Source organism: Tachypleus tridentatus, chromosome 10 (assembly GCF_004210375.1).
Source record: "Tachypleus tridentatus isolate NWPU-2018 chromosome 10, ASM421037v1, whole genome shotgun sequence".
In the NCBI taxonomy this organism is placed as follows: Eukaryota; Metazoa; Arthropoda; class Merostomata; order Xiphosura; family Limulidae; genus Tachypleus; species Tachypleus tridentatus.
In genome coordinates, this window is record NC_134834.1 from 185,771,448 (window position 1) to 185,900,675 (window position 129,228).

The following is a 129,228-nucleotide window of genomic DNA, read 5'->3' on the forward strand; positions in this document are numbered from 1 at the left end:
GCATTATCTGAGTCAGTTTAATATTTTACAGCAACTTAAAAATCCTGCAAATCGTCTTGACATCATTTCATTACAAATAAAATATATGTGGATAGCTTTGGTTCCACTTTGTTAAAAATAAAATATCTGTGGAAAGTCTTGGTACCATTTCATTACAAATAAAAACATTTGGATAGTCTTGGTACCGTTTTGTTACAAATAAGATATCTGGATAGTCTTGTCCCATTTTGTTACAAATATCTGTGGATAATCTTAGTACCATTTCGTTACAAATAAAATATTTGTAGATAGTCTTAGTACGAATTCAGTTACAAATAAAAACCTTTGAATAGTCGTGGTACCATTCAGTTAAAAAATATATCTGTGGACTGTCTTGTGACAATATAGTTCATAATAAAACATGTGGATCATTTGTTACAGTTTGGTTCATAGTATGAAAACCTGTAGATCATCTTGTCAATAACTGAAGTTTAAGTAACTCTGGCACTTTATGAACATCAGAGACAACCAGGATGAGATTGGATTTGACCACATACTTTATTTCTCAATGTTTAATCAACGAGACTACAATAAAATAAGCTTACACTTCATTTTAGAAAAAAATCAAAAAATCAGAGGTCAAAGTGCACTGATACGACTTGCATGTAAGAATCACAAACACCTTATCTCTCACGTTCTGGAATGAGAGACCCACTGGTGTCAATGTTCATGTAAAAATAAAAAGCACATACACTTATCTAAAGTTACACAACAGATAACAATGTAGACTGTCTTAGGTGATCAGTTCTAAATTATGAATTACAAAAGAAAAACAGCCATAATTATTAAATCATTTATTCCAACTTTATTAATGTCAAACAAATTAGAAAATTATCTAAACACAATATATATTGCACAAGAAATCCAAAAACAATTTGCATTGGATCTAATATGGTACCGTGTGTGTTGTCAGGCCATGGTGGAATACGAGTCATAAGGTATCTATATGGTACCGTGTGTGTTATCAGGCCATGGTGGAATACGAGTCATAACGTATCTATATGGTACCATGTGTGTTATCAACACATGGTGGAGTACAAGTCATAACGTATCTATATGGTACCATGTGTGTTATCAACACATGGTGGAGTACGAGTCATAACGTATCAAAATGGTACCGTGTGTGTTATTAACACATGGTGGAGTACGAGTCATAACGTATCTATATGGTACCATGTGTGTTATCAACACATGGTGGAGTACGAGTCATAACGTATCTATATGGTACCGTGTGTGTTATCAACACATGGTGGAGTACGAGTCATAACGTATCTATATGGTACCGTGTGTGTTATCAGGCCATGGTGGAGTACGAGTCATAACGTATCTATATGGTACCGTGTGTGTTATCAGGCCATGGTGGAGTACGAGTCATAACGTATCTATATGGTACCGTGTGTGTTATCAACCCATGGTGGAGTACGAGTCATAACGTATCTATATGGTACCGTGTGTGTTATCAACCCATGGTGGAGTACGAGTCATAACGTATCTATATGGTACCGTGTGTGTTATCAACCCATGGTGGAGTACGAGTCATAACGTATCAAAATGGTACCGTGTGTGTTATCAACCCATGGTGGAGTACGAGTCATAACGTATCAAAATGGTACCGTGTGTGTTATCAACCCATGGTGGAGTACGAGTCATAACGTATCTATATGGTACCGTGTGTGTTATCAGGCCATGGTGGAGTACGAGTCATAACGTATCTATATGGTACTGTGTGTGTTATCAACCCATGGTGGAGTATGAGTCATAACGTGTCTATATGGTACCGTGTGTGTTAGCAACACATGGTGGAGTACGAGTCATAACGTATCTATATGGTACCATGTGTGTTATCAACACATGGTGGAGTACGAGTCATAACGTATCTATATGGTACCGTGTGTGTTATCAAGCCATAGTGGAGTACGAGTCATAACGTATCTATATGGTACCGTGTGTGTTATCAGGCCATGGTGGAGTACGAGTCATAACGTATCTATATGGTACCGTGTGTGTTATCAGGCCATGGTGGAGTACGAGTCATAACGTATCTATATGGTACCGTGTGTGTTATCAAGCCATAGTGGAGTACGAGTCATAACGTATCTATATGGTACCGTGTGTGTTATCAAGCCATGGTGGAGTACGAGTCATAACGTATCTATATGGTACCGTGTGTGTTATCAAGCCATAGTGGAGTACGAGTCATAACGTATCTATATGGTACCATGTGTGTTATCATGCCATGGTGGAGTACGAGTCATAACGTATCTATATGGTACCGTGTGTGTTATCAGGCCATGGTGGAGTACGAGTCATAACGTATCTATATGGTACCATGTGTGTTATTAACCCATGGTGGAGTACGAGTCATAACGTATCTATATGGTACCGTGTGTGTTATCAGGCCATGGTGGAGTACGAGTCATAACGTATCTATATGGTACCGTGTGTGTTATCAGGCCATGGTGGAGTACGAGTCATAACGTATCTATATGGTACCATGTGTGTTATTAACCCATGGTGGAGTACGAGTCATAATGTATCTATATGGTACCATGTGTGTTATCAGGCCATGGTGGAGTACGAGTCATAACGTATCTATATGGTACCGTGTGTGTTATCAACCCATGGTGGAGTATGAGTCATAATGTATCTATATGGTACCGTGTGTGTTATCAACCCATGGTGGAGTACGAGTCATAACATATCTATATGGTACCGTGTGTGTTATCAACCCATGGTGGAGTACGAGTCATAACATATCTATATGGTACTGTGTGTGTTATCAACCCATGGTGGAGTACGAGTCATAATGTATCTATATGGTACCATGTGTTACCAGGACACGCTGTAGTACGAGTTACACTGCTGAAACATCTGACCTTTTTATTTGTGTTTGTCATAAAGCTAATTTTTATGGGTTTTTTTTTTTTACAAGTAAGAAACAAGTGGTAATATTATTAACAATTTTAACACTTCACTTCTATGACTGATAAATAGAGAATATTCTTACAATGAAAATGTATTTACTAGAGAAATCAACATAATGATAAAATTATACTTTTGGTGGTTAAAAAAATGTAGGAATAGGTTACTGCCAATGTTACATTTTCATCAAGATTGGAAAGACGTTTGTTGTATTCCAGTTTTGTAAGTCTAATGTTTCTGATCCAAAAACTGTGCTTGCTTGACGTGGAGCAAGAAAAGAAGAGCTGTAGATCGTTACTTCATTTATTTCAATCTTTCTGCAAGAACTATTTACAGTGATGTTGAATTTAACACCATGACAGTATCGATTATGAACACAAACCAGACTTGTGGATTAACGATTGTGAAACAAAAACAGATTTAAATAAAATCCAGTTATATTTTACATACAGTTTAATGACACAAAATAGATTCAAAAGAACTATATGGATGACGAAGTTTTCTTGTCACCCTAGCTTTCAACCAGTTAGGGCCGAAAACAGGCCTGCTTTACCAGAAACAGGTAACCACGTGTGTTGGAGAAAAATATAATACAAAAAATGGGGCAAAGTAGACAGATTTGAAAGAATTCAGAATTTAATTTATCCTTTTATACAGAATCTGATGACACAACACTAGTTTCGAAAGAGATGTACATGTTAGGTAGAAGTGACAGGTGACTACAAAGATGTTTCCCTCTTCATCAATCAAGCCCTCTACTGGTCAGGACTGAAAACAAAAAGTCCTGATTTACCACAAACATGCAAGAAACGGAACATAATAATTTCCTACACTTGGATAAATTATGTTAAAAATTATAGGTTTTATATACTTGCTACAAATATTAGAATGCTAAGAGATATACACAACTATAAAGCTTTAAATATCATTAATAATTTTTTTTTTCTCTTTTCATTGCAAGTATGAAATAGACAACTTGTTCGTTGCAATCAGCACAACTTAAAACCATGAGTACAAAGGTAGAAGGCACAGGGCTCACTTTGCTTGAATCACTTTTCCTGAATCTTCTTTGCCGTGGTAAATAGTTTTCCCTCGTGTCCAAGGCAAATAGCTATACCTGACCATGTGCTGAAAAAAAAGAAAACAAGTTTTAAAAAATGCTTAATTAACAGTGATATTACACAAGATCACAAACGTGTTACTCTGTTTTAGTCAGACAACCATTGAACACGTCCATCCACTTTTTCAAAGGCGACTTTTCATTTATGTTCAAAGTTGGAAATGGATCTAGTAAGTTTATTTACATGTTCCCTGACATTTGGTTCTCTAAAATATTTGGTGGTAGGGCAAAGAACCATCAATACTGCAATTAATATTACTGATAACTGTAAAGGTTCCCCACATTTACCCAAAACGAGTAATTTCACCTCATACTTGAGTCGGTTCTTTTATGTGAGTGTCAAAACAGGAAGAACTAAAATTACTCAATATGATATATTGACTCAAGCTGCAGTGAATGAGACGAAAATAAGTAATTTGTGAGTTAAATACATAGTCTGAAAAATTTGTTTCATATATAAAGAGCAATGTAGATCTTATTAGGATGTGTCATCTTATCATTGAATGACAAACTACCTATCAGAGTGCAGATACATATTATTTAGTATATTGTGTGAAGGAATTTTACACAATTGATGAGAAAATATTACAATTAAAGTTCACACTTACTCTTATGACTTCAGTATTGATAGTTTTGTTACTGAATTTCACTGAAATGTTAGTCAGAAAATTACTTTCTGGTACAAAGTTTTATTAACAGTATTTATTTACATTTTTATTCTTGTCTTGCTGCTATTCAATGTAAGGTTTATAGATTCAGCCTTGACAGGAAGTGCAATTAATACTGTTGCCTCCTATGGAAGGAGAATCAAAGAAGAAACTATGTCCTAAGATATTAAGATGATAAATAGTCATTCATCAGAAGCAGTTTTTCTCTGAAATTCAGTTAGTCTTGATGAAGATACAACTATAAGTCTGAAACCAATATTCTGTACCACTGTACAGTCTAAAAACCTGGGTTCATAATAAATGTTTTTGTTACTTAGTATGCACTAAAACAATTGTGTTTTCTGTATAAACAACTTGTTATACATGCTCACCAATACCACGTTTCTTGTGGTTCCTGTCACTTTTCTAAGTGAATGCCATCTGTTTAGTGCATTATTCAAGTCTCTCTATTAGAAGTACAGCAGTTTCCACAATGAATTCTTATGAAAGAAATGTTTCACATGGATGAGTTATGAAAAAATTATAATTTGTTTCACAAATCTTAAAAATGCTCTTACCTTTATTTGTCTCTTCATAGTAATACAAAACAGAGTGATGAAATATAAAAGCAAAATTGGCCAAAAAACTGGGATATTGAATACTTCAAAAAATGTGCAGGTCATGGCAACAACTATGGCTTTTGTTGCAGAATACCTGGAAATAAAAAAAATCACAATCACTAAGTTATCATTTTGTTATCATGGGCTGCACTCAATGAATCATCGAATAAAATTCCCAACTGTATGATATCTCATAGTGTTTGTTAAGTACATAGAAAATGATATAGAAACAGAAACTAAGTGTACTGATATACTAAAGAAATCATAAATTTGAGCAAAGAATACCAAGAGACGACAAAAAACTTGCATGTCAAACGTGGCTTGCTTGACCAGACAAGACTTTTGTCATTATTGTATTATTACATTTCTAGGTGGCTGCCACTTATTTATTAATTAGTTTACAAAATATTTCATCCATTTGATGGTGATAAAAAGGATCATAAATCTTTTAGAAACAAGTTTGATTGCCTTATGTTAGTATACAGGTTTACACTTTGGAAGGTTAAAGAAAAAAAACAACAATTCTTAAATAAATTGAAATTTATTAAAAACATCAAATTTAAACTATGAAACTTCATAAAAGATTTTTTCACAGTGTTTCTTTTTTCATGTAAATAGTGGCATAAAAATTAGTATTTCTAGAAACAATACAAATACACTAATTTCTGAGCAAATTAACAAACTGTACAAAATTTAAGTATTTCTTCAATGTATGTTGCATACGCCACAACTAAAGCATCTTCACAGAAGATATATTGATATTATATATCTACACACATATATTTAAACAAAACTTGAAGAAGAACCATATTAGTCATTATATTTCTGAGTAAACGAGAGATTAAAATGTCATAAGTCTTTAAATTTTAAAGGTGTGAATCACACAAAGTACACTAGCAATATGAATTCATATGTTCAGTTTGGTTTATTCACATATCATGTGGTACTTAATACAAGTAATGCACTATTTAAACCTCAATTATTTAACTGTCTATCCTTTTACAATATACAACATTTTTTAATAGCATGTATTATGTTTATTCACCCTCTACACATGCCATCTTTTACTGTGCATGTAACAAGAATTTTGTGACTTACATTCAAAAGTTGATTAAACTAGTTTTTCTTCATATTATATTAATTACTAATTGTAGCTAATAATCCATATTTTAATAGTATATAGTTTTTAACTGTTAATAGTATAAGGAAATATAAAAAAAAACACACCTGAATTTCCACTAGTGTGAGAAATGACATTTTGTTCTCTAGATATCTCTCAGATTTATTCACCACTATCCCATAAGTATGAAATGTAACAAATGACTCACTACAAAACTGTCATCCATCAAATAAGACATAATTTTATAGTCTTCAATTATGTTTGGTTACAGAGCCATCTATTAAAAAATCAGACCCTTCTTGTTACACCCACCTGTTATATCCTCATTTTCAAAATTCACTCTTACATTTATAACTGATAGAAAGTAAAAGTTTTCATCTATCAAATGACACATCATGTTACATTGCTTTCTTAATAGAGAATTGTCAAATTTCTCTTTTAGTACATGCTTTTGTTCCCACAGGAAACCTACCGACTAGCTAAGATGAATTTCTAATGGCTCATGTTGCTTTGTTGAAAAGCCAAACAAATTGTGATATTTATGGGACATTGTCTGCTTTTTGTATGTTATTATTCTGTGTTCTTTAATGCATTATTTAACTGAATAAAAGTTTAGACCACTGCAACCACTAGTATAAAAAGTAGGAATAAGTGTCACGAACAACTGACAGAAAAAAAAAGAGAACCTGATAAGTACTTTACTGTTTGACATATGTATTCTTTAGTTATTATTATAAAATGTAAAAATAAGAACGTTTTAGGTCAGTTAAGGTTAGATTAGATAAAATAAATAACAAATACTAAAAAATGTAAAAATAGAAATGTTTTTAGGTTAGTTAAGGTTAGATTAGATAAAATAAATAATAACAAATAATAAAAAAAATGTAAAAATAGGAATGTTTTTAGGTTCAATTAGATAAAATAAATAACAAATAATAAAAAATGTAAAAATAGGAATGTTTTTAGGTTCAATTAGATAAAATAAATACCAAATAATAAAAAATGTAAAAATAGGAATGTTTTAGGTTAATTAAGGTTAGATTAGATAAAATAAATAATAATAAAATAAAAAAATGTTAAGGTTAGATTAGATAAAATAAATAACAAATACTAATAAATGTAAAAATAGAAATGTTTTTAGGTCAGTTAAGGTTGGATTAGATAAAATAAATAATAACAAATAACAAATGTAAAAATAGAAATATTTTTAGGTTAGTTAAAGTTAGAGTAGATAAATAAAAAATGTAAACAGAAATGTTTTTAGGTTAGTTAAAGTTAGATTAGAAAAAATAAATAACAAATAATATAAAATGTAAAAATAGGAATGTTTTTAGGTTAGATTAGATAAAATAAATAACAAATAATAAAAAATGTAAAAACAGGAATGTTTTTAGGTTAGTTAAGGTTAGATTAGATATAACAAATAATAAAAAATGTAAAAATAGGAGTGTTTTAGGTTAGTTAAGGTTAGATTAGATAAAATAAATAATAAATTTTCACAAAGCATGCACATGAGCAGTGCAAAGTAGCTTGTGTTTAATGTAATTTGATAACATGAGCTGTATGTTTATCAAGTGATTTACAACCTGTACAAAGAGTAGTTAGACAATGTTCATAGGGCAGTATAAAGTAATGTAATAAAATTTAAGCACAAATAAATGTATACTGTTATACATTTAAAGCTACTTCAGATAAATAAATGTAATTTCATCATACAATATGAAGTCATTCTAGAAGGGCAGAGTAACTTAGATCCGTTTCAACTTCTTATTGGTTGTCATGAGGTCAGTCACATTGACCAACCTTACATAGACTTAGGATAAAAAAATAACTAAATATAAGGTTTTACTGAAAACGAACATTTGAAATATGTTTAGAAGGCTTTAGAGATGACACAAATGAAATTTAATATTTTTGAGATGAAAAGTATTTTTAGTCTTAACAGGTAAATCACTCTGCACTTAAACAAATACATAAAATAATCGTGGACAAATCATTTTTGTCTATTTTATTGAAAATACTTCACTAAAACATCCAATTTTTTGTATGTGAGAGACTAATATTAACTCAAAGACTAACATTTTGTGAAGATATATATTGTGTACTAAAAGTTATTAGTATAAAAACTAACTATTTTAAGAAAACACAAAGAGTTCACATGAGCAGTCAATTTGACCTAATTCGTATTGAAAGAATTTTAATAGATATCTCAAACTTACCAAAATTTAAATTCTGGAAGTCTTCTAATAAAAGGACGAAATTCCTCATTTGATTTTGTTGGTAAACTAGGCCCATCATCTAAATAAGAAATGTAAAAACCCACTAACTATGTATATGAGATGTAAGATGTAACGGAAACTAATGTTTTAATGGATTGATATTAGTGCAAGCCTTTATGCTGACACCACAAAACAACACATATTGCAAATAACATTAAGTAACACAAAATATATTTTATACTTTAAAAATAAAACTTTGTAGTTATTATTTAGCAAAAAATGTAAAAAAACTATTCTTAATACATTGGTTATCATGCCTATTTTGCTGATACATCTAGAGTCCCACTAGTAATTTTACAATTACTTTTTTAGCTTTGGTTTATTTTTGAATTTCACACAAAGCTAACAAGGGCTATCTGCACTGGCCATCCCTAATTTAGCAGTGTAAGACTAGAGGGAAGGCAGCTAGTCATCACCACCCACCACAAACCTTTGGGTTACTCTTTTACCAACGAATAGTGGGACTGACCGTAACATTATAACACCCTCACGGCTGAAAGGGCGAGCATGTTTGATGTGACATGGACCCAAACCAGCAAAACTCGGATTACGAGTCAAGTGCTTTAACCACCTGGCCTACTTTTTTAGGAAGAGTGTGTATGTAGCTGTTGTGTCTTAGCCAATAAGTGGCCATTTAAAAAGAAATAGAGCACGACTCACCAGTGGGCCATGTGGTTCTTACTGGAAGACTATCACAACCTGCTGGTGGGTCACATGGGAGCCAATGTGTTAAAGTAAATAACTTTAAATATATTATATAAAACATTCACATTCCAGGAGTGTTGCAATACAAATTTCTAAAGTCTGGCCCCCAAAAAACAACCAAAATATACCAAACAAAAATTCAATTTCATTACTAAATAATGTCAAAGTAAATGAGGTATATTTTAATATTAGAACCAGATTTTTGTGAATATTTTCTTGTGGTGTTTTCAGATAAACAGTCAAAATTAAGCATTGAAAAACGACCAACATTAAAAGTTTATTGATTCAATAGAAGAAGAGTTATACAAAGTGAAACCTTTATTAAGACAAAATTTACACAAGTTGAACAATTTATGGCACAACCCTTAAATATACATAAGAAAAACTGATGGTTGATGTGTAGTATGAATTATAATGTTTGTTGAAAACTAAATGATTGTTTCAATTTAAGTACTGATGGTTGACATGTAACATGAATTACAATAATTGTTGAATAACTTAGTGATAGTTTCATTTTAAATATTAATGGTTGATGTGTAGTATGAATTATAACACTATGTAACGCAAATTTTGTTCCTGGATAATATGTTTTATTTCTTAATTGCTTATATTGTAAAAGTACAGAAAATGGCCATTATTCCCTTCAAACTTTGCTTTTGTGACCTGGATAATGAAATTTAGAAATTAACTTATTTTCTATGTAAAAATGGGCAAATTTGCACATTTTCATTTACATAAGGTTTGAATAAAACATAGGAATTGAGATTAGTATGTATTTATACTAAAGTTATATAAAAATGAACACAAATGTTTAGAAGTGAGTAGTTTTTCAAGATTTGTGACTGTAATGTAAATCACTTTCACGTATCAGCCCCCAAATATAGTCTCTCATCACGTTCTCATTATATGCTCCTTGGTAGCAGCATTCAAAGTCCAGTGTATCTTGATGGAAGCACTCGCCTTGCACCTCTGAGTATACTCCCATGTTCTCCTTGAATTTATCAAGATGAACGTCAAGGATATGGACTTTCAGGGACATCCTGCAGCCCATTTTGCTGTAGTCCTTTACCAAAACCTCAACCAGTTCCACATAATTTTCAGCCTTGTGATCACCCAAGAAGCTCCAAACTACTGCAACAAAGCTGCTCCAAGTTTTTTCCTTCCTACTGAGCTTCTTGGGGAATTCTGTGCACTCTGGGATTTTCTTTATCTGTGGTCCAACAAAGGCATCAGCTTTGACCTTTGCCTAAGACAGCATAGGAAAAAAGTCTTGAAGGTACTTGAAGGCTGCAGACTCCTTATCAAGAGCTGTGAAAAATTGTTTCATAAAACCCAATCTTATGTGCACTGGTGGGAACAACACCTTCTGGAGGTCAACTAGTGGCTAACACTTGACATTGTGCCTCCCTACAGAGAACTTAGTCCGTTGTGACCAGTGCTTCCTGTTGTAGTGCGCTGCAGTGTCCCTGCTGTCCCAAAGGCAGAAATAACAGGAGAACTTGGTAAAGCCTCCTTGGAGACCCATCAGGAATGCCACCATTTTGAAGTAACCTCCCAGCCATATTCATCATACTTCAAGGCTTCTAGCAAGGCCTTGACATTCTTATATTCCTCTCTGAGGTGCAGCACAGCTTTGAGGCTTCTGGATGAGCTATCAATGAAGAGGCACCACTTGTTTGGGTTACAGGCAATTCCAATTGCCTTGCACAGACCAGATACATTGTGGCAGAAGCACAGTACATCTTGACAAGTGAAGAAGCTTGAAAAATATTGGTGACGCTTCCCCTGACTTGTGACTTGCACACTTTCATCTAACAAATCCCACTCCTTAAGCCTTGACATTAAAAGCTTGGCATTTAACTTTGTTAGACCAAGATCTCTTATCAAATCATTGAGGTCTCTTTGGTTGGGGTAGTATGAGTTTCTTTCACCAGCTGCACCTCTGTAATCTGGATCTTCACATCTACCTCCTCTTCTACAACATTCTAGAAAGTTCTTGGAAATTCTTGTAAGTTAAAAAAATTATCTATCAGATACTCAGGACTGAATCTTCCTGGAATCTTCTGGAAAATGGGTAAATTTTAAAATTTCATTACCAGGTCACAAAAGCAAAGTTTGAAGAGAAAAACAGGTCTTTTCCATTTACTTTAGGCATAAGCAATTGGGAAATAACACTTTCTATCAGGAACAAGTAAACATTTTGTTACATAGTGTAATATTTGTTGAATAACTTTAAATATTATACTGTTAATTAGCAGTATTAACTCTAACATAAGGTTACACACACACACACACACACACACACAACATTTCATTTCTTACCAAAGTTGTCATCATGTAATGCAGGGTCAATTTTTGGTGTGAGGAAGGCTATGAACAGGTTAAGATGGTAAATACCTAAAGCATAAGTAATTATATACCATCCCTAGAAGAACAAAAGAATAATCAACATATCATCAACACTAGTCTACATATAAAAACTACTGAATGGTGAAAAATATTTATTCTAAAGATTTGTTTGTAAAAATAGTCTGTTTCATTATTAGTATGAGTGCAGTGATTTCATGAAATGATTAAAAAAAAACTATTCTTTATCCCAAAAAATCTCAAAAGTCTCATAATGCTATATATTTATTATTTTTTATTATATTATCCTTCCAGTCATGCCTAGCTGTCGTTACATAACTTGCATTAATGCAGTGCATGTGCACTCATGTTACATATCCATTATTATAAAACTGACCTTTAGTCTTTCCTGTTTTAGTGGACTAGTATTTTGTAATATATAATAACTGAAGTGTGATGGCATATGTATATAGATTATTACTGTTTAGAAATAAATTATTAAATTTATTTTCATTAAAATATAGAACTATAAATCAAGAAGCAAACCAAACAATTATTTTTTCTAGTTACAACTTTTGAACTCAGTTGCCACTGGACATAGGTTGCTGAGCCTTTTAAAATTTCACACATGGAGGATGTCAAACAATATTTTTTTTAGGTTTTATATATACAGTTGAATAACCAAAAAATCACAAATAACTGCACTGATACCATAGAATTACACTAGAATTTATTAAAGCTTGGTAACTAAGACTATTTAGATTTTAAAAATATGAAACTATGAACACACTAAAGACAAAACTTACCTTCTTGGAAGTTTTGTTCCAAAAACACTGAAACTTTTCATAGATTAAAATGCCTTAGATAACCACTAGGGAGATGTAACATTCTAAGTTATCGATTGGTTATTCACGTGATACATTAAAATAAGAGTAATATAAGGGACTGTTTTCAAGAATGGAAATAGGTGAATGGGGCCATTGTATTCGATTCAGTAAATAAGCCGTATCTCAGCAAAATAAAAAGATATTAGGTTCTTATTTTATATTCTAACTTTAATATCAGTAATTTGAGTTCCTAATTTGTAAGAAATTATGGACTTAGTTTTTGACATCACAAACATCTAATTTTAAACAGTGTTACATTAAACATACAACATGGCTCACTAAAACCTATATTTAGGTTTTCTTTTAATATTTACTTTACATTAAGAAAATAACTCATATAATATTAAAGTTGAATTATGATCTACAATTTGATTCCAAACTTATTGACATAAATTCATAAAATAATAGTTCAATAAAAATTCTGAATGCAAGTCAATAAATGGGACGACATGGCTTTTGACCTGTGACCTGTTACAAAAGGGTTAACAGAGTTTGTATTTTGCACCTGGAATAAAACTTGTTCCTTAACTGTAATAACAGAATTTGTGTTCACCTTTGATGAGAGAAGTTAACATTTTCTTAAATCAAAAATGTACAACCAATAAAGTTTATCTCCATTCACACCACAGGAATTTCTTCCTCTGTCCACCCACTGATCTTATTTTTACTCTGCTATATCTGTCTCATGACTCACTCAGTGCATCATCTATCTTGGAAGTGCATATAAACACCGACTTAGAATAACATTATTACTTTCTCGAGACTAACCCAGTCTACAGTCACTAACACAAGTTCTTAGTGGGGAGGTAAGTATTATTGGAAATATATTTTAGTTTTAAGAAAATGTTAACTTCCAAAAACATAATACGTCTTCTCACACTACAACTAGAATTGCACACTGATAACATGGAGAAGCCAGTGAGGCCATTCTCAATACTGAATGTTTCTGCATAGATTACGGGCATGCCAATACGAGATTATCACCCTAAGGGGAGGTACTGAACTACATCCAGAACAGATCTTCACCCAGATCCTAAACTTTGGTGGAATGCAACATGATCCAACATCACTATAAACCAGGCCCCAACCAGATAGTCAAGACTCTACTACTCAGGGTTTGAATTATAGGGCAATGGTTCTTAAACCTCACATTAGTAGCTGGGGAATTTGGACCACCATATATAAATATATACATAAAACTTCTCCTCTATGCTCCAAACTCAGAATGACTGGATCCTGTATGCCATATTCAACTTGAGAAAACAGAACGCAGCCAGTCTGGAATTAGGAACACTTATCCTCACTCCCAAACCATGTAGACAAGATAAATTACACTTGCTCAAAGAATTATGGGAAGGACTTGGAAGAAACTGTGCACAACCAAGGACCCAGGATAGGACCACTTTGCATTCAGAATTACAAGGAGACAAAGATCCTCTTCTATGAACAATGTACTAAACTGATATTGATTAAAAAGAAGGGCCACGCTCAACCCATCTAGACAGCTAAGATGAACTGGTATTATGAGATGGCTCCTAAATATGCTGGTGCCTTTTCTAATGCCATGTGGGAGAAGACATCCAGGGACCCAGGTAGAAGAGCCCTCAACTTTGTCATCCTCTTGAAGAATGGTAAAAAGTCACTCAAACACTAGAGGAATAACCTCTGTCCACTGTTCAGTGACTGTAAACATTGTGTGGTAAGAACTCCCTGATTTCACAAGTAGAATATGCAAGGGGAAAGTTCCAATAAACAATGCTCTGGAAACAGTGCAATTGGTGAAACAAGTTCCATAATTTACAAAAGCATACTGACCATGATTTATTCAATCCAAAAATCAGCAGCGATAGAGAGGATTTTACATTTTACTAGTGAGTGGCAGTCAAGCTCAGTACAATAATACTATCTAGCCTGCCTCTAGATGGTCTTACAGAATACTCCATTTCTACAGAGCCTGTTGCAAGTCATCTAGGGTATTTTGTGTCAGTGGTTGCTAGTGCAGAACTGGTACTTCTGACTGAATAACACATGCCACAGAGTGGGATCCCATAAAAAGAGGTAAGGGTCAATGGAAAGGAAAAAAAAGATGAAAGTTGTGATAAAAAGAGTCACACATATGGTTGATATAGCTGTGGGGATAGCAGGGGCGTAGATTTTTTACACCCGATAGGGGGATGATTTTTGCAACCACTTATGTGAACTGTTCAATTTGCAAATTGGTAATCTTTGATTACATTAACCTGAAACCTGTAAACATGCAGTCACAGAATAATTTTGTTGCCACGATACTTCAAGGTTTCCATGTAGATTTGTATAAGTGAGGTGTTGTGTAACAGTTTTCAAAATGTTAATAGAATAAAGACAAATGTGTCACAAATTAACTGCCACATGAATTTATTCCTGCACACTGCACAGTATAAAAGATGGCCATTATACTTGACAAGGTTACTAATAACTTTCATTGCATAAATTACGTTTTCAAATATTAATAAAATTAGTAATTACCCTTGATAAGTTTATATCTACTGAAAAACTGTTCATGTTGTTTGATAAAAATAATTAAAATGTCTTTGTGAACTCTTAAAAATTACACATTAATATAATGCAGCACATAATTATTCATACTTTTCATTGAAGTAAGATTCATTTAGTCCTCTAGTCTACATGTTCCCAAATGTAGACCTCCTTTGTGATGATTTGTTTATGAATTCTTTCATAAGCTCTTCTATATTTATCTTATTGACCTCATCTTTGTGAGTGTGACAAACTGCCACGTGGTTGAGACGGCACTGAGACACAGTTGACCTTAACCACATCTTCAACCGTCTTAATGCAGAAAAGCTGCTTTTATATTTGCTGCTGGATAGTGGATATACAAGCAAAATTTTCATGAGGAGAAACCCTTCACTAAACATCTGCTGACTTGTTTCATGCATTTTACAATAAACATCCTTCGCACCTTTCAGAGATGCTGCTTTTGTTGTTCCTTCAAACATAGCCAAATGAAACTCGAGCCACTGTGCAGAGATTTCTGAATAGAAGTTTATAACCAAGTTGTCAATCTTGCCAGATGTGATCATGTTCAAGTGCCAGATATTGCCTTAAGTCATTGCTGTCTGCATTGAATCTAGTGGTCAGATGTTCTATGACTGTGTCCTCAAATTTAAAATATTGGCTTCTGTAGTAATCTCTAGCTGTTGCAGAATGGTGTACTGAGCCATCACCTGTGATACTTCAGGGGGGTCTGCGAAAGCGTGGTAGTTCAATAGGCACCAGATCTAGGGAAGTAACCTCTTTCTCAGCTTCATCAAATATCTTGAAATTTTACTGTCACTGATTTTGCTTGGAATGCATAGTTTAGTTCCTCTAATGCAGCTAATGGATGCTGAACCATCAACAATCCTAAAACTGTTTTCCTTTGTCAAATATGTCCAGCAGACCTCATGCTTAAATAGTCTTTATTGAAAAAATCTAATGCACAACGTATGAAGGTAAAACAGAATGGAAGTAGATCTGAACTGTAGAATGTACTTAAGTTGAACGAGCAAGCCTCACAGTGACTACCAAGCCGACTGACTGCCTGGGCATCGCTGGGACAATAATGTGTGCTAGTTACAACACAAGTAATTGCAAGTTTCTCGAAAAATACTTAAACAATCACAAATATATTATATTCCTGTTAAAGCTCATCAAACACGTTGTGATATAATGTCTATAAGCACGTCTATTAAATAAAAACCTAAACAAAAACTAGCAATACAATTCTAGTAGAGGCTTCAGGCCATTGAAATCACTCCTTTTGTGTTCTGATTATACAAGAAAATACAATATTTTTACCATCTATGATAAGAGAATATATTGTTCTTTTACCATAAAGCACCAGCACTTTATTAGAGGGCAGTAATAATCTGAAATTTCATGGATTAATGAAGGCCACAAACATAGGTCTAATGAGCCCTGTTGTAAAATTGAGGCTCAGACTATAGGGAGTGGAGGGGGATAATGTAGGGTGCGCCTGGATCCAAGCAGCCTGAACCTGTCGTTAACTGTACACTAAACGTACACTATGGTCAGCGGCTTCAGCAGCTAAGGAGAGTAAGGCATTCGACAATAAAACCGTCTAGACATGCATAAGAACAAATGGCGTAGGAAAACGCAATATACATATAAGATTGATGCAGTTACAAATTACAAATGGCCTGCCAGATCTAGATCACAGGAGTTTACGCTTGGGAGTAACATTTTCGAATATGTTGCAATGAAAATTTTACTTAATCTTTCACTACATACAAGACATAGGTAGATTCTGTGATAGTGCTTGCAAGCCTTGCATGTATACTTAAGCCTACTGACTGGTACTTACAAACTATCGCTTAAAAGCACGCCTATATTAAAGATGTACATTTTGGCTACTGAAAAAGCCTACATCTAAGCCTAATTATGTAATTCGATTGGTAAGAACATGAGAATCATAAGAACAAACACAATTTGTAGGCCAGTGATGCAATAAAACAATTCAAGAGACCAAACTGTAGGGGGGATGAGTGTATCCACCATACCCCCCACCTAAAATGAAGGGGGGATGTATCCTCCCAGGATCTATGCCTCTGGGGGGTAGCTAAAAATCCTTAGAAGAAGAGACTGCGAGGTCTTGCAAAAATTGTGAGAAAAAAGTATTGGATGAGGGGTCGACATACTAGCCCATGTTTCTCACTAGTAACAACACTGATGTTCCTCACCTGTTACAACAACACTTGTGTTCCTCACTTGTAACAACAAAACTCGTGTTCCTCACTTGTAACAACAAAACTCGTGTTCCCCACCTGTAATAACAAAACTCGTGTTCTCAACCTGTAATAACAAAACTCGTGTTCCCCACCTGTAATAACAAAACTCGTGTTCTCAACCTGTAATAACAAAACTCGTGTTCTCAACCTGTAATAACAAAACTCGTGTTCTCAACCTGTAATAACAAAACTCGTGTTCTCAACCTGTAATAACAAAACTCGTGTTCCCCACCTGTAATAACAAAACTCGTGTTCCCTACCTGTAATAACAAAACTTGTTCCTCACCTGTAATAACAGAACTCGTACCAAATATACTGCAAGCAATGCAACTGTTACAATCCATCGAACAATAGAATAGGGTGTCCAAGTATCCAAGAGCTGCTGGTACACCTTCAATAAGAGAAAGTAAGATGATGATATGAAACTGGGTGTAAAGCAAACAAAAATGACAAACTTTTGTTGTAACACATATATAAACATGAATTTTGAAAGTTACCAAGTAGTATTAGTACCTAACGAGAAAATATTTAATATTTCCAAAACACAAAAATCTTAAAACTTCAAGGAGAAAGTTCACCTAATGAACTGAAGCTCAACTATTGTACTAGTTTCTCTTGATCAGTTAACTTAAAATGTTTTCCTGATTAAAAGGAAGAGGTTATATATATAAACCAAGAGATAACTTTATTCTATTAAACAACAAATCTAATACATCAGAGTTTAGGACCGTTCATGGCTAATTTATATAAGAAACCTTCTGTAAATCACTTTATAATAGTTTTAAATGAAAAATTCATACAGCTTAATTTACTTTAATTAGCACTACTAAGTTGTGAGAATTATGTAATTTTCATAAATGATGCATTTATTTTCAGATCTACATTTGAAATCACAAATCTATAACCAATAACTATGAGTAGTGTGGGAACTGTATATGAAACGATGCTAAATGACTGTCTAGTATAACCCTAGATATTGTTAAAAAATTCATTAAGAGATAGTAAAGAATAAAAGATATCTTCATGTAGTTGATTTACAATCCTTTTACACTACTTCCTCTGTAATGTTTACATGATGAAGAGTAGTTTCTCAAGAAGATGTTTGCCAACTGCCAGTACTTCGTCCTTTATCATCTCTTTTGGATTAATCTCCAATAACTTATCTACAGCCAATGATTACATTAAAAAAAATATATATATATATATTTTAGGAGGGAAGAAAAATATGCCTTAATTTAACACTGAGCACTCAATATATATTACTAAAACCTCCTGGATTGGTGGCATGTCTGGTGAACTTACAGCTTTGATGCTACATTTAGCAATGGCTCAGATAGTAATTAGGGCCATAATTTGTGTAGAAGTTACAGGTATTATTTAATACATCTGACAAAAAGGTCTACAAATTCTACAATTTACAACATGACTTAACATAGTTTAGACATCATTTTAATGTAAAAACTGATAGGAGGAAAGTAGAACCAATCTTCATTTAGAATTGTCATGTAACTTATGTTTATACACAAGATGTATGTCAATCCACAAGTAAAACTATTTATTGGTCTGTTGATTGAAATTACAAATTCAGTAAAACGTCCAAGAAAATGTGGCTTTAAAGATTTAGATTAAAATGTGGTTGTTACTAACTCATAAAATAAACATAATGCACAAAGAAAACAGTTGCAAAACCTGGACAATTTGACTCAGAAAACTTTCACATATTTTTAACGTTAGAATTACAACATGGATTCCATTGATTTAAATACATTTTCTAAACTCATTTATGCATCAATTTGCTAATAGATCTATAACTTCATTAGTGTCTTTAATAAATATGATTCAACATAAAAAGTTTAAACAAAATGCCATCAAAATAGCAGCTAATTCCAATATTTACAAATTCATCATCCTGTACACTTCACGTAGAAGATGGATAACATCATACACTTATTTTTTTTTTATCAGTTATTTACACTGGATGTTGTTAAAGGTTAAAAACAACTACTTAATAAAATGCAATAGGTAGAACAACAAGTTGTGAACAATACTGATAGTTATCAGATATAAATATATTTAAAGCTTCACTTAAAAGTGAAAAAACAAAAAAAGGAGGGGGAAAAATTATTCCAATGTAATAATTGATTACTTGAGAAATTCGCCTAAAGAACCTTGTTATACGAGAAACTTGATTAGTGCTTTCACTTTCCATAGTTTTCTACGCACCTGCAAAAATAAATATAGGCAGTTAAATGCTAGTGTTGACATTAAAACAAGTTCCTTGCAATATCACCTAAAGATACATAAACTCATTAACTGAAACTAAGAGAAATATATAAAAAGTAATGTTTACATTATGAAAAATTTAAAATTTACTATTTTTAAGTGTTTTAGGGGGGGGAAAAATGCATTTCCCAAAAATGTTTGTATGCTTTAAGAGATTTGTAATGCAAATGTTAAAGATGACAGCAAAATAATACATTTATGTATATCTGTAGTTTCTAACTTAACACAAAGAATTTACAGTTGAATATTAATACTATATTCATTATCAGTAATTTGAAGAATACCTTTAATAATTATTTTAAAGGTTTTTGTAAATTTTAAAATGTGTGATGGACTCTTAAATTATGTTAAAGTATGAAATAAGCATGATCATAATTTTTCATGAGATGTAAAACCAGTTTTTAAAGTGAACAAAACATACTTAGTAGATTAAAGAAACAAACATCTATCAAAACAAGGAAAAAAATTGATATAAAAGACAAAATATGAATGCAATTTCAGTTTTGCTGTATTAAGGGTGATTCATTCAGTGTACCAAACCACTCTTGAAATTATCATCTCTGATGTACATGTATACAAAAACAAGTCACAGAAGATTTTAAATGCTAAAGCAACCATATGATATACTGTTAGAGCATTTGGATATTATTTTTTATTCAATTTATTTTCACAACACTTTTCATACAACCTTGAAAAAACAAATATGAATAATTAAATGTTAATGCTGACACTAAAACAACATTAAGTTTATCTTTTATTTATATAAATTATCATAAAGATTTCCTCTACAAAACATAAAACCTGTTTGATGGTAGAATATCATGTATGGCTAGATGATTTATTTCTTTAATAGCTATCTCTAATTCTCAAGTGACTGACTAGAGGGAAGGCAGTTCATCAATACTACTCACTGTCATTCTTTGGTTAGTTTTTACCAATGAATAATTGGATTGACTGCCACATTACAATTCCCTATAGCTGAAAGAGCAAGAATATTTCAATCTCATGACCCCAAAATTGCAAGTTCAGCTTCCTAACCACTAAGCCTAGTACCTTAAATAATTGTATTTTAGATTACAGAGCCACAGTATAGTTTAATATAAAATTTAATTCACTTCTGAGGAATTATTTTCCATGTCTCAAAATTCCCCCAGTTGGAAGAAAATCTCCAATATTCCATATAAGCATAACATTATAATTTTAGTAACTTTCTAGAAAGAATAATTAATAGGGTAGAAACTCTCTACTTCTGTGTAAGCATTAATCTTAATTTTGGTTACTTTCTAGACATAATAGAATAATTAACAGGGCTATATACAGCAATTTTCAAATTAAATTTCTTTATCTTAATTGACATAATTACTATTCAGATTAGTACAGGTACTCTTACTTAACATATTTTAACTGAATTGAAATCTGATGTATATCAAAATTGTATCAGCTTTTCAAATTTCATACATCACTAAATACTTTGCCATTTCTGATTTTATTACATAAGTTTACATCATAACTTAGGCCAGTACGTTATTACATTTAGCAGGCCTAACTCAGTATTTTAATTAAAACTTTGTAGTATTGGCATCAATAAGTAATAATAATACTTATATTTACTAATTCCTACACTGAGCTGAGTAACAGTAACAACAAAGATTAAATCAACTGATTTTCAAGTACTCAATATTTCAAAATACATAAAGTAGACATATATAATTTAAACAAATCATTAAATCAGTTCTGCAGGAGATAAAAAAATTAACACACATATTTCCGGACTAAAATTACTCTCGTACCTTACAGATTACAGTCACTCCACGTTCGTTACGATTCGTCACTGATACCAATATAACGTCACTTATCATCAGTGCCTGTCTCCCTCTGGTAGCAAATGAGCTTTATTTATATTATAAATATATATAAAATAATAGTAATTAATTGAGTAAAGTATTTACAGTTCATTGAGTATCTCAAATGCTAACTAAAATATCTAGATACCATTACGTATGCTTACATACCTTTAAACGCTCAAATGGAAACAAATAAAGCACTGTGTGTAAGACAGACAAATAAGACTAGGTTGGTTAGTTGGTTTGGTGTTTTACGGCGCAAAACAACAAGGCTATCTGCTAATTAGTTCCCCATTAGTACAGCTGTAAGTCTTTGGATTTACAATGCTAAAATCAGGGGTTCTATTCCCCTCGGTGGACTCAAAAGATAGCCCAATGTGGCTTTGCTATAAGAAACACACACCTAGAGAACTGGCAGTAAGTTTACAAACTTTCGTACAAGGTCTCTATTCTCCGAGATGGACAGAGCGCAGATAACACTTTGAATAGCTTTATATCAAAATAAACAAACTAAAAAATTAAAGCATAAGGATTTATTGTAGCTACGATTTATTTAAAACGATTAAATGTAAATCATTTCGTTCAATTGCATTAAACGTGGACCATAATATTTATCAGCAGATAATCCGATGTGGCTTTGCGAAAAGAAAACACCCACCCACCCATAATATTTATACTTGTATTATCTGTTTTTAAGGAAAAAAGGTACATAACTTTTGAAACACAAACATTTTAATAGCCTAAAGAAAGAGACAGACAAAAATTTTCCTAACACTAACACTATAAACTCCTATGTTTGATAGTTCAAAAATTTCATCCTGAAATAATCAATTATACTCTACTGCACTTAACAGGTCCCTACGTGGGACAGCGGTAAGTCTACAGACTTACAACGATAAAACCAGAAGTTCAATTTCCCTCAGTACACACAACACATAGATGTGACTTCGCTATAAGAAAACATTCAGTGGAACCAACAGTATAGACAGAAAAAAAGAAAAAGCACTAGCTAGTGCACCTTATATATCTTGTATTTTACAGACAAAAACGAATAACAGTGACAGTGCTAATAAATGTAAGGTTATTTCAAACGTAGATATTATGCTAAACTTATCACACATAAAATCGATCCGGCATGGATAGGTGGTTAAGGCATTCCAGGAGTCGCGGGTTCGAATCTCCGTCACACCAAATATGCTTGCGCTTTCAGCCGTGGGAGCTTTATAATGTGACGGTCAATCCCACTATTTGTTGGTAAAAGAGTAGCCTAAGAGTTGGCGGTGGGGGTAATGACTCTGCCTTTCCTCTTGCCTTACATTGCCAAATTAGGAACGGCTAGTGCAGATAGCCCTCGTGTATTGTTTGTTTATTTGTTTAGAATTAAGCACAAAGCCACTCAATGGGCTATCTGTGCTCTGCCCACCACGGGTAACGAAATCCAGTTTTAAGTGTGTAAGTCCGCAGACATACCACTGTGTTCACTGGGGGGCCGCCCTCGTGTAGCTTTACGCGAAATTCAAAAACAAACACACACGAAATATTATTTGATATTAGATAAAAATTTGAAAACTATAACCGTGTATTTTTTTAGATAAAAGAGTACAAAATATTTAGGCCCGGCATGGCCAAGTGTGTTAAGGCGTTCGACTCGTAATCCGAGGGTCGCTGGTTCGAATCCCAGTCGCACCAAACATGCTCGCCCTTTCAGCCGTGGGGGCGTTACAATGTGTCAGTCAATCCCACTATTTGTTGGTAAAAGAGTAGCCCAGTAATTGGAATGTTGTATTATTTAAACAATTTGGCAAATGATACAAAGCACGAGACGAGTGTCTTGACAGGCATTAACCCTTAGTCTGATGATATTATAGGATGCAACACACAACTTTAACCAACTGCTGTATACTTCATTCGTCCGTATGGTCCAAAATATTATGTACAACATATGACTGGTTTCTTCAGAACAGACATAGGGTACTTTATTGAAAACATTTCTCAGTTAATATTATGTACGCTAATTTAAGTTTTATAACAATAGTGATTAATAATATTTTTTTTTTTCAGTTTTAGCTTTAATTATCAAACTCTTAGGCACACAATAGACAAATAACGAAAACGTTTTTTTCGATTATTTATATGCTGGTTATTTTGGATATAAATATCATGGTAATATCTATTCGATTAAAACACGAGGAGTAAGCAATATAAAGCCGAGCTGTTTTACAAACAGAAATCATGTTATATAATCCGCCCCCTGGTGGCTCCGTGGTAGGTCTGATGGTTTTATAATGCTAACATCGAGTATCGATAACTGTGGTGGGCAGAGTTCAGACAGCACTTGTGTATTTTTATGTTTAATAACTAACAAACAAATAGAAATTTAACTTTTGTGAATAGTAGAAAACTATACTAATTTATATACACGTTTATCAAATATTACACGATAAACAGTGAAGAAAAAACATCTACAAATAATTTAAGCATTTTCTTAATCTTTACTAAAAAACAAACAAACAACCTCATTTTTTACGTATCATTTTCCTGTTTCAGGGAAAATATTCCACTAGCAATAAGTTTGCGAACTTACAACGCTAAAATCCAGGGTTCGATTCTTCTCGGTAAACACAACAGATAGCCCAGTACGGTTTTGCTCTAAAACAAACAAACTAGTATAATTGGTATGGTTCCTGTTATAATACATTAATGAAAAAACATTACTGTCTATCCAAAAATCCAATTTCTTTGTGCCACAGCACATCATATTGAGGAATCCTCTTTTCTCATTGGCTGACGAAATCGACACCAAATGGTCAATCGTAAAATCATTAATTCTCTACCACTCGATAACTCCGTCAGTAAAACGTATATATATAAGCAGCAGCTGGTCTGCATCAGCAATTCAATATTTGATGTGTTTGGATTGGTTAGAGAATAACGTGAAGCATGAATAATGGAATAACCAATAACCGATTGAGTTGGTGTTAGAAGACCAGTTCACAATTATATGATATTTAAATCCAACTTAACTAAGCTTGTTTTTTTATTCGAACATATCTAAGAGTGTCTTTAAAGCTTTATTAATTATGCATAATTTATGAGGTTACAGTGTATGGATCATTAAATATTTGTTGGGCCTGGCATGGCCAGGTGGTTAAGGCGCTCAACTCGTAATCTGAGGGTCGTGGGTTCGCATCCCCGTCGCGCCAAACGTATTCGCCATTTCAGTCCTAAGGGTGTTATAATGTAACGGTCAATCCCACTATTCGTTGGTAAAAGAGTAACCCAAGAGTTAGAGGTGATGACTAGCTGCCTACCCTCTAGTCTTAGACTGGTAAATTAAAGACGGCTAGCGCAGATAGACACCTCATGTAGCTGTGTGGAAAATTTAAAAAAACGAACAAACAAATATTCGTTGACGCCAAATCAAAAGTGTTTTCATTCAAGGAAGTCTAGTGGTTAAGGTGCTCGACTCGCAATCTGAGAGTCACAGCTTTAGATGCCCGTCACTGTTCATGCTCACCCTTTATCCGTGGGGATGTTACAAAGTACTGGTCAGCCTTACTATTCATTGATAAAAGAGTAGCCCAAGAGTTGGGGCTGCATTCAAAAACAGTGAAATTCGCTGTCACATGTGTGAACATTATGTCCACATGAGAACCCAACTTATGAAGATTTGGCCGTACTGTACTTCTTTCCATTTGAACCCATAATGACAATGGGTTGTAATGACAATGGGTTGTTACTACTGCTCTGTTCCGTTTTCAGATTTATTACAAAGTTGAACAAGCATTCAACAACATACTTTGATAACGGAAGAGACAACAACATTTTTTACTAACTCCAACAGTACAAAATACTTGTAAGAAAGCTTAATGAATGGATCCATTATTTACTAAAAGTGACCACATCAATGTTGATATTATAGAGAAGATATACTATACTTTGAACTTTTCATTATTCACCAGTATCACCAACTGACCAGTCCGGACGAGTGAGCTCTTTGAAAATGCTTAATTAAAACTACGTGATGGTTCTGAACTTTAAGCATTCATCGGATCAACAATCAGTGTGAACGTTGTTAAGATACCAAGGTATACTTTGCTCAGAGACAAATACTTTCTCTCTTTCCTTTCATCGAAAACCATAGTATTTTTAACCAGTTTAACATAACCTTAGTTCACCAGATTTCTAGCAAAAGTTTTGATTGGTTGCTCCATTTCTTCATGCAGCGTATAGAAAGTGGAACATGATTTTAAATAGCAATAAATTGTTTCGCTTGTATTTAAGAAAAAACGCCTTATAAGAGGCTCTACCCACAACGGGTATCAAAACCAGATTTTTAGTGTTATAAATCTTTAGACTCAATGGACATCAACAGACAATCATATGAGCAGATGTCCGAGTCTTATACATTTTACAGTGTTAAAATTTGTGAAATTTCTTTAAAAAGACTTTCACAGACTCATCTCAACACTAATTACATCTACTACTTGAACATCATATTACAGAACCTAAACACACAGCACACAGGCACTTCCACAAGTAATTTAGTTAATGATTATTGAAAACGTCGTACCTTTGCAATCAACATATCATTTAAATATGGTACAAAACTTTATCCAGCAAGATTGGTTATTTTCTGCTTATCAGTCGTCAAAGGCATTTATTATTGTTTTATACTATGAATGCCAAGATCAATGCCTCCACTTAATACATTTTTTTTCTTCATAACCGTCATTTGCACTTGATACAATATTCAACACGATTCTTCTTGTTTCCTCTTTCAAATATATTAATATATTTTTGAGATTTTAGGCCTATATATATATATATATATTTTTTTTATTAAGACATTCTCTTTTGCATTCAAATCCAACAGCAATATTACAGAAAGAGCACTTTTTAAATCACTTTAACAACTAATTTTCCTTCCATTACTTTTATAAGACGGGTACTACATTGTTCTTTCACTCTGTTTCTTTGGCTGTTAAGCAGCTGTGCTAAATAATGAAACTTCAGAATCGTCTGAATTCACGTGAAAAAAAAAAAAGAGAGTAAATATTATACATTTCAGTTTCACAGAAAAAAAAATTACAATTTTCATTCAATACTAATTTACTGTCAGTAAACTTTATTTTATTTTTTTCAAACTGATTTGTATAAGCTTTTCTCCAGTTTATTTTACAATGTGACAAGTAAACAGAAAAAAACAACTTTCCTTAAGCCTGCAAATATACATTAAAATGAGGAAAGCCATTATAGAAGTGTCTGACTTGATTTAATCATATTGTAATGACCATGGATATTTCTCTTCGTGAATACTTTGTTCTTAAACGTTTCGTGCAGTATTATGTATCTTCTTATAGCTAAGCCACATTGGGATTTCTACTGAGTCCGCCGCGGGGAATTAAATCTCTGATTTTAGGTTTGTAAATCAAGAGACTTACCGCTGTACCAGTGGGAGACGAACGTTTCGTAAACTCTTTAATTGAATGTATACTATTATGGGCATCATTACTTGGATATAAGTTTGGGACTAGGTATAATTCATTCGAGAATTTCTCAAAATCAATCTCTAACTGTTTCACACAAATATCGCGCAGTTACACTAGCATTTGTAAGAAATAAACCTGTACTATATTTATACTTATAGAATTGCAATACACCTACATAGAGCTGTCATAAAAGTAACTTGTAATTAGAAGAAACGTCACGTTTTATGATAAACTCTGATCTCTATAATGCACCCTTACCTCTGAACTACTGCTTTAGTTTAACTAACAATGTCTCAGCAAATACTTTTCACAACTATTATACTCAAAAGCTCCATTGTATTTTTGGCTCTTATAATGTCAACTTTAGGCTTAAATTTATGTTGCTCTTATTTTAATGAGTATTGTCAAAATCCCGAGAGTCCTGAAACCTAGTAAATTTCATCGAAAATCCGGAATCCCAGAATTTGCACGAAAAATCCTATTCAAGAAACATAAATGATGAAATTTCAGAACAGATTTTGGAATAATAGAACACTATTCATTTTTCGTTTTACTAACTATTCGAAAAACAGTACTCTCTTTCTTTGTTTATAGAAATACTGTAACGTATAAATGTTACTATTAATATTTCCCCCTGAAGAATAAAATGTAATTTAATAAAATAAAAAAAATGCATGTTAAAGTTATATTTGTTTAACGGTGGTTTTTAAATAAAAGTTAAAAATTCTCTCAAAAATTACCTGAAAATACTATTCTTTGGTTCTTCCACCTGCATGCTTTTTATTTCTTTCAAAGCGATTAAGTTTGATCAAGGGTGAAAATGTTGAAGCGAGTCAGAAAGTCAAAAGACAGAAAAAATATTAAACGTGATGTTTGTATAAAATTCATTTTTCTGTTAAATTGTTCGTAAAATAATGGCGGATTTCAAATTTTAACTTTAATAAAAAATATTCAAAAGCACTTTATTTATCAAAATAGACCCTAATGAATCTACACACTTCTGCTAAAGAAAAACAATATTATTAATGCCATGACGACGATAAAACTCTGAAGTCCTAGAAATAAATAAATCTTTAAAGACATTCTATACTGTTGATCTGTTGTTGAATCTTTTGTCCTGTAAAAAGTTGTCCAAATGCTTAACAACATGTGGGGAGTAAGGAGGGTGAAGCAATGTTTCATAGCACAAGTCGATGAGCTTCTGGAACATCATTTGAGCAATGTATCATGAAGCGTGATTGGTGCTCTTCGGCTGACTAGTGCTGCCATTTTTTCTACTTTCTAAGCATTTCTTTCAATTCTTGACAGTAAACCTCCGTAGGGATATTCTGAACATGGTTGAGCAAGCTGTAATGGAGAATACCGGCTTTAGACCAACATACAGTGACCATAATATTTTGTTGGTGCAACTTTGGCTTGGGGAAGTGTTTTTGAGCCTCGTCACGGTTGAGCCACTGCTCAGACCGCTTTCTGTTGTCGTAAAGGTTCTACTTTTCAACAGTGGTGAAAATTCGATCAAGAAAGGTAATTTCTGTTACACAAAATTAACATAGAGTACAATTTAACATGGCGACTTTTCTGATTTTCACTGAGTTCGTGTGGAACCTAGTTGTCGAGCTTTTTCACTTTTCTAATTTGCTCGAGATGGTTGGAAATTTTGGAAATACCGACACCCAATTTTTGTACCATTTCTCGAACACTTTGGCGGGGGTTTCTTTTTACTAATGTTCTCAGATGGTCGACTCCAACAGCAGAAGGACGTCCTCTGCTCTCCTTATCTTCAAGACTCACATCTCTATGACAAAATTTCAGAACCAGCGCTACACTGCACGTTTGAAGGTGGTTTCTTTGCCTCATTCTTGGTTGATATTGCATACTGTTTGCGATAAATTATAACCACGTTTGAATTCATGGAAAAAAAAAAAAGATGCGCAAGTTTTTTCTATCATTAACTGTAAGGGTTTGTTTGTTTTTGAATTTACGCAAAGCTACTCGAGGGCTATCTGCGCTAGCCGTTCCTAATTTATCAGTGTAAGACTAGAGGGAAGGCAACTAGTCATCACTACCCACCGCCAACGCTTGAGCGATTCTTTTACCAACGAATAGTGGGATTGACCGTAACATTATAACGCCCCCACGGCTGGGAGAGCTAGCATGTTTGGTGCGACCGGGATTCGCACCCGCGGCCCTCGGATTACGAGTCGAACGCCTTAACACGCTTGGCTATGCCTAAGTGTAAGGGTTTGAAATATTGGAAATAAAGTTTTAGAAAATAATATAAGCATTAATGAGTAGAAGAAAGCTTTAGTTTATCAATGGTATATATGAAGTCGTAATAATGACGGGTTTCTTATTCCTATAAATGACTAAAATTTTAATATAAAAATCCACAATTATTTTTCTAACAATCTAATATCTTCAGATTTTAATGTTGAGCAGATATGTTGAATGCTTATTGGCCTACATGTTATGCGGTATAACTTTTCAAGTTTTGGAGGCTATTCAGCGATGGGATTATTTTAGCGTTGTAAAGAGACATCTGTACTAGCGGGGGGCGGTTTAAAGTTTTGGAATTCTGCATTATTACAGCTCTGATTACAAGAAAAAAATTTAAAAATCTTAAATATAACTAAATAAAGGATACTTAGAAGAGCACTTTAAAAATCAAAATTTATTTCAGATGAGAAATATAATTAAAATTTTATTTTGTAGTCCACTGGAAAATTTAAAAAGACTACACAGTATATAATTAATACTTGAAGCCGTCTATACATTTGAATATATTTTTATAAAGATTACAGAACATTTAACAAAAAATCAAAGTTAAGTTCAGGACACCACAATCCTTTAGGTATTCTCAAGCGCAAAAAGAAAAAATATGACATATGTGTTTTCTTATATCCAAGTCACATCGGGCTATCTACTAAGCCTACTGAGGGAAACCGAACCCCTGATTTTAGCATTGTATATCTGTGGATATACCGCTGTACTAGCGGGGGCGTATAACATATAAACTAGGTAAGTAAATTGCTTCTCTAATAAAGTATTAATTTCAACAACAAGCTAGAGTATTTGGTATTAGCGATTGCGACTTTATCATATTTTTTTATAACTGGGATTACAATATTTTTTACTTAAACACACAGTTGAGGTTCGTCCAGTTAATTAGCAATTTTTATACAACAAACTAGAATTATAAAAAGATATATCTGAGAAAGTATAATACATAGAATGATTTTATGAGCAAACATACCTGATTATATATTGAGTTATTATCAAACAGCTCTACTTTAATCTTTTCGTTACAAAGATTTAACGGTAGAAACCTTTCGTTTCTTTGAGCAAATAACGAATGTAACAAAAAATCATAGGTTAACATTAGCGTCTGGAAAATGACGTATGTAACAAAAAACCCTGAGGTTAATATTAAAGTCTGGGAAATGTACGAAACGTAATCTTCATGATGCAACTACACGCGCCTATGAAAAAGAATGTGAGTTATAATAATAATATAAATGATGGGAAAAAGAAATTAATAGTAGAATTAACCGAAGTTCTGTGTCCAAGGGCCAATCACGGCATTCAGCTATATTATTTTAAATCATTGGGATTTAGGTTTAATTTTTTTTCAAGCCTCAAAAAGATTCTTGTCTCACCCTGTACTTATGTTTTTTTTTAAAAAAACGTTAGATATTCGTAAGAAAACTAACTTCAATGGATAATGATAACATCGTTTACATCAGAATTACGATGTTTTCAGCTTATGTTAAATACAGAAGAAACAAATCGCCTTTTAAATTAACCTTCCACTAGCACTATATCGTATTTATTATTCTACAAAAAGTTTGGGTGCATTATACCAAGCCGATTTTGTTGTAGCCTGCGAAGAGAACTTACGAGAATTGCAAACGGGGTTTTGAGCGGAATTTCTTTTCCCTGCAAGTTTAACATGAGTACTATTTTTGTGGAAAGTATTAAAAAGTAAAGGTTTGAAAGTGTTGTTTGAATTGAATTTTTACTTTCTAATGTACTGTTTGTATGAATGTTCTATTAGGGTTTTTGCAATTACTTGCAATCCGTGGTTCATGATGGAGAAAACGTGTGATTAAATTTTTTCAAAATGACTTTCAAGCGACAAAATAGGTAAATATTAAGCCTAACTCTTTCTTAGGCCACAACGTTCAAACTACTACGTTTTCATCACTAAGAGCCAAGGCACGTGATCCAGCGAGTTTTTCTCTTATAAAACATAATAAAAGTTAAAATTGTAGACCTCTACAGTCATACATTTCTATTCTCGAGTCTTATAGTTCAATTTTTTAAAATTATTTGTGTCGCCACTGCTGAAAATTACTGCTCGCTGTTATGATTTAATGGAGACTTTTAAGTACAGTTTCTTTATTCACTGTGCTTACAAAATGGGATAAGCATTTACAATCTTGAATCAACCGTCTTCAATTTTTCTATTTAGTGAATAATTTCATTTTTATTATGAAGAAAAATGTGTACATTTTCCTTACAGAATTCAGCCTGAAAAGACCTGGGGTTTAGAGTACAGTTTAAAATTAGGGAAAGCAGCAGATAAGCTTAATAACTTTTCTAATAACAAACTTACGCACCTTCAAATGGACACCTTTAAATCATTATTGCAATATACAATAACCTAAGTTTAATTATTAATTGCTTTCTAGTGTACAATTATTAGTACTAAAAGGCTAAAGAAATTTCTCGAAAGAGCTGTTTCTGTAGCGATAATATCAAGAAGTAGATGACGGATTTTCTTGACAGAAGACCGACTATGTTTTATCAGCTCGGCCCTAATTAGGTTGTACATCAACAGACGTAGGATATGTACTTACTTATCTGACAAAATGTTTCAAGCCACTGCTCTCTTTGGTTCAGGTGATTTTTGTTTACAAACACATTAGGTGAATGAGATGAAATAATTACATGAAACTTAAAGAAAATGAAATTGCAAAAAAGTGACGGTTAGGCTACTTTGTTATTTCTAAAAACACCTAAACGTTTCTATGTGTTCTTATAATGCTTAGAGTTTTACTTTTCTACGTTCCATTTGTATCTGTCTGATAATGTTTAGCGAAAACTTTATATGGAATAAAGCATATTAGATAGATCCAATTTATAAAGCTCGTTACAGTTATAATTCGTAATTACAGAGGGTATCGAAAAAAATTATCTTCGTCTGTTTGATACAATGGCGTGTAATCATTATTTATACAAATTTATTCTGTTGGGCCCGGCATGGCCAGGTGTTTAAGGCGCTCGAGTCGTAATTTGAGGGTCGCGGGTTCGAATCCCCGTCGCACCAAACATGCTCGCCCTTTCAGCCGTGGGGGCGTTATAATGTAACGCTCAATCCCACTATTCGCTTGTAAAAGAGTTGCCCAAAAGTTGGCGGTGAGTGGTGATGACTAGCTGCCTTCCCTCTAGTCTTGCACTGATAAATTAGGGACAGCTAACGCAGATAGCTCTCGTGTAGCTTCGCGCGAAATTCAAAACAAACAAACTTTAAATAAAATAAATTCCCATGTACGCCCCCCTATTGTTCATTTGGTTTGTCTATGTGAAGTTAAGCACAAAGCTACATAATGGACTATTTGTAGTCTGCCAACTACGGGTATTGAAGCCTGGTTTCTATCATTTAAGTCCGCAAACACACCGTTGTGCCACTTGGGGACGTTCATTTGTAAAAATAAATTCAGAAGTACGCACACACACAATGTGTGTGTATACTTTAAACATAAAGTATAGGAAAAGCCTATGTTGTTGGTCCAAAACTTAAAATCTAGAGATAATTTGGAAACCTGAAACACTAAAGTATGTGTGCCTTCTCACTAAAAATACGATATTTTTGTGTTTTTTCCATTTGCAGGCACTCTTTCAAAATAGCTGTTACAAAATAATAAAAATATAAGAAAAACGATATTATAGTTAGTGTAATATAAGTTAATTTTAATAGTTTAGTTTTACATAATTTCAAATCGTTTTATTTCTAGATTTTTAAAAACCCATCTGAATTCTTGGTTCTCTTAGTGTCAGTTAACTTTTGTCACACTGTTTTCGTCTATACGTTTTTGAGAAACTTACCTAAGACCACCGAGTAATAAATTCTTGTACCTTTATAAAACGGTCCGAAATATTTCGATAAAGAAACCCGAAATTCTGATATTTACATCATCAAGTTACCTTTGCGAACCCTCTTGGAACTTACTTAAGTATCCAGTTTTTTACCTTAAAACATTTTGTCTATATACTTTAGGGAATCTATCTAATGCCATCACGCTGTTATTTTCTGTTTACTGTCTTAATCAAATCTCCAAGAACATTTTTTACTTCTCTCAAGCATTTCAGCGTTTTGTTTTCTAGTCACTCTTGAGGCACATTAAAAAAAAAGAAAAAATATATTTTTTTAATTTCCCGCAAAGCTACACGAGGTCTATCTACGCCAGCCGTCCCTAATTTTGCAGTGTAAGACTAGAGGGAAGGCAGCTAGTCATCATCACTCACCGCCAACTCTTGGGCTACTCTTTTACCAACGAATAGTGGGATTGACTGTAACATTATAACGCCCTCACAGCTTAAAGGGTGAGCATGTTTGGAGCGACGAGGATTCGAAGAACCCGCGACCCTCAGATTACGAATGGAACGCCTGAACCCATCTGTCCATACCGGGCCAAGAAAAATATATCTCGTGATATATGGGACACTTTCGCATACTGTTTGTCCTTGCAAGGTCACTTAGAATTATAATTTATAATTTAATTATACACATTTTATTATTGCAGTTTCCTCAACTATGGCTCTCACTATACTTTTCTCTTTGTTGTTTATTTAAATGGACAGATTCACACACACTTGGATTTTAACGTCATTTAGCGACTTAATTGAGTACTTTATAGGCGTAAACTTCTAGCAGTGTACTGCTTTTAAGTTAAATAAAATAATCTTTAAGTTACAAATATACATATATACATAACAACATTATATTGTTGTACGTGAAAATTTAGCAAACATAAAATAAATATCACGAAGAATGGTACGTGACGTTCCTAAGTGATGTGCTAATAGGTAGATACAGTTTTCCTTCTGGTGGCACACCGATAAGTCTGCGGACTTATAACACCAAAAACCAGGTTTCATTATCGTTGCGTGTACTATACAAGTAGCCCATTGTATAGCTTTATACTCAATTAAAAAAAAACACAACAAAGTTGTAGTTCTGAAATCGGTTTTGTTAAAGTAACGTCGCCATGGTCAGTAGCCTACAGGGATACCTAAGGCTAATATTTAATTATTAATTGTATAATATAGTTAATTACTAATTACTTTTACCTGACATTTCAGCTACTAATTTGTTGTCATCTTCAGGGAAGTCCAGAGCAGGAATATTTTCCTTGGTAATGGGTTTGTACCTAAATCTCCTTAAGTTAGAACTTTCATATGTTTGTTTCACTCTAATGTAGGAAGTACTTTGATTATGCCCAATGGTAATTTAATATATTTTGACGTACAAAGATAATCTGAAAAATATACAACTAACTGCATGGAACTTTATGAACTACCTTAACAAAGGTAATAAAAATACCACAATGGCTTCAGTTTCATTTTTTGGTGTCGCTAATTGGTAATTCAAAACAATGAACTTTATTTTAAGTATCATCTTCTGCAGTGTACTCGAGGTTTAACTCAATCGCTCAGTGACTTTGTTTGATTTTTTAATGATTATCTTGAAGGTGATAATTTAGCGTCGCTTTATGACTTTTTGTAAAAATCTCGTTCGTCCAAATTTTCTCTATTTGCTGTCCTTCCTTCTATTAACGTATCTCAGTTTAAGTTTGTTCGTTTGTTTTAAATTTTGCACAAAGCTACACGAGGGCTATCTGCACTAGCCATCCCTAATTTAGCAGTGTAAGACTAGAGGGAGGCAGCTAGTCATCACTACCCACCGCCAACTCTTGGGCAACTCTCTTACTAACGAATAGTGGGATTGACCGTCACAATATAATGCCCTCACGACTGAAAGGACGATCATATTTTGTGTAACGGGAATACGAACCTGCGACCTTCAGATTACGAGTCGAGCGTCTTAACCACCTCGCCGGGTCTTTGCATTTTAGACTTCAAAATACTTGTTTAAGCGAGTATGTCTCATGTGGACTAAGTGCACTGCTAAGATAATTAATGTACCTTATCAGGACATAGTACTGTAATTTCCAGTTTTTATTAGTGTATTTCATCTAATTTAGTATTTTAATTCCCGTGTGTCGTCTCTTAATAACAGTGATTTCACACTTTTGCTTATTCATTTATCATCATTTCATGTTTCATTATAAATTATTTAGATAACTTTGCGTTATTTGATTAGTATATGTTTACGATTAACCTAAATAACCTAAACTCATGTGGCCTGGCTACGTGGTTAAGACACTCGACTCGTAATCCGAGAGGCGCGGGTTCGAATCCCGTCAGACCAAACATGGTCGCCCTTTCAGCGTTGGGGCGTTATAATGTGACGATCAATCTCACTATTTGTTGGTGAAAGAGTAGCCCAAGAATTGACCGTGTGTGGTGATGCCTTTCCTCTAGTCTTATACTGCTAAATTAGGGACGGCTAGCGCAGATCGCCCTCGTGTAGTTTTGCGCGAAATTCAAAACAAACAAATGAACCTGAACTCATAGGAAACGACTGGACATTTGGCCCAATTATCATTAATAGTTAGGATATCCAACTGATGAATCAGTACATTTTAGTTGTTTGAATGATGTGTTAAATTATCCATGTTCACTGGTTAACCTTTGTTTTTAATCGGCACTATTATTAGAAGTTAATGCTAAATAATAGGTTATTAAAACTTTCTTTGTTATTTGTATCCATCTAAATAGAAAATAAACTGGCGAATAAATAGTAATATTTAAAAAAATATTCTTAAATCATTATAAAGATGGGTTTTATGAAGAAAATTCATAAGAAGCGAAGTTGACATCAAAATATACGTAGAACTTCGAGGGTTGTTATTTCACTGTTGATTTAATTGGTCACAGAAGAGCTGCTATTAGGAGTCGTATTTCTGTCATGCGTTTGAAGAATAATAGTGTGGTACAGAAGAGAATACGTGTATGTAATCTATATTACCATGAGTTAAATATATCTCTTAAAAATAAAAACAAAATCTAGCAATATTAAAACACGTTTGCCGGTATGCTAGTAGATGGCGCTGATTAGCGAATATACTTCTGTTTTAGTAATGACAGCGACAACAAATTTGTATTGCTTCATCTGTTTATTTCCACTATACAGTAAACTTTATACGAGTTGGGTGTTTGATTAGTATTTATATCTTCTACGTATTACACATTTTAGAAAGATTTAAATAATCAAGTTTTTTTGGTTTTTTTTTTTTTTTGCTTTTATTCGGACTAGAAAATTCTACGTAGACTGATGTCCACGAGACACAACTCAAAGTTGTATTCGAGGTTCCAAGATAAAAGGTTTATTGGAGCAGTATTGTCATACCTGGTTCTACGAGAAGCTTTTGCGGGGAAGGAACACACACGTTGTCGTACACAACCTGGAAACATACGTAAATAAACACCTTATATTGTGCATTTGTTTTCTCACTTAACCGAAAAACACACACAAATATCTTACATGCACGTAATTTGTAATACCTTTATTTCGCAGGAATCAGTGTTATTCACAACGATATAGAAACTAGCACAGATTTTACACAATTAATCTACTAAAAATGATGTTACCAGCTCTTCACCATTCACTTAGAATGAACCATTGAGTTAGGGAGTAACAACACGTGTTATAACATTTTCGCACATTCACTGGCTACTGTTCAGAAATAACTGTTGGATAAAAATTAAAAAAAAAAACTTTATTAAAATGTGTATTAAGTTTAGTTTAATAAAAACTAATTAATTTACAATAATTATACAAACTGCGCCCACGAAGTTCGAGCACGTGCTTCACCTAACGCTCGTCACTGTTTTGTTTGTTTGCGCGAAATTAAAAAACAAAGCTACTCAAGGGCTATCTGCGCTAGCCGTCCCTAATTTAGCAGTGTAAGACAAGAGAGAAGGCAGCTAGTCACCACCACCCACCGTCAATTCTTGGGCTACTCTTTTTATCAATGAATAGTGAGATGACCGTCCATTATAACGCCCCCACGGCTGAAAGGTCGAGCATGTTTGGTGTGATCCTCATTTTCGAAGCATTAAGATTTTCTTGAAACGATAGTAGAGCATGACTTAGTGAATGTGAACAGTTACTTTTTACGTATTTAATATGAATACAATATACATATTATATAGTTTTTAATAAAATAAGTGAAATATATAAATTATTGACCGGTGATAATGTTCACCGAGCCTTTCCCTATCCGAGAGAACCCAGTGGGTCAGCGGTAAGCTTGAAGACTTATAACGTTAACATTTGGGGTTGGATACCCACCTCGAAGGTCAAGCCCTGCTAGTGTCAGACATGAGCAGCCCGAGAACAGCATTAACTTTATCTAGTCTATCAATTAAAGTCAGGAATGTGGACACTCAGCCAGTGGCAAGACTGAAGGCTTAGTACTAAAAACCGGATTTCGATATCCGTAGAGGGCAGAATACAAATATACTATTATGCAGCTTTGCGCTTAGTAACAAGCAAGAAATCATTTTAAGGATTCTGCATTATATAAATACAAATTACATAAAGAACCTTCGAACAAATTAATAAAACAGTTTCTATAAATAAATGTTGATAATTCGAATCTCAAAACAAAAAATATCTATCTATTTAATAGCTTACAAATGATGTAGTTTATTAATACATTCTTATGAACAAGATGGAATATCCACAGTAATAAAGTCAAATACGACCGACTGTTAGAATGTAATATTGAACTGATCATATTTTAAACTAAAATCACTAGGGTTGCAAGTTTTGGTTTGCGTCACAAGCGATGAATTTGACTTATTAGATTGAGCAACGGTACATTGTTATAGACAGAAGAGATTACCGACCCGATTCGAGATAGTACGATAAGCTAAAAAAACACGAGGCTCACTGAGAGCGCCTCACCCACTTCCACACTTAGATACGCGATTTATTACAGGATAAGGTCTGAGGTTCTGTTAAGACGTTCATAGCTTTTATTAAGCAGTTATCGAGGGTTTATTTTGTGCATTCCTCTTTATAAGAAATAAAAATGTATTAACAATTGCAGGTGAGATTCATTTAAAAAAAATAGAATAAATTTGATAACATTACTTACGTGGTTGTGTAAAGTCGGTTGGAATAATGAAACCGTAGAAACTTTTATAAATAATTAAAGTTGAAAAAGTAAAGTGAAATATGATGAAATGACGTTGATTTATATAAAACTAAAAATTATAACCACGATGAAGCTTTAATTTAAAAATTGGATAAACTTTAATTTTATTTTTGAATATTAATATATTTAATTCATACAAGAAGTACATATTTGTACATTTGATTATATAGCATTCAAATTATCTTCAATTGAGAAACCTTTTGTGTGCTTTTGTTGTAGATTCTCAGTAAAATATGTAGTTGAGAATGATCTTAAGTCACGAAAATGGTTGAAAAAATTAATTAAAGGAAAGAAAAAATAGAAAAGCCTGATATTCCAGCGTTTTGTTATTTGTACCGACAGGTGGACTTTATGGATAAGGTATGAACAAGATAGGACCTTTTAGAACGAAGATACGACGTTCAGGAACGTAGCAATCAATACAACAAGAAATACATAGCAACTTTCGTTCAAATCGACAGTATCTTTCCTCAAGCTATCTAACCTATAAATAGATCAAAATTACTAATTGATCTGTTAACTTGCTTTATCAATAATTTTAAGTAATTTTTTTTAATTGCTAAGACGTGTTTTAAAAACGACATAGATTGTTTTAAAGTTTTATTCACTTTCTTCAATGAGGACGGTACAACAAATTACAAGTTGGTTTGTGTAACAACTACTCGCACGGCAGACAACTGGACCCGGTCTAATGCGGTTATTGACCACTGGCATTGTTCAGTTTGAGTCTTTCCGTGTCCGAAAAATTCCGGTGGGTCAACAGTAACCTTGAGAGCTTACAAGGTTAACATTTGGGGTTCGATACCCACTGATAACATAGACTTGTGGGCATATACTATCATGTTGTTCATATAGTATCTTTGTTCCCGAAAATACAATTACAGTTGTTAACACACAACTGTAGTTGTATTTGTTCATCTTACTTTTCTCAGTTGAAAACGAAACAAAAACTTTTCAGGCTTATGTTATCACAACATAATGTGGAAAATTAATATAATTTTAATAAGAAATCGGTTATTTGGCCAGCGTATAGGTGGCGTTTAAATTCTGTTTCCGAGGCCTAAAATAATGATTCCAGTTACGAGATATGGGGAAGTTTGCCTCAACCCCCTAAATACCAATAAACAAAAAACATAGAAACTATGATTTCCAGTCTATCTGCTACAAATGAAAGAATATTTTAACAAGATATTTATGCCATTTGGATGAAATATACAAAATAAAAAAACACTATTTAAAATAAGAAAGCAAACAAGGTTAATTCTATTAACCGCAAACTGTAAATGATTTTTTTAAAAAAATGGTATTATTTTGCTATTTACATTCAAGCTTGGCACATCATCTGGGATATCAATACTTTTATTATTAAATCTTTTGAGAACCGATGCTCCGGACGACGAATGTTTCAGTAGATTTGTATCTATTTCCTTGCTGACGTTACCTAGTGATGTACGTATCTGCTAATGCTAATATTTGAAATTACAGGGGCAAGCAACGGAATGACAAATGGGATAGAAACTGATTCTTTGTAAAGTAGATTTTAGAGCGAGATTGGTTAACTAACACCACCTGCTGTAATCCTAAATGATGTGTCAGTTAGGAATGGATAACTATACGTACTAATTAGTAACATATTCTAAGGAGACGACAGTGAAGGTTTTTGTAAAGTTGGATGATTGGTTTGTTTTGAATTTCGCGCAAAGCTACACGAGAACTATCTGCGCTAGTCATACCTAATTTAGCAGTGTAAGACTAGAGGAAAGGTAGCTAGTCAACATCAGCCACCGCTAATTCTTGGGCTACTCTTACTAACGAATAGTTGGATTAACCGTCACATTATAACGCCCCCGTGGCTGAAAGAGCGAGTATGTTTGGTGTGATGGGGACTTGAACCCGCGACCTTCGGATTATGAGGGCCTAGGAAAGTTGCACAAAGAGCTTTCTGCTCTATCTACCACGGGTATCGAAACCCGGTTTCTAGTGGTAGAAGTCCACGGACTTATCAATGTGCCGCTAGGGGTAAATGGTTTGGTTTTTGGAATTTCGCACAAAGCTAAGGGCTATCCTAGCCGTCCCTAATTTAGCAGTGTAAGACTAGAGGGAAGGCAGGTCACCACCCACCGCCAACTCTTGGGCTACTCTTTTACCAACGAATAGTGGGATTGACCGACATTATAACGCCCCCACGGCTGGGAGGGCAGCATGTTTAGCGCGACTGCTTAACGCAAGGCCATGCCGGGCCTTAGGGGTAAATGCATTAGCTAAAGGACGTTTAATAGGGTGTGGGACACGTTAGCTGAAAAGTAAAAGGGTGTATCAGAGGTATTTGGATGTATTAGATCGAAAACGAAAACTATGTAATAGGAATTTGGGTGTGTTAAATAAAATTTGAAAGGTGTTTAAAATGGATTGGAATGCGTTAGAGATCACAAAAAATCTCCAGAGTATTAATAATGTTTGTTATCTCGTTTAATTCGAGAAAAAGACTTTACATCTGCAGTTTATATATGCCACAAGTTAAATATCAAATACAGAACTTAATTATATCCTTTGTTAGCATTAAAACTCTCGAGTTTGTTTGTTTTGACAATGTTTGCTTAAATACGGCACCAGATATGAATTGCCTTTCTGGAGAAAGTTATTGTTAGCGATAAATGTATATTCTCTTGGGCCTTACGGAGATTACTCTATGAAAGCTTGAGAACAGAAAGGAAATTTGGAAAAAAAGAAGAAAAAAAAAACTTGTTCCACTAAATTAAAATAAAATTGGAAACTTTCATCTATTATTTAAAATTATTGTTATTTACTACGAAGTGATTATAAAATTAGAAGGCTTTTAACGATGCACATTGTAAAGATGTGAACTTTAGAAATAGCTTTAACATGTTTTCAGGAAAGGCCTCTTGTTAGTAACTTTACTAGCTAAATAAGTTATTGATTTGTGTTCAGCAGTTGCGAGACATTACATTTTACATCGATATAAGCAGTTAATTTTTTTTTACTTTATAATATGCATAATACATTCAAATTAATTTAGTTTGACAGAAAAAAACAACCAAAAACGAAACACTGAATTCAGAAAGGATTTATGGAAAACTCACGAATTTAATTATGTTGTTCAAGCCTTGTTTTCACAAAAAGGTGCACGCTACGAACTGGTTTGTTTGTTTGTTTAGCGCGTAAGGCGTGCGACTCGTTAAACATGCTCGCCCTCCAGCCGTGGGGGTGTATAATGTGACGGTCAATCCCACTATTCGTTGGTAAAGAGTAGCCCAAGAGTTGGCGGTGGGTGGTGATGACTTTTAGTCTTACACTGCAAATTTAACTGAGTAGCTTTCGAAATTCAAAACAAACAAACAAATGAATTTAACTGATAATGGACATGAATCAAATGGAGTAATTATTCTAGACTTTGAAAACTGTATTCCATAACTTATCATGAAATTGCATGTTTATCAAAAAATATTTCAGAATTAAGTACACAGTTAGGCTTAAGGTGGAAGACCTACATTTGAAGAATCAAAAAATGGCCTTATTACTTATGAGTAATGGATCATATCAGGTAACTAGAAGAGTTGATGTGCCTTTATTTCTGCAAAGTTTTATTACGACAACAATTTACATAGTTAAAAGATATTCTAAGTTGTATTCACGACTTTCGAGAAATGACAAGTTGATTTCGCAATGATAACAAGTATTGAACTACTAATTAAATCATTCCAGTTCAAAATACCAGTTCGTCTGACATTGGAGAGCGACAACTCGTTTGAAGATTTGATTATCGTATTCGATTCATATTTTGTAGCTACTTAAGACTACATTTTTCAAACTGCTATTTCAGAATCGGTAAATAGATTCTAACCGTGACAGATTTTAAATATTTTTGTAATAATGTGACGTACTGAAAATGTTTACTGACCAATATATGTTATTTCTTATACATAAAATACGAATATGGGTTCCGAGTAATATTGAAACGGTTATTTCCAAAGTAAGTTGGATTGGTAATGTCGAAAATAAAGTAGCATTTGAAATTTTAGTTTCAAACATGCCAAAGCACGAATGTCCGACATAAAATACAACATGCCAAGGAAAAGTTACATCTAAAAATTATGTGTTTATTTGGTGTAGTTGTAGAAAAGGCAATGGACGTTCTTATCTTTACTAAAACAGTTGACCACGTGAATTGTGATGTACATGTTTGAAGTTTCAAAACCATATACTAAAATAACCAGGTAGATATTTGGAGTGACCAGTCCTCTTATTTTTTTATTTAGAAGGTGAATCAGGCGGTGAAGAAATCTTTTAACTTTATAAGTCCGCTGCTTTACATCTAAGTCACAAGGGGGTTCCATAAGAGAAGCATCTTAAATCTGTTCCATTATTTCTTTGTTTAATTTAAATTGCAATAAACAAAAAATAAAAAGCCCAGACGTTGAAAGATTAGGGTAGATAAACCAAGATATGAGTTTGAGATTACGATTGTATCCTTGTTGAAAGAGGTATCCAAAGAAGTTTAATGTATACAGCGATGGGGATAAATATTTTATTAAGTTCATTTTCTGTTCTAAGTAGATGTGGGTACTAATGTTTATAGCTTTAGACTAGCAATAAACAGAGTCACTGAGAGCCATCAGGGGTTCTGGAGAAGAATTATCGTGTATGTGCTCCCCTTCCACACACGAACACTTTTATATGAACTAACACAAGTGATTAATGTTTGATTAAACATTCCGTACTGATTTAATAAATTCAATACACATTTTCTTTTATCGCACTCTGGTAGGAAGTGAGCCCAGGGATATATTCCAGGCCTCTCGATGGTCTTACCAACGACTGTTTGCCACTGATTCTGAAAATCCAATTAAATCTAAAGAGACCGAAATGAGATACTAATTGGTAAACGACATAGGTTTTATTAATGAGGCTATTGAAGGTATATTCCTGGGTGATTATTTTTACTATTTTTCTGAGGTTTTTTCATCTTCTATGAATTTCAATTGTCACGCATTATAAGATATAAATTCATTACAATGATACGAGCCTCCCATTGAATCTTAGAGCTTATAACAAAAATTAAGCGATACCCGCAGCAAGCATATCGCAGACAACTAACAAACAAATAATTTGCAAAACAGTAAAAAACCAAAAACACACTTTCAGTAGTGCTTATTAAATATTTAATTAAATAAGGTTCGATATTACCCTTTCTTCTCTATCTAGAATTCGTATTTTCCAAAGTCCAGAAACGTCTGGTATTCCTTCCACAATGGAACATTGGAGAAGTTGCGAGTAACGTAGTTTAATCATACTTGAAACCGCTGGTAGCGACATCATACGGCTATACTTGATACTGGCTTGCTGAAGAACATCTTCTACACTCATTAGTGGTGATAAGGAAACAGTGACGTCAAAGAGAGAAGACCCATGGTCCGTTAGCATTTGAACACGTACTCCAGCCTGTAGTTAAAAAACCACGATGTTAATATTAACATTTAACTCAGATATGTTACGTCGTCAAGTTACCAAAGATTAAGTTAGTTCTGTTACGTTGTCAACTTACTGGATCGGAAATGCCTTTCTTCATGGCATAGTAATAAATTAGTGTAAAATTCTGAAGTGAAACGAAGTATTTAAAATTAATTACTCAGATAAAATCAACTAAAAACTGGACAATTAAAACAACAATTATAACAAGATGAATAAAAAACAATATTTATTACACTAAGAAGCTAACAAGCTTAGTTTACAAATAAAAATATAGTCTCCACTTTAAATATATAAAACAACGATAAAAAAATACCAAGTGAAACAAACCAAAAGAAATATCATTTCACAGAAAATTAATATTTATTATACTACAACAACAATAAAAAAAGTTTGACATATTTGCAAGGCCTAAGTCAGAAACTGACATGTTTATAATGCCCAACTCAAAAGTACGACAAAAGCCTTAGAAATAAATGTAAACGGATTTAAGTTGTTTGTTTGTTTGTTTTTTGGAATTTCGCACAAAGCTACTCAAGGGCTATCTGTGCTAGCCGTCCCTAATTTAGCAGTGTAAGACTAGAGGGAAGGCAGCTAGTCATCACCACCCACCACCAACTCTTGGGCTACTCTTTTACCAACGAATAGTGGGATTGATCGTAACTCCATACGCCCCCACGGCTGGGAGGGCGAGCATGTTTAGCGCGACTCGGGCGCGAACCCGCGACCCTCGGATTACGAGTCGCACGCCTTACGCGCTTGGCCATGACAGGCCGGATTTAAGTCAAAAGCACGTTTACAACAATATATTTACAAGGCCTAAGTGAAAAGCACGTTTAACCGTTTCCACGATGACTTATTGTTTTCGCCAGTTTTTACCTTTCTAAATGACGAGATTCTGACGTTTGAACTGTGTACGGTTTTAGTCAAAAAGAACATATTGTAAAAAGAGCAATAGACAATGAAGGTTCTATACACGACCTGTTCAGTGGTAGTTACTTGTATAGTTTTCCAGAATATCCTTATGAACCACATAGCACAATCAACGCCTTAATGAACTGAAGTTCTTACGTCGTATTAACTCCAAACTGTAGGTTTTCAACTATGTATTTATTTCGAAATATTGGCTGTTAATATGACTAGACCAAATGATTTGTTTGTTTGTTTTGGAATTTCGCACAAAGCTACTCGAGGGCTATCTGTGCTAGCCATCCCTAATTTAGCAGTGTAAGACTAGAGGGAAGGCAGCTAGTCATCACCACCCACCGCCAACTCTTGGGCTACTCTTTAACCAACGAAAAGTGGGATTGACCGTCACATTATAACGCCCCACGGCTGGGAGGGCGAGCATGTTTAGCGCGACGCGGGCGCGAACCCGCGACCCTCGGATTACGAGTCGCGCGCCTTACGCGCTTGGCCATGCCGGGCCCCACCTGTCCATGATCCTGGAAATATTTTTAAGCCTAAAAGAAATTGAAAACATTCTAATATTATAATTTTTATGAGTAGAAATTTTCGATAGATCTCAATTTAAAGAGTTTCCTATGCATATGTGTATCAAACGACTTCTCATTACCGCAATGCTTTCATGTTTGTTTGTTTTTCACTAGTTGATATTGGAATAAAGAAACTGAAGTTCTTTATTAGTTTTTGTGTATCTTTGTGTGCGATTGCCGAAAAACGGTTACATTGATAATGAATTTAAATTGATGTTGTATTATTTTTATGTGTTTCAAAATACAAGAAGCACAACAATGAAAGTTTAGCTTTTCATGTTGAGCAACTGTTGTTGTGAAAATATATTTAACTACTAGCGTTTAACAAATACGTAACAGTAATCCATGATATATAATTCATTGTTTTACAGTTCTCATTTAACCAACGATTAAGAATTAATGTAGTCAATAGTTTTGACGCTAATTAATTACGTTATATATCTTAGTGTGCTCGGCATGGCCGAGCGCGTTAGGCGTGCGACTCATAATCCGAGGGTCGCGGGTTCGCATCCCAGTCGCGCTAAACATGCCCGCCCTTTCAGCCGTGGGGGCATTATAATGTTACGGTCAATCCCACTATTCGTTGGTACAAGAGTAGCCCAAGAGTTGGCGGTGGGTGGTGATGACTAGCTACTTTCCCTCTAGTCTTACACTGCAAAATTAGGGACGGCTCAGGTTTCTCCTCCTGGTTGGGGGTTGTGCAGTAGGCTAACAATTTACTCACTTAAAAAACCAGCTTGTTAATGAATCCGCAAGCGATCATGGAATCGGCCCTATGTTCCTTCATGGAATCTTAGTGCAGTTAATGTAATTAACTCTAAACTTACACATGGTCCATATGAACCTTACGAACTGTTTTTTAAACACTCCTAAATTATGTACGCAATAAAGCGTTATTTCAAAGTTCTTTACTTTATTGGTTAAAAGGTCCCTAATAATTAATATTGTAAAATCTTCACAAATTATTACGGATCCTCTATGTATTTTACATAGGCGAGATATCTCGTTTTATTTGTCCATTCTTTACGTCATGTGTTGTAATAGACAACACATTACTCACAGTGCTACAGTGTGGATTCCTTCTGTAGTAAACAATATAAAACCAGGTCAGTAATTTGAGGATGCCCCAATCCTTGGTAGAGTAAAATGGATACTGCTTCTTGGAAAGTTTAAACAACAATATTAGCATATTATACGCATCTGTGCTTTCACAGAATTCAGAACTGAAGATTTTCTATTGATAAGTGCTCGTTTTGCTTTTCTATTCAATTAAAGGATAGCTCTCTTTCAGGTGCGGTTTATTTATCCAAAGGTTTGCTAAAATCTCAACCGTTTACTGGCTGTTACACTGAATACTAAGAAATGACCAATTTCAAGCCAAATTTGAGTATCGACAACATTGGATATGAGGAGAAAGTTTTGTATCAGAAACTAGGAGATCACATCAGTTTCTGGTATTGTTATTATTAAGTTTCCCCATAAATTATAATGAAATTCTCCAAGAAAATAATTTCTTAGAACGTTAGAATCTACTGTTAGGAAAAAGGTAAGTTTCATTATCTTATGAAAAGGTTATACACTTGTTTAGACATACTCTTTCAAACTTTGTAATATCAGATTAGGTGAAACTGTTTCATTAAGACTTGTATAGTAAGGCCCAGCATGGACAGGTGATTAAAGCAGTCGACTCGTAATCCGAGAGTCACGGGTTCGAATCCTTGTCACATTAAACATGCTCGTCCTTTCAGCCGTGGGGGCGTTATAACGTGACGGTTAACCCCACTATTCGTTGGTAAAGGAGTAGCCCAAGAGTTGACGGTGGGTGGTGATGACTAGCAGCCTTCCCTCTAGTCTTACACTGCTAAATTAGAGACGGCTAGCGCATATATCCCTTATGTAGCTTTGCGCATGCGCACATTTTTATAAATGCATAAGTTATGGATACTAGAAGAATAAATGGGCAGAAGCCATACATTACAGGGTAAGTAAAGCACCTCAGAATCTACTAATGTACAGTTGTTAAATGTACACTGATAAATTAGGGACAGCTAACGCAGAGAGCCCTCGTGTCGCTATGCCTCTGTCGGACCTAAATTTAGATGCATCACAGTTCGCTGACGTGTAGCAGTCTGGAAAAGTGCGCGAAATTCAAATCAAACCAACAAATTTATTCAAGCTCGTGGATATGAAACAAAGAGAATAGGAACATGTAAAAACGAACTGTGCTACGTCAACGTTACGTCATCAGTTCTCTCGTTTTTGAGCATTCCGTTGAATAAAAAAATTCTCTATTTGATATCGAATGATATTTTGTTAATAAGTACTATTGAAGAACATTATATATGAACAACTGAGTTTTCTAAGTTACCGGCGGTGGCGCTGTCCTTAACTGAGAAAAAAACGTGTTGTCCGGTCGTCTCAGTAGCTGTCGAAAAGGCCTCAGACGAAATGATGGAGGAGGAACTGGAAGAAGATGACCATGTTTGGAGGTAAATAAGTTTTCCGAAGTTGAAATATCTTCTTGACGTGACCCCTGCAAGGGAAATAACATTTACAACCAGTATCTGCTTTATAACAACACTGTTTTTCTTTCTTTCAAATACTGCTTGAATTGACAGTTAACTTTCACTTTTTATACAGTCATAGTCATAAGTTAACAATTTGGTCACACCTAAAATCATTCACTTGTTACACAGCATCAGTAATAGTTTTTATTTATTTACTTGTTAAGTTTTAGTTATATTCCAATTCATTCATTTAGTTATATTTTAGTTCATCCACTTACTGACCAACATACCAGTTTCATAAGCAGCATATAACTATTGGAATTAAAAAAGTTTTGAAAATATTTAAGAAGAGAAACGTTTTCTTCAAATTAAACGCGCTTTGAATTTGAATTCATGTATTTTGGATTTTAGGTGGTGGATAAAAGCTGTCGGTAAAAATAATGGAAACTAATTAGAAAATGGCGTAAAAACGTTCGGGTATCGTCTCACGATTCTTTGTTTTGTGGGCTGGGCGTGACATAGTAAGTAGGTTATTTGGACTTTAAATCTATGTGTTCACGGCTCGAGTCTCATTGGTCTGTTCTATAAGAGTTTAGGTCAAATCTGTTCGATCATACAGTGATAACGGGAGAGTTGGCGGTGAGTTTTGTTGTTTTTTTTTAATTTTGCGCAAAGCTACTCGAGGGCTATCTGCAATAGTCGTTCCTAATTTAGCAGTGTAAGACTAGAGGGAAAGCAGTTAGTCATCACCATCCACCGCCAACTCTTGGGCTATTCTTTTACCAATAGTGGGATTGACCGTAACATTATAACGCCCCCACGGCTGAATGGGCTAGCATGTTTGGTGCGACCAGGATTCGAACCCGCGACCCTCAGATTACGAGTCGAACACCTTAACCTACCTGCGGTCCCGCGGTGGTGAGTAATGTTGACTAGTTGCCTTCCCATTAATCTTTCAGCTCAATATTAGGGTCAGCTCTGCGCATAGAGCTTTGTGCAGTTTTGGGCAAACTTGCAAACCTTGTTTTAAAACTAGAACATTTCGGTGAAAGACAGCTGTGATAAGGGGGAGTAGCATCGGGTCTATCACAATACAATTACGGGGCTCGTATGTGATTAAATCGTTCAAATCACAACTGTTGTCGCATCGATTTGAGGATATTGTATAACATTACAGCTGTTGTCACAATGATCGAAAGAAGGGACCTGCTGAAGAAAGGCGTGTTAAGAAGGATGGTAATGCTGATTAAGGGTGAAGGTCCATTTTTGAAAGTAATGTTAAGGTATTGTATTTTAGCATCACGTAAATATTCATTCCGAAAGTAGGGTTGAAACTCGGAGAAAGCTAAACTTGTTAATGAATTATATAAACTTACGAGTGCATGGATGACGGTTTTCCCCATAAGTGATAAATTGTTACCTAATTAAAACAAGTAAAGCGGTGCTGACCTTTTACCTAATTAAAATTACTAATGGAAACCATAATTGATACATGTATTCTCCTGAAGACAGGAAGATAGAATCTCCTTAAATGAACTACAGCCTAACGTTGGAAGTAAATACAGTTTCAAACTTCCCAGGAGTCTACAATATTCAGTTTGGTTTCTTCGTCACAGTTTGATAATTTATCAATAAACAATCCGATCTTCGATATCTTAATTGTTTGTTTCGAACATTTGTTTAAAGCTAACCTAAATAGTTGCTTTTGACGTTGCACTGATAGACTAGTCGCTAGTGAGATTTACCCGTCACTTATTTCAAGGAATCCGTATCCCCGCATTGTGGAGGAAGATTTTGTTACAACGGGACGAGAGCCACGCACCCTCACGTTCGCAACCCGGGTACGTCAAGCACGAGTCACGTTCGACTAACATACTGTGATTCTCTGAATTTTAGTTTGTGTGTGTGCGTGCGGTCCCTATATTCTCTAGCAAGTTCTAAAAATCCTAATGAGAGATGACATATTTTGTAAGCAAAAAGTCTTAGAGTCCATTTCTTTCAATCCTCAGGTGCGACAACGGTAAATTTGCGGATTTGCAACGCAAACATCAAGGGTTCTATTCCCCTTGGTGGACACAGCAGATAGCCCGATGTGGTTTTGCTACATGAAGACACACAGACACACACACCGTTTCTTCCAAATAAAGAATTAATTTCTTGGCCATTAAACTTGGTAGCAAGAATAACTATGAAAGTAAAATAAAATTCCGCACGAGCATATATTCAGAAAAAAAGTTCCTTTAATGTATGTGATGTTTACCTTTATCTTTTATAGTGCTTGATCCAAGCTTGTTTCTCGACAGGATCATAACGTGAGAATTTAATGACAAAAGTATACAGTCAAACTGAATCGTAGAAATAAAAACACTGGGTCTCGCTCTCACCGTTGAAATGATTAAATAGGTTTTATTGTGCAGAAAGTTTCACAATAATTCGTGTGCTCTGAATCCGGAAACGTTATCCATTTTTCTCCATCACATACAGACTTTTCACAAAACGTCATATGTACTTTAACATAAGCGAGCCATTTTCGTTGAAATTGGATCACATTTTGTTATGCATAAAATGTTGATAACTACTGACTCTAGATTTCTCTAGACCTATCGCGACGCTAATCTTATCGATCGTTCCAGGACCCAAACACAACACAATAAAAAATGTTCATTGTGGTAAAGAAACAATAATGGATGTAAGTAAAGTCTTTTTTTTTTCATTTTTGTATGATTGTTTTTTACGAGCATTAACGGATCTAAGGGCAAAATATTCCATAGGAACCACAAAATATTATACAGGTGAAGTGGATCTTCCCCTATGTGATACAGCGGTAAGACTTAAAACTTACAACACAGATAGCCAGCCCATTGTGCTGCTTTGTACTTGATAATAAACTTCCATTTAAACGCCCCCTAGGGGCCGGCATGGCCAAGCGCATTAAGGCGTGCGACTCGTAATCTGAGGGTCGCGGGTTCGCATCCGCGTCGTGCCAAACATGCTCGCCCTCCCAGCCTTGGGGGCGTTATAATGTGACGGTCAATTCCACTATTCGTTGGTAAAAGAGTAGCCCAAGAGTTGGCGGTGGGTGGTGATGACTAGCTGCCTTCCCTCTAGTCTTACACTGCTAAATTAGGGACGGCTAGCACAGATAGCCCTCGAGTAGCTTTGTGCAAAATTCCAAAAACCAAACCAAACTAAACGCCCCCTTAAGCCTGTTTCGTTTTAGCGTAACGTATTAGGCATTTTAAACAACAACAGTGCCATGTGAAGCTATGAAAGCTGATAGTTAATATTAGACCTTTTCCAAACATTGTTACCCTGCAGTAATAGAGACTGTCATGTGCTCATAAAAAAAATAAATTCACGTGTACGCCTCCTAATGCTCATTTGGTTTATTTGAAGTTAAGCACAAAACTACGCAATAGACCATTTGCACTCTGCCTACCTCGGGTATCGAAACCCGGTTTTTAAGTTCACAAACATCGTACATTTGCTAAAAATAAACTCATAAGTACATTCCGCATACAATCTTAAACATAAAGTATGAGAAAAACCCATATCGTTGGTCCAAACTTTAAAATACAGATATAACTTGGAAACTTGAAACACCCAAACAATTGTGTACCTTCTCAATAAAAAAAAAAACACACGATATTTTTGTGGGTTTTTTTTCCAAATGCAGGCATTCTTTCAAAATATCCATTATAAAATAGAAAAACAATTTTATAATTACCATAATAGAGCCTATTTTTCGTTTAGTTTTTACATCATTTTAAATCGTTTTATTTCTAGATTAGAAAAAAAAAAAGGATTCTTAATACTCTCGGTACCAGTTATCTTTTACCACACCGTTTTGTCTATACGTTTCTGAGAGCTTACACTCAAGGACATCGAGTAATACATTTTTGTTTTCCTTAAATCAGTTTAGGCTATACCCTTAAATAGCTCGTGATGTTCGTGTGTTGTACTTATAATTCGTTTATTTGAACTTTTATCGAAGAGAGATTAGTTAAGATTTTCTTCGTCAGTAGTGTTTTGTTAATAATATTCAAAGGTCATTTTAAAAAGAATCTTTCGAAACTAGCTTATAAACAGTGCGTCACGTACGGTAATCTTTTTTTTTTTTTCACTCAATTATTTTAGGTTTCGAATAGCAGCTTCTATTTGTGTCGTACGAAAAGAAATACCGCACACATTTCGACTTTTCTTAGTAAGCATATTAACGAACACAGAACAGGGATTTAACAAGGAACGTCAATATGTGTCCACTAATCCCCGACAATATTTTTGTAAGATGACAAATCGTTATTAATTTGAGAAATAGTTAATCCGCGCCTCGTAAAACAGGGGTTATAGAATTCCATTTTAAGAACGCGACTCGAAAAATTTCACGCACGAGCTCTCAAGAACAAATGTTTTTTTTTTTTTAAACTAGCATAAGCACATAAAGAGGACAAATTACATTCAACAACACTACTGATACTGGTGAGCAAATAACTCTTCAAAAACTATAATCTAAATTCGGATGTGGGGTGTTTTCAAACTGAAGTCCCCCTAAGGGGGGAAATCAAAGGTTTTTAAGACCCTTCAGAACTGGATCTAAGTGGGATTGAACGTAACATTATATCGTCCTCACGGCTGAAAGGGCGAGCATGTTTGGTGTGACGGGGATTCGAACCCGCGACCCTCAGACTACAAGTCCAGCACCCTAACCACCTGGCCATGCCGGGGACACGGGATATAGCGAGGAGAGTAAACAATAGACTATGGTAATATGAAAAAAACAACACTAAAGGACAAAAGACAGTAGCTCCAAATTTACTAATGACACCAAGTTGTACATTTAATCATTTTATTTTGTTTTTGCAAGAGGTATCTAGGTTTGAACTACCAATCAGAGAGAAGACAAATAGCCAGTGTCAGCCACCTAAAGTGCTCTTTCAGCCTATACAGGATTGTGTTATTTTCATAATGCGCCTACAGCAGTATTAACAGTTTCACATGGTTAGAGATAAGTAACTAATCATAACGCGTCACTAAGATACATATCATGAAAAAAACCCACAAAGAAACCTTTTACCAAGAAATGCCTCTTCTCGTCAAGATGTCCCTGCAGTTGTCTCAGTAGCGACATCTCTGATACTCCTAGGCTTGAAGCAATGAGCTGGAGTAACTCTTCCAAGTCATCCATGGTGGCGATATCATTGAGGGAACAAGGTTCGCGTATCTTCCATGGTGGTCTCTGGCCCCAGGTCACCACCACACTCGACCACACCAACATCAGAGCTAAAAAGCTTCCATTTCCAGACATGTTATAATCATACGTTTTAGCTGTCCGATCGGAGACTTGTCTAAAGAAATAGAATATTTAAAATTAGTTTTTATAATTTTTCACGATTTCGAATGTTCTGTCGTCAACAGTTATTTAAAGTCTGGACACGATAGTAGGAAATACTACAAGGAGTTGCCACCCCTTGGCACAGCAGCATCTTTGCAGACCCACACCGCTAAAAAACAGGTTTTGATACCTATGGTGGGCAGAGCTCAGATAACTCGTGTTGCTTTGTGCTTAATTCTAAAGAAACAAACAAACTACAAGAGTTGTAACATAGGTTATGTAGACATGTTTTTAATGCACGTAATCTTGTTTAAAGACGAAATTACCCATTCTTGCTAAAGTGAGAACCGGAGAAGTTTATAATGATTTTAAATGCTATTCTAATTGTTTGGTTTGCTTTGAATTTCGCGCAAAGCTACATGAGGGCTATCTGCGCTACCCGTCCCTAATTTAGTAGTGTAAGACCAGAAGGAAGACAGCTAGTCATCACCACCCACCGCCAGCTCTGAGGCTACTCTTACCAACGAATAGTGGGATTGACCATAACATTATAACGCCCCCACGGCTGAAAGGGTGAGCTTGCTTTGTGTGATAGGGATTCGAACCCGCGCTCCTCAGATTACGAGCCTTAACCACCTAGCCATGCCGGGCCTTGTTTGCATGAACTCAAAATACAGTTTGATTGATAAAATTTGAGGTAAAGTTTAAAAACCTAACTGTTTTTATCCCAAACAATTTCTCCTACATCAACGTTTTCTGAATTTAAATTATTTTATGTATAAATAAATGCACACAGTGTAGCGCAACAATGCAAAGATATGTGAAGCACTTTTTTTTTTGTTACAATTCTATAACAGTTTTATTCATAGGTTTCTCGCTATTAACGCCCTCTATTCTAAAATAGAGGATACTAAATGTAATAGTACATATTATACAAATACCAATTTCGTTTGAATATCCTCGCAAAACTATACGAGAGCTATCTGTGCTCAACATCCCTAATTTAGCTGTGAAAGACAAAATTAAAGGCAGCTAGTAATCATCACCCACCACCAAATCTTGGGCTACTCTTTACCGACGAATAGTGGGATGGTCGTAAGTTATAATGCTCCCACGGCTGAAAGGGCGAAAATTTCTGTTTGGAGGGTAAAGACTTCTCATGAATAACCTTCTACGGTTTGTACTGTTTTAGACTAATTAACAAAATTGTTTAAAAACATTAACTGAAAACTACCCCCTAGTGGCACAGCGGCATCTATGCGGACATGCAACGCGAGCAACATGATTTCGATACCCGTGGTGGGAAGACCACAGATAACCTGTTGTGTAGCTTTGTGCTAAAGTAGAAGCAAATTGAGAAAAACAAAATTATTGAATACAGTAGTGTGTTTGTGTTACTTTAGACTAGCAATTCAGTTGTTTGTAGTTAAGCACAAAGCTACACAATGGGTTATCTGTACTCTGCCCACCACGGGTATCGAAATTGGGTTTCCAGCGATGCGAGTTCGTAAACATACTGCTGTGCAACTTGGGGGCAAGGATTTAGAAACTTATGAAATTCATGTAAAATACTAAAAAAGTGTTCAATGAAACATAAAGGTTAAAACATTTTAGGAAACATTTTAGGTTAAAGCTAAACAATTGGTGTTCCGTCTACTGCGAAACCTTCCACCCTCACAACCAATGAATCATAAATCAAATAAAATATAATATTTAGTTGGGCCCGGCATGGCCAAGCGTGTTTAGGCGTGCGACTCGTAATACTGAGGATCGCGGGTTCGCATCCCGGTCACGCCAAACATGCTCGCCCTTTCAGCCGTGGGAGCGTTATAATATGACATTCAATCCCACTATTCGTTGGTAAAAGAGTAGCCCAAGAATTGGCGGTGGGTGGTGATGACTAGCTGCCTTCCCTCTAGTCTTACACTGCTAAATTAGGGACGGCTATCACAGATAGCCCTCGAGTAGCTTTGTGCGAAATTCAAAACAAAAAAAAAAACAAACAATATTTAGTTGAAATGTAGAATAAAACTTTACTACAATATTAAAAATTGTTTTGAAGACGGAGCATCATCTGAAGTAATTTCCGAGTGTTAAATGTTACATGCATTTTTTAATCCAGAAATTCGATTTGCGGGCTCTGTGTTAAAAGGAGAGATCAAATATTTAAATGCACTTCGTAGTTGCGTATTTAGTATTAAAAAAATGGAACTAAAATTATAGACAACCGAGTTTCAGATAGTGTTTCTAGAAACAGATATGAGCTGCCCACGATAAGAGATGTATTACACGCTTCGCTGGGGATCTTCTGCTTCTGGGTTTAGGATTAAAGTGTTGGAAAATCCTTTTAAGGAAAGAAACGTGATTAAGCCTTCCGAAAAACTTTGTTTAAATTACTTCCAGTGAAATGTTTATTTGGAGCATATGAAGATAAGAATGGAACGTGAGGACTTCTTGCTTGGTAAGATAAAAAAACATTTAAATTATTTCGAGAATTACTACGGAAACTCTGGTTTCTTGGAAGCATGTTCGAGAAGCACGATTTGCACACCAAAATACAAAAGGTGTGATTGGGTTGTGGTTTCAATGATTACATCTTCTTAATGGTGTAAATTTAGAATAAATAACATTTCACTCACTTTACGCGTGTATGTGGAAATATACTACTGTTAATTAATGAAGATAATTTTATGGTTACGGAATCTTATGAACGTGTTTTAAGACATAGTAATTCGTTACAATTTTGCCACTTATTATTATATAAACCTCTTGTGTGCATGTGGGTGTTTAAAATCACATTTTTTGGCAAAACGTTTTGGGTGCATCTCCTGTAAAAGTAATTTACATACAAGAAGGTATGAAATTACAGGTTTTGTTTGAATTTGGTGCAAAGCTACAGGAGGGCTATCTGCGCTAGACGTCCCCAGTTTAGCAGTGTAAGACTAGAGGGAAGGCAGCTAGTCATCACCACCCGCCGACAATTCTTGGGCTACTCTTTTACCAACGAATAGTGTGATTGACGCCCTCACGGCTGAAAGAGCGAGCATGGTTGGTATGACGGGGATTATAACCCGCGACCCTCAGATTACGAGTCGAGTGCCTTAATCACTTGGCCATGCCAGGCCAATGAAATTACAACCTTTATTAGAGGTTGTAGAAACTTGTATTGCGATTAAGAAAAACGCTTTGTTGAAAAAATATTCTAGGTCGTTAGATATGCTGACGGGGCAGCATGGCTGATAGAGTTATGTCTACCATTTCGTCTAGGTAATTAACTTGCGCTGCTGGGAAGTTGGTGATAATTGTTACTTATGCGTAGCAACTGTAAAACTTTATTAACTTTGAAACGTAAGAAATAAAGTAACTTTCTGGTGATCTAAACAAAACAAAAAATCGTTTATAATAACCAGTGAAATCAGTATTAAAACACTACCACACTGAGCTTAGTTCATAAACAAAATGTTTCTTTGAGGCACAGCGGTACATCCGCGGATTCACACCGATAAAAACCGGGTTTCGATATCCGTGGTGGGCAGAGCACAGAGAGTACATTGTGTAGCTTTGTGCTTAATTCAAAACAAATGAACGTTCTTCGATGATACGTTTTTCTAATTGTACTACAAATGGTATGTTTCGACATTACAACGTGCTGTCCCGTGTGAACTTCCAAAGGGCACAGAACCGACACATTTTGAGGTAGACTTGTTGTGCATTTTTTTAATAGTGTTCTTTTTTACTCCAGTGTCTGTAACAATAGAAAAGGTGATAATCGTGGAATTGGAAAGTGTATAAACGTAATTGTTGACCCACGAAAGCAAGAGAATCAACAGTAAAAACGCACATGTCGAAGTTTTTACACGAGCCAAAAAAATCCCCAAAAAACAATCAAAATCAAACCAAGAGCCAAACATCGATTTTTCAGAATTTTTAAGCACTGTGATTCTTTTGAAAATGTGTTAATTAGTGTTAGGCTTAAACTTCGACTGAACCGCCCAGTTTAATAGAGGGTTTATTTACTTCTCTTCCCTTCGAACAACTTGGATTCAACAATCGAGAAATGTCTTGAAGGAATGTCGCATTTAACTAACAAATCGATTTTATTTAAGACTTCTGAACTGAGACCAATTAACTGCGCTTCGAGCAACTGAATTTCAACGAATGTTCGAAAAGGAAATCTCTACTAATCTATCGAATTTCAAACTAACCCTTAACCCCCTCCTCCACGGAAAACATAATTAGCGATTTCTAAAAACTAAATTAAAAGACATTCGGGATAAACCGCCAAGAGTTAGAAGTTAATAGCACGTGTAAATTAGCCCTTGCGAACAAACTGCTAAGAAAAAAGACATCGTTTTGATTTCTGTTGCTAATACACTACGCTTTTAATCTCCTGCCCAGCATGGCCAGATGGGTTAAGGCGTTCGACTCGTAATCCGAGGGTTGGCGGTTCGAATCCCCGTGGCATCAAACATGCTCGCCCTTTTAGCCGTGGGGGCGTTATTTATAATGTGACGGTCAATTCCACTGTTCGTTGGTAAAAGAGTAGCCCAAGAGTTGGTGAGTGGTGATGCCTTCTCTCTAGACTTACACGGCTAAATTAGGGACAGCTAGCGCAGAGAGCCCTCATGTAGCTCTGCGCGGAATTCAAATCAAACTTCGTAAACGTTCTATTAAAAAGTACAAAAATGTTTTACTTTTTTGTGACTCATCACTATTTTCAAAATACAGCGAGCTGCGACTAATTTAGATATATTTATTTTTAAGAGCTAATTTTCTCATTAGCGTTATGATTTATATTCACATGGAAAGTGTGTTGAGAAGCGACAAGTTTATTTTAATTACTTCTACAACAAATAAAAATTACAAACTTTTTTTTGTACTGCTCGCTGCCGGTAGGGTCCACGCACAAAGTAATTTTGTGTAAATTTTGAGTAAATATTGTATGTATGAATAACAAATTTTGTTTAATAGAATTAAAGTCTATAAAAATCAGGGACGTCTGGCGTAGTGTTGTTCTAAGTGAAAAGTCAGAGACAAATTGTTTTAGCAGAACCGGGAAGCTGATTCGTTGTTTGGCACGCTAGATATCAGGCCACGCCGGCTCTACAACATATTTTCTCGTGTTAGAATGAGATACTTTATTTTCATCTACGGTGCTGAAATGCATTGTTACGAACAATAAGTTTTTTGTGCGTTTTTTTGCATTCATTTTCTATTTTGAGTCTATGTTTGCTTATAGAGACAACCTTAACCCTAGAATCACTGTCCTCAAATTAATTCGATACTAGATTACATATTTCTTAATTAAAAGGTCTTCGAATCACACGAAATAAAACAAAATTCACTTAGTATTGTATTGGATCGACTGTTCTTTTGGCATTTTATGAATTTCACGCAAAGCTACACGAGAACTATCTTTTCTAGCTGTCTCTAATTTAGCAGTGACAGACTAGATGGAAGGCAGCTAGTGGTCACCACCTGTCACCAACTCTTGGGCTACTCTTTCATCAATCAACTATGGGATTGATCGTTACATTATGACACTCTGACAGCTGAAAGAACGAGCACGTTTGGCGATATTCGAATCCACAACCAGCAGATTGCAAGTGGAGCGCCCTAACAGCAAGGCTATGCCAGACCAAACATGAAAGTGGGTTATTACACCTAACTATTTTGTTTAATTCTTTACACCGATTACTGTTATAAACAACAACAAACAACGAATCTCTCGATACAATTGAATATTCGGGATCCATCGATAGAGATCAACACGCTTCGCGAGATCTAAAGACTTACAATGATAACAAGTGGTAATCGATACCTACATTGATAATAGTCCAGATAGCCCCATCGTGAAGCACTGTGTTTAAAACAATGTTAAAGCGCTCTACTCGTAGCTTGAGGGTCACGGGTTCGAATCCCCGTCACACCAAATATGCTTGCTCTTTCAGCCCTGGGGACATTATAATGTGACGGTCAATCTCACTATTCGTTGGTAAGAGTAGCCCAAGAGCTGGTGGTGGGTGGTGATGACTAGCTGCCATCTCTCTTGTCTTACACTGCTAAATTAGGGGCAGCTAGTGCAAATAGCCCTCGTGCAGCTTTGCGTGAAATTTCTAAACAAGTGTTAACTTTGAGACTTAACGTGCACTATCATAAGATCTGGACATTACATACATTTTGGCCATTTATCAACAAATAACACACATTATTCTTACTGGTCTATTGGCTAAAGTACGTTATATGTAGCATACTGTAGTTATCAGAAATCTCCAATTCTCTGGAATGCTCAGGTTTTGTTTGTTTGTAGGCCTAGTGACCAAAGCAATAATAACGCGTTATCGAGTAAGGACAGGTGGTTCGCAGTTACTGATGGCAGGCAGTGTTGATGACGCCCCAGAGCCCAGACTTACGTCAAACTAGCTCTCCTCACCTTCGTCGGAGCCATTGCTAAGTGATTGGGTGGGAATATTTCATCATACATAACTACAGATCCGAACGGATTTATGTGTTTATTCCCTTTTTTCCTTCTTTTTCCGCACGTAACTTTCCTACTTTGGCAAAAGAAAGTCGTCGTAAAATGGGAGTGATAACTTAGCTGAAAGATAAAACCAGGATGTCTACGCATAATCTACTCTGTATTTACGTGCAGATAAACGTTCTAGCAAATAAACAAACAGTACAATCACAGGCTAAAACTACGTAGACTTCCTCTGACGTCATTTCCGGTCGTTTATTAAACGAACTAAAATAAAATCTTTGGGGAGAAGAAAGAATGAAGTGAGTATACTAAAAACCTAAAGACAGGGTAGGTTCCCGTTGTGGATTAGTCATTATTAAATTCACTTTTGAATATTGTGCTTAATCTATCAATTTTGAAGAAAACAAAAAAGATTCGCATTTGTACTGGACTGTATATTAGTGTAAAATTATAGTATTTTATTTATTAGTCAGTTGGCTTAATTTTATCTCTTGCTCCCCAGAATTGACGTTCCTGTAGACCCAATGTTGAGGTTCCTTGGTGAAACAGCAGCAAGCCTTCGGATTTACAATATTCAAATCAGAGGTTCGATTCCCCTCGGTGGACATAACAGATAGTCTAATGTGGTTTTGCTACAAGAGCCCCCATATACCAACGTTAAAGTTAAAAAAAATATGTCTTAAAACGTCCACTTACGTCTCCTTTCTTTTACCGGATTGAATAAAGTTAAAATATTTCAGAAACATTGTGGAATACGTTTCAAGACGTATCGGAACCTTCAAAGTGCTCTTTAGTTACTTTTCGGTGTACAGATAAAACAGAAGTATGTAGTTTTGTTTCCTACATTTGTGTTTTAGACGTTATGAACAATTCATGAGGAACCGGGCACAGCATGGCCAGGTGGTTAAGGCACTCCACTCGTAATCCGAGAGTTGCGGGTTCGAATCCCCGTCGCACTAAACGTACTCGCCCTTACAGTCGTGGGGGCGTTACAATGTTACAATCAATCCCACTATTTGTTGGTAAAAGAATAGCCCAAGAGTTGGCGGTGGGTGGTGATGACTAGCTGCCTTCCCTCTAGTCTTACACTACTAAATTAGGGACGGCTATCGCAGATAACCCTCGTGTAGCTTTAAGCGAAATTAAAAAAACAAAAACAATCATGAGGAATAATCATAGGATATCTTTGTACAAGATAAATAATTATGGGTTAAAGTAAATGTTAAAATTAGGTATTTTTGTAGAAGACAATCTGAATAAAAATCACGTGTTGCACGTGAACAATGAGAGATTGAGAAATAGGTCACACGAGAAAAGTATGAGATACCTACAACCAATTTCTCCCATAACATTCAATACAGTCACCATGTTGCTCAGCAACCATGCAATCAACTCTTCAAAACAAACATTCTACAACTAACTGACTAACCAGATGATCCTGGTTTGGAACCAAACTTACAAACAAGTAATTATTTCAAACTCATACAGAGAGAAAGTGAATGCAGAAATTCAGTAGAATTACAAAGTTCTATTAAACCCTTTAATGCTCTGATAATGTACTTGTAGTCTTCCCAAGTTAAAACTTTGGGAACACCGCTAGGGGGCGACATTGCCAAAAACAAAACAAACGAATTTCTAATAGAGCGAGAAAAAATTCCTGCAACTTTGATACAGACCTAAATCTACCTCTGAGAATACCCCGAAGAAACCGTATTTCTAGAAACCGAACAAAAGTCGTTATAATACTCTTACTGTCAGTGTGAAGAGAGGAGACAAAACAAAGAAACACGTGCTGCAGAATCGCGCAACACGTGCATCTTAGAGTTCGTTATTTTAAATAGGCTTTCTACTATTTGGAGTTTGTTTTAAGTTGTGTTACACGAGTCTGAGTATAACTTGAAATTTCGCGATGTAGAATAATAATCACTACCAAATTGTAATCTCATCTTCAAGATCGCAAGCATGTAGAACCTTCGGTTACTAGGGTAACACAAGGACATCAAAAACAAATCGGTGCTAGTTGCAGGTCAACAAGGTTTATTAGTTTGTTTCTTTATAATTAAGTACAAACACTACACAATGGGCTATCTGTACTCTGCCCACCAATTTCTTTAGTGTTTTTTTTATTAGATATACGTTACCACCGTGTTTTTAATTGGTTGTTGTTGTACGAGGGTGTTTTATTGGCTAACATTCAAAGTCAGAAGGTATCGTTAAAACCTAATCGTTTAATAAATAAAGCTTAAAAATTCCGGTTAATTTTTTTTCTGATTAAAAAAAAAGTTGTTTTTTTTCCGATCCTTTGTTTAACTATGTTTATTCTTGAGCGCAAAGCTAAATAACAGGCTACATGGGCTCTGACACTACGGCTATCTAAACCCGATTTTTATCGCAATAACCCCGAGATTTACCTTTCAACTACATGAGGGGGTGTTGGTTAGCTAAAAAATAGTTTTAGACAGCTCGAATTACAAAAAAACAAACAAACAGAAAACTAAGGGAAGGGTTCGTAAACAGTATCCTGAAGACAGAAGTTTCGGTTTTTCACAAAATAAAAAAAAAACAAATCAAATGTAAACTTAAAAAAACGAAGCAAATCTCAAATATTTTGGTTTGTTTTTAATGTTATCAATATTTAAGAAGAGGTGCGTTGTTCCATCCTTTGTGTCCATTCTTTTCTTGAATTTGATAAACACTCGACTCATGATTTGGATGCTTTATGATAACTTATTATAATATAATAACGTCTTATGTCGGGGAAGTCACAAGAAGAAAATGAAAAGTACTTTATTTGATGAAGGCTGCCTGGCTTCAAACCTGTGTGTACATCAGGAGACGTACCTTTCATTCCCCCACGTCGTGTTTACGTACCTGTCACAGCAGTAACCGGGTTGGTTGGTTGATTTTGAATTTCGCGCAAAGCTACACGAAGGTATCTACGCCGTCTCTAATGTAGCAGCGTAAGACTAAAAGGAAGGCTGCTAGTCATCACCAACCACCGCCAACTCTTGGGCTACTCTTTTACCAACAAATAGTGGGATTGACCGTTAATTATAACGCCCCCACGGCTGTAAGGGTGAGCATGTTTGGTGCGACGGGGATTCGAACCCGCGACCCTCAGATTACGACTCGAACGCCTTTATCCACCTGGCCATGCCGGGCCATTTAAGAGGCAACGGAACACTACCCTTATCTCCTAGCGTTCACAATTTTGACACGGTAACCAACATCTCATCCGCGGTCCATTTTTAAGAATGGTAAAGAATAAAAGTTCGCATTAAATTGACCTAATAATTTAACATCAATGAATATTACTTTATTAGCATTTAACACTACCAAACTATCTTTTTAGTCAGAGCATATCAGCTTATAGAATGGCTCAATAGGTTCTTCTCTCTCCAAGTACAAAGATTTAGCCCATAGTTCCGTCATTTTTAACCGATTTGAGTTCTAATTATAGTATTGAATACAGAAAGCTTCGATCGATGTATTTGACCTCCCCTAAGATCTCGGTTATTAGTTTACCATAATCCTGTCTAAAAGAATATGAAGTGCCGCGGCTACTGAGGATTCCCTATTGCTGTTTTACGACGATTCTTACGTTTTTATATTGAGGTGTATTGTTTAAATCACTTAACGTTTTGCTAATTATGTTCGTTTTTTGCTCTCTATAATGCGATGTATAACATATGGAAAACCGACAGTTTTCTTATTTTCTTATTTATTTCTTAAATAATTTTCTTATTTTACTTAACAACTTTCTCATTTTTCACTTCGGGAAAAAAACAATATGTACAAAATCGAACCCGACGAAACGGGTTTACTGTAAATTCTTTCACCCGTTCAACAGAACATTTGACGTTTCAAATACGTGTCGAATAAAAAAAACTACGCCGTTGCAAACATGCGATATTCAAGAGTGAAACAATTGTATTTGTTATCGTTACTTATGGTTATTGTTCCTTATTTGTTGTAAAGAGCAAAATTTCTCAATGGGATATTATTTGCTGTACCCACCAGTGGAATCAAAACTCGATATTTAGCGTTATAAGCCTTCAGGTTTACCGCAAAGTCATTGGGGAGCTATTTATTAAAAAAGGAACAGCTGATTTGCTAAATACAAAGTACTTAAATAGAAGTGTGACCAAACATTTTGTTGTTGTTGTGAGGGCGGGGGTCAAAGTTAGAGAAGTACGTTCCATACTTTTACTAGTTTTCCGTTAATAAACTTTGGACAGTTAATATTGATGGGTTGTTAACAACAAATAAAACGTAATAAAAACGTACACCAACCGTCGTTATTTCTCAATTTGATACCTTTAAACTTAACTAAATATTGTGGATTGCTTACCTTCGTCTGCCCAACCTGAATGCTTTAAACAACGAGAAGAGCTAGAAAGTGGTAAGGTAAGCTTTCGTCTTCACTTTATACCTTCTAAATTATAGGTGGCGCACGACTCTCTGAAGACATGCGTACAAGAAGTTCAACTGATTAATCCTAGATGCTTTACCGGGGCATGAGATAGATCTGAAGTTAAAGACATAAAGGAAATTTACTGGGCGAAGTTTATTTTTCTCACCATGAAAATATTTTTTGTCACTTCATTTTAATTTGTCGGTTGAACTGTTTAAGGCGAGGGATAGTTTTAAAATTACAACGATGGATTCGCATGTTCGATTCTAGATAGTCCATCGTGTAGCTTAGCTTTAAAACAATAACTCTTTAAAATTAGCAAAAAAAAAAGAAAAAATTTGCATAAGTGAATCTGAAATCACTGGTTTTTTTTAGCCGTAGCATTTTTATTTGGTTTTACTTGAACTTCAAAGTATTTAGAATTTTTTAGTTTTAATTTGTGCAACAAATAACTTACAGGCCTAAGCCTTTATTAGGTACAGGATCCCTAATAACACACACATACACAGACGTGAACAAAAATACCATTACGACTACAGTTAACTCTATTTATTACAGCGAGTGGAGGGGTTGGTTCATAACATGTATTTTATATAAAAGAATGTTTTCGTCAGTTCTGTAAGGTGAATGCTCGAACGTAACATTACTTAGCCGTTTGCAGTACGTGAACTTCACCGGTAGAGAACGGTGTGAAAACAAGCCAGAAATTTTAAGGTTAAAATTCAAATTGTGGCGAAAAAGAATATAATTATATACTTCCAGGTTAGTCGCTGTCATGAAAATAAAAAATAAAGAAAAAAAAGATACAGCGAATAACTGAGGGGAGAAGACTTTGGAAAAGAAAAAAGTATAGTAAAAGATAACCAGTGATAGAAGGCAGCAGATGGTAACGTAAGCTTGGAGTACACTAAAGCGAAATGTCGTGTACTTGTTTATTATATTTTCAACACTTCCTTGAAGGGAATTACACAACTGTAGATAAAACACTCACTAAAACAGATAAAATCGAAAGCCTTAAGTTTAAATGGATTTTACTTGGAGAGACAAAGTTCTGAACTCTCAATAACTGAGTATTGGTTTGCTAGACACACACATACATATATATGTTTTACAAGAAAGAGGTTGCAGAAGTTACGTTCAGATGTTCATTTCCCATAACACAGGCCCGGCATGGCCAGGTAGTTAATGCGCTCGATTCGTAATCTGAGTGTTCGAATCCCCGTCACACCAAACATGCTCACCCTTTCAGCCGTGGGGGCGTTATAATGTGACGGTCAATCCCACTATTTGTTGGTAAAAGAGTGACCCAAGAGTTGGCGGTGGGTGGTGATGACTAGCAGCCTTCCTTCTAGTCTTACGCTGCTAAATTAAGGACGGCTAGCGCAGATAGCCCTCAAGTAGCTTTGCGCGAAGTTCAAACCAAACCAAATCCACAACACCTGTCTTATGTGTGGACTATGGAAATAATGGAATTGTTCATTATAAAAAAGCATGTTTAGGGTTTTCTTTAAAGTGTCTTCATTTTGAAGTGAAATGCTCCTTTAAGAATATTAACTGATTATGTATCGAGTTGTTCTGTGTACTAAACAGGAAATGTTCTGTGTACTATACAGGAAATGTTTTGTGTACTATACAGGAAATTGTTGTGTACTATACAGGAAATGTTCTGTGTACTATCCAGGAAATTTTTGTGTACTATACAGGAAATTGTTGTGTACTATACAGGAAATTTTTGTGTACTATACAGGAAATGTTCTGTGTACTATACAGGAAATGTTCTGTGTACTATATAGGAAATGTTTTGTGTACTATACAGGAAATGTTCTGTGTACTAAACAGGAAATGTTCTGTGTACTATACAGGAAATGTTTTGTGTACTATACAGGAAATGTTCTGTGTACTAAACAGGAAATTTTCTGTGTACTAAACAGGAAATGTTCTGTGTATTATACAGGAAATGTTCTGTGTACTATACAGGAAATGTTCTGTGTACTATACAGGAAATGTTTTGTGTACTATACAGGAAATGTTCTGTGTACTATACAGGAAATGTTCTGTGTACTAAACAGGAAATGTTTTGTGTACTATACAGGAAATGTTACATTAATTCCTTATTCACATCAAATGTGGAAAGTGTTCAGTGAAATATACAAGTCTGTTGTACAGAAAGAAAAATGGGCGACAAAATCATTGGTACTCAAAATATATCTGACAAGTCGGAGTGTAGGGCAGTGTTTACGTGATTGACAAGTCGGAGTGCAGGGTAGTGTTTACGTGATTGACAAGTCAGAGTGCAGGGTAGTGTTTACGTGATGAAAATAAATTATTTTATCTATCGTATAGTTGGTACGATCTTGGTAACATATAAAACGTGTATCTACAGTTTTGTTTCCTGTGTCTTTGTATAGTGTATGAGATATTTATTCTAATTTACTACGAACTGTCGCCAAATTAATAATGTAAGATAAAAGGAATAATTGATATTTGTGACATCAAACACTACCACGTTGAATGACACTCTGTAAAAGGTCATAGCATGCGCACTTTGACTCCTCACATACATACAGAGCTCAAGCCGCGTCCTTGATGTTATTCTGTTTAATGGCTTACCGGTGCTCGAATCTTGATCTTCCAGACACATCAACACAAAGGCTACGTCCGGCCAAGTCATAAAGAATTTTGCTCTATTAGAAACGTATAGAAAGTAAAGTATCATCAGATCATTGTGGTCGTAGCCAGACACGTCAACACAAAGGCTACGTCCGGCCAAGTCATAAAGAATTTTACTTTATTAGAAACGTATAGAAAGTAAAGTATCATCAGATCATTGTGGTCGTAGCCAGACACATCAACACAAAGGCTACGTCCGGCCAAGTCATAAAGAATTTTACTCTATTAGAAACGTATAGAAAGTAAAGTGTCATCAGATCATTGTGGTCGTAGCCAGACACATCAACACAAAGGCTACGTCCGGCCAAGTCATAAAGAATTTTACTTTATTAGAAACGTATAGAAAGTAAAGTGTCATCAGATCATTGTGGTCGTAGCCAGACACGTCAACACAAAGGCTACGTCCGGCCAAGTCATAAAGAATTTTACTTTATTAGAAACGTATAGAAAGTAAAGTGTCATCAGATCATTGTGGTCGTAGCCAGACACGTCAACACAAAGGCTACGTCCGGCCAAGCCATAAAGAATTTTACTTTATTAGAAACGTATAGAAAGTAAAGTATCATCAGATCATTGTGGTCGTAGCCAGACACATCAACACAAAGGCTACGTCCGGCCAAGTCATAAAGAATTTTACTCTATTAGAAACGTATAGAAAGTAAAGTGTCATCAGATCATTGTGGTCTTGTGGAGACAATTTTAATCTCAATGAAGATATAAGGGATTGAAATATTGATGGGTTATTTGTTTCTTACAGTGGACGGAACGTAAATTCCTCACAGTAAACACGTCGCAGATAGCCTTGTCCGGCTTTGCGCTAAAACAAAGAAACAAGCGAGCCTTCTCTGGTATGTCTGGAAGCTCACACCGCTAAAAATCAGTGTGAACAGCGCAGATAGTGTAGTTTTGTGCTTAATTCTAAACAAACCAATAAAAATGACTACATATACAAACTACTAGAACATCTGTGCTTTGGTTACTTGGGTTACAGACACCAAACTTTAAACACGTATGTATTTGATTTACAATCCGCGAAACTACTGTATATATGTCTGTGTTTGACTCACCATAAACGTCAAAGCTTCCAGTCATAGAATTTGTGATGGCTCGGCATGGCCAGGTGGGTTAAGGCGTTCGACTCATCCGAGAGTCGCGGGTTCGAATCCCGGTAGCACCAAACATGTTTACCCTTTCAGTTGTGTGGGCGTTATAATGTAACGGTCAATTCCACTATTTGTTGGTAAAAGAATAGCCCAAGAGTTGGCGGTGGGTGGTGATGACTAGCTGCCTTTCCCTATAGTCTAATACTGCTAAATTAGGGACGGCTAGCACTGATAGCCATCGAGTAGCTTTGTGCGAAAAACACACAAACACCAAATATGAGTACTTAATTTACTGCAACTTTTATAATTCGATATTATCACAGGATAACCGGTATTACTAGAAACTTCAGGTTATAAATCAAAGATAATTTTAGGTATCTAATAAATAATAATTAAAGAGCCAACATTCGTAGAAGAATGCAGCATGTCTCTGGTATGCAATCCCAATATGGCAAGTTATGACACCAGAAAAATCGAAACCTTCTATATCAATGTTTAGGACATGCGAGAATGGATGTTTAAACGAAATCCCATAACGTGTTGTTGATATACACATGAATGGTCCACGAAAATCCCAAATTGCGCTTTCCTCGTTGTAATCGCGGGTTCGAATTCCCGTCACACCAAACATGCTCGCCCTTTCGGCCGTGGTGTGTTATAATGTGACTGTCAATCCCACTATTCGCTGGTAAAAGAGTAGCCTAATAGATAGCACTGGGTGGTGATGACTGGCAGCCTTCCCTCTAGTCTTACACTACAAAATTAGGGACAATTAGTGCAGATAGCCCTTGTGTAGCTTTGCGTGAAATTCAAAAATAAACAAACAAACAAACTTTCGCAATAAAATTTCGAAATTATTGTATTTCTGTTTGGGACTTGCAAAGAGTAACTTTATACTAAATCCCATGTAAACTGATCAGAATATAGCCAGAAAATGGACCAAAATTATGCTGTTGTGATCTTTTTACCCTCCTTAAATGACAAATAAATTAAAATTCCCACTTGTTTGTGCACATGTTTATGAGACCTCTAGAAAACTTTACTTGTACTAAATCCATGTTAGCTGGTGAAAGAAAAAGTCTGAGTCATTGATCAAAACCAAAAAAACTATACCTTTTTGGTGAGCACTGAACCCCCGTTAAAAACACTCAAAATAGGGTAATACAACGTTTTGTAAATTATTGTGTTTGGTGTGTGAAAATTTACACTTTTGCCAATTTTAATTTTGATTGCTAGAAATATGATCGCATAGGAGACCAAAATGTACATTTTAGGTTGTTTGACTTTTCACTTCATAAAATTATTATGAAGGCCTAAATAAAAAAAAAAAAAAAGAAAGAAATTAAAAGGCGTTATGACGTATTTGATCAAGGTGCCAAATCAGTCTGCCAAGAAATGTAGAAATGATGGTTGATTGAAAAGTGTTTGGAAGAAGATAAAACAATAAAAAAATAGTTTGTGTACCTCTCTCTTTGGAGACAGGCCCGGCATGGCCAAGCGTGTTAAGGTAATCTGAGGATCGTGGGTTTGCATCCCCGTCGCGCCAAACATGCTCACCGTTTCAGCCGTGGGAGCGTTATAATGTGACAGTCAATCCCACTATTCGTTGGTAAAAGAGTAGCCCAAGAGTTGGCGGTGGGTGGTGATGACTAGCTGCCTTCCCTCTAGTCTTACACTGCTAAATTAGGGACGGCTAGCACAGATAGCCCTCGAGTAGCTTTGCGCGCAATTCATAAAACAAACAATCAAACAAACATCTCTCTTTAGAGATATAATAAATAAATAATTCACAAACTAGTCAGTTCCTGTTAAGGTGTCTATTAAATAGTACGACAAATTTTTTTCGTTTGTATGTATATGTGTGTGTTTTCTTATAGCAAAACCACATCTGGCTATCTGCTGAGTCCACTGAGGGGGAATCGAACCCTTGATTTTAGGGTTGTAAATCCGGAGACTTACCGCTGTATCAGCGGGTGACTTTCGTTTGTATCATTACCAGCCTTCCATTTTACATGTCAGAACCTTTCAAATCCCAAATTGTATAACTGCGAAGAGTCAACAATCTTTGTCCAATAAAAACAGCCCCAGTGACACAGCGGAATGTCTGCGGTCTCACATTCCTAAAAACCTAGTTTTGTGCTTAATTGCAAACAAACAAACAAATAAAAACAACTTATATACAAACTACAGTTAAATGTGTATAGAAACTGACGTACCTCGAATATAGTGATAGAGGAACGTTTATATAATTATATACAACATTTAGCAATGTCAGTGATGGAAACAACAGATCAGCTGTTGAACAGTTTTGAAAGAGATATGTGAACCAAAACATTATAACATCTAGAAAGTATAAAATAATAATAATGCCCTAATCCACCGAACCAACAAAATTAGTTCATATCTCCAGCGATTAACAGACCCAGCGCCATAAGTCCATTATCTGAAAGAGTCTTGGAGATTCTGATAATCGTATTGCATACAGTTTTAACACGTTAAACTACAGATGTACGTTATTAAAATAGATTACAAAATATGGTGATATTTCGTAGTTCAATACTCGTATTCCATTCGTTTGTTAAAAACAGCGCGTTAAAACTTGTTGTATTCGTTGAAATAGCTAAACTACTCGTAAAAATAACGAACTAAATATATAACGAACGTATTTTGTATATTCTTAAGCATATAGCTACATAATGAGCTGTCTGTGCTCTGCATGTCACAGGTATCGAAACCCGGGTTTTAGCGTTATAAGCCCTCAGACATATCGCTGAAGAAACGAGAGTTTATATATAAATGTGAAGCCAAACCTAACATTCACTTGTCAGCGGGTTTTACCAGTTTCGCGAAATTTCTTCCCAAGTCCGTAACCCTAAACAAGGGACAAATCGAGAAACCATATTTATTTTAATTGAACAAATGAGGATTGTATTAAAAATATCGAGTAATTTAACTTAAATGTGAAGAATCGACACAGAACAGGAAAAAATAAATAAACACAAGACAAATAAGTCAGTCTGTTTCGATATAATGCTTTACCATGAACCATAGTAATTTACTAGAAACACCTGCCTTCATAGGCGACGGAAAACAGACTTGAACTCCATTATCGGCTGCTCAGTCACAAAAGTTGTGGTTCCGAAACAAAAAAGATAACAAGTCGTCAGTGTCACGAGATTGAAGACAACCACTTTATTTCATCCTTCTCGAGGGAGGACCATTTTAGCCTAATTAATAATAAATTAAGATATTTATTTAACCATGTAGAACTTCGAAAAATGTGCACTCGCGTTAGCATTAAATAAAAGCAAAGTGTGTAGGAAGGTTAAGTAACGTTATTTACTGACAGATAAAGGACATTAAATTCTCCTCACATTCCAATCCAGTCCCTGCCCAAACAGTGTAAATATATTATGTATTTTGGAGTGTATTCCTGTATTCACTTAGTTACGAATATCTCAGACCCGGTATGGCCAGGTGGTTAAGGCACTCGACTCGTAATCTGAGGGTCACGGGTTCGAATCCCCATCAGACTAAACATGCTCGTCCTTTCAGCCATCAGGCGTTAAAATGTGACGGTCAATCCCACAATTCATTGGTAAAAGAGTAGCCCAAGAGTTGGCGGTAATGACTAGCTCCCTTCCCTCTAGTCTTACACTGCTAAATTAGGGACGGCTAGCGCAGATAGCCCTTGTGTAGCTTTATGCAAAATTCAAACCAAACGAATATCTTAAAGTTAAGCCTTTTTCTGCATCTCAAATCTACAGTAACTAAAGTGAGGTAGAATGTTAAACATTTAAAAGACAGAAGAACCATTTCAATTGTGACTTTGTTACAACATTGTTTAATCAAATAAACTGTGAATCTGTATCAATACCAGTCTTCAATTTTCACGTCAGAACTTTTCAAATCACAAATTGTATAACTGCGAAGAGTCAACAGTTTTTGCCCAATAAAAGCAGCCCCCAGTGGCACAGCGGGAGGTCTGCGGACTCACATTCCTAAAAATCGGGTTTCGATACCCGTGGTGGGAGAGCACAGATAAGTTTTGTGCTTAATTGCAAACAAACAAACAAAGAAAAACAACTGTATATACAAACTACGGTTAAATTCTAACACGTTAAAACTACAGATGTATCATATTGAAATAGGTTATCAAACATGGTGAAATTGAAATGTTCCGGTAAGAGAAATTTTAACACATTATTTAACTTATAACAAGTTACCAGAACTTCGTATTTTTTGTATTCCTGTATTCAGCCAGTTGCGTAGATCTTAAAATTATGTAGCTAAGCCTTTTCTTGCTTATTCTTTATTGTGACTTAAAAGGTGTCAAATCAATCTTAACAAGAAATGTAGAAATGATGGTCGATTGAAAAGTGTTTGGAACAAGATAAAGCAATAGAAAAATAGTGTGTGTGTGTGTGTGTGTGTATCTCTCTTTGAAGACATAATAAATAGATAATTCACAAACTAGCAAACTAGCACCAACAATTGTTGGGGCTGACAACAAGTTACAAAATAATAAAAATGATGGAGATGACATTTTACAATGTCACAAGAAAAAACAGTTTGATTGGTGACATTCTAGAGCCCCCTCTAACCCCTACCTAAATGTGCCACTGCTCCCCCTGACGTATATCTTTTCGTGGTCTAGACGTAAAAAACATCTTTTGATAGATCGAGTGGTAGATTGGATTTCGTATTTATTTCAGAATATCCGTATTTTAGTGGTAAGTTAGAGAACTCATAACACTAAATATCGGGTCTTGATACCTGCAGTGTAATTTATTTTCTAGTCAACCTAATTTTCCTTGAATTTTTTGAAGCTCTGTTTACGTTTGAAATAGGATGAATAGAAGATTATACCGTGTGAATTAAATAACTTGTTCTATTAAACTAAAGTAATATGTTAAACATTTAAAATACAGAAGAACATTTTCAATTGTGGCTTTGAGTTTGTAATGTCTGTTAAACAGTTTTACAAAAAAGGAAAAACAACTTGATTGGTGACATTATATTTACTTAAGGAAAATAAAACAATTTGATTGGTGACATTCTATTTACTTAAGGAAAATAAAACAATTTGATTGGTGGTATTCTATGTACTTGAGGAAGACAAACAATTTGATTGGTGATACACAGTTGACGCTGTCTGACGCAGTTTTCTTTCCTGGCAATATTTAAAGTAACAACGAGTGTGTGTGTTTTCTTACAGCAAAGCCACTGCTGAGTCCACTTAGGTGAATCGAACCTATGATTTTAGAATTATAAATCCGTAGACTTACCACTGTACCAACGAGGTGCAAGTAACAACCATTCAAATGCGGTTAGAATTTATTTAAGTTATTAAAATTTCAAAACGTATGAATTGAAACAAAACTGGTACCATTGTAGGAGACTCAAAGCCATTTCTCAAAACGAATCTCATAGGTTTAATTTTGTTTCTTAGCCAAATATTTTGTTTTTCGTAAACCTCGCTTGTTGTTTACTGTTTACGAGAAATTGAGACGAAAAACTATTTTATGATTACTTTTTCCATTTTTATCTCAGTGGTTCATTCGATGGGATGTTTACAACGATGAAATTAATGGTTAATTTCCAATATAATTCAATGACAGTTGGTAGATCGAGTGACAGATTTGATTTCGTATTTATTTCAGAATACCCGTATCTTACTGGTAAGTTACAGAACTTATAACATTAAATATCGGGTTTCGATTTCTGCAGCGTAGACCATTATGTAGCTTTATGTTAACATAACAAGTACTTTCATCTACTGTCTAACATTACTTAAATTACACGCCCAGTAAGTAAATAACATAGGCAGGAAACATTGCTCACAACTTGTTAATATGTTATACTAAGACACGTACTCTCTAACGAGCATTTTTTATTTTCTAGTCAATCTAATTTTCCTTGACTTTTTTTTTTTAAACTGTTTGCATTTGAAATAGGAGGACTAGATGATTATACCGTGTGATTTAAATAAGTTGTTCTATTTGGAAGACCAGTTCATGGATAAAAGCCATGGAAATATGAAACTAGAAAATAGGAAGTAGTAATGTGACCTAAAGTATGTTAAACAAGGCTTACTTAACTCCTGCTAATGACTGTTTTGTGTTTTTTTCATCGATACTATATTTATTTACATAGTGCAATCCTGTACATTTTGCACAGAAGCAGAGAAAAGTACGTGGTAGTAATAACGGGCACTATATATTACCTGAAACGTAATATGATATGCAAGCAATTTCGTTTGCTAATAACACATATAATTTAATAATAAGAAAATCCTACCTAGATTATATAAAGTTATTTTAATCATAGTGCCATCTAGTGTCTTTAATTATAAGCTCGAGGTAGATCGATGGTCCGATGGTTATTATTGGGTATATGCACGTCGGTATGTGTTATATTTTTATTTCCCCCAGTGGCGGATTCAAGGTTGTGTGGGCCCAGGGGCTAATAATGTTTGTGGATTCTACATTCCATGTAACTTTACATAAAATAAATTTATCAATGGACCTCCATTAAGACCATGGACAATGAGGCTGAGACCCCTTTAGCCCCTACCTAAATACGTCACTGCTCTTCCCCATTTTATTTAAATAATGTGACGTATATCTTCTCCCGGTTTAGACGCAAAACCATTACTATTGGCCCGGCGTAGTCAGATGGGTCAAGGCGTTCGACTCGTAATCCGAGGGTCGCGGGTTCGAATCCCTGTCGCACCAAACATGCTCGCCCTTTCAGCCGTAGGGGCATTATAACGTAACGGTCAATTTCACTATTCGTTGGTAAAAGAGTAACCTAAGAGTTGGCAGTGGGTAGTGATGACTAGCTGCCTTCCTTCAAGTCTTACACTGTTAAATTAGTGACGTCTTCGTGTAGCTTTGCGCGAAATTCAAAACAAACTAAACCACGTAGATGATATGAGGAATCCTGTAATGTACAAAATTACGGACTCACAAGGAATCTGGTACATAGATAGATAATTTTTATAAATGTGTTTAAAAAGCCAATGGTGTGTCATTTTGGTGTTTTAGGGGCTAAGGTACAGCCATACTTTTGTTTTGTTTTATAATTAGTGGGTGTAATTGCACGGGTTTTATCAGAGAGCCCGTAATTTGGCGTTATAATGAAAAATAATCCAAAAGAACCCGCCAAATAATAAAATACGTCTCAAATTTATATATATATATATATATATCACTGTGTGTGTGTGTGTATATGCATGTGTTTAAAACGTCAATAGGGACTCGGTGAATAAACAGTGTTGTAAACTACATTTTCAATGTTTTAACTTAGATAATTACTAGAGGGAGCTAATAACGAACACGATGCAGTCATTTAAAAATTTCATGTAGTAACGTAAATGTGCGGGCACGTTATGAATAGAAGAATCAGTGAAGTTATTGAGAATTCATTATTATATAGACTTTAGTGCGAAACAAATTAGTTAGTATTATAAATAAGAGCTTTGCGCCTATTCCTCTCCAAATTAATTAGGAGAGAGACTTAGTTGGCATTTTAGCCAAGGAATTATATACGTTTATAAGGAAATTAGGCCTACAAGTGAATTCAGTCAACAACAAACGTTATTGCAGAAATACATTAATTCGTTATCATTATATGAACTGAAGTTGGCATTATTTTAACCCAATGAGACAAATGAGCCTGCCTAGTAATAAACAGAACACGACTCAAAACTGTTTATAAAATATGTTTTAAACGTTGGACCTGGCATGGCCTAGCGCGTAAGGCGTGCGACTCGTAATCCGAGGGTCGCGGGTTCGAGCCCGCGTCGCGCCAAACATGCTCGCCCTCCCAGCCGTGGGGGCGTTATAATGTGACGGTCAATCCCACTATTCGTTGATAAAAGAGTAGCCCAAGAGTTGACGGTGGGTGGTGATGACTAGCTGCCTTCCCTCTAGTCTTACACATCTAAATTAGGGACGGCTAGCACAGATAGCCCTCGAGAAACTTTGTGCGAAATTCCAAAAAAAAAATAAATTAAAACGTCGGTAGGGCCCGTGGAGATTTAGGGTTAAGATATAGTTTTCCTTTATTTACTTGTCTGTGGTTAAGCACAAAGCTACACAGTGAGACATCTGTGTCATGCTCACCACTGGTACCGAAGCCCGTTTTTTAACTGTTATAAGTCTTCAGAATTATTTATGAGTTAGAGTAGGCTTATTTTATGAGAAATTAATAATTTTTAAACTTGTGTGCTGCTTATTTCAATCATTATTTTAACGAAGACTATGAATTGCATTAAATCTAATTAATGAATAAAACCTATGACTACCACGCTGTATATGTTGGCAGTATTTTTGTTTTGTTAAAAGGAATAACCCGTTTTATGACGTCTTCCAAAATATATATATATACATTTATATCTACTAAAAGTAACAGTTGCTTTACGCGACAAATTCGTTTGTAGCCTTTCATTCCTGTATTTGAAGCAACTTTTTTTATTTTACATTATATACATGAAAGTCGATTTTAGTGAATGATTTACCATCATGTTTTTTTCAAATCTTTTCTTTTGTCGTTTACAAATGCGTTTAAAGTCTCCATATTTATATCTGCGAGATTTCCAAGTGCGTAAGCTCTTTCACGAGCCTTATAATTCCAAAAGTTAAGCCTTTTTGTGTACTAAGTATAAAGAAGCTATATTTGTTAACACCTAGGTGGCTTTGTAGGCAGCTGTAGTAGATAGACTAGATGAAATATAGTTTATTTTTTTAACTCGAATGTTCTATCAGGTTAGTCGGAGAAAAAAAACACATAAAATTTCTATATGGATATTTTCAATACGATTTTCAATACGATTTACTTAGCCAGTGTTTATGATGTAATTCTTGTCTTTTAATATAACTGGAAATTCTGCGTTATAATGCTCGACTATATATATTTTATTCTTTATGACACGAGTACTACTGTTGAATATATGGTTTGTAAACGCTTTGTTTAAAAAAAAAATTTTTAGTTCCTTTATAACTAATTATTGTTCATTAATTAATACTTTTTCACATGCTATATTTTTATAATATTCCTAATTTCTGATTTATAATCGTTTTATCGTAACTTCATATTTTTATGGCCCGGCATGGCCAAGCGTGTTAAGGCGTGCGACTCGTAATCTGAGGGTCGCGGGTTCGCATCCCGGTCGCGCCAAACATGTTCGCCCTCCCAGCGTGGAGGCGTTATAATGTGATGGTCAATCCCACTATTTGTTGGTAAAAGTGTAGCCCAAGAGTTGGCGGTGGGTGGTGATGACTAGCTGCCTTCCTTCTAGTCTTACACTGCTAAATTAGGGACGGCTAGCGCAGATAGCCCTCGAGTAGCTTTGTGCGAAATTCCAAAACAAACAAACAAATCATATTTTTACAACGGATTCACTAGTGGATGAATTGTTATACGGTAAATAAAATTATATGAAAAAAACACATTCTTACTAACACTATTTTGTCTGTTTATTTTCTCACTATTTAACTGTTGTTAACTATTTTTTAGTTTTTTTCGTGTGTTTAAATGAACAATTCAATTTTCGTTTTTTTATTTTATTGGGAACATGCGAGGTTTGCAATTCTCACATGCTAAAGTGTACATTTTGATCTTTTTACCCATGTGATTCATGGTTTGTGTGAATTTTACTATATTTTTTATATATCTAAATCAACAATTATAGCAATCAAAATTATGTTTTTATTCGTTTAGTAGGTAGCGCAATGCCATCTATTGTCAGCTTAAATATAGTATATATTTCTTAAATATTTTTCTGAACTGAAGTCTTCCAGTGGTTCAGCAGTAAGCCTGTAGTATTAAAACGCTAAAAACAGAGTTTCGATACCCATTAAGTAGCTTTGGGCTAAGCAACAAAGAAATAAAAAAAATTAAACTAAAACATTAATAGTAATTGTAATAATTATACTTCGAATAAGTAGTGTTCTTTCGCTGCCCCCTAGTATAGCACTATGTATGCGGATTTACAACGCTAAAATCAGAGGTTTAATTCCCTTCGGTGGGTTCAGTAGATAGCCCGATGTAACTCTGCTGTAAGAAAAACACACACATTCGTTATTCCTTTATTTTTCATGCCATATTTGTTTAAATATGTTGAATTATTTTTATTAAAGATGTTTTACTTTTTCTTAGTTTATTTCATTAATTTTCGAAATGCTAACAAACATGCAAGAAGCGTGAGGGCTTATAATGCTACAATTAGAGGTTAGATACAATAGGTGGAAAGAATGTATTGTGTAGATTTACGCTTAGCAAACGCACACAAAACAACATTTTCTAGGTAGATCATTATTTGAAACTGTTAAAAACGTTAAAAGGTTGTTGAAACACATACATTATCCTAGATTTCTTTTCCTTCTTAACCGGTGGCTCAGTCTGAATTCTTATAACGCTTAAAAACAGGGTTTCCATACACGTGGTGGGCACAGTACAAAGAGCCAATTGTGTAGGTTTGCGCTTACAAACCAACCAAACGTTTATTCCTGAATTACTCTAATATATGTATATTTAATCATTATCATTATTAATAATTCTCGTAAGTTATTGAGTGGTGCGATTCGGTTTAGTGCTTAGCGCCATCTGATGACACGTTTGATGAACAAGTGTTTTTGATCTGACCGTCAGACACAGAAGTGACAAGCACACACCTGCTGAATATGGGAAGCTCTGAATGTTTAGTAAATTACGCTTACTTACACTGTTAGTCAGAGCCTTACTTACTCACCATTTAAAACAAAATAATTATTTACGCACCAAATATATATGTAAACTAACAATAGATGGTGCAGGAGGTAAATGAAAACTATCCATTTTGATGAACTTTAGGGTTATCACACTGTGGGTTAGCCATTAAGGTTATGCGTTAAAAAAAGACGATCTTAGGGAGTCCATACCTGATTGCAATATTTACGACAATTGATAGATTTAAAAATTAGTAAAAGTTGAAAAAAAACATGTTTATCACACGTTTAAAAAAGAAAAAAATCTTTAGAAGAATAGCAGCACGTGCTCTTCTGATGATTTACAAAAAATAGTTTTATAGAGCAACGTTACGTTTTATCATTATATAACTTTATCTTAACGTGTTAACCTTTTTTCTCTATTCTTTGATGAACAAAAATATTTGTCGATTCACAACTTTTCTATGGAAAACAAAGAACCTCATTAGTACCTATTGGCATTAATTACAGTATACCTATATAGTGTTTCTGTTTACTTTTTTTATTTCAACGGTTCGGTATTATTTGCTGAGGCTTTACACGGATAAAATTTTGGGTTCGATCCCTTCGGTGGACGCAGCGTAGAAGAACAATTGTACACTATTGAGTTAACAATAACAAGCATTTCTGTGCAACTTAAACTTACAAAAAGAAAGCCTGAAGTTATAAGAGTTAGATGTTGATACACTAGTCGTTTGGTTCATTTTAGAATCATGGTATTAAACAGTTCAAATTCATCACTAATGTTGAACTAACAGAAAGAGAGGACAGGTGGTTAGAGCACTAGACTCGTAATCTGTGGGTCCAGGGTTCGAGTCCCCGTCACACCAAACATGCTCGCCCTTTCAGCAGCTAGTCATCACCACTCACCGCCAATTCTTGGGCTACTCTTTTACCAACGAATAGTGGGATTGACCTTCACATTATAACGCCTCCACGGCAAAAGGGGGCGAGTATGTTTGGTGTAACGGGGATTCGAACTCACGACCCGAAAAGTGCGAGTCGAGCGCCCCCTAACCACCTCGCCATGCTGTTCGTAACAATGTTGTTCATGTCACTAACAACCTATAAAACTATCCGTAACTGTTGAAGACAATTAGGTAAGTAATTCTTAAGAACTGTTAAACAAACACATTAGATTACAGAAATACCGTAACTCGTCTTTGTTTGTTTTATTTAGCAGCACGAACTACCTCTGGACTGGAATGGTGAAATCATTCGTCATACCTGAGTGCTGAGTATTATTTGAGCGCGTGAGAAATCCGTCCCGTTTTATCAGCATCAGTTATGTTGCCCGACCGTTATAATAGTGTACTTAGTTCTGGTGTCGATTCTTTTATCAACATCCTGTTTAAACCGTTGAGTACTGCACGTGTTTAGAAAGTTACCCATCACTAAGTGTTTAAGAAGCGAGGAGTGAAAACTGTTAAAAAGAGTGGATTGTTTCCAGTATCGTATTCCTTCAGTTCAGTACTGTTGTGACCCACGGTGATGTATGAAGTCTACTGTGTTCCAAACACTCTTTATCAACTTTCAAACAAACAAACAAATAAACACTATTTTTATCCGATTATTAGGAGAACGACGATTTTTTGTTACTATGACAACCATCACTTATGTCAGTCGAGAATGTTTAAGCTGAAACAGGCGGGGAAAAAAAAATAAAGGGGAAAAGAGACTGTGAAGTTGTGGAGGGGGGGGGGAGAAGAGAAATAAAAACCAAAATGACGAATCGTTCGTTTCGAAGCTCACGGTCACAGAAAGCGCTCGTAAAATAACTTGTTAACACGCACCTGTGGCTCATCTTTAATAATCCGCTTTAAACCGTCCCTAAAAGTGAGCTCATCCAATCACGGTCGTGATTTGGAGAAGGGCAGCTCCTTCGGATGTTAATTACTGGAGCGCTAGCTAGTGACGAGCTGATTGTCTGTCTTACTAAAATATTTCATTCTGCAGCTTCGCCAATCTTCGAGCAGTAGCGGATGGAACACACTCACAATGGACAGATCTGTAAAACTAGAAGTACCACCACTCGAGCCATTGTCTGTTGCAACTGACCATGTCCAACACGGTAAGATATCTTCTAACTCAAACTGACCACATCCAGAAAGGGCAGCTAACTGTCTTTTAATTCAAACTGACCAATGTTAACGTAGTAAGCTGTTCACATTTATCACAAACAAGACAAGTACAGCACGGCAATATTTTAAAGCCCCGGCATGACCAAGCGTGTTAAGGCGTGCGACTCGTAATCTGAGGGTTGCGGGTTTGCACCCCGGTTGCTCCAAACATACTCGCCCTTTCGCCGTGGGGGCGTTATAATGTGACGGTCAATCCCACTATTCGTTGGTAAAAGAGTAGCCCAAGAGTTGGCGGTGGGTGGTGATGACTAGCTGCCTTCCCTCTAGTCTTACACTGGTAAATTAGGGACGGCTAGCACAGATAGCCCTCGATTAGCTTTGTGCGAAATTCCAAAACAAACAAACAATATTTTAAACTTTTCAGGACCCTGTTTGAAATTTGTCCACTCTGAAACTTTCCTTTTAAACTTATACTGAAGAGACATCACTGTTTGGAGACATATTTAATAAAAAACTGGAAATATTTAGATAATAGCGACAGAGTTGTTTATATAACACCAAAAACCGGTACATGAAAATAATTACTTAACATTGTTCATATCGAATTAATCTGCTTAACTTTGGATTTCTTTTAAGCACCAACTTCCAAAATAGTTGAAGAATGTTTTCACACGTGACGTTCTATAAGGAGTGTGTTAAAAAGACCCGTGTTGTAACCACGCCCTCGCATAAAGAGGTTTCAGTTGTAGGCCCAACTTCAAATTGCTCAGGTATACAATTGAAGACTTATAACGCTAAAAATAGGTTTCGATAACTGTGGTGGGCACAGCACAGATAGCCCGTTTGTGTAGTTTTGTTCTTAACTACAAACAAGCAAATTGGCCAACACACAAATATTCGGTCGTGTCCTAGTGTAAGAACACATCACGACATGTAGGTTCATAATGACCATGATGTTGAAATGTGTTGATTGGTGCCATGTGTTCAGTTTGGATTAAAAAACTGTTTCTTCTTGAGACAAAGCTTGTTGAACTTGGGTTCTAAATTTTCATCATTCTGACGGACAGCTAGGTTGATTACTGACACTTACTACTGTATGGTCCACTGAATTAAAGTGTAGAAACTGGAAGATGATGGAAATCAAGCGTGCGATACTGAATTAAAGTGTAGAAACTGGAAGATGATGGAAATCAAGTGTGCGGTACTGAATTAAAATGTAGAAACTAGAAGATAATGAAAATCAAGTGTGCGGTACTGAATTAAAATGTAGAAACTAGAAGATAATGGAAATTAAGAGTGGTCCATTGAAAAAGTGTAGAAACTAGAAGATAATGGAAATTAAGTGTGGTCCATTGAATTAAAGTGTAGAAACTAGAAGATAATGGAAATTAAGTGTGGTCCATTGAAAAAAGTGTAGAAACTAGAAGATAATGGAAATTAAGTGTGGTCCATTGAAAAAAGTGTAGAAAAAGTGTAGAAATTAGAAGAGTGTAATAGAAGATAATGGAAATTAAGTGTGGTCCATTGAAAAAAGTGTAGAAACTAGAAGATAATGGAAATCAAATATGGTCCATTGATTAGAGTGTAGAAATTAGAAGATAATGGAAATTAAGTGTGGTCCATTGAATTAAAGTGTAGAAACTAGAAGATAATGGAAATTAAGTGTGGTCCATTGAAAAAAAGTGTAGAAACTAGAAGATAATGGAAATTAAGTGTGGTCCATTGAAAAAAGTGTAGAAACTAGAAGATAATGGAAATCAAATATGGTCCATTGATTAGAGTGTAGAGATTAGAGTGTAGAAAATGGAAATTAAGTGTGGTCCATTGAATTAAAGTGTAAAAATTAGAAGATAATGGGAATCAAGTGTGGTCCATTGAATTAAAGTGTAGAAACTAGAAGATGATGGAAATCAAGTGTGGGCTACTGAATTAAAATGTAGAAACTAAAAGATAAAGGAAATCAAGTGTGGCCCATTGAATTAAAGTGTAGAAACTAGAAGATAATGGAAATTTGTTAATGTTGCATATGGTCTTATAAAAACACTTCTCTGAGCTTTTACGTTCAAGATTATTGAATCACAGACTTGATTATTAGAGCACTAGAACCTTTTAATGTTCTTTAAATAACTATTTAACATGTTTACACTTAATGTTTCAGAAGAAAACTGCGACAGACAGTCAACGTTTTAACCCATTAACCTCACTTAACCTTGATTTCAAACGTATTACTGTTTTAAAATTTAAAATATAGTCAATTTGAGAGAAACATAGATTTATTTCTTATTAAACACAAAGTTATACAAGGGACTCTGTGCTTTACCCACCGCGGGCATTAACACTCAGTTTTTAGAGTTATAAGCCCTCAAACTTGCACCTGAGTCCCAGGGGTGGCTTAGAGTTTCTTTTGTTCATTTGGTGCCCAGTTTCTCAGACAGTGTCTGCACTGGAGAACCTTACACTGGAGAGGTCGACATACAAAACTACTTTGTTTATTTACGAGTTACTTTATTATTAGTTTGACAAATATGGTAATATTATTCTAATAATAAGTGCCTAACAACTACAACACAAGAACACTTTAGTTGAGCTATTTGAAGTTTTCGAAAAAGAAATGTACAAGAAAATCCCAAATAGGAGATAATAGTACGATATCGAACTTTGTTAAGAGCAAATAGAATTATGACGGGAAATATTATTGGTTACAGCACGTGTCCAAACGTCGCAAGACATCAACTAAAATTACAAATTTATAAACAATACAATCTTTAAAACCTATTTCTTTAAACGTTTCAATATGTCAACAGATTAGATCACCTGGGCTTTGTTTTCCCAATAATATTAGTATTATTCTGTTATAATGTTTGTTCTTGTCACCCATCAATATCAGTATTGTCTGGAATAGTTGTTTTTATCACCCAACAATATTAGTACTGTCTAGTATAGCTGTTGTTCCTGTCACCCAACAATATTAGTATTGTCTGGTATAGCTGTTGTTCCTGTCACCCAACAATATTAGTATTGTCTGGTATAGTTGTTGTTCCAGTCAGATAACAATATTAGTATTGTCTAGTATAGTAGTTGTTCCTGTCACCCAGCAGTATCAGTATTGTCTGGAAGAGTTGTTGTTTTTATCACCTAACAATATTAGTATTGTTCTATTATAATGTTTGTTTTTGTCACCCATCAATATCAGTATTGTCTGGAATAGTTGTTTTTATCACCCAACAATATTAGTACTGTCTAGTATAGCTGTTGTTCCTGTCACCCAACAATATTAGTATTGTCTGGTATAGTTGTTGTTCCAGTCAGACAACAATATTAGTATTGTCTAGTATAGTAGTTGTTCCTGTCACCCAGCAGTATCAGTATTGTGTGGAATAGTTGTTTTTATCACCCAACAATATTAGTATTGTCTGGAAGAGTTGTCTGGTATAATGTTTGTTTGTTCAGTATTGTCTGTCACCCAACAATATTAGTATTGTCTGGTATAGTTGTTGTTCCAGTCAGACAACAATATTAGTATTGTCTAGTATAGTAGTTGTTCCTGTCACCCAGCAGTATCAGTATTGTCTGGAAGAGTTGTTGTTTTTATCACCTAACAATATTAGTATTGTTCTATTATAATGTTTGTTCTTGCCACCCATCAATATCAATATTGTCTGGAATAGTTGTTTTTATCATCCAACAATATTAGTACTGTCTAGTATAGCTGTTGTTCCTGTCACCCAACAATATTAATATTGTTTAGTACAGCTGTTGTTCCTGTCACCCAACAATATTAATATTGTCTAGTATAGCTGTTGTTCCTGTCACCCAACAATATTAGTATTGTCTGGTATAGTTGTTGTTCTTGTCACCCAACAATAATAGCATTGTCTGGTATAGTTGTTGTTCTTGTCACCCAACAATAATAGCATTGTCTGGTGTAGTTGTTGTTCTTGTCACCCAACAATAATAGCATTGTCTGGTGTAGTTGTTGTTGTTGTTGCTGTCACCCAACAATATTAGTATTCTCTGGTATAGTTTTTGTCACCAAATAATACAAATATTGTTAGCTAAATCTGTTCAGTAAAACTGTGATTCAGTCTGTTTATTAATACACTTTCGATATTTTAAAGAATTATTTCGAACTTCGAAAAGAAAATGTTTTTAGAAACGGTGTCAGAAGGTTAGTTTGTTTGTGCTTGTAGTAAATTCAGTGTTAATGTTTACTGTCGAGTCAGTACAATGTTATAAGTTATAGGTGACAATAATTTTCGTTATCGTCTTGGATTTCAATGGCTGCAAGGTTAAAGATACGAGGTTAAAAGCACGCAGAAATACGATCCTCCCGGTAATTTTCGTTTTGTTAGATAAATACTGACGTTTCGAACTCTTGCAGAAGGGGTGTCAACTTGTCAGTATGAAACTTTAGTTTTGTTTATTTTTATAATGCGCGACTGCGAATGTGATATATGGATAACAATGGCTCGTGACCTCGTGCCATTACAAGAAACATGATTGTATGGAGCGTTCTGTACGTTGTAAATTCCACGTTCTGAAACGTTTTGCAAAAAAACTGTTGAGTTTTAAATATTTAAAGTGATGTAATATGTATTTATCTTGTTATTGGTTAATTTTTAGGTAATAAATATAGAAGTCGATGTAACATGTTTTGTCTTATCGTTGGTGGATCTTTAGGTAACAAGTATCGAAGTCGATGTAACATGTTTTGTCTTATCGTTGGTGAATCTCTAGGTAACAAGTATCGAAGTCGATGTAAAATGTTTTGTCTTATCGTTGGTGAATCTTTAGGTAACAAGTATCGAAGTCGATGTAACATGTTTTGTCTTATCGTTGGTGAATCTCTAGGTAACAAGTATCGAAGTCGATGTAACATGTTTTGTCTTATCCTCGGTGAATTTTTAGGTAAAAGTTTGGAGATCTGTGTAACATATTTTGTTTTATCTTCGATGAATCTTTAGGTAACAAGTTTGGAGGTCTGTGTAACATGTTTTGTGTTATCCTCATATATTTAAAAATGGCTGGTATGGATAGAGAAGACACTAATAGAGGAGAGAACAACGTTTCGACCTTCTTCGATCATCGTCAGGTTCACAAAGAAAGAAAGAGGTAACTGACCGATAGCTGACCACATGTTTGAAGGCGGTTGTGTAATTGAGTGTAGGAATGTAGAGGGCGTGCTTAGATGTTGGATATATTTATTAATATAGGTATAAAGGTGTTCATCTGTATTGGTTTATTTTGGGCTTGAGTTGTTGTATAAGTAAGGCTTCTTTAATTTTGCATTTTTTTATGTTTGTTTCTATATTTAGTATTTAATCGTGGGGTATATTTACTTTTTTTGGTTGATTTTGCTTTATGTCTAAGCGTCTGTATATAATGTTTTCTACGGTTTGTGGAGGAAACTTATTGATGTTGATGAAGTATTGTTTTATTGTGTCTAATTCATCGTTAATTTTATCTGGAAACATAGTTTTATGGCTGTGTTTATTTGGTTTCTTAGTATGTTGAGTTTTTGTTTTGTTTCATGTGCTGAGTGCCAAGGAATGTATAGTCCAGTATGGGTGATTTTTCAGTGGATTTCTGTTTTAAATTCTATATCGGTTCTTGTAATTTTGAGGTTAAGAAATGATATTTGATTGCTTTCTTCCTGTTAGCATGTGAAGTTAATGTTGGGATGTATAGAGTTAATGTGATTGAAAAAATTAAGTGTGTGTTCTGTAGATGTGAATCCCGCAACTGTCTCATCTACATATCTGTACCAGTATAGTGGTGGATGTAATGCTGTGTTAATTGCTTGTGTTTCAATTTGTGTCATAAAAATATTGGCTAGAACTGGTGATGCTGGATTGCCCATGCTTAGGCCATTTGTTAGTATATAGTTGTGGTTGTTGAACACGAAGTTTATCTTCATCGTTGTGAATTCTATGAGGGTTGCTAACTGGTTGCTGGGAATGTCTATTGATGGGTTAGGGTCTTGGATATAGAGTTCTAAGGCTATCTTGCAGGCTTCAGTGGTTGAGACTTCTGTAAAGAGGGATATGATATCAAAACTGGCCATTACGGCTTTATGATTAAGTTGATTAAGGTTAGATTTGAAATTAAAGGAGTCTTTGATGAATGAGCTGGTTGATCTTACATAATAACCAATATTTGGCAAAAACTAGTAACAAAACATGACATCCCAGCTAATACCAAATTTGTTCAAAAACCAGGCACAAAATTAAGGCCTATATTATGTAAAAGCTACACTGAAAAACACAACAACAACATTATTTATAAAATACAATGTGATAACTGCAACGACTTCTATATTAGAGAAACAAGTAGAAAAATGGAAACCAGATTCAAAGAACACAACAAATCACCTTCACACGTTTTCGAACACTGCAAGTCAAGTAACCATAACATAACCATAAAAAACACTCAAATGCTAAATAAAGAAACAAACATAAACAAACGCAAAATTAAAAAAGCCTTACTTATACAACAACTCAAGCCCAAAATAAACCAATACAAAGGAACACCTTTATACCTATATTAATAAACATATCCAACATCTAAGCACGCACTCTACATTTCTACACTCAATTCCACAACTGCCTTCAAACACGTGGTCAGCTACCGGTCAGTAACCTCATCTTTCTTTGTGAACCTGACGATGACCGTTGAATGTTTAGGTAATTTGCATCGAAGTTGATGTAACATGTTTTGTCTTATCCTTGGTGAATCTTTAGGTAATATATATCGAAGTTGATGTAACACGTTTTGTCTTGTCCTTGTTAAATATCTTGGTAATAAGTTTGAAGGTCCGTGTAATTTTGTTTTTAGACAATGTTTTTGTCTTCTTCAGGATACTCTTTTCCTGCGCTTTACGATAAAATTCTTTAGACTACAGAATGTGAGCTATTAACAGTTTAAAATGGTTTCTTAGAAACTGTTAACCGTCATAGTTTGAGTGTAACATTGGTGAGTCGCTGTAAAAATGGAATATTTTATCTACAGAAGTTTCTGTAAACTTCGTGTTCTCTAAAACTTATTAATTACTTTAAATGTTTTAAACTTACAAATTAAGGGCTCATTCTTATGTATTTAATTAGCGGTGAAGGTTACATATATTGAATAAGTTTATATTTCTTACCCTTACAACACTGAGCGTAACGAACAGACCAAGTAAGTGAGTAACATAATTTGTATCCTTTCTAGAATTTTAAACAGATTTCACTAAATAATTATGGCTTTATAATATTAGGGGCTCTCTGTTTAGTGGGCTTTATATACACTAAATAATCTGTAGCCAAGAATGTATTTACTGCAGGGTCTCTAAACCACAGGTCCGTCACGGCTACCTTGTTCGTCCATGGTATTTCATGAAAATTGACGGAATATTTAAATAAGTTTTTACGTTTTTCTTATATTTTAATGATCCGTGATAGTTCCTGAAGGCAGTGAATCTGTCTCTGGTGGCGAAAAGGTTGAAACACGCTAATTTGATGCATAAACAATTTAAACATATATATACTGTAAACAAACACCAAAAAACATGGGGTCCCAACGAGCCTCAGTTGGTAATTTTAAGGTTCTATATAGTGTTTGTATTGTTATCTAATCATATCCAGTACAACAACTGAAAACAAATATCTAATACAATGAACTTTGTTCGGACATCAGGGTTCAAATTAACCCTATTTTCTTATATTCTAGACTGGTGATAATCATGTTATGAGTGGAAGTTTAATCAAGTATCTAACTGTTTTTCCTTAACCTATGTATTGGTTTTATAGAAACGTAACTATCTCTATAGTTTTACCTGAAGCTTTGTGACCTACACATTAACTGCGATTATAAAACTAAAACTATAGGTAGGTGACCTACACATTAACTGGGATTATAAAACTAAAGTTATAGGTAGGCGACCTACACATTAACTGGGATTATAAAACTAAAGCTATAGGTAGGCGACCTACACATTAACTGGGATTATAAAACTAAAGCTATAGGTAGCTTACATTCTTGTTGTTTTTCCTATTGAAAGCTACATTTCTCTCAAGATCGAGTTTCAAACTTCTCCCGAGGTTCTGTGTTTTCCTTCCAGACTCGCTGTCAGTTTCCACGTCGTCTTCTGGAGGAACCACGGATATTCCCGACTCCAGCATCAAGCCACCTTTCTCTTACGTCGCTATGATTGCCATGGCTATAAAGGATTCTGGAGATCAACGCCTTACCCTCAGCGAGATCTACAGCTACATCACCAACAAGTTTCCATACTTCCAGAAGAACAAGGGAGGCTGGCAGAACAGTATCCGTCATAACCTCAGTCTCAACGAATGTTTCGTGAAGGTTCCGAGGGAAGGTGGCGGAGATCGGAAGGGAAATTACTGGACTTTAGACCCCAGCTACGAAGACATGTTCGAGAACGGCAACTACCGAAGACGTCGCCGCATGAAACGTCCCTACCGTCCCGTGTCGTCGCTTCAGAAGACATTCTTACCTGACCAACTTCAGCTATCGAACGCTCTGTCCATCAGTTCCAAGAACTTGTTCGGTCATGGCTATGGGGCTGGGCCTCTGGCAAACAACACCTGGGCAGTCCAACAAGATGGGCAGTGCCTTTACAGCCCCTGCCAGCGGATGACCGCACAACAGCTCCACGCGACTTATCACATCCCACAACCCCAGCTGGAACAAGCTTTGCCTCCGATGCAACTAGGCCCCATCAACACGTACGGACCACACAACTTTCAGGCCGGTTTTACCCCAGGTCGGCGACAGGGACCGATGGATGCAGGAATGTACTACCACTCGTACTGGGGAGACAAACAGTTTGGTTAAAACTTAGTCGGTAAGTACTAGCTCCCCTGAAAATACATTAAACACTCTAATAATGTGGACACAGCAGAACAGAGAGGTGACTTTAACTTGATTTAATATGGTTCATACACTATAAACACTATATTTTAACTCAGATATAATATGGTTCACACATTACTACACACATTACTAATATGGTTCACACATTATTCTGACTCAGATATAATATGGTTCACACATTACTTTAACTCAGATATAATATGGTTCACACATTATTCTGACTCAGATATAATGTAGTTCACACATTACTTTACCTCAGATATAATATGGTTCACACATTACTACACAGTTTTTCTTTCAACGATATTACGATATATACTTCGTTGTGACACATTGTCCTCACCCACCTGCACTCTGACAGTATTGAACTTGAAGACCATACAATGAAACGTTAAATACATCAACCAAAACTACTTCGTTGTGACACATTGTCCTCACCAACCTGCACTCTGACAGTATTGAACTTGAAGACCATACAATGAAACGTTAAATACATCAACCAAAACTACTTCGTTGTGACACATTGTCCTCACCAACCTGCACTCTGACAGTATTGAACTTGAAGACCATACAATGAAACGTTAAATATATCAACCAAAACTAATTTGTTATAATTCAACACAACGTTGTTTAGAGGGTTATATATCCTGAAAACTGTTAAAACATTTGGAATACACTAACAGTAGAAGCCTAATATTGATCCAGTGAGGACGTAACTGGATTCGTACAAGAGTTTCAGTAGATTTCTCACTTTGCCCTAAAAGACTTAAAATATTCAGTGAGAAATTACCCACAGACAATATCTGAAATTGTGATAGTTTATGATTTTAGCAAGTAGTAAGGTAAAGTGAAGGTCCACCCCCCAACCACCCCCACCCACCCGCAAAAGTATTAACGCCCTAAAAGGTTTAAACGCATTGCGTAGTAGTTTCGTTAACAATACATTGTTTTGTGTTGGCAGAATAAGAAACTAGTGTTGATATAGGTTTGTCAAAACGCAGCGTGTTTGTAATATGGTTCGATTCAATACACATTCAGGCCGTCTGCAAACTAAGGTTCGTCTTGTGTTGTTTAGACAATTATTACATTACGTATTATAATTTATCTTGGACGAGTGTCCGATTTATGAATTTATTATGCTACGTATTACAATTTCAAATAAGCGGGAATTTTAAGTTGAATTTATTAGTTAATTAAATGTTAATGTGTATCAAACTTATCATATTTGTTAGCAAAAACTGATACACACAATCTTCTTTTTTAACACAAATGTATTTTACCATACAAATTAGCAGTAAAATACAATTTATAACAACGGTTATTAATAATAGTTATTACAAATGATGGTTTATATACAAACAATACTGAGCTCTCTATTTGGTCTGGAACTGAATATTTTATCGCCGCTCATAGAGAGCAAATTAATTCTTTGTTGATATACCTCTACCCTTCCTTTGAGGGCTAGCTAGCTTAAAGCACCTGTAAGTTTTCATCGGTGACAATATATAATGTCCTTATAGAAATACTAACGTCTGAAGCAATTCATTGAAGTTAAACGGTTTGTAATGTTTGAAATATATAAACTTTCCTAGTCAAATTCTGCAGTTTTTCACAATTATAGCTTCTGAGTCCTATAGCACACTGACTGTAGCCGACTAATAATACATAACTGTTTCATGGCTGTTCGGTTTTATATACCAATCACGAGAGATTCTCGAACTTTCAACAATGTTCGAAAAACCACATATTTTTTATTCTTGCCTTTGAGAATCTTCCACAAATTTAGAGAACAGGCGGGACATGAGCAATACATATCCACAAAATATACGTCACATGCATAAAAGAAACTATACTGTAGACACTAAAATAAGTGTACAACAGTGAATCTGTTACGCGATACTTTGATACCTTTATTAAGTTGTAACGAACCCAAAATTATCTTCGTTCCGTTTAAAGTTAATTAATAAAAAGCAATAGTGATTCAAAATAAAATTTATACTGCTTTTTTCATTTTTTTCTAGCTGAACCGTATATTGATGAAGTTAACCGTCAGATGGCGTGGGTCATCTTCGCATCGTCTGTAAACTTGTTGCTTCGTGAGGGGACTTGCTATAGATTACATAAAGTTACACATCAAGAGTTGTTGTAATAAGGAAATATTTCTTTATAAATATTTGTGAATTAAAATAAATATAATGTATTTATATATATATAAACATATGTGATTTTTATGTATTTGTTTTCCAAAAATAAAAGGTATTGTCCCAATATCTGCATATTATAACAAGTATATGTAATATTTTAATATATTTTTGCCTCTTTAGAAACTTTTATCTTCGTAAGTCATAATTAACAAAATTATAAAACGTTTCACTGTTTTTATCAATATTAGGCTTAGCGGTTAATAACGTTCCAAGGGTCTAGACTCTAGAGTGTAACATTACTGAAGCTATCCTACTCTTTTATTTTCGAAAGGGTTAAAAACTAGGTCAGTAGCCTTCCTTTTGGTTGGTTACTTAAGATTATATTTGGGTTCCTGGTCTTTGCATCTTATTTACCAATTCATGTTGAAAAATGCAAAATCATGTTTCATTTTATGAATATTTAAGAAAGACCTATTCCAAAACGAATGTTTTTCATGCTAATAATTGTTTATGTTCTCATGATAACTGATACTATTAGTCGATAAAATATAAGCATCCACCCCCGTAGCTCAGTGATGAGTCTGAAGGCTTATAACACTAATATCCGGGTTTGATACCCGTGATGACTACAGCACACATAGTTCATCGTGCAGGGCCGGCATGGCCAGATGGTTAAGGCACTCAACTCGTAATCTGACGGTCGCAGGTTCGGATCCCCCTCACACCAAACATGCTCGTACTTTCAGCCGTGGGGGCGTTATAATATGACAGTCAATCCCACTATTGGTTGGTAAAAGAGTAGCCCAAGTGTTGGCAGTGGGGGGAGATGACTAGCTACCTTCCCTCTAGTCTTATACTGCTAAATTAGGGACGGTTAGCGCAGGTAGCTCTCGTGTAGCTTTGCGCGAAATGAAAAAACAAACAAACAAGTTAATCGTGCAGCTCTGCGCTTGAACACAAACAGTCGCAAAAAAAGACAAGTATGTGAGAATATTAACACACAGGGCAACACATTTTATCCATCAGTTTTCTATATTTTAATGAATAATCAGTTTCCTCTTCTTAATAAATACAATATTAAGTTAGAGACCAGTTTTGTATTTAACATCTTACAGTATACCTTAATAAATACAATATTAAGTTAGAGACCAGTTTTGTATTTAACATCTTACAGTATACCTTAATAAATACAATATTAAGTTAGAGACCAGTTTTGTATTTAACATCTTACAGTATACCTTAATAAATACTTAATTTCTTGTGCTTAATAGATACAATACTTAATAGACACATTCGTTATTGCTGACAATGAAACAATATTCATGTTCTACAAATAAGAAGAAGGTACAATAATGTCAAAATGAACACACACTTTACCTTGTAATTTGAAAAATATTGGTCATATATTTAATTATTTTCCAGTATCGATTTTGTGTAACAGAAACTTGACAGACGATTCCTTACTTCTTAAATTCCGAAATTCGACATTGTAAAATCAAAAGGTGGATCTTAGTTAACTCGCTAACTGCATATGAGCCACTGGATTTTTCCACCAGTCCACATGAACCACATATACTTACAGAAGATTCATTTGCTCATTTCTTAAAAAAAAAAAAAAAAAAAAAAAATCTACGATAGGGTTGACTTTATTTGTTACTCCTTGTAATTAATTACACTTAGTGAACACGTTTAGTGTGTTTCGCCTCGTTAGAAACGTCTGGAAGGAATACCGCAATCATGAGGTGGACGTCAGCTTGTCCAAGATGGAGTTGCACAGGCAGTCATATTGCTGACAGCCAACGTCGGGAAACAGGCCGTCACATCGTCAGGGCCAGACGGCGCTAAGTGAACCCGACAGCCGCAACAGCTGCACGGTACCACTCCATCCTGTCGGGCTGGACCTTTGGTGTCAAACTATCTACAGGCTTGTGTCGGTCTAACACCCCTCTTTAGCCTGCTTGGCATGTGGTGAAGAAGTGTAAACTATCTAGTTACTGCCTGAAAATATCACTCTTTCCAACTAATATCGCCCACCTACTTTGTTGGTGATGCCGCTGAATCGCTAGCGATTTAGACTCGAGTATATATAGATCACGTTGCTCGTGTTCGAGGTTACCCTAAAATTATGTAATTATCTAATTGAAATATTCTATCCGTTACCAGGAAGAGCTATGTTATCACTTGTTACCAGGTTATTTGGAATATTGAAGCTGTTTTTAAACAATTAACTAAAAAAAGATTTTTTTAGTCCTCGATTCATTACGTTAACATATGTAATTGGATTGCCAGTCAAGCTGTGTGTTATAATCCGGTCTTAGTATTAACTTCAAATAATAGCCAGGAACACTTAAATTACTCGAAGAACTTATAGTCAAATTATTTTATATCCAAAAACATTGGCTACATTCTACGGAACACGGGTTACGTGGGAAACAATCTATAAACATGGAAATTAGCTAAATTCTCGGACAGTCTGATAGGAATGGTGGGCACGTGACGGTCACGAAACTGATGGTATAGGTTCATCGTTCAGATGTATTGTGTATCAAAAACATCATATTATACTGAACAGAAATATTGTTTCATACTTTATTAACACGTATGTGTAACACTTTAATAATACTAAAGTATGCTGTTATAACTATGAAATAAAGACTATTGTTCAAACACAACATTCAATAATATTACGATAAAATCTTTTATAACCATAAAATATGAATTATTCTTTCAACAAAACATTCAATAATATTACAGCAAATTATGTTATAACTATGAAATAAGAACGATTGTTTGAACACAACATTCAGGAACATAACAGTAAAATCTGTTATAACCATAAAGTATGAACTATTGTTTGAACAGAGAATATTTAATAATATTACAATAAAATATGTTATAACTAAGAAATAAGAACTATTGTTCGAACACAACATTCAATAATATAACAGTAAAATCTGTTACAACCATAAAATATGGACTTTCTTTGAACAGAGAACATTCAATAATATTACAGTAAAATCTGTTATAACCATAGAGTAAGATCTATTGTTTGAACAGAGAACATTCAATAATATTACAGTAAAATCTGTTATAACCATAGAGTAAGATCTATTGTTTGAACAGAGCATTCAGTAATATTACAGTAAAGTCTGTTATAACTATGAAATAAAGACTATTGTTCGAACACAACATTCAATAATATAACAGTAAAATCTGTTACAACCATAAAATATGGACTTTCTTTGAACAGAGAACATTCAATAATATTACAGTAAAATCTGTTATAACCATAGAGTAAGATCTATTGTTTGAACAGAGCATTCAGTAATATTACAGTAAAGTCTGTTATAACTATGAAATAAAGACTATTGTTCGAACACAACATTCAATAATATAACAGTAAAATCTGTTACAACCATAAAATATGGACTTTCTTTGAACAGAGAACATTCAATAATATTACAATAAAATCTGTTATAACCATAAAATTTGAACTGTTTTTTGAACAGAGAATATTTAATAATATTACAGTAAAATATGTTGTAACCATAGAGTAAGACCTATTGTTTGAACAGAACATTCATTAATATTACAGTAAAGTCTGTTATAACTATGAAATAAGAACTATTGTTCGAACACAACATTCAATAATATTACAGTAAAATCTGTTATAACCATAGAGTAAGATCTATTGTTTGAACAGAGCATTCAATAATATTACCGTAAAATCTGTTGTAACCATAGAGTAAGATCTATTGTTTGAACAGAGCATTCAATAATATTACAGTAAAGTCTGTTATAACTATGAAATAAGAACTATTGTTCGAACACAACATTCAATAATATTACAGTAAAATCTGTTATAACCATAGAGTAAGATCTATTGTTTGAACAGAGCATTCAATAATATTACAGTAAAGTCTGTTATAACTATGAAATAAGAACTATTGTTCGAACACAACATTCAATAATATTACAGTAAAATCTGTTATAACCATAAAGTATGAACTGTTGTTTGAACAGAGAATATTTAATAATATTACAGTAAAATATGTTATAACTAAGAAATAAGAACTATTGTTCGAACACAACATTCAATAATATAACAGTAAAATCTGTTACAACCATAAAATATGGACTTTCTTTGAACAGAGCATTCAATAATATTACAGTAAAATCTGTTATAACCATAGAGTAAGATCTATTGTTTGAACAGAGCATTCAATAATATTACAGTAAAGTCTGTTATAACTATGAAATAAGAACTATTGTTCGAACACAACATTCAATAATATTACAGTAAAATCTGTTATAACCATAGAGTAAGATCTATTGTTTGAACAGAGCATTCAATAATATTACAGTAAAGTCTGTTATAACTATGAAATAAGAACTATTGTTCGAACACAACATTCAATAATATAACGGTAAAATCTGTTATAACCATAAAATATGAACAGTTGTTTGAACAGAGAATATTTAATAATATTACAGTACAATCTGTTATAACCGTGTAGTAAGATCTATTGTTTGAACAGAACATTCAATAATATTACAGTAAAATATGTAGTAATTATGGAATAAGAATTATTTCACAAATAACAAAGCACCAAAGATGTACAGTATAACATACATACTCTAATAAGAACGCAACAAGGCGTACGGTAAAGTTCTATACCTAAAGCAAATTGATAGATTTGGTACTATAGCTACCAACAGAGAGTATATGGTTGAAACTGAGACGATGTTATTTAAGATGTAAACACTCCATCGTCACTAATAGTACAGGCTAAACGGTAGTAAGATAACACTACCGTCACTAATAGTACAGGCTAAACGGTAGTAAGATAACACTACCGTCACTAATGGCACAGGCTAAACGGAAGTAAGATAACACTACCGTCACTAATAGTACAGGCTAAACGGTAGTAAGATAACACTACCGTCACTAATGGCACAGGCTAAACGGTAGTAAGATAACACTACCGTCACTAATGGCACAGGCTATAACATACTAAGATAATACTACGGTCACTAACGATACAGAATGTATGGTACTAAGATAACACTACCGTCACTAATAGTGTAACGCCAATCACCAATTAAAAGATGCAAATTATACTGTATTAACTCTAAAGATACAGATGACACTATAAAACTCTATAGATACATGTGGTACTATACTAACTCTATAGATACAGATGGTACTGTACCAACTCTACAAATACAGATGGTACTGTATTTACTCTATAGATACAGATGGTACTGTACTAACTCTATAGATACAGATGATACTATAAAACTCTATAGATACATGTGGTACTATACTAACTCTATAGATACAGATGGTACTGTACCAACTCTACAAATACAGATGGTACTGTATTTACTCTATAGATACAGATGGTACTGTACTAACTCTATAGATACAGATGATACTATACTAACTCTAAAAATACAGATGGTACTGTACTAACTCTATAGATACAGTTGGTACTGTACTAACTCTATAGATATAGATGGTACTGTACATAATCTATAGATACAGATGATACTGTACTAACTCTATAAATACAGATGATACTCTATAAACTCTAAATATACAGATGGTACTGTACTAACTCCATAAATACAGATGGTACAGGACTAACTCTTTAAATACAGATGGTACTGTACTAACTCTATAGATATAGATGATACTGTACTAATTCTATAAATACAGATGGCACTGTACTAACTCTATAAATATAGATGGTACTGTACTAACTCTATAGATACAGATGGTACTGTACTAACTCTATAGATACAGATGGTACTGTACTGACTTTATAGATACAGATGGTACTGGCTAACTCTATAGATACAGATGGTACTGTACTAACTCTATAGATACAGATGGCACTGTACTAACTCTATAGATACAGATGGTACTGTGCTAACTCTATAGATTCAGATGGTACTGTGCTAACTATATAAATACATATGGTACTGTACTAACTCTATAATGTATATTTTATTACAAGTTATAGTCTTTAGAACAAGGAAAGTTTCTTTTGGAAGTGCACCGGTTGGTCAGAATGTTCTTTCTGTTTTAAACACAAATGATCCTTACTGTAAACGCTGTAACTTGTAAGAAAATAAAAACTTAAACTATCTTTATCTGTTATAGTATTTACGTTCAACTCTAATCGATGTTGTAAGCGATTCTCTTCGGTGTGTAAAATAGAACATGTTGAGTAAGGGTTAGATCTTTATCAGGAAAGAAACGGTAATTAACAATATTTAAACTAAATAGCGACTTGTACGCTATTGTCTGGTTATAACACCACAAATCTGTTTCGAATTTCGACGCCAGTCCAGACTCCTTGTCGCACACTTCATATTTCGTCACTTTCAACAACCAAGAGAGGGTAAACTTAGTGAGGAAATGAATCCTCGTATAATTTGACGATTATTCTTCAAATTGTAGATTTAATATCAATTAATAATTTTGTAATATATCAGTAGAATAGATTCTTAATTCTGCGAACGTATTCCAAAGATATGTCACACACAAGATGCTTCCGAGCTCAGCTGTCTTTGGTATTCCTGTTCACCACCACTCAAGTTAGTACAATTGAACCTTCTCGGATTATCTAATTGCATAATGTAACTTATCTCCCCTAAGGCTATAAAATAAAACGTTTTTTTTTCTTATGTTAACAGAAAAATGGTTCACTGGATGAAACTATTAGAAAAACAAGGATAAAAAAAGTGTCTCGAGTTGACTCGGGTATTTACCTTAAGTTATATCATGAGTTTGATATATACGTCTGCTTTTATATACAGAATATTTTATAATTATGTGTTATAACCGAAACAGTCAGAATCAACTAATTGCTGATTACTGTTCTCTCAACCGGATAAAATGGTAAGAGATGTTTCAAAACACAATAACATTGCGTTGTTTCAGGGTTTGTATCTCAGAACGGCTGGTACGGGTATTAACACTTTTGCAGATTAGGAGAGAACAACGTTTCGACCTTCTGGTTAAGAAAGAAAGAATTTGAAAGTGACCGTTGCCGGACACAAGTCTTAGGGACGAGAGTATAAACGGGTACGAGATTCTAGGGGCGTTGCAGGTGGATGTTAGGTTATCAATTAGTGTAGGTATAAAGGTGTTTCTTTATATTGGTTTAATTTTGGTTTTAGTTGCTGTATAAGTAAGGCTTCTTTGATTTTCCGTTTGTTTATATTTGTTTCTCTACTTAATATATGGATGTTTTCTGTGGTTATGTTGTGTTTATTTGATTTGCATTGTTCGAAAACGTGTGAAGGTGCTTTTTTTTAGTTCTTTGAATCTATATTCCGTACTCTCGTCCCTAAGACCTGTGTCCGGCAGCGGTCACTTCCAAACTTTCTCTTTCTTAACCTGAAGATGACCTACGAAGGTCGAAACGTTGCTTTCTTCTTATCAATAAAAGTGTTAATACCCTTATCAGCCGTTCTGAGATACATTTTTATTTCAAGTGGGTTTCTCTTCATCAAGAATTAGGTTTAGGGGAATGACCTGATGGTCAGGGCACTCTTCTTGCACTCTGCGGGTGGCGGGTTAGAATCCCATTTCTGAACATGTTCGTTCTTTCAGCTGTGAAGGCGTTTTAATGTTAAGCTAAATCCCATTTTTCGGTGGTAAAAAGAGTGACAGGCAATGCTGCTTTTTTCTCCAGTTTCCTGCGCAGAAAACCCTCGAGTAAGATTTGCGAGAAATTCAAATAAACACACCTTTTACTTGGAATATTTAACAAGTCATATAATAAACATTTTAATTGTTTTTGTAACTCTAAAATAACGCTGTGTATCATACCCTATTGCTCTTTTTCTGTAAACCGTTGTATATTTTACTAAATTGGTGTAAATGCTCAGTTATAGGAACTATGTTATTTTTAGTGTTTTCAAAATCAACTGGAGTGTACGTTATAAAACGATTCTTCACAACATACGACTAAGTGCTACAGTCATGGTGAAATATTAGAAATGTAGATTAAATATTCTGAAACAAGTGGCCGTTTGATACTTAATAGAATTACGTAATAGAATGCATTATGTTTGCGCTAGAATTAAGTTAATTTGTTTACGACAGAAACCGTTTTGTAAATAATAAATACGACACGTCCACGTTCTTGAACGGCAATGCAATTTGTCTTTAAGCATCTTTCTGATATCATGACCTGCTTAGTAACGTAATTTTATAATTATTTAAAGCAGTTCCGCTAAATAGTTGTAAATTTTACATTGCTGTAATAAGATATACACTGTGTGATCAGCTGATATCCACTATCTGTTTTGATTGACAAAGAATGAAAAGCGAACCATTTTAGCATCTGTTACTGTGTTACCAGTCTTTGTTGGCAACAGAGTGAGTACGATCCAATAGCAACTATAGGTAAACAATGTTCGCTGAACACGAGAAAGTTTTATTGTTGACCAACAATATTTATTATTCTAACTAAACTCAAGAACGGGTTGCGTTGTTCACGACATATTCTTGCTTATTTGTTGGGAGATACAAACGCAACAACGTTTTATAAACAATCATATTAAAAAGATATATAATTATAAACACTTGCAGAAGTGGTAACGTGCCGAAGAGATGTGAAAACGTTAGAATTGTTAATGTGTTGTAGGAAATATATGTAAACTTAATGGTGCATGTGTATTTTATCTAGAAAATGAGTTTACCCATGGTAAGTCGGCATTCAGTGTGATCGGTATGAAGACAAGTCAGTAACACGTGGATCACACCGATAGTGAACGGTATAAAGACAGGTCAGTAATATGTGGATCACACCGATAGTGAACGGTATAAAGACAGGTCAGTAATATGTGGATCACACCGATAGTGAACGATATAAAGACAGGTCGGTAATATGTGGAACACACCGGTATTAACGGTATAAAGACAGGTCGGTAATATGTGGAACACACCGGTATTAACGGTATAAAGAAAGGTCGGTAATATGTAATAGATTGAAGATAATAACAAAACTGTTAGTCATGTACAGTTGTAGTAAAAGTACAACATCTGTTATAACGAAAACTTGTCCAAACATGAAATAAACATACGACTTCTTGATCGAGATTTCAACACAACACGGATTTTCGTTTTTTTTATTAAACATAAATTCCCAGTTTAATCAGTATCTCGGGTTTATGACTCATCAGATCTTTGATTAATTCAGATACGCAACGAAAATGAATTGAGGAGTGCTTTGCAGCTACAAATAAAACTATTCGATGAGACCAGCACATACTGAATGTTATAACAATGAATATTTCTACGCTTAACAAAATAGTTCGTTTTGAAACAAACGAGTCCCTCAACAGGTATTCACCGGATGAAACTTTGTAGATGGGTGGCAACTGTCTGTTGTGGAGTCACAAGTATAGAGGACGACGTTTCGAAAGTCTTCCGCCTTTCGTCTTCAGGTCAGTGTGTGTGTGTAGACAGAATAAAAGACCGACAACACCTATACACACACACTGACCTGAAGGCGAAAGGCGGAATACTTTCGAAACGTCGTCCTCCATCCACACTTTTGACTCCACAACAGGCAGTTGATGTCTATTCTACAAAGTGTCATCATGAATACTCTGACTAAACAATCTGTCAAAGGTATTCACCTGTTAGTGAATGTCTTCTACATTGAAGCTTACGTAACTATGAACCAGTTTCTCTTTGAATAGAAAACCTGAGCTTTCATAAGTCCGTACACAAGATGTACCTATAGTCTCTGGACTTTTAGTCTTTGAAGTGATTAACAGATTTGTCAACGCCAGTTCTCGTGACAAGCTGGAGAAGCATGTCTTTTTCTTTCGTCCATAACATTCAGTCACACGGTCCGATCCACTCGTGTTTATTCATCCTGTAGCTAATGTATCACCTTACAGTATCACTTAGATAAACATCCTAGTAGAGTTGAAACAAATGTTACAAACAATAACAAGCTGACTTATGGTCGAACATATCCTTCACACGTAAGACGACACTTCGCGGTGCTCGGTGCTCGGTGCAAGATCTGAGAGTTGAAGTTTCTCAACAGATAACATGAGTAGCCAACTTTCGCAGCTTCTCATGATATGCCCCCCCCCCCACACCCTACAGATGTACACTAAGTTAACACCTCCCCCCCACCCTACAGATGTACACTAAGTTAACACGCTACTGTATCTGCACAAACTTCTGATTTTTGTTCATGCTTTTACGGAAGGAAGGAGATGAACGGGAACACAGACATCATTCAAGGACAGGGTGAAGAGAACTTTCAATGAACAAAATCAACAACTTTGTTCGTTAATGCCCCTATTTGGTACACTGGGACCTGGAATCGATTCCGTTTGGGGCCTGGCATGGCCAAGCGCGTAAGTAACCAAGCGCGTTTGACTAGTAACCTGAGAGTCACGGGTTCGAATGCCCGTCACACCAAACATGCTCCCCCTTTCAGCGTTATGGGTGACGGTCAATCCCACTATTCGTTGGTAAAAGAGTAGCCCAAGAGTTAGCGGTGGATGGTGATGACTAGCTGCCTTCCCTCTAGTCTTACACTGCTAAATTAGGGACGGCTAGCACAGATAGCCCTCGAGTAGCTTTGTGCGAAATTCCAAAACACACAAACAAACAAACGATTCCGTTTATGCCTTCAGTAGTATGTATGACGTATAAAACGCACTTTTACTAATGATGGCTCTTGGTTAAGCAGGTGGTGTACAGCCTAAAGCCATTTAGGGTTTGCCTTTCAGAAAGTGATATGTATAGTTTAATGACAGTGGGGATCTGTGTTTAAGCAGGTATTATATAGCATGATAAAATTTAGGGTTTATGTTTCAGCAGAAGATATATATATAGAGAGAGCTTAATGTCAGCGAGAGCTTGTGTTTAAACACGCTATATATAGTCTAATGACAGTGAGAGCCTGTATTTAAGCTGGTGATATATAACAATGACAGTGAGAGCCTATATTTAAGCAGGTGATATATAACAATGACAGTAATAGCCTGTATTTAAGCAGGTGATATATAACAATGACAGTAAGAGCCTGTATTTAAGCAGGTGATGTATAAGAATGACACTGAGAGCCTGTATTTAAGCTGGTGATGTATAACAATGACAGTGAGAGCCTGTATTTACACAGGTGATATATAACAATGACAGTGAGAGCCTGTATTTAAGCAGGTGATATATAACAATGACAGTGAGAGCCTGTATTTACACAGGTGATATATAACAATGACAGTGAGAGCCTGTATTTAAGCAGGTGATATATAACAATGACAGTGAGAGCCTGTATTTAAGCTGGTGATATATAACAATGACAGTAATAGCCTGTATTTAAGCAGGTGATATATAACAATGACAGTAATAGCCTGTATTTAAGCAGGTGATATATAACAATGACAGTAAGAGCCTGTATTTAAGCAGGTGATGTATAAGAATGACAGTGAGAGCCTGTATTTAAGCTGGTGATGTATAACAATGACAGTGAGAGCCTGTATTTACACAGGTGATATATAACAATGACAGTGAGAGCCTGTATTTACACAGGTGATATATAACAATGACAGTGAGAGCCTGTATTTACACAGGTGATATATAACAATGACAGTGAGAGCCTGTATTTAAGCAGGTGATGTATAAGAATGACACTGAGAGCCTGTATTTAAGCTGGTGATGTATAACAATGACAGTGAGAGCCTGTATTTACACAGGTGATATATAACAATGACAGTGAGAGCCTGTATTTAAGCAGGTGATATATAACAATGACAGTGAGAGCCTGTATTTAAGCTGGTGATATATAACAATGACAGTGAGAGCCTGTATTTACACAGGTGATATATAACAATGACAGTGAGAGCCTGTATTTACACAGGTGATATATAACAATGACAGTGAGAGCCTGTATTTAAGCAGGTGATGTATAAGAATGACACTGAGAGCATGTATTTAAGCTGGTGATGTATAACAATGACAGTGAGAGCCTGTATTTACACAGGTGATATATAACAATGACAGAGAGTGCCTGTATTTACATAGGTGATATATAACAATGACAGTGAGAGCCTGTATTTAAGCAGGTGATATATAACAATGACAGTGAGAGCCTGTATTTACACAGGTGATATATAACAATGACAGTGAGAGCCTGTATTTAAGCAGGTGATATATAACAATGACAGTGAGAGTCTGTATTTAAGCAGGTGATGTATAAGAATGACAGTGAATGTCTGTATTTAAGCAGTTGTTATATAACAATGACAGTGAGAGCCTGTATTTAAGCTGGTGTTATACTGTAATGACGGTGAGAGGCTGTAAGTAAGCAGGTGATATGTGTAGGACAATGACAGTGAGAGCTGTGTTTAAAGAGGTAGAGATAAGGACCTCTTTAAGCATGTGGTATATATCCTGAAACCATTTCGGGCCTGTGTTTAAGCAGATGACACATGTTATAAGGACTGTGACAAGACACTTGTGAATATCTAATATAAAATAACATGTGATTAATTACATAAATCTCTATATAAAGCAACAAATACATTTTTGCAAAATGTCACAAGTATATACACGGTGGCCAATAATTGTGTACCTGTTATATGTTCTTATATAACAATAATTGTGTAGCTGTTATATGTTCTTATATAACAATAATTGTGTATCTGATATATGTTCTTATATAACAATAATTGTGTATCTGATATATGTTCTCATACAATAATAACTATGTGCCTGTTATACGTTCTGATGTAACAATAATTGTGCACCTGTTATATGTTCTTATATAACAATAAATGTGTACCTGTAATACGTTCTGATGTAACAATAATTGTATACCTATTATATGTTCTTATGTAACAGTAATTGTGTACCTGTTTTATGTTCTTATATCACAATAATTATGTATCTGTTATATGTTTTTATATAACAATAATTGTGTACCTGTTATGCATTCTGATATAACAATAATTGAGTACCTGTTATATATGTTCGTATATGACAATAATTGTGTATCTGATATATGTTATGATGTAACAGTAATTATGTACCTGTTATATTTTCTTATATAACAATAACAGTGTACCTGTTATACGTTCTAATGTAACAATAATTGTGTACCTAAGATATGTTCTGATATAACAATAGTCGTATACGTATTATATCTTCTGATATTATTATAATTGTCCTAATAATACTTTTTAAATTATATTTTACATTGTTCACAATGCAGTACGAAGTTTGTTTGCCACGTGCAGTTAAATCCATGCTGAGGCGAGTTCAGAACGTTATTAACACCGACGTACCGTTCTGTGTTCTGTGTAATTATTAGCAATTATAATTTATTCGGTATTCAATGGTAATAATTAGCACTTAGGTACTATGCTGTGTTCTAGTGCAGTTATTAGCAGTGAGGAACTATTATGTGCTATTATGTTATTATATTATCACTAATGAGCTGTTTTCTTCTCTGGTGTAATGATTAGCGCTGAGGAAGTATTCTCTGCTCTAGCGTAATTATTAGCACTGAGGTACTATTTTGTGTTCTAGTGTAATCATTAGTGGTAAGAAGTTATTCTATGCTCTAGTGTAATTATTAGCACTGAGGTACTATTTTGTGTTCTAGTGTAATCATTAGTGGTAAGAAGTTATTCTATGCTCTAGTGTAATTATTAGCACTGAGGTACTATTTTGTGTTCTAGTGTAATCATTAGTGGTGAGAAGTTATTCTATGTTCTAGTGTAATTATTAGCACTGAGGTACTATTTTGTGTTCTAGTGTAATCATTAGTGGTAAGAAGTTATTCTATGCTCTAGTGTAATTATTAGCACTGAGGTACTATTTTGTGTTCTAGTGTAATCATTAGTGGTAAGAAGTTATTCTATGCTCTAGTGTAATTATTAGCACTGAGGTACTATTTTGTGTTCTAGTGTAATCATTAGTGGTGAGAAGTTATTCTATGTTCTAGTGTAATTATTAGCACTGAGGTACTATTTTGTGTTCTAGTGTAATCATTAGTGGTGAGAAGTTATTCTATGCTCTAGTGTAATTATTAGCACTGAGGTACTATTTTGTGTTCTAGTGTAATCATTAGTGGTGAGAAGTTATTCTATGTACTAGTGTAATTATTAGCACTGAGGTACTATTTTGTGTTCTAGTGTAATCATTAGTGGTGAGAAGTTATTCTATGCTCTAGTGTAATTATTAGCACTGAGGTACTATTTTGTGTTCTAGTGTAATCATTAGTGGTGAGAAGTTATTCTATGTTCTAGTGTAATTATTAGCACTGAGGTACTATTTTGTGTTCTAGTGTAATCATTAGTGGTGAGAAGTTATTCTATGTACTAGTGTAATTATTAGCACTGAGGTACTATTTTGTGTTCTAGTGTAATCATTAGTGGTAAGAAGTTATTCTATGCTCTAGTGTAATTATTAGCACTGAGGTACCATTTTGTGTTCTAGTGTAATCATTAGTGGTGAGAAGTTATTCTATGTTCTAGTGTAATTATTAGCACTGAGGTACTATTTTGTGTTCTAGTGTAATCATTAGTGGTGAGAAGTTATTCTATGTTCTAGTGTAATTATTAGCACTGAGGTACTATTTTGTGTTCTAGTGTAATCATTAGTGGTGAGAAGTTATTCTATGTACTAGTGTAATTATTAGCACTGAGGTACTATTTTGTGTTCTAGTGTAATCATTAGTGGTGAGAAGTTATTCTATGCTCTAGTGTAATTATTAGCTCTGAGGTACTATTTTGTGTTCTAGTGTAATCATTAGTGGTGAGAAGTTATTCTATGTTCTAGTGTAATTATTAGCACTGAGGTACCATTTTGTGTTCTAGTGTAATCATTAGTGGTGAGAAGTTATTCTATGTTCTAGTGTAATTATTAGCAATGAGGTACTATTTTGTGTTCTAGTGTAATCATTAGTGGTGAGAAGTTATTCTATGCTCTAGTGTAATTATTAGCTCTGAGGTACTATTTTGTGTTCTAGTGTAATCATTAGTGGTGAGAAGTTATTCTATGTTCTAGTGTAATTATTAGCACTGTGGTACTATTTTGTATTCTAGTGTAATCATTAGTGGTGAGAAGTTATTTGCGTTCTTGTGAAGATATTAGTTTTGATGAAATATTCTGTGCTCTAGCGTGGTTATTAACTCTGATAAACTATTATGTGTTAAAGTGTAATTATTAGTGCTGAGGAATTATTTCTATGCTCCAGGGTAATTATTAGCACCGAATAATTATTCTGTGCTCTAATGTAATTATTAGCATTGAAGAACTATTCGATGCTCTGGTATAATTATTAATGCTGTGTAGCTCAGTTTTTGCCATGTGAACAGTTTGAGCAGCGAATTCTACAGATATGAGATTAAGAATAAACCTTTCTCATAAGGAAATTGATTTTTATTTTTTGTTACAAAATATATGCTTGACATGTTGTACCTTCCTTTTGTGTATGTCCTCTATGTTCTCAGTTTTACGTTGTAAGAACCAACAGTAACCTCCCGTCATCACAGGATTCTATTATCCTTGATATCACTTTTACATTGTAGAAATATCTTGGTGGAAGCACTTACAACATTCATCACTCGCTGCACTTAGATCATTAGATCAGTTGGAAATAAATCTGAATGGGAAGGTAAGAAGTACGTCTTTGTTGGCATCTGAAACCCAGTTTCATGTAGTTTCCGAGCATATAATCAATCACTATAAAATAGTTTAGTTTCTGTGATTTTTAAGGAATTTTTTACAGTAAGTTTAGATGATTTTCAGACAGTAAGTTCTTCCTGATTGAAGGGGTGTTTCAAAATCATCATCCATCACTACTTCCTGAATTTGTGATCCAACAAAGATACTCCTCTCTCATTTTTGCTTTGCTGATTCTTGGAAACATCTCAGACAGATATTTGAAACCATTACCATCTTTGTTTATTCCTTTTACCAACTTCTTCGTGAGTTTCAGTTTAATATGAAGAGGAAACAGAAACACATTTTGAAGATTCACTAAGAGTTCAAACTTGATAATCTCTTTCGATGGTAAGTAATTCTTTCTCTGGCTATCAGTGATATTGGAATTATTATTTTTTGTCATCTCGGCTGTTTCAGAGACACAGAAAGCAATAATGTTTGGCATAGCTGCTCTGCAGCCCTGAAGGAGTGCAATAACTTTTAGATCACCACACGTGTTCCCCCTATGTGATCATATTTGATGGTCTCAAGCAAGGCCAGATTAAGGGTTTTATTGGCCTTAGGCTTTTCAACTTATAGGGTCCCCTCGAAACAAAACTCGTACGTGCAGTATATTTATAGTCACAGCTTGAGGTTCCCTAATTAGTGTGAGGCCTGGGCTTCAATCCAGTAAGCCCATGCCTTAATCCGAGGTTGGTCTCAAGTATAATACTCATACTTTGATAAGTTACTTTCATTTACACAGCATGAGCAACAGGAATTGATGGATTATTGTTTCCACTGTGCAAAAGTATATCTCTGAAATTAACTTTAAATGAATGTATAAAAAGTTTCCATTCTTGGTGGTTTTCAATACCTAGTTCTACAGTCATCATTTGTGTAGAAAAACATGGTATCTTGCATGCCATATTGAGAAGCGAGACTTTGATGGAAGCTACAGTAAACTGAAACTTGTTCCTGAAGCTAATAAGTTCCGTTGCCATAGACAAGAACCAAGAAGTACCAGAAGCTGCTTTAAAGGCAAGTCACGAATCAAATCATTTAGCTCATCTTGTTTGATCAGATGAGCCAGTTTATGTTTAGATGTAACAGGAACAGGATGAATAGATGAAGATGATTCAGTGTCTTCTTCGTAAGATAACTCTTTTGTTTCTCAATTCGTTGGTGGATGTGTCACTGGAAGACCATACTTATGAGGTACTGGTTTCATTGCAGGTACAATATCTAGATATTTAATGTAATATTTAGTTTTACTCGAATATCCAGAAACGTTGGTCATGCAAAAGTAACAGTCACTTAGATAATCTTTGACCTCAACCATGTCATGGGAACTGCAAATGTGGCAGTTGTTCTCTTCTGTGTCAAGCCAGATGGATAAACTGTACATGACATATGTAGAACCCAGTGTTCTACTTTGTCACCAATTTTACACCCAAAATAATGGCAGTAAACTACCTTTACCTTGTGTGTAATTTTTTGTTTGTGAAAATGTAATATGTTTTCCGTAAATGTATTAGAAACTAGTGAGGCGATTTTTGTAGTTTCGAACTTTACTTCAGTATGTCAAATGATTTAAATAATATATAAAATAATTTATGTTTACAGAACTACGGTTTAAAAAAAGGTTTAAAACAGTTTTACAGAATTTGATTATGTGACAGGTATGATACAAGAAAGAAGATCCGTGTTTGTTTTGACTGTGCAAAGCGAGTCGAAGTGACCAAATGAGTGAGTGAGAGGCAACTGAAAGAGAGAGAGAGACGTCTGACTCCGTCTCTTTTATTCTCAGATATCCTTCATACTTCTCGAATGTTCCAACATTCTGAGCACCTGAGGGTTTCGTAGTTCCTCCTCAGAGAAGGCGAGAGTAAATATGTACCAAAAGTAATGAATTTCATTACAATTACATCGAGAACGAATAGCGTATATGAACCATATATTTGTAATTTGACACGAATACAATACATTGAATGTTTGAAGTTATCAAAATGTATGCCTTTTACCTATTAAGCTATCCAAATAAACTTAATTTCACAACAACTTTATCGTAGTTAGTTAAATGCATAGAACTTCACATAGTGTCAATAGAATAGAGATAATACAATAACTCGAAACCTAGAGGCAAATTATGACTATATTATTGATATATAATTCAACAAATTTGCCCGAATTACTTGAGTTTTTTCGAACTTAACCCACGATTAACCCTTAACTGTATTAAGCATCAGAAACTTTCACTTACTCTCGATGATTCAACCTTAACAGTTTTAAACATAAAAAAATTTCATATAACCTCGATAATCCAACGAGTTAGCCTCGGCTGTATTAGACATTAAACGTCTCACCCGGTACCCTTAATTTCATAATTCAAGCATTAAAGGTTAAAGTCCCTCATGAAGTCTTGCTAATTTAAATTTAATTATATTAACTATTAAAGATCTCAATTCTTCTGATCTAATGATTTAACCTTAAATATATTAAACATTAAAAACTCGCTCAGTATTGCTACGCCTTGCTTTAACTTTGGCTCTTTTGAACATTAAACTGTTACTTTAGCTGTAACTTCATCACAGCTGTAGCAAACATTATAAACTCTGACTCAGCGCCTTCTATGAGTTAGTCGTAGTTCGGTTAAATGTTAAAAGTGCTCAGATAGTTGATTAACCCGTTGTGCCGCTTCAGATAACTGTTTCACTAATTATACAAGTTTAGATGGTTTTCTTGCACTCATTGTGTAAGTTCAGACGTGTCTCATCTCTTGGAAAAATCACTCCAGATCGTTAACGTTTTCGCCACTAGGGGAACAGGAACCTAATTTATCTTATTTAATAGTTGAAAATTTTCTTTTAACGGATATGTTTAGGTTCTTTTTAATATGCGAACACATTCATAAGCACATTTACGTTACCTGGTCAATCTCTCAAGTTTATATTGTTTTCTTTCCGATAGAAAAACCACAATAGGCTATCTGCTGAGTCCACTGAGGGGAATTGAACCCCTGATTTTAATCCGTAGACTTACCACTTTACCAGCATGGAACTAAAGTTTTTATATGTCTGTCTGTTATCAAGAAGTAAAAAGTTGGTGACCTTTTCCCACACTGACCTGTCACCATCTTCCTATCTCATATACAGCTGGACAGTGTATATACTGTACACATCCGGTTAGCTTACTGATTGGCGCTTAGTTACATTACAGAAACTTCTTAATTGGAAGGTCTCGATCTAACATGCAGGACCTTGAAGCTGACTTCTGTCATCATAAACACCTGATGATTAATATGTGCCTGATTCACTACTCCTAGCAATCCGTGTGACAAAAACATCCGAACCCGAGTGTGTCTGATTTCATCGTACGAGCTGAGGTAGAAACACGTTATGTGAACTGGTAAACATCCAGTAATCTAGTTCACTTACCACGGAAAGTAGTTCACCTCGAATGTTTCCAAGTTTTAGTGTTGAGTACAATACGAGAGAAGGAAGCTGAGATCACTTTCGACGCAATACGGTAGCATCACGATATGGTTACATTCAGGGGCGTAGATGTTTTACACCCGATGGGGGGGGGGTGATTTTTGCAAACACTCATGTGTACTGTTCAATTTGCAACTTTGTAAGCTCTGATTACGTGAACCTGGAAGTTGTAAACATGCAGTCACAGAGTAATCTTGTTACCACGATACTTGAATGTATAGTTAGGCCTACTGACTGATACTTACGAAGTTACGAACTATAACTTATATAGAAAAGCTTAGAAGCACGCCTATATTAAAGATGTACACTTCGGCTACTGAAAAAGCCTACATTTAGGCCTAATTATGTAATTCGATTGGTAAGAACACGAGAATCACAGGAACAAACACACAATTTGTAAGCTTGTGATGCAATAAAACAATTCAGCAGACCAAACTGTAGGGGGGATGATTGTATGCACCATACCCCCCACCTAAAATGAAGGGGGGATGTATACCCTCCACCACCCCCAGGATCTACGCCCCTGGCTACATTAGCTGTTATACAGGTGAATATGGTAGTGTCTGGATAACAATAGCTGTATTAACCATACTAGCTGGGTATTAGTATCCTGAACAGACATTATGTAAAATCATGATTAACGGGAGATAATTTAAGACGTGAAAAGTTGTTTCCTTTATATATAACTTAAAAAAATTTCCCAAACTCCTATAAAAATGGCAAAACACGAAATGTGAAACCGTAAATTTATATGTATATCCTTATGGACCCAACAGACCTTCATGCCAAATTTAAAAAAGATCCATCAACAGGGGCAAAGTAGTGGTTAAAGAAAAAAAAAACACTCATAAAAAAATGCAAAATTGAAAATGTGTATATTTCCTCATGGACCTAATGAACCTCCATACCAATTTTGGTGAAGATCCACTCACACTCTGTGAAGTATTTACATGAACATATAACAGACAGTACTATTATATTTACATAGATGGTGCCCGTGCATTACATCTGCATGTGACGTATTCATGACGCCACACCTGCACCCTGAAAATAGAAAAAAAAAAATAAAGTTCTTCATGATGTGAATAAAGGCAAAACGGGTAATCCTGACCCTTTTGCAAATCTACATGCACACTGGATACACATTTTGTGAAGTTGTGGTTGCATATCGCGTAATAAAAAAGTATTTTTCAGTATCATATAAGCAAGAGTTCCATTATAGTATGATAGAAATTATGACGAGTATAGAATTACCAGACGAAATAATACGCAAACGATTATTCAAATATTGTCAAAACTGGAGTGAATAAAACACTAAAATTTAAAACTACAAGTACATGTTCCTCGTTTTACATAGATAGCCATATAAAACGACACAACTTGTGTTATATTGTTCGTCGTCTGCTAAGAAACCATTGCCTAACATTCACAATTCAAATAAAAGACATTTCTTCCTTACATACCAGGCCTAAGATTAAAACTCCGTAGAATAAACTTAACATCATCGTAGCTATCTTAAGCCTTCCTATGTGACGGTCAGGTGGTTAGGGTGCTCGACTCGTAATCGGAGGATCCAGGGCTCAAATCCCCATCACACTAAACATGTTTGCGTTTCAGCCGTGGGGGCGTTATTATGTGATGATAAATTTCATTATTCGTTGGTAAAAGAGTAGCCCAAGAGTTGGCGGTAGCTGATGATGACTAGCAGTTTTCCCTTTGATCTTATACTGCAAAATTAGGGACGGCTAGCGCAGATAGCCCTTGTGTAGCTTAGCGAGAAATTCAAAAACAAACAAACAAAACACGTACGTTACAATAGACGGGACATTAGAATAGCACCAGAACTTAAAGAAAACGTGATATCGATTTTTCCGTATTTGAATAATTCAACACAGAAGGTGACATGTGACGAATGAGAAGCTACTTCACTAGTTGTCCCTAATTTTGCAGTGTAAAACTATAGGGAAGGCGGCTAGTCATCACTACCCACCGCCAACTCTTACCCTACTCTTTTACCAACGAATAGTGGGATTGAGTGACACATTATAACGCCCCCAAGGCTGAAAGAGCGAGCATGTTTGGTGCGATCGGGATTCGAATCCGCGACCTTCAGATTACGAGTCGATCGCTTTAACCACCGAGCCTAATCGAAACGGCCAACAACAATTAATACTGCACGGCCACTACTAATAAAACAAAACAAAACATGTTATTTGTTGTGGTTTCGACGTAAAATTAAACCATTAATCTTACAATGTATTATTTGAAATATGAACAGTTTATATTTTCATGTAATATCTATAATTATATATTCCTTATGTTTGTTATATTCAAGTAAGTTATCAATCTTAAATATTGTTAAAACCGTGTGTACAAATTCGATGTTGTTATACAATTTCAATGATTATTGTTTCTTGTTATTCATCCATGTAAAAGCGCTAAGATCGGGGTTCGATTCCCTTCAGTGGGTTCAGCAGATAGTCTGATGTGGTTTTGCTTCAAGAGAAACACACACACACCACACTCATCATGTAAAAACTGAAATCTTTCAACGTCATTTTATATTTGTTATAATTTCTATATGGTTAATCTATTTCACACCAGATGTCGGTATTGCTTTGTGTTTAAACGGTGTTCCACAGATAAACGAACTATTATTACACAATAAGTTGTTGTCCGATGAGGGCTGTGGTAAGACAACCAAAAATTCCCAAGTGAAAGAAATGTATTTTATCGTAGGGTGTTGATAATTTTATCTGTTAACTTACCTACACTATGTGTTTTAAAAAACAAAGTACGGTTACGTTAGAAGTAAAATAGGTAAGTACGATAGGAGAAATCGGAGTTCGAGTTAGAAACATGTGTATGTATAATAGTATAACTGATTTACTAATAATTACGTACGATGGCGACAGACAGAGATCAGGCTTGAAGTAACACGAGCACACCCCGTTGGTACCCAAAATAAATAAGGTACATGACCTCCAAAAACCTGTTTGTCATGTTTGAACTTATCAATTTCAACAGTGTAGGAAGAATCTGTGGACGAACGGTATTTAGAAAACCAGAAACATGTAGTCAGATTCCTTTGTTAAGTACAAAGGCATACGGTCGAAAATGGTCGTCTTAAAATGTAGGTTGATATCGAATAAAGTCAAAATAGAAAGTTATATTTAAACCAGATATTCAACAGATTATGTTCAACATTCTTTTTAATACGTCTGAATCCAGTTTAATCCGCGTTTGGAGGTTAAAAATATAAATATAATTTTATAATTCTAGAAAGATAAAAATTATTCAAAAAGTATAGATATCTTTCACTAGTTATATCTAACTTAGATACTTTTCTCTACATGTCGACGTCCAGCATGGCCAGGTGGGTTAAGGCGTTTGACTAGTAACCTGAGAGTCACGGGTTCGAATGCCCGTCACACCAAACATGCTCCACCTTTCAGCGTTATGGTGTGACGGTCAATCCCACTATTCGTTGGTAAAAGAGTAGCCCAAGAGTTAGCGGTGGATGGTGATGACTAGCTGCCTTCCCTCTAGTCTTACACTAATAAATTAGGGACGGCTAACGCAGATAGCCCTCGTGTAGCTTTGCGCGAAATCCAAAAAACAAACAAACAAAACAAACTCTACACTTCGTAAAAAAAAGCATTTTTACAAATTTTAAAATTCGCGACTTTTCTCCTAGTGGTGGACAGACCACAGGTTGTGTTGGTTTGAGCTCAAATGAAAACAACAAAGTTTTAACGACTTATTTCTGTTGTCACACAAACAGTTCCTCCACTGCTGTATTTTAATAAAATCAGTTGTTACAAAAAAAACAACAATAATAAACCACTTTAGCATTTAATTATATAAACATATATGAAAATCTGTTGTTATATAAAAATAAATCTTTTCGTTTCGTTATATTATTCTACACATTAAAACCATGTTGAACAAGGACTATATTAGTGTTAAACAACCATTAACAACTGGAAGTATACGTCGAGTACAGCTTTTTCGATTTTTGGAAAACTAAAACTGCATGCACAGCACCTGCATCGATTAAATGTGAGGACACATTTACGTCAGAACGGTCAAGCTGGCAACAATAAGCAAGTTACGCCTTGAAGCTGTATGTGTTTTCCTATAGCACAGCTACATCGGGCTGTCTGCTGAGTCCACCGAGAGGAACTTGGGGTTGTCTGGTCATTTTTGTTTGTTTGTTTGTTTTTGGAATTTCGCACAAAGCTACTCGAGGGCTATCTGACTAGCCGTCCCTAATTTAGCAGTGTAAGACTAGAGGGAAGGCAGCTAGTCATCACCACCCACCGCCAACTCTTGAGCTACTCTTTTATCAACGAAAAGTGGGATTGACCGTCACATTATAACGCCCCCACGGCTGGCAGGGCGAGTATGTTTGGTGTGAAGGGGATTCAAATCTTGCGACCCTCAGACTAGCAGTTGAACCACTTGCGCGATTCGGGCGCGAACCCGCGACCCTCAAAGTACGAAGCGCATGCCTTAACGCGCTTGGCCATGCCAGGCCCCTGGTCATTTTATACATGTTTTTAATATAATGGATGTGATACAACACCCATATAATATTATCAATAATTCCAATAATGTATAAAGAAGCAAGAACAATACATATGGATCTTCTGATGTCTCTAAATATGTTTAATTCACAACACAAGATAAAAACCAAAATTTCGGAGAATAGCAGTTTTTGTCTAGGTAAAATATTCTTTTTTTTTCTTTTAGGCTCAATTGTAGGTAGGTATAAAGCTACGCTTTGTACTATCTCTGACCTTCCCACCACGAGTATCGAAACTCGACTTCTAGTGGTGTAAGTCGTCTGCAGGAATACTGCTTGCTCCTGGTTTGAATAAAGTTTGACTGAGAATTTAAAGGTAGATAGTGCTGCCATCTGTAGTTCTATTGATAATCTGATAATAAATTTCTGTTAATAAATAATTTTACCAAAACATTTATGAAAACAAATTTTTTCATCTTCTACTTAATAGGATGAAAATACACCATAAAAATGGTATGATAAGTATCTGTATGTAGATAATATGCTGGTATGAAGATCTGTGGGTGGTTCGAATCGCGATATCCAGCTAAATATGCTTCCCATCTTAGTAGGAAGCATATTTTACTATTTGTTTGTTTTTTTTTTAATCTCGCGCAAGGCTACTCGAGGGCTATCTGCGCTAGCCGTACCTAATTTAGCAGTGTACGACTAGAGGAAAGGCAGCCGCTCATCACCACCCACCGCCAACTCTTAGGCTACTCTTTTACCAACACATAGTGGGATTGGACGTCACTTTATAATGCCGCCACGGCTAAAAGAGCGAGCATGTTTGGCGTGACGGTGATGCGAACCCGCGCCCCTCGGATTATGAGTCGCACGCTTTAACCCACCTGGCCATGCCGGGCCCGTATTTTAGTAACAGATAATTAAACCTTTTACTCGTTTTTAAGTGTAACCGTGTAAGTAGCGGCTCCAGCCAAACGGTTGCACTTCCTTTGACCCGGCTATTTAACACGAGGCGTCGTTCTATTTGAATTAGTTATGTTTTAACACGTGGTATTTGTAGTGTTCGATATTATGAACATAAATTTAATTCAACGTAAATATGATGAAGGTAACCTAATACTTGCCCAGTGTCACCATCTGTTACCAATTATTTCCACTTTTGCCTGAATGCGTCTTTATTTCCTTTGTAAAACATTTTTGAAAGTGATATCGGTTGAAACGTAAACAGAGATATTTAATCGCAAAAGTTTCTCATAAATCATTAATAAGGTGTTTAACACTTATAACACCAACTTTTAACCCTTCCCTCTGAGGCATTTTTCTATTTCTCGATAATTTCTTAGCGAATGCTTTACCCTAACCTTGTACTTTACATAACCTATTTAAAGAATATTTCTTGAAAAAAAACAAAAAAACAAATCTGGTTCTCAAACTTTTTGAACCTGTTGATATTGTTATTGGGTTTCAGAACTTGTAACGAACCTGATAAGAACGAATTTGGTTATACTGTGACACTTCTTTCAAGGTTAGCCACCCTCTAGTGAGAGAATTACTACTTAAAGAAGGTTAAATTTGTTTGATTTTTATAATGTATCAAAATCTTTCTTACATCGTCGTCTAATATCTTTATTAATTATTTTTTCCACCATAAGGTGTCGGAAGAAACTCCTAAAACACGAAACACGCAAGAGATTGTTGTGGATAGATCAGTTTTTCGTGCAAGTGTAATAAGCAGCAAAATAGAAGAAAAAAAAATCAGAACAAAATATTAATCGTATTACAACAAAAACAACAAAAAGGAATTTGAAAAAAATTATTTCGAAGACGTTAAGGTCACAGGATACAGCTTTATAAAGCCAGTATAAACTTTACACTTTCGTTCTCGCGTCGATCACGTATGATTGACATGGCTTTACGGTAATGTGCTGCGTCACTCAAACAAGTGACGCACGACGTTATTAAAAACACGTCATTCAAATATGATTCACAGAACTTTGAGTTCGTAAGGGACTATTTGAGCCTGGTTCGTAACGCACACTCCCGAGCTTTTTTATGGTTTTAAAATAATGTTTATACAAAGAATATTTACTTGTAAGACATGTATCCACAAATATGATATTGGGAGTAAACGTGTTAATACAATAGTGAACTGTCTTTATTGTCAATATGTTTCCATAATTTCTGAACGTCATGCCATTGATTCGCTGTTGTTTTTCTTGTTTTATTTTGTCGGTATTTAGGTTTGGTTTGAATGTCGCGCAAAGCTACACTATGATTACCTGCGCTAGCCGTCCCTAAGTTACCAGTGTGAGACTAGAGGGAAGGCAGTTAATCATCACCGCCTGCCGCCTACTCTTTTACCAACAAATCGTGGGATTGAACACCACTTATAACGCCTCTGCAGGTGAAAATATTTAGTGTGAAAGGTATTCGAACACGCGACCGTCGGATTAGGAGTCGAGTGCTTTAACCACTTGATTATACCGGACATGACAATTGGTATTTTCGTCTTGAAAATTCTTGTTTAAACCGTAAAGGTAACAAGGTGATTTGTGTTTGTTTTTTTCAAAGTAAAATATTCCTTTCGTTCCGTTAATAAATTGATTTTCTGTATTTTTTTCAAGAATAATAATTTTAAAATCAATAAATGAATGTTTATTAAAATGATTTATTTCGATAGGATAAGAACAATTCTTGTTAATTTAAGACTTATAAGTTAATCTTTAAATTTTTCTTGCATGTCTAAGACCACATACACCACAAGTTAACAATTAAATTTCACAGTAGAATGATTACAAAAACCCTACCCCTGGGAGCTCAGTGGTAAGATTTGGGGCTTGTAACCTCCAAATTCGTGATTTGATCTTTGTAATGTACAAAGTTAAGGAAGTGGCATATATGAAAATCCAGACGTATAACAAGCTCTATTAAGAGCTGGTTTGGTAATTTAGAATTAGAAATGTTCATAGCACATAATTATTTAATGGAAACGAATGCTAACCGTGTCAGAACTGCGCGAAGCACAAGTAACCCTCACTTTGTATAGGTCCGACATGGCCAGATGGTTAAGGCACTCGACGCTTAATCCGAGGGTCGTGAGTTCGAATCCCCGTCTCATCAAAAATGCTCGCTCTTTCAGTCATGGGGACATTATAATGTGACGGTCAATCCCACTATTCGTTGGTTGGTAACCGCTTGCTATTACTTGGTGGTAATTTCTATTTTAGTACATTTGTCATTCAAGTAAGAAATAATGTTCAGACGAACAAATTAATATTGACTTCTCGCAGCGCCATCTCTGACTGTTTTCTCAAACCAGCTTTAATTATTTTGTTTTTTATATTTTTATGATAAAAAGTAAATTAATCGAATTCCTTTTATCTTTTATCGAATTTATCCCGTCTCTTGAAATTTGGAAACAAACAAAGTTTCCAGTACTTTATTTAATAACTTAGACTACCTCGTAAGAAAATTTTTAAATTAATTTTAAGTTTGATTTAGATAACGTGAACGGAACTTGTATATAGAGAAATAAAAACGCTTCAAGCAGTACTCGAAAAAGAACTGAATATTCTAGAAAATATGTAAGGGAAAAAATAGTTTACGTCTCATAACGTTACTAGTATAAGCAGAACGACTTGAACTGCTTGTGAATTTAGTTAGAAAATAACTTAATATATGGTCTCGTTTGTTTCTTTGTTGTTAAGCCTAAGGCTATACAATGCTAGGCCTCTCACGAGAATGGAAGACTGAATTTTAGTGTTCTAAGCCACTGGAGGTCCTTGGGAAATAAATTTATATGATAATAAATCAAGCTAAAGACCAAATGCTAAAGATAAAATTCAGAATTTGATCCCCGTGCTTGCATAGCGTAGTTAGCTTTTTACGGCCTCGTATTTAAACGAACAAACCAGTTAGTGTTAGTAAGTGTGCTTTGTACGACATCTTGATTTTCAGTGCTACACTTGTAATTCTTGTCATCTGCTAAATAGTAAGTTATTCGTATTTTATTGTAATTTTGAAATTGGAATCTGTCTTATTCGTTGAATTGTGTATAAAATAATTCTCGCTGTTTAAATAATTGCGAGTTTTTAAATGTTGAACATCACACGAGTGCCAAGGAATTTTAAACTAAATTGTTCTGTGTGTGTTTTCTTACAGCAAAGCTACATTGGGCTATCTGCTGAGCCCACCGAGAGGAATCGAACCACTGAATTTAGCTTTGTAAATCCTTAAACTTACCGCTGCACTAGCGGGGGCAATTTGTTTTGTCACACATTATGGCCCGACAAGGCCAGGTGTGTTAAGGCGTTCGACACGTAATCTGAGGGTCGTGGGTTCGAATCCTCGTTGCACCAAACTTGCTCGCCCTTTCAACCGTGGGGGCGTTATAATGTAGTGGTCAATCCCACTATTTGTTGGTAAAAAGAGTAGCCCAAGAGTTGGCGGTGAGTGGTGATGACTAACTGCCTTACCTCCAGTTTACACTGCTAAATTAGGGACGGCTAGTGTAGATAGCTCTTGAGTAACTTTGAGCGAAATTCAAAAAAGAAGTCTAAGTCCGCAGACATGCCGCTGTATCACTGGTGGACAAAATAGTAAATCCTTCACGAACTAAATGTCATAAATATAAAACTTTTATTACAGTTATATAACCTGGATACACTGCTATGAAATGAATAATGTTGATGGTGTGCTTCTTTTCACATATTTCACGAGTATTTGTTTGTTTTGAATTTCGCGCAAAGCTATACGAAGGCTATCTGCGCTAGCCGTCCCTAACTTAACAGTGTAAGACTAGAGGGAAGGCAGCTACTCATCACCACCAACCGCCAACTTTGGGCTACTCTTTTACTAACGAATAGTGGGATTGATCGTCACATTATAACGCTCCCACGGCTGAAAGGGCGAACATGTTTGGTGCGACGGGGATTCGAACCCGCGACCTTCGGATTACGAGTCGAGTGCCTTAACTACCTGGCCATGCCAGACCATTTAACGAGCGAAACGAATACAATTTCACAGCATTATATCATCGTAAAATATATGAAAAAAAAAGACAAACCTACGCAACACTAGAAACGTATAATTTGTGATAAGAAGACAGCGTTTAGAAAAGAATAATCGTAGTATTTATGAAAAAGAAGACAACTTATGTAATATTAGAAATGTATATTTTTGTCTTTATTTTGTCTCCATGAAGTGTACTTTAAGATAAAATAATTAATCTAAAAAAACAAAGAGAAAGAATCTACAAGTTTTATACACTTCGTATCAAAGTTATTATCTCTTTTCACAAATAAAACACCTACTTTACTCCATGAGCGATGCTGTGGGTTTTGTTTTAGTGCAGACTTCATGTTCTGTCTCAGACAGTCTTTGATGAATGTATTAGTGCCTCTTCCTTCAGTCTCTCTGTTCCTCTGATTTTTCTTGCTTTCATTGTTTTGTTTTCCTGTTACCTTTCTGATATTCGTCTCAGCGGTCTGCTTTGTATCCATTACCATGGGTTATTAGTTGAGAAGAAACGAGACAGAATGGGATTTTGTCTTAAGTTTTCCTCAAAGTGGCGTAGTTTTTGTAATGTGATCTTCTAAACGGGTCCAGAGTAATATGTTAAAATTCTACGTGAATATTATGGAACATCCAATAAATAATTCTGAAAATATTCTTCATTAGATATCGAATATGTCGTAAAATGTAAGCAACAATAATCTACTCTGGTAAGAAACACACCAATACAAGCGTTAGTGGGTTGTGCAGTCATGAAAAAAAAACACATAAAACTTGAGACGTGCGGCACATATTTTATTATTTACAGGAATCAAGGAATTATAATTATATATTATAATTATTATATTATTATTACAATAATTATATATTTTAATTATTATATTATTATATATTATATTATTATTACAATAATTATATATTTTAATTATTATATTATTATATATTATTATTACAACAATTATATATTTTAATTATTATATTATTATATATTATTATTACAATAATTGTGCCCGGCATGGCCGAACGCGTTAGGCGTGCGACTCGTAATCCGAGGGTTGCGGGTTCGCATCCCAGTCGCGCTAAACATGCTCGCCCTTTCAGCCGTGGGGGCGTTATAATGTGACGGTTAATCCCACTGTTCGTTGGTAAAAGAGTAGCCCAAGAGTTGGCAGTGGGTGGTGATGACTAGCTGCCTTCCCTCTAGTCTTACACTGCAAAATTAGGGACGGCTAAGGTTTCTCCTCCTGATTGGGGGTTGTGCGGTGGGTTAATAATCTACTCACTTGAAAAACCAGTCTGTTAATGAATCCGCAAGAGATTGCGGCCCTATGTTCCTTCATGTAATCGAGAGGCAACAATAATAATAAATTACAATAATTATACATTATAATTATTAAATATTATTACAATAATTATATATTATAATCATTATATTATAATTATAATACTCTCTACACAACTGCGATGTGCAATGCCGAAGTCCGCCTGATTTTCTTTGTCTACCTTTCTCTTCTGTGCACTACGGAATTTAAAATAATTTATAACACATACTTTCCAAACTTCTAATTTTATAAAATTTGGTACAAATTGAGCATACTGTTTACTCTATGCCACGTACAACGTTTCGTCATTACAGTAAAAAAAGAGAGACAATTCTTGAAGGATAATTTTTTCTCAGACTTGTACGACAAATAGTAGACGAACTCGTTCTGAAAGCTACTTACTGAAGTTACCTCGATCTCAACGTAAAAATCGGCTGTTGAACAGTGTTTATTGGACCTTGTTTCCTGGAACTACAAACAGTCTGTAGTTAAGTAACAATGTACTACCTGTGACTTCTAGCGTTATAAGAATGAAGATATTCAGTTGTGCTACTGGGAGTTGGGGTGTGTGTGTGTGGAACTACCGGAATGAAATATCGACTGTTGTTCGGTTTTTATCATGTCTCAGTTAACTAGGGTGTAAAGGCTTACACCAGCAAAGGATGCGCACGTCTCTTTCTACAGATTAGGCCATATTGGCTCTTTAACATATAATAGTTTTCATATATGCGTGGTAGACATTCAACTGATATGTAAGATTAATTCTGCTTGACTTTATTAAAAACGTGAAATCAAATTTGGCGGCAAAGCCAGTGTATTAATGTTGTTGTTGACAATGAAAATTTTAATGATAAACATTGAGTTAAGACTCATGTTACCATCTTCCAGGTGTCACTTAAGAGTCTGTAACACAATATTTAACTCAATTATCATTATTAAAATTTATATATGGTAATATTACGTTAAATAATGTGATTTAGACATGCCTAGATATCGTAATATTGTTTGTTTTCAATTTTGTACAAAGCTACACGAGAGCTATCTGCGCTAGCCGTCCCTAATTTAACAGTGTAAGACAAGAGGGAAGGCAGCTGTCATCACTGCCCACCACCAACACTTTGGCTACTCTTTTACAAACGAATAATGAGATTGGCCATAACATCATGACGTCTTCACGGCTGTGAAGGCGATCATGTTTGCTGTGACGGGAATTTGAACCCATGATCCTCCGACTACGAGTCGAGTGCCCTAACCACCTGGCCAAGCTGGGCCCACACTTGATTTCGAATCATCCGAATGGAGGTATAGTTCGGGAGATGTTCGATCAAGAGAAGACGGTTCTCCTAGTTTGGAGTGTTCGACTTCTTCAGGCGACTCCAAGAAGGGATGGTAATGTGCCATGGAGGAATAGGAAACGGCATCCAATGCCAGATCCAATTTGGTCATGTGCACCTCGATAAGGAAGCCAAAAGGTGGAATAAATTACCCCCTAAAACCAAACAGAACCGCCCACTGAGGAAGTAAAGCACAATCCAAGGTGGGATCGTAGTTTAGTATCGTACTGCAGGAAAAGTTGGAAAGGTCGAAGGAGAAAAGAAGGTGTTTCGAGAGACTTGGTGTACAGAGGGTGTTTCGAGAGACTTGGTGTACAGAAGGTGTTTCGAGAGACTTAGTGTACGGAAAAGTGTGGAATGCCTCAGTGAAGAAGAAAGTCTATGATAGTAAATGGGGTCCAGCATTCTAAGTGCCGAGGGCCTGGCTGAACCGTAGACCGGGGACCCATAATAAAGTTTTGATCTAGTGAAAACATGATTGATTTTCAGCATAAGAAATCGATCTGCTTCCCAAGAGGAGGAGGAGTGGACACAGAGGATATTTAGTGCCCTTGCACACGTGGCACGAAGCTGATTAATCTATAGGATAAAAGTCAGCTTTTGATTAAGTCTGAGTCACTGTCACCACAAGAATAACATTATTACTGAGCCAAAGCTCGGTATCATCCAAGTTGGTGGCAAAAACACTTGCTAAAGGTTTTGAAAACGAGAAAGAAAAACGTTTGCAATGGTCCAATCTACGAAAAAACTGAAGGCACTCTGAAGCTGCCACCGAATAAACCTCATGTTCGACACGACAGATACAATACGTGGAAGTCGTCGACTTACAGATCATTTTCAAAAGTCGGAGAAAGCTGATGGGTGATGACGTTGATCTTGATGCTGAAAAGTGTGACACTCAAGACACAGTCCTGAGATTCTACAAGTTCTTACTAAAATGAACCAGAAAGTGTAGAACACACACAGGTGTTGAATCTCTTGTTGAATAAAAGTTCTGAATAAAAATGGACAACTTGTCCTACAACTCGTAGGAGTGGAAATCACGTAGAGTCCATACCTCCATATAGTGTCATAAGCCTTCTCAAGATCAAAGAAGATAAAAACTGGATGTTCTTTTTTGGGAAAGGCTTCTCTGGTCGACATTTCAAGTCGAATCAGGTGGTACAAGGTGGAGTGCTGTTGTATAAACCACACTGGATAAACGAGGAGAGGTCGTTTGATTTCAAGAACCAAGCAAGACGAGTATTGACTATCATCCCCAAGACTTTCTATAGACGGCTCATCCAATAATTCATTGGCCGATAGTTCATTGGGATCTCGGGATTCTTCACAGGCTTAGAAAAGAGTAGTATAATTAGCGTATCACTAAGCATCAAGAAAGACATTCTTCACCCAACTCTGGTTGAAAACAACCAGGAGATAAATGGTGTAGCATCTCATAAGGAATATCGTTCGATATAAGTGATGTATTGCCGGACTGATGAAGAACGATCTTTAGTACCATCCTAGTGAACAGGAAATTGTAGCTAGAAAAATCCACCTCCAAAAAGGAAAGTGTCAATTTCTGAACCTGAGTTTTGATTAGTAAAAAGGCTGGGGAGGAGGCAGAAGAATTGCAAAGATACGAAAAACTCTTCCAAAGGTTGTTAGCAGTGCCTAGGACATTATCAACTTCCCAATTATCAGAGAACAAGCTCGAAAGGGGTTTGGAGGTTCACTTCCAACCAACCTTACGGATCGTGTTCCATACAACTATGGAGCTGTTGGAACTGGAGATACTGTAGGTGAACTTATTGCAAGATTTCTTCTGGCTTTGATGTCTGACATGGTGAGTTTGGGCATGAACCCACTGATGCAGGGTTTGGTTAGAAAGAGAGGGATACTGTCAAAAGGTATTCCAGGCCTACTTCAGAGCCTTCCATGACCCCTGGCAGGCAGAACTCTACTTTGGACGAGGACACCACGTAAAACGTGTTGAATTCTTAAGAATAGAAAAACAGATTCCTTGACGACATAGTCAGTCACTGGTTTCACACAGTCACCTATAGATGGCAGACAGACAACAGCAAGATAAAGTTCTGAGAGATTGGTGAAGGAGGGCTAGCTGGCTTGGTCCAACTTTTACCATTGCACGCAGGTCAGGTTGCATTGGTTATGGCTAGCGTCCCTCAAGATAATGAAAACCTTATAATTACCACTGGCGTCACTGTCAACCTTTTAAGAGGAAGAGAAGAGGAACAGATAAAGAGCTGTAAAAGACCCGTTGGGTACATGAAAGTACACAAAAGAATCACCATTGAATATAGAGAGGTTACGATCTTAGAGCATGTGCTCCACAGACCAAAAAGGGTTTAGTACGTAGGACCATAGCTTACAATGTAAGTAACTCGTCTTATTAGATGTGGGGGGAAGAGATGATATAAATGTCAAAACCAGAAGGCGAGTAGGCCAAAAACTCTATCTGTGAGAGATGCTTCGCACGGCCGAAAATACGTGAGTGAAGAGACCGGCCAGAATCTTTGACTGGGGACGCTGAAAAGATTTCTCTAAACAATTACTCTTCGGAATGTGTTCAGAGTTAAGTAGGGAGTAACCTAGTCATGGATTTCAAGAGGAGGTCATGCTGTTATGGTTTTGATGTTTCGTCCAGAATGTTGCCAGGTTTTAGTTTTCTAACGGATTTTAGAGAACCAGCGAGTCCTTCTAATCCCTTCTGAACGAAAAACTGCGACATCCACCCAAGAGGCTTTTCGGATAGTGAGTGTATGATGAAAAAGCGAGGTACACTATCAATGGTAGTTTAGGACTGAGCATGTGAATCTTCCAAGCATGGTCATTCACAGACCAAGGGTTGTTTAATCCTAACGTTGACATGTTCAAGGGTAGAATCCGTAAGATAAGAGAGAAAAATCGGTGTCATCATATTGACATCATCCACCATGGATACCTATGAGAGGACGTGCTACAGAGATGAAAGCGAAAGGCTCAGCAGCAACGCCAGGGTTTCGTGGGTATTATACCCAAATATCAGCATCAGACACAAAATCCAAAACATCTGTTAAGAACGTCCAATACTGGTACTCAGTTGACCATAGCCCAAGAGGACCAGCCAAATTATCCTGGGTGGGGGCACTTCAGGATCTCCAGTCTATAGGAATTCAAGGCTAGTGGTGTGTTGGAGTTGGATCTCTCAACCACCAGGATACTTTCCTTCTCATTCAAGGATTGCCACGCATAAGAAACAAGTGGGTGGATGTTTAGATCCCAGAGAAGTTAAACTGAAAGTATAGAACCTATTCTGAGAGGACCCGTTACCACGTACAGGCATTCACACTGAGGGATGGCAATATGATTTAGACGCCCATATATATTGTAATATGACGCTAAATGATACGACTTAGACGTCTCTAGATATTGTAATAAGTCTTTTAAATAATATGAATTAGACGTGTTCAGATATGGTAACATGACATTAAAAAGTATGACGTATAATTCAGGCATGTCGAGTTATTTGGCTGTTATGGTGCTCAATTGTCGAGCTGCAGGTTGCGGAGTTGAATACCGATCGAACATGCTTCCTCTTTCAGTCGTGAGGGGCGTTAGAGACATAGAGAAATTTCAGATTGCTTTGCAAGGCTTCTGTTCATTACATTTACCACGTTCTTTATGCAACAGCTGTTTATCAGACGCTTTGTTTTTAATTCTTTCTGTATATTTTAAAACATAGAGATACATGCTGTATTAGTAGAAGTGTTAATACCCGTACCAGCCGCCCTAAGATGCATGCAGATACAGTAACGAAAAAAACACATAACAAACAAGAATAATGAAGCTTCCAGTTTTGACAAAAAATCGTTTATAGTATGGTTACACAGAGTTCATTAAGAAATATATATTTACCTACCTTACTGTTATTGTGTCCCCCTCTATGAAAATAAATACAGGCTTTACCAACTTTATTATTATGAACGTTTCCACCAGAAGCAGTCACGCAATAAATAAATGAATGCGTGCTGTATAATCGTCTACAACGAATGCAAATCTTTATCAATATTGCGTAGGAACAAACGCATTTTCTCTTGCTAATACTGTTTATTATACACCTGAGAACCGCGCATCTAACCTCCAGGGGTAACTGTTAAAGATGCCATCTTGGAAAACAGAATTAACCAAACACAAGGGGGAGCTGTAGTTAAACATCTGTATGAACAAAGAGAAAAGGGAACAACCGAAAAGAATGGCATTCTGTACTGGTGTATTAGAAGTTGTTTTTATTTCAACTACGTTCTGTCACAATTGATAACATGTGGAAGGATTTCCTCCTAATGAAATAGACAACAAAATCCTCAACTTCGTCGAGCTTCGAGTCGTCTGTTACCCACCACAGTAAACCTGTATTTATATGATGGGATTTGAAGGGTGTGCAGCATTGACGTTATTAACTAATCTAATATTCTGTATTATTCAGCAGAAAACTGTTTAAAACAGTAGCGATGAACGTAAAGCCCAATCTATAGATACGTTCACCGCAGTAAGTAAATACGGAAGCAACTGAAAATCCCATAATATAACATACACTTCACCACTATACATAACCTAATCTTGTTCCCATGATTTGCTCTTGTTCAGAGTTGCTAACGAAGGAAGGAACTTCCAAGAAAAAGAGTAAACATCGGTAACATATTTATTTCTATTAAGTTTTACTTTACGCTGTCTTGTTTTGATGTGTGTCTAGTCCAGGTTTATGAACCTCTCGACGTGACTAAAACTGATGATTTGATTGAATGCAATGTAGAGATGGCTAGAAACTACAGTTGCTCTTTTAAGATTAGAATGATCTTGTCATAGTTGCTGATGCTTTCATAACAAACGGCTATTTGAGTTGAGTTAAAATAAGTCATGTACGTTTTACTCGACCGTTTTAACAGTAACTTAGAAAACAGAACATCAAAATGACATTCCCTCTATACAAATCAGCTTAATTAATAAAATTATTCTGTTACAATAAGGGTAAACTATCAAATAAATATATATTATAGCAACTATAACTGCGTGTGACGTATTCATGACGTCATATTTACATCCTGAGAATGGAGAAGAATAAAATTCTCCGTGACGCGAAACAGAGGCAAAACGAGGAAACCGTGACCCCTATTGAAAATCTATATGAACACAGGATAAAAATTCCGCAAAGTTGGAGGTTACACATCGCGTTATAATAAAGTTTTTCCAGTATCATTTAAGCAAGGGTTCCATTATAGTATGATGATATTAAAAACAAAGGGGCGAAATGCATATTGTAGCTCACCATATATTATGTAGTACGATACCTAATTTGTATTAAAATTATTTTTCATTTGTTAGTTTTGTCTACCCCCTTAGGACTAACCGAAAACATAATGTTTTTTGCCTACTTCATTGTTTTTGCGCCTTCTTTTTTTTAAAAAATAAATGTTTTATGAACTTCATAATTTTGAAGTCTTCCATCTGAATCACGAATGTACGAAACACAAAATTACTAACCTAAGTCTTCTTAACTGACCGAGCCATGTAAGATATTTTGGGATTATGACCAAAAATGCCATTAAATATGAGGCTACTAAATTCATGAGTTAGAGCAGTCTAATCAGTACAGGGTTTAGTTGAGCACATTATTGCCATTGTCAAGTGTTTCACAGATTGTGAGATTCCCAGTATCATTGAAAAGTGTTGCTAAGTGTTGGTATCTGGATAAAGAGCAAAAATTGTCTTTATTTTTTTTTTACTTGTCCTACGTTTGCCAAAAAAAAAAATGAAGTTTTTGCGACGGTTTTAGTATGATACAAAGGTATATTAACAGACTATGTCAAAGTATATTAACAGACTATGTCAAAGCACATTAGTACTTACTATAAGCTATAAAACATATAATTCTAATGTAAACGATGTTATTTTTAATCTTAAAGTTAGCTTTTCTACAGAAAACTGGTGTTTCTTTAATAATCTTAAATACTGGATGAAATAGGAATTACCAGCCAATAATAAACAAACACTAGATGACTGTTATATG

At 35.2% G+C, this 129,228-nt stretch overlaps 3 protein-coding genes across 5 annotated transcripts; 1 reads left to right on the forward strand and 2 right to left on the reverse strand.

Moving 5' to 3' along the window:
* Positions 1-3,579: 3,579 nt before the first annotated feature.
* Positions 3,580-21,629, reverse strand: LOC143231125 (protein RER1-like). Of its 3 annotated transcripts, none has more exons than XM_076465747.1 (8): positions 21,546-21,629; positions 19,619-19,695; positions 17,759-17,863; positions 11,775-11,877; positions 8,688-8,766; positions 5,307-5,442; positions 4,001-4,089; positions 3,580-3,729 (listed from the first exon to the last, which is right to left on the reverse strand). In XM_076465747.1, the coding sequence occupies exons 2-8, from the start codon at positions 19,679-19,681 to the stop codon at positions 3,717-3,719; spliced, it is 588 nt and encodes a 195-aa protein (XP_076321862.1). In that variant the 5' UTR covers positions 19,682-19,695; positions 21,546-21,629; the 3' UTR covers positions 3,580-3,716. The 3 variants fall into 3 exon arrangements, with proteins under 3 accessions (XP_076321862.1, XP_076321863.1, XP_076321864.1); XM_076465748.1 differs by having other exon boundaries at positions 21,517-21,585; XM_076465749.1 differs by having other exon boundaries at positions 21,377-21,547.
* A 14,745-nt stretch (positions 21,630-36,374) lies between these two features.
* On the reverse strand, positions 36,375-64,225 carry LOC143231126 (uncharacterized). The gene is made up of 5 exons (XM_076465750.1): positions 64,097-64,225; positions 53,007-53,277; positions 47,794-47,958; positions 43,648-43,902; positions 36,375-36,681 (listed from the first exon to the last, which is right to left on the reverse strand). The coding sequence occupies exons 2-5, from the start codon at positions 53,235-53,237 to the stop codon at positions 36,604-36,606; spliced, it is 729 nt and encodes a 242-aa protein (XP_076321865.1). The 5' UTR covers positions 53,238-53,277; positions 64,097-64,225; the 3' UTR covers positions 36,375-36,603.
* Positions 64,226-80,538: 16,313 nt separating this feature from the next.
* Positions 80,539-91,908, forward strand: LOC143228290 (forkhead box protein L2-like). The gene is made up of 3 exons (XM_076459570.1): positions 80,539-80,754; positions 88,863-89,609; positions 91,660-91,908. The coding sequence occupies exons 1-2, from the start codon at positions 80,682-80,684 to the stop codon at positions 89,597-89,599; spliced, it is 810 nt and encodes a 269-aa protein (XP_076315685.1). The 5' UTR covers positions 80,539-80,681; the 3' UTR covers positions 89,600-89,609; positions 91,660-91,908.
* The last annotated feature ends 37,320 nt before the right edge of the window (positions 91,909-129,228 follow it).

Bases quoted from the DNA above. Each gene is read 5' to 3' on its own strand.
- LOC143231125 (XM_076465747.1), bottom strand. From the start codon at position 19,681: ATGGAAAGTGAAAGCACTAATCAAGTTTCTCGTATAACAAGGTTCTTT. The intron at 17,864-19,618 runs GTAATCAATTAT...CTCTTATTGAAG, and splicing joins TCTTTAGGCGAATTTCTCAA to GTGTACCAGCAGCTCTTGGA. The intron at 11,878-17,758 runs GTGAGGAACAAG...TTGTTCTTCTAG, and splicing joins TACGAGTTCTGTTATTACAG to GGATGGTATATAATTACTTA.
- LOC143231126 (XM_076465750.1), bottom strand. From the start codon at position 53,237: ATGTCTGGAAATGGAAGCTTTTTAGCTCTGATGTTGGTGTGGTCGAGT. The intron at 47,959-53,006 runs GTAAAAGGTTTC...TTTCCCTTGCAG, and splicing joins ACGAGAAGAGGCATTTCTTG to GGGTCACGTCAAGAAGATAT. The intron at 43,903-47,793 runs GTAACTTAGAAA...TTTTAACTACAG, and splicing joins TAAGGACAGCGCCACCGCCG to GCTGGAGTACGTGTTCAAAT.
- LOC143228290 (XM_076459570.1), top strand. From the start codon at position 80,682: ATGGACAGATCTGTAAAACTAGAAGTACCACCACTCGAGCCATTGTCT. The intron at 80,755-88,862 runs GTAAGATATCTT...TTTTCCTTCCAG, and splicing joins AACTGACCATGTCCAACACG to ACTCGCTGTCAGTTTCCACG.